Source organism: Melospiza melodia, chromosome 2, assembly GCF_035770615.1.
Source record: "Melospiza melodia melodia isolate bMelMel2 chromosome 2, bMelMel2.pri, whole genome shotgun sequence".
Taxonomy (NCBI): Eukaryota; Metazoa; Chordata; class Aves; order Passeriformes; family Passerellidae; genus Melospiza; species Melospiza melodia.
Window position 1 is genome coordinate 11,774,065 of NC_086195.1, and position 144,179 is coordinate 11,918,243.

The following is a 144,179-nucleotide window of genomic DNA, read 5'->3' on the forward strand; positions in this document are numbered from 1 at the left end:
GCGGTCCGGCGCGCGCGGGCCGCGCCATGTCGGACGCCGTTGGGCGCAGCCGGGGCCCCGCCCCGCCCGGCGGCCCCAGCGCCCCGCACTGAGCCCGGAAGCGCTTCCCGGCCGCGCTCTGCCCCGGGACCCGCTCCCTGCTCCCGCCGCCGCTCCCCGCGCCCGCCCGCCCGCCGGGCCACGCGCCTCTGCCTCTCCCCTTCCTCAGCAGGAGCGGGGGGGCCCCCGCAGCGCGGCCCGGGGCAGAGCCGGGGGGCGGGAATGCAGCCGCCGGAGCCGCAGCCGCAGCCGGAGCCGAGCCCCCAGCGCAGCACGGTGAGGGGGGGCGGTGGTGAGGGAGGGCTGTGCGGGTGAATCGGGGGGCGGGCAGGGCCGCCCCGCTGCCGGGGGTCAGCGAGGGAGGCTCGGTGACACCCCCGCTCCCCCATCCCGGCGGGCTGTGGGTGTCCCCCTGGCCGTGCGGGAGCGGCTGCAGCCGTGCCGGGGGAGCGGACGGGCTGCCCGGGGAGCGGGGCTCTCCTGCCCTGCGTGGGCCCGGGTGTGGTGACGGGAGGCGGCTCGTGTTGATCCTGGCTCCTGTTTTGCTGCCGCACTCCCACGCAGCGAGCAGGGAAAACTTTGGTCTTTGTTTTTGGAGCCCTTTGCGGAGCGAGGCGGGCGGAGTGCCCGGGGATCCCGGACGGGTGTCCCCTGAGCAGGGGCTGTGCTGCCTGCTGGGCCACTGATGCTGCTCTTGCTGCGTAAAAATAAATTCATTAATAAAAAGCAAATGGATTCACAGGTAAACGCTGCCAGTGCCCCTTGGACGTGACTGCAGCGCGATGCTGCTGCTGCTGCTGCTGTGCCTTGGCTCTAGAAATAGAAGGCCCCCAAAGGTAGCGAGGCCTTCCTTGGCTGTGCTCTGTCCAGAGTCTTGGCTTCAGGTCGGGTTTGAGATCTTATCGGCTGCTTGTGTTGGCTGTGAGCAAAATTAACTCGAGTTCTAGTTGGTTTTTTAAATGCAAGTGGATATGGTGGATGGATGCAGCTCTTATGTATACTGTTCTGTGTTAGTGTAGGATAGGACTGTGCAGTCGCTGTGCTTTTCCCCTTGTTCAAACATAACTTGTAACATGATATTGGCCCTTGTTTCCCTGGCTTTGGCAAGGAGAAAACAAGGAGAGAAAAGACAATTGCTTAGGTGGTTTGGGAGTATCTGCACTTCAGGTTTTGGTAGACATTCTCTGTGTCCAAAAAAAATGGAATGGCTTAGATATGCCACACTTGGAAAGTAATGGAAAAAACTTAAAGTAAGACCCTGTGTTCAAGTGAACATGCATGAAAGCTGTTATGGAAGGTCTCAGTGCTAACAGGTTTGAAGACACTATTCTTCAATTCTAAAACAGTCTTGAGAGTGGTCAGGTCAACCTATCCAGCTGATGTGTCAATATGTGTTTGTTATTTTTAGTGCTGGTGTTTACTGTGACAAAATTGTGTAGTACTCCATTGTGGGCTTATGTTCTCCAGCAGCTCCCCCTGATCACTAAGATTTCCAGAGAACTTAGTATAACAGAACTCTTAAAAGTTACAGGTAAAGCTTGCATGGTCCAAGGCCAGTCACTGTTCTGGTAACTTTAATTTTGTTTTCTAGCTCTGCAAGAAAAGCAATTCTTTCTTCTGCCCCTTCTTAAGTATATTTGCAGTTAACATATTTCATGTAAAAAGAAGAAATGTGAAATTCATTTCCTCTTTGTAGAGAGAGAGGAACAGGATTCTTAAAAATAAAGTATTTCACAACATTTGTTAAAGCTTGCACTTTGTCCTGCCTTATGAATGGTGTCTGTTGACAGCAGCAATCTGAGGAGTGCCTTAACAACCTGTATTAATGTGTATATAGACTGTCTTTGTTTGTCCATAAAATTACCAACACAGCAAATTTTGCACACATTAATAAAGAATATTAAAATCAGCATTTAAGCCTGCCTTTAATCTTGAATCTTTTGCTTTAAGCACAGGTAGCCAGCTGAGTATGATGTATTCTTATTATGAAATTGTACTCTTATTATGAAATTATACTTTTATTATGTTTTTTTTTGTCATCTTGTGTCATAACCTTTACATATAATGATGTCAGGTAAATGTAATGAAGGAATTGTGAAATCTGTGTCCACTCTTGTTTCCTGAATCTCATTGAGGCTCCTTTTCCTTTCCATGACTTTTCATCTCGAGGAAGACTGGATGAGTTGAATAGGTACTGTGAAAACACATCTGACTTTCAGGCAGCTTTGGTGATGTCTGTGCTGGTGTCTCTGTTGAGTTGCAGAGTAAAAGGAAATCCTAAAGGGAAAAGACTGCTTTGGAGTCATCCAGGAGAGTGCATGGATGGGATTCTTTGGGTTATCTGCAGACTCTCCTCTATTCCCTCTCAGGAATTATGTAGGGCTTAAATAAAGGTTTTGGTTGTGCTGGTCTAGAGGCTTTCTCCTGATTTCAAACCTGGCATGATTAATTTTGTTTATATTTGTAAACAGCATAAGTATCCTCAAAGTATGACCTGCAGAAGCATTCTTGGTTAGGGCAAGAGTTACATGGGTATGTACTGCAGTTCATAACAAATAGGAAACCTAAGATATTTTATTGAATTCTTTTTCAAAGCACTTTGTCTTCAACTGGGATGATTTTCAAATCCCTGCTTTCACAGCTTCAGCGTTTCAACAAAATCACCAACACAAGCAAAAGCCTTTGATTTACTTTTTTGACACCAAAGGTATTTTAGTGATGATAGAGTCATTGAGTAAATGATCAAATCTAGTAAATTTTGGGTAACATCAAGTCTGAGTGTGTGCTTAGTCATGCAACTCAACTGTGCTATGACACATTCTGCTCTGGGAGATCTGTGATGCTGCTGTTCCTCTGCTGTGAGCTGAGGCAGGGGCAGAGCCTGTGGGCTCACACATGAGCACAAGGAAAGTGTAACTGAAGGTGTTTGCAGTGGGAGTTATTTTTGTTATGTGGTATGGTTAAAAAGCAGGTGAAAAACAGTGTGAAACTGAGAGGTTTCATACAGAGCCTGAAACTTTACCATGAGCACCTTTTGGGCTACTCTGGACTGCCAGATATGTGGTAGAAATATCTGTGACTTGTGGTTTTGCAGTATCTTTTCCTGTCCCTGTCTTTACTCTTAAGAGAAAAATAAAACTGAACTGAAAAATGTTGGTGCTACCTAGTGCAGTGAACTGATATTAGGGATTTACTTTCATACCTCTGGCAAAGTTTCCTCTTATTGTCACTTTTTTTTTCCAGATTGGAACTCTTGGGTTTTCTCTATAGTACAAATTTTCTCTAGGCTTATTTCTGTGTGGTCATAGTAGAGTAAAATACTGTCCAAAAGGCAATATTGACTCTCTTGTTTTTGTGAGAGATTGAGAACTGCTTTGCAGAAGTTGCATGTGTGGTGATGTCGTGGTGCCAGTTCTCACGTGTGAAACTCTCTCAGTGAATGGAAAGATGAGTTTTGAAATTCTTGTTTAGACTCATGTGCAGATGTGGAAGGTGTTGGTTGAAAGCACTGCTAGAATAGGTTCTTGTAGTCTGCCAAACCTTCAAGTGTCAGAGTTGTCCTTTGAAAGGCTTTCAAACTGGCAATGTGCTCATAATACTTAAATAAAGTGCTGTCTCCAGCTCCAGGCAAGTGGTGCTAGTGTGTGGTTCTGTGGTGCTGAATATCCATGCTGGGTGTCTGTTCTGTGTGGGGAGGGTGGTTGGTCAGCAGCTTCTGTGCTCTGTCAGTGTTTGTGGCACTGTGGTTTGGTATCCAGGAGACTCAGGTGCTCAACTTCCAGAAAAACATCACTGGGGTGTTTTCATTGACTTGAGAAGCTGAAATGCGTGTCACAGAATTCAGTATGTAGTATGGTGAGGCAATGCCACTGTTCTTATTGTTTGGCATTTTTCTTGTTCATTTCTTCTTTCTGAAGATCAGTTATGCCATATAGATCACAGTGTCTGTCTCAGCTTAATGGCACTGTGGAAATAACATTTCAATATTCTCTACACCCCATTGATTACTGTGTGGAATGTTTCTCCCTTTTCAGGTATTGTTTTAAAATAGTCAACATAGCACTAGAGAGAAAAGATGAAAAATGCCATTTCTGTTGAGGTTATATACAATTTTGTGTTTTTAAGAAACATTAGTTCTTCAGTTTCTGGTGGGCTTTATTTTATTAAGGGCCTGAATTCAAAGCAGTGGTATTTTAAAAGCATTGAATTACCAGGTTTTGTCCTAACCTGGCTCTTTGGTAAGGAAAATCACTGCTCTTTTCAGAGAGTTGTTTAAAGCAGGGGGCTTTGTAAGCAAATAGCAAAGGGAGAGAAAGGAGGGAGGTCATTGTGCTGTGTGCTGCTGAGCAGCCTCCCTGTCACAGCTCAGGGACAGATGTTTTCCTGCCTGCATGTGGGCTGGCTGGTGGATCATTGAGTGTTTTCTGGAAAACACCCTTCAGCAGGTTCTGTTCAATCAGTCTTGTTCCATACTCAAAATGAAATCCTTTCTTTTAAATGAAATTGCATGTCTGTACATTAATTTGAAAAGTGGATCAATTTATGTGAAATCATGGTTGATCTAGGGGCAAATGGAGAGTTTTTAGAAAAAGAAATCCTGTTACTATCAGTATTTGTCTTGGATGTTGTGGTAGGGAAAAAACTTGAACAATTTAATAAACTGCATTCAGTATTGACTGTTTCTTACCAGATTTGGTAAAAAGAACCACAGCAGTGCTGGTATTTTAATCTTGCAGCTTTATGCTTCAGCATTTTTCTATTCCTTGGTTGTATTCTGAGGTGATTTGCCCCCAGGTCAGCTGTTTGAACAACTCCTCCTGGTTGAAAGTGCCACAGCTGCATTAGAAATTGGCTGGGAAAAGGCTTTGCTTGTTCTAAGTATGTTATTTGTCACACTGGTATAAATCCTCAAGTGTAATTCTGTGTCTTCAGTGGGGAGTTTGCTTGGCTCAAGATTCGGGCATTTTTTCTTAGCACTTGAAAGAGTTACAGATTTGTTTTGTTCTCCTATGTTGGGCATTGGATCAATAATAGTTGATGAATAGGAGATGATTTGGTTTTGTTGCCTTTGTTTTTTAACCTAGATGTTGTGCAAGTTATGAAAGAAATGTAGAGCTGGGCTTTCATGTGGATGTTCTTGAGATCAGCCTGCAGAAATAGTAAGCCAGGTACTAGGCTGTTGCAGAGCATTGCATTAAAGTGTACCTGCTTTTTTTTCTTGGAATTCTTATCTTTATCTTGAAGGAATAGTAATTCTCACTGTAATCCTGCTAATGCTGGACCAGAAATTACGTGTCTAGACAAGACAAAGTGTTAATTTGGTACAATTTCTCTGTTGCTTCATATTTGCTCAAAAACGAATAGGTTAAATTTCTACTAGCAAGCCTTACATCAAATATCATCTTCTGCTGATTTGAATCTGTTAAAAACTTTAAGTTATTTGCTGGATATTCTGCTGAAAAGTCACTTTATGTTCTTTCCTAGTAAAAATAAAGTTTTAGCTGCTGGCTGATCTGGACATTTGCAAATGGGACTTCAGTAACTGCTGAGTAAGTGTTCTGGCTGAATTCAGAACACTTACATGAAATTTTATTTTAAAACTTTTGTCGATGCTTTTGTACATTACCATGGATTTTTTTCAACTCCTTAGTCAGTTTCAAATGGGCAGCACAGGGGAACAGGTATTTTAGTCTTTTATCTATGCTTTGTTTCCTGCTGTTTGGGCAGCATCATGAAAGTGGGGTTGTAAAAATTTGCATGCAGTTCCAACTTCGTGAGCATCAGTGTTTTATACAGGTGTTTCACAACAAATCTCATTGTTGGGCTGAAAGCTTCATGCATTTTGAGTAAGAACTTTCTGAATAAATGCTCAGGAATATGTTTTTGGTTTTGTACTTTCTCCTGCTCTTACACTGAAGCTCTTACTCTTCAGTATGTACTGGTTTCAGTAGCAAGGAGTGACAGTGAGAATTATCCCTGTTTACATCCAGCTTCCTTCTGTGTTGGTTTGAGTTCATTGGCACTTTCTGGAACAAACATTTTTTAATTATTGTTTTCTTGGAATATCCAGTTTAAAGGAAGAGAGGTTAGACAGGGAAGAGTTTGTACCACATCTATTGCAGCTGAATTAAGTTCATAAATGGCAGAATGTAGGTTCTCTTAAATGACATCTGCCTCTTGGCTTTGGAAGCCCAGCCTCTACATGCTGTAAATGCTGCTTTTGCTTTAAAGAAAGTTCCAAGTCAAGTAAATGTTCTACCTGCCAATCCCTTTCAAGTTTTGGGAGTTGAGGTAAATGAGGCTGAAGGTAGCCTTAGGCCTAAGAGAGACCTGAGTAAGATCAGCTCTTTTGGTCTGTCTTTAGAAATCATGATCTACTGTATTAAAAAAAAAAAAAAAAAAAAGGAGAGAGTCAAAAATCACTTAAGTGTTGAAACAAAGTTCCTTGATTTAGGAGTAAGAGGTCTGTAAGAGGGAAGTGGCTTCTGTAGAGGACAACTTGAAGTTTTCCACAGAGAAGAAAGAATCCTCTGAGGAGTTCTGTGCAGCAGGTCTTGATGGTGTTAGTTCCATCAGGTGAGCGACACCTTTCTGTAGCAGTGTGGTCACTGGGGCATCTTCAGTGATCTCTGTTGTTGTTACTGATGGAGGCACTAGAACCAACAACACAGACATTTCTGGTGCTGTGATAAACACTGCTTCTATTTCTGTAGGAACACTCAGTCCCTTGAAAGCTGCTTTGCCTTAACTGAGACATTTTTGCTGTAAAAGTTGTAGCAAAAATTTATGGCACTTCTCCTAAGAGCATATGTTACCCAAGATGTGATCAGGGCATGGAGGCTTGTGCTGCTTGGTTCTTATCTGTACTGTTCAGTTCTTGGGTTTTGGTTTCACAAATCCCAGGGCACTTTGTTCTCATGTCTGTCTGTTATGGACAGGTTGAGACACAGCCGTGGTGGACTGGTGTCTGCAGTCTGAGGGAGGATTCCTGTCCTGGAAACACAGAGGAGATGGAAGAACAGCTCCTTCTTCTCTTACCTTTTAAGAAATCCTTATCTTCTGAAAGAGGGGTTCTGCTCACTCTCCTGCTGGTTGGAGAAAACTTCCTGTTGCCATTCCTGGGCTCAGTGAAGCCATGGTCCCTGTGGGTGTCATTTCATGGACTTGCTGAAGGGGGACTGGTGTTGGGCAGCTGACAGGAAAGGGTCAAAAGAAGTCTGACTTTCTTCTGTGAATTGAGTTCTAGAAAGATCCCCAAAACCAAGCAGTTCTTATATGCTTTCCCCCCAACCAATGAATCCTGTTAAAATCTCTACCATAGATCATTGTTTTTTCCTGCTTCCTGTAAAGAAGTTCCTCTAAATGTCTCGTTCTTTTGAAAATTTTGAAAGGTAAGGCTTTTGTGAGGTTTAAAAGAAGAGGAAGAGAAAGAAACAGATTTAAGTGTTAGAATTTCTGTGATTCAGGTGAGGGGAAAGTAGTTATGACATTGACATTTTGATATGCTTCTTCTTAAGTTTTGATTATGTGCTAGAACACAGATTCCAAAAAGAACAGATGTGTCTTATGTGAGGAGTTGTGTCCTTGTAGCAAATTTCTGCTTTGGGGTTACTCTGAATAACTTCTCTTGAGCATAATCCTTGGATTGCTCTATCCACTTGACAATTCATGGAATATTTGAGTTTAAGCTTTGCCATAGCCTTACTTAGTCAGCCTTGGGGTAAGGGCTATAGGTATTTTGAATTAGTTCCTACGTTTTACTTTCTCAACTTTTTTGCCACTGTTGGTTGTAATGCCATCAGTAGAAATGGTTGACTGCCACAGGTTTATGTAAGCTGCACTCATTTTTTAAGTTAAACTATTTATGGTACAGGCTTGTTAGTCTGTTCAGAAAGTGAACTCTGCATACTTAAGGGGAATGCATTTAGACTTGCTTGGGGCTTTCTTTTGTCTGCTTTTGAGTTTGGTTTTGTTTTGTTGGTTTTTTTTTACTGTAGTTGCTTTTATGGGGGTTGAGGGTGGTGTTTGTTTTGTTTTCCCAGCAAGTGTATGGTGTACTTTGACTTGTAGGGCCAGTTATTTCTGTGTATAGTAGAATTTGTGAATTATGTAAGCATGTTACATAATCATAAATAATCTTAATTTTCATTAAACTATAATAAAAGTCAAGCAAGGAGAAAAACTTGATCCTTGGGGTTATTTGTTCAGAACTACTAATGACCCCATATTCTGTACTATGAGCATCCAAGTTTGGTTTCCTGATAGCCTGTACAGTGTGGCAGAATGCCACAGAATCCAGTAGACAAACACTTTACCAGAAAACTGGATTTTTTTTTTTTTTTTTCAGAAAGTGTTTTGGTGATTATTTGAGCAATGCATTCTTAAAAAGCAGTTTTAACAGCTGTATTGCATTTGTAGTAAGCAGTATTTATTTAATTTGGGTTCCTTTAATGGTTAATGATTTTACTAGCTATGAAAAAAGATTACTTAAACATGAAATGAGTTTGCTAAGGTGCAAACATCAAGGTTGAATTATAATAGGTTTTTATTATACATATATTCATTCAAGTACATCAAATTTGTGTTAGCTTTATTAAATACTCAAAGATTAGTAACTTCTGAATATATTACTGTGATTGTAAGTCTTTCTGCAGAATAACTTTTCAGGAGGGATCTGTGAGGATTGCAAACTTGTCTTTAGATGTGTGCTTTAATTCTTATATGATGCTGGATCAAGCTCATATCAGTTCTATGCATCTCAAAATTCTAACATTTTTCAATCACAATATTTGTATTTTGTATAGTCTGCCCTGGCTTTTGGATTATTTTCTCTGGTCTGTGCTTCGTATTTGCTAATCCCTGAGATTCATAACTAATCTGGTTTGATGGCTTTGTTTTTCCTGTGGTCAAGGCTGAGAACTTTTCCCAGTTCTTCCAAATAAAAAAGAAAATGAAGATTCAGGAAGGCATGTTTTCAGGAAGTTGAGAACAATCAACAGTACTCCAAGGTTTAGGTTTCTGCCTTGCTTGAATATAGATCATCTGGATTTCAAGGAGATGCTGCTTTTTCTATCATTTAACATGGAAAATAAAACTTGTACAAATCTTCCATGTTTTCAGTGCCTAAATGACTGGGTAAAGTGGGACCAAGCAGAACTGCTGGTTGCATAGCTCCTTGCACCTATGAGGTTCCTGTGAGTGGCAGGAAAACTGCTAAATGGAATCAGAGTTCAGCCTCAGACTGTGACTTGGACTGCTTTCTTAGTGAGAAAGTCTAATTTCCAGTAAGTTTTTGTGCTTTACCTGAAGGAAGAGTCTGCTCTGAGGTCTTTGTGGTCAGATCTCATCCTGACACTTTGGTCTGACACTTCTCTCTCTCTCACCCTGGCTGCCTGCCTCTGTCTCAGAGTTTTGTGTCTGTCTGTGACCCAAGGTACTGGGGGGGTTTGAGGGGAGTCAGGGAGCTGATCCAGTTTGGGTATTTAGTGTTTGTAAATCAAGGTTTAGCTTTAGTGATGTCCATGTCACCATTTGAACTCTAAATTTGTGGTGATGTGTTGGGAGGAGCAAGTATTGAAAGGAAAGGAGAAGCAAATTCTTTCTTCAGAATTATTGTGTTTTTACTGGTTTGAAGTGATTATGAAACAGCCAGATGAGACTTCCTTTGTGACGATTTCTCTTGAGGAAGCACCCAGAGTGTGTGCTATTGGAGGGCATTTTATGATGATAAATATTTCCCTAGACAAAGATTCCTCCCCCCACCACCACCCCAGCTTATTTCCTGAAGTTAAAGGGTTTCTCTGCCTCATACTCACTTGTTTAAACTTTTAAATGTTTTTTTCAGAGTTCAGCAGCAGTATCAACACCGCCTCTCTTTTGCTGGGGTTGCTGTTTTCTTGTTGTTTTGAGTTGTGACTCTGTATGCTGGACAGAAAAAATGAAGAATTTGGATGTTCACTATTGCTTTTCCCTTGTAGCTGCATATTTCTGTGCCTCTGCATAGAAGGGAATTAGATTGCAGCCCCCATGTTCCCAGTTAAAGTTTGTAAGAAGCTTGGTATTTGATGGTGGTATGTTTGTAATTTTTGGTGTGTTTTTTTCTCTTCTGTAAATTATTCTGCACTTTTGATGTTTTTGGTGGTGTTTGTTTTTTTTTTTTGGTTTTTTTTTTTGTTTTGTTTTGTTTTGTTTTTTTGTTTTTTTGGTTTTTTTTTTTTGTTTTTTTTTTTCTGGAAGTAACATTCAATGGCACCTTAGTAGTTCTAATATTCCGGAATTCACTGCTAAGTTGTCTTTCTACTGACTTCCAGACCAGTCTAGGAAATGTTTGTTACATAGTCTTCATTACAGATACATTTGTCTTATGCTGTTAATTTAAAAACTGCTTTTAAAATGTAAAATACATTTGGCAGTTCCATTTTATTTAGGTAAAAGCAGTTGTATGAAAAATTTTGTAAATTAGGGACACATACTTTTGATTTCTAGTAATGAGATTTCCTTCAAATATTTGGTTCTTATTTGAAAATAATAATTTGAATTTTAGAAGTTGCTTTTTGCATTTGAGAATTTTTAATAGAATTTTATCATGCTTATATGATTTTTTTTTCATTATATCATTGAAAGTTTATAAAATGAATAATAAGTAGAAAGTCAATACTACAGTGTTTGAACCTGTGGCTTAATCATGCACCTGTTTGGGGTTTTTTATGTGTTTCTATGTATTCTGGACTTGATTCAGTTGAATTGAACATGTAAAACTACAGAAGGAATGTCTTTACTCTTACAGGTACTTGGGGATGTGTTGTTATAAAGGCACTTTCTCATTAGGCTGTTTTGTCTGTGGACTGTGTGCAGTTCATTAACTTTTCAAATACATAGAAAGTTGCTCTTATCAAACTGAATGGTTGGGTGTGGAAATCTCACATATAATCAAAGTAATAGAGATTATTGTGTACTTGAGGAAGTATGTACAGAGCTGAATGTGCATTGTCTTCTGCAAATGTTTAAAATTGTGTGAAATTTGCTTTTAATCCATTTGAAAATCAGACAAAACAGTAAGGTATTTGAATTAAGAATTACTCCATAGGCTAAACTGTGCAGACAGTAATGGAGAATTAGTGGGTGTTGAGTAGCCAAAGTCTGGTGCTGTGTTCCCTGACTGGAGCCCTTCTTGGAAGGTGGCTAAACCAGAGAATCAGTAAGGCTGGATGAGATGGTGTGAAAATGTAAATCTGGTAACTGGAGGTTCTTTTGTTTGTGGTTCTCAGGTAAATATTGTTTTAAACAATTTCATCATTTTTCAGCCAATAAAAGCCTCAAACTTTAAATAGTACTGAGTTTGGTTCACCATAATGGAAAACTGGTGGTATGCAATCGTTGTGAAAATGAGCACCAATTATTATTGTATTATCTGGGATTTTTTAAAGCATGAATTACATTTGTTTTTTTAAAGCTGATGCTGAATCAAAGAACATGCTTCTCTGAGGTACCTAATTACTTAATTTGCATATTTCTCCAGCAGTTAGAAGGAACAGAAAATCTGCATATGATTTATAGTCAGACTTAACAGGTCTGTTGTGGTATTGCTCAGCTCATCTGGCCATTCACATACTGAACATGTAGCATTGCTTTCATCCTGTGGGGGAGGAATGACTCAGAGCAAAATCAAATAAGGCTTGTGCTTAAACAGCACTAAAAATGTCAAAGGTTTTCATCTCCCTGCTTCTCCTCTCTCTCCTTTCAAAGCAGAGCACCCAAAGCTTACACTGGAGTCTGGCTTGTGTAAATGCTTAGAGCTGAGTTTGTTTGCAGTAATGTTGTGAGAATTCTGAAGGAGTCATTGGGCTGTTTGGTGAAGCAGAGGGTGTGACTGCTTGTGCTGGGATTTTGGAATCAAGGCATCAGATTACAATGTTTTTTTTTTATATAAGCTGGTTAGGGTTTTTTTATTCAGAAACGTACAAATTTCTCACTTTGTGCTCCTTTGTCCAGGGCTGGCATTTCGTGTCACTTACTGGCCTCCGGGGAATGCTCTGGTGGCAGTTGTGCTTTCTTGGCCAGGGGGAAACAGCCAATTATTTTAAACTTTAGGTTTTTCTGCTGTCTAACCTCCTGTTGTGTATAAGACTTCATTTGTGGGAAGATATGACCTTGATTTTTTTCTTATTTTTTCCCCTCTGTGTTTTCTGTACATGATTCCCCTCTAAGATTGAAGGGAGTTAAATGAGAAGATTGGCTTGAAGAGGTTGAAATTCTTGGTTACTAATTGAAGAGCTCGGCATGCCCCACATTGTTGTTTTCTACAAACCATGTGGACACTCCCAATTCTTACCAGTAAAGAAGCTGGGGGATTGGTTAATACCACATCTTTTCCTTTGCTGCAGTATCCAAGCAGAGGAAAGCACTGTGACATACCTGGTGAAAGAAAGGTTTTTGTGTTCTTGTAGTGCATCTGAGACACTCAAATTGTTGAGTGGGTGTCAGTTCCAATCTTCTGTTCTGATGGAGGTGAAGAGCCCTGAGCACAGCACAAATACCAGAGCAAGCTCAGTGTAGTGCAGAGAATGTTTCAACAGTTCTTTAGCTCTTGCTTTACTGAGTTATCCTCAAAACTCCATCAATGCTGAGAGAAGAGCAAGGTCTAATTAAAACAAAGAAGAACATGGATTTTGGAGGCTGTACCTACCTTCAGCTGCTGGACAGCATCTTTTTGATTTTGAGGAGTGAAATAATCCAAACCTCTTCAAAAGAATGTGTTGGTAACTATTTTAGGTCGAAGCTGCCTTTGAGCCCTAGTGTTTTTTTTCTTCTTCTAAAGCAGGATTATGAGGATAGCTTCCTAAAAGGGAAATGAAATCAGTGCAGTTTATCCTACCAACCTTAATGGAGTACAGTAAGGCAGATCAGAGTGGAAATGATTTGGCTTTAGAGAGATGCTGATTGCTTAAAGTGTTTAACTTGCATGTGTAACTTATATTTGGAAGGATATTTGTCATGTAGAATAAAAATAAGGTATTGTAAAAATACCTTGAAATGATACCCTTGAAATTTTGAATAGGGACTTTTGGGTGAAATGCTTTGAGGAGTCAAGTACTACTTACTCCTCAGAGTTCCAGAACATGAGCCTCATTCATTTTATATATTTATTTATACAGATTTATACTTTTTTTTGGTATCTCTACCTGATGAAAGTGACATTTACTTGTAACTTCACCATCAGCCAGCTGTGTCAGCTGTGGAAAGACTGCCTAGTAGTCAAGGACCTCTTTCCCTCTACTTTGTATCCTACAAGGCTGATTCTGTAAAGCCACAGGGTTGTTCAACTTGTTCTTGCTATAGGTTGCAGTCACAGGCTCTGTGAAAGAGCATCCAGCTCCATCATCACAAAATTGATCTTTTATGCTCAGCTGTATGTAAAAAGTTACAGGAATTGTGTTAATCTCATCACTTGGATTTGAAATTTTCTGGCCTGGTGTCAGACCAACAAAAATAAACAAATGTTATGACAGATGACCTGAATACTGCCAACCTGCCTTTGCAGGCAGTGTCATTGAGTAACTGAGGTGTCCAGACTGCAAACACAGCTTTGCTTAACCTCCCAAAGTCATGGCTTAGCCTTGGACAGAGCGCTAATGTGTGGGTTTTAGGAGGAATTTGTGCTTCTGTGTAACTGTAGCTGACCTATGAGTGATTATAATTAATTCATCTTCCAATTTCATTTTAGAAAAATAAGGAAATTAGAATAAATGTTGGAGAAAAGCCAGTTTAATATTGTACCCAGAGTGCACAGAAGAGCATGAAAGTTATTTGACAGTGTGAAGACTGCTGCATTATTAAGATAGGATGGAATGGAATGGAATGGAATGGAATGGAATAGAATAGAATAGAATATTCTAGCCATAAGTATTGATTGTTTTTTCAAATATACAGGCTTTGGATACTACACTGGATTGGGAACAGAAGAATTTACCAAGTAGCTATTAGATTTTTAATTTGGCAGAAGCAATAAATACAAGAAAAATAAATAATAAAAATATATTAACAAACATATATACATACACACACATGTATAAATACAGTGCAAAGGTGTCACTGCCCATGGCAGTGGGTTTGGATTTAGGTAATCTTTAAAATCCCTTCTGACCCAACCCATTCTGTGGCTCTACCAGAAATTAATTTTGTTCATGAACAGGTTTAATGTAGGTGGCTGCAGTTTTTCAGCTGTTATCTGTAGTTTCTCAGGTGTTAAGCCCACCTGGTTTGGAGCTCTCTGTGGGAAGAGGATACTCTGAAGCTTTCATGAAGTAAAGATACTGGATACTCTTCAAGGTCTGAAGCTGTACAGGAATTTTGGCAGGAATGCATTTTAGGATGAACAACTGTATTCATATTCTAGTCATTCCATTATCTCTTTTGGCTTATCCCATTTCTGGCCAAGATGATAGAACAAGTAAATCCGAAATAATATTGAGACTCCCTTATAGAGATTTGCTATTTAAGCAATTCCAGAGACAGGACAGCTACAGCTTTATCTGAGTGTTGATTAAACACTACCTTACATACCAATGCTTCTTTTTGCAACAGATGTAACATATGGAAAGCTTATGGAAAGAGGGGAAACAGCTTTCCTTTCACCAGACTTCTCTTTTTTCGTTTTTTGTATCCCATTAGTATTTTTAACAGGTAATTGCTGAAGTTAATGCAGAAAGAAAGCATTTCAAAATGTCTGCATTGTGTAATATCTAAGGCACATCTCCCCAGAAAGTCCATCTGGGGCTGAGATGAGATAAAATAATGTTAATAGAAGATGAATGTGGTCTGATGTTGCAGAACCTGTCTGTTGTAGAAACAGCAATCTAATTTTAAGGCATTCTTCCCTTTCTGCCCCCAAAAGCAAAAAGAAGAAGAAAAAAAAGATGCAAAAAGCATAACCTAGGATGTATGTGACATCTGTATATATACATATATAGCTCATACATTATACATGTCTGTATGTATTTATGTTGTTGGCTGGTTATTTTTTATTTTACAGCCCAAGGATGTTGGGCACAGCAGTTCCTGACCATGGCACATGGTTGAGCACCTCTGCATGTACAGGTGTGATCATGGATACCTCAATGTGTCAATGTGTTATATTGCAGTAAACATAAGTAAATTAATATAATGTGGTGTGTAACCTCTTTATGTGGCTGTCTTGCAACACTCTCATGAGAAGGTGTTCATGCAAAGACTTGTCAGGAGATACCACAGAATCAGCAAGGTCCATGTTAAATTTCCTTATGTTAACAAGTTCTAGAATGATAGAAAAGACAGGCATGCTGTGTAACTTGTTCATCATATTTTATGGCAATTATTAATGTCAAAGAAATTTACACAGTCAGGCCACCAAAGTTTAATTCTAAACTTTAGAAATGGAAGTTGATGTTTTCTGCTGTAGTGAGTATGGTTTGTATTTTTCTGTACTGTTGTTCTGTATTAACTCCTGTCTGTTCATTGGGGGTTTTTTCTCTGTCAGCTTTCTTCCTTTTTGTTCCTGTTTATATGTGCTTGTCTGCTTCCCTGCTCAGTTTCACGTGTGAAGAGTCATGTCCTAATCAGCTTGTGTTTGCTGGGGATCCTGACAGGTGGTTCTGCCATCCCCTCACTCTGCTTCTTTCTAATCTAGGGTTTTTCTTCTAGTTTTGATGACCAGAGTGAGGAGAGGCTCACTCATCAGGCCAGAGAGTGTGGAATGTTGTACTTCCCAGTACCATTTTCTCCTTTCTGCACTGGCCATGCTGGGTGTGGAAATGTAGGGAATCAAGTGTGCAGGCAGTCTGCAATTGGTGTTGCTTTTTGCAGAGTTGTCACTTACATGGGCTGCTAATGAACTTACATAGGTCACTTACCTTGAAATTAGTGGTAATTACTGTCTCTCCTGGTTCTGCAGGAAAAGGAATACTTCTGCTTCATGGATAAATATGTTTTTTGATCAAAGAACAATGTAAATGTTTAAGACAAGGTGTGTTACAGAAATTGTCTGCATCCTGTAAAGCTTTTCCATATATGCAATTATCAACAAAGTAGAAAGCTTTGATTCATTGTATTGAATATTGAGTATTTCCAAGATTTGTCATAGAAGAATTAGAGACTTAACAGAGAAACTTGACTGTCTGTTTATTTTAGTGTTTGCAGCACTACGATGGCAAGCAATCACAAAAGTCTTACAGGTATTTCAGAAGCAGGAAACCTGATATTTAAACAGTTGATTTAGAACTTTTGTCATCTTCTTTCTGCTTTGGTAGTTGCTTAATTCTAATACTTCAAGTTTTAATTCAAATAGAGGAATTTTTCTGTGGTAGCATAAGTGATTAGATTTTATTTTTCAAATTTTATTATAACTCATCCTATTGCTGGATTGCAGCATATGATTGACTAAATGAATTTAACTTTTGTAGTTATTGCACATCTTTAGCTCACTCTGAGAGGATGGCCAAGCTTTTTTCATAAAATTGTTTTCTGAGCCACCCAAGTAAAAAACTCGTTAAAAATTCAAATTTTTAGTACAGCCCTGAATGTGTGACGTGCATTGGTGCCTTTTATAGGAGTATCTGCAGCCTTAGACAATCAGTGTGTTGCTTTTACTCTGCAAATGAAGCCTCTTTCAGATTTATTGATAATTGTTTGTTTGTTTAGAGCAGTCATTTTTAATAGAGAGAAGCCCAAGTCAAAGTGAAAAAGTAGAGTAAGGGGTACATTTAGGCTAATTTTGTGACTAGCCATTGAAACATGTAACAGCTGATTTATGAGTGTAGATAACGCCAAAATTTTACAAGCTCAGTGTGAGTAATCCAGATTTGATGGGGTGTTTCTTTGGGTGTTTTTAAAATTATTTCTCTCTTGAGACTTTTTGCAGCTTCTGGCTTTAGTGAACTCTTACTGATCTGAAGTTCTGCAAAAGTACTTGCAGTGATTCATTTTGTAGAAGCATCTTGTGGAGAGACTTGTGTTTTACTTATGAAGATACCTAAGGAACAAAGCCTGTTCTGAATATTTTACAGGTGAATTCAGTACTTAGCAATGAATTTGTCATGTAGGAGTAGGAGTTGATGCTGAGAATCACCTTGTGTAGGAGCTACAAAGCACCTCAGCCAGGAACAATATTGAATAATTCCTGTTGTGCTGGTCAAGATTCAGACTGGTGCTCTGCAGATAACTGTGTCCATAGCAATATTTGGAGACATTGCTTCTTTGAGAAGTGTTAATCTCAAACTACTGAGAAGGAGGCTCACTTTCTCAAACAGATTGTGTATGAAATTATATTCCAGTACTTTTGCACTTTGTTAGATCAGTTCTCTCCTGTATAAACCTCAGCTTCTAGTAGTTGTTAAACTTGGAAATATGAAGAGCAGACTGTGCTTAAAAATGAAGAAAAAGCTGAAGTTTGTGATCCATGGATCTACAATAGATTTCCTCCAATGCTTGATAGTATATAATCAGTTTCACATTTTCTTGTATCCTTTCTGGCTCATTTTGATTCCCAGAATAGGATGTCACTACCAAAAACTTTTTGCATCACCATAAAACTGCTTTTATCAGGGCCAACACAGAAGTTGATGAGTTAGGAAATCTGACAGTGTACTGTTCCTTGCAGGATTTTTCCCTGCCACAGCCTCATTTCAAAGGTGTTCAGTCAGAAATCATAGATCATATGTCCTCCTAAGAAAGGCAGTTCATTGTTCTCACAGGACTCTACTTCAGGATTATCTGTGAGCTGTACAGGCTCACTTGCATTTGCAACTTGTAGTTGTGCCTTGTGTTCTGCAGAGCCCTTCTGGAAGCTGGTGTTTGTGGCATGGTAGCATCATTCCTGAGCTTTTCCCCTGCCTTGGAAACTTTCTCTTCTGTAACTTTGCTCTGTTGTGAGAGCTGCTTCTACTTGCTCACTGGAGTGAGAGAACCATCAGTTCCTTCAAAGCATTTTCTACTGTGATGCAGCCTCTCAGTGTATGAGAGGTTTAGAGGAAAGATATGGGGAGACTTCTTGCCAAGGTCTGTCATGACAGGATGAGAGGCAGTGGTTTTAAATGGGAATGCAGTAGGTTTAGATTGGACATAAGGGGGAAGTTTGTGAAGAGGGTGGTGAGACTCTGGTGCAGTGTGCCCAGACAGGTGATGCTCCATTGTTAGCAGGGCTCTGGATCGTGCTGGACAGGGCTTTGAGCAGCCTGGTCTGGTGCCCCCTCAGCAGGGCTTTGGAACTGGGGTGACCTTTGAGGGTCTCATCCCAACCAGACTGTGCTGTGACTTACTTAACGGAGGGATTACTGGCCAAGAACTCTTAGCTACTCACCAAAAGGAGTATCATTGTTCCAGTTAATTAGCCTTCTCATTATCATTTAGTTTTTACTGTTTCCTGGTGCAATGTAGTTATTAAAAGTTAATTCTACTTTGTGGAGGTTTGACTTGTATATGGGATTGGGATGAGTTTCACCCCTTTTGCTTCCAATGCAATTATATAAATTATGTCTATATAAATGTTTAGTTGGAAAATTCAAGTTTTGGATCCCTCATTGCAAGGAATTTGAGGTGCTGGAGCATGTCCAGAGAAGGGCAATGGAGATGATGAAGGGTCTGGAACACAATTCTCCTCAGGAGCAGCTGTGGGGCCAGGTTTGGCGTGGAGAGGAGGCGGCCTCAGGGGTGACCTTACTGCTTGCTTCACCTGCCTGGAAGGAGGCTGTAACCAGGTGGGGGGCTGCCTCTTCTCCCAGATAAGCAGAGGTAGAACAAAGGGAACTGGCCTCAAGTTGTGCCAGGGGAGGATCAGGTTGGATATCAGGGAAAATTTCTTCTCTGAAAGAGTGGTTAAACGTGGGAACAGGCTGCCCAGGGAAGGGTGGAGTCACCATCCCTGGAAGTGTTCAGAAAATGGGTAGAGGTGGCACTAGGTGATGTGGTTTAGTGGGCATGCTGGTATTCAGTGAGAATTACACTTGCTGATCTTCAAAGTCTTTTCCAACCTTAATGGTTCTGTGATGTAGATGGAAGAGAGAAAACAGTAACTGCTCTCTGTTTCCACCCCCTACATCTCTGCTGACGCACTGGTTAAATGTTTCCAAAGGCCAGGATACTGCCCAGAGACCAAACCCCAGGTCATTTCTATGTGGATGGCCCATAAGGATGGCAGAGTTAATTAAAGGGGGAAAGGCAAGGCAAATACCAAGGCACACAACACCAAACACATGCTTAAGAGGGAGCAGTGATTGATAATGATTTTTTGAATTTTTGTAACAACCTGTGTCATTAACATGCTTGTGCACAGGTTGCAGATTAAACCCTTTTATGCTTCAGTCATGTTTCTAGGCAGTGTCACTGCTTGGCCAGAAATGGGTTTCCTCTGTCCAGGTTTCTGTTACCTCAGAGTTAGATATTGTTTTTGTGTGATATAGACACACAACAGTGTATCACAACATTACTCATTTATAGAGTCTGTGGGAAGAGTTTCAAACATGGATAAAACTGATCACTGCTGAAGTTTAAGCTACTGGGGGGAAAAAAAAAAAACTCAAAGAAGTGAAGGAATGATTTTGTTGCTCTACACTCCTTTATTGTCCAAGATGATAGTATTCTGATCATGCTGACTTTAATGATTAACATTTCATTTGAGTACTCTGAGCTGTTCTAGGCCATCACGTGACGCATCTGGGCAACTGTTGTATGGATAAGTGGGCAGGATGTGGAATTGTCAGGAGAGCTTGTATAACTTTATCATAAGAGATCAATTGGTCAACAGGATAGCTTGTCAGCTTTAGTTTTAGTTTCATTCTGCTGTATACCTCTTTTTTGTGCTTCACATTGCCTTCCTGCCATCCAGGGGTTTTATGATCTTTTACACAAGTGAATGACTGTCCGTCAGAAGACAGCTTGCCAAACCATGAATCTGTGGTTTTACTGACGCAGCCAGTCATTCAGAACAGTGTCAGCAGCATGCTGAGCTCAGCTTTAAACACTGACTGCTTGTATTTTGCTTTGTTGAACTTTATAAGTCTGTGTGAACTGACAAAATGTCTTTAAGTTCTGTTGTGTCCTTCCTCCTGTGTGAAGCGATACAGTCCCAGAGATCTGGGATGTATAACCTTGTAAATAAAGAAAACTTCTCTTAACAAATAGGCATTCTAATTTCTGAGGTGAAAAAGTTGTGCCTAGCTGTATATAATCCTAAAAATTATTTTAGCTGGACAGTTGCAGGGAAAAATAATCTTTGGGGTTTCTCTTATGTTTATACAGTGAGTGTGTGAATGAAGATGGTTGTGAGGAAAAATTGCTCTTGGCACTGTTAAAACACTTTAGTTTCTTGTATTTCTGAGATTTTAAGGTCTTCTAGCTGACAAGTTTTTGTGAAGGTGTCACATTACCATAAAGTCATTTGCCTGCTTTTGGTGCAAGAGCAATCCAGCATTTTAGCTGGATTGATGTAAGTGTTGTGACATTTGTGGGACAAGTTAATTGTTTTTGCTTATTTGAATGGTTAAACAAATGCAAACTTAGTGTACAAATATGTTGTCTTCCTTTTCAGTATTGAAATTATGTCTTCCTTTTCAGTATTGGAATTTTTAACAATGACAGCCAATGTAATTTTCTACTGCAGGCAGGCACCTTTGAATGTAAGGTGACAGTGGTTCTAGAGGCTGCTCAGGGATTAGAGGTGGGATTACATGATTGCATCCGCAGCCAGGTCAGATGCTGGGCATGTTTACAAGGCTATAATTGATGCCTATTAAATAATAGGTATGTGTGGGATGGGATGTTAAAAACCACATTTTTACATAGTTAATCCTTTGTGTGAAGCAACTCAGTTTGAATTTTTAACTTTAATCTTAAGTGTCATGGTTCTATAGAAGCTGATTTACAAAAATGTTGCTCTTTAACAGCTTTTCTGCTTGCAGTCACTGTAGGAAGCACCACAATAATTATACACCTTAACATCTACTTGAGTACTGAATTACAGGAGTGGAATTGGGATGTGATGATGCCGTAATGGCTGAAATCATATTTATTTGTTAAATAGCAGTAGTAGCTAAAGCCCCAAAGATACTAATACTCAGTCTAATAAAGTGCTTTCTAAATATGTTGTCTGAGCTAATTAGTCTCTTGTCTTCTCATGTGTTACTGTTGGCAAGCAGTGTATGGGCAGTATCCTGGCCTTTGGAAACATTTAACCAGTGTGTCAGCAGAGATGTAGGGGCTGGAATCATATCACTCACTGGTGAAAAAGAGCTGCTGCCTGTAATCAGTTGGTCTGCCACAGTGCTCACTAAGATTTTTTTAGAGGATAGTGTTAGTATTGCTTGGATGCTGAGCAAGTGATGATGGGGAGTTGGAAGTGTGGTTTCAGTTCTGACCTGGTATCTGGTGGTGGCATTGGGGCTTTCTTGCAGTGCCACAGCATGGTCTGTGCTAACTCCAGTATTGACAGCACTTGGTAAAATCCCCATCCTCATTTACTGCTGTTTATACAAGAACAGCTTTTGCTTTTGTTACAAATTGCTTCAGATGAAGGTGTCCTCTTGTCATGACTTTAACAGATCAGATGGCTTACATGTGCTGAAAAGAGGGAGGTGGTGTGCTGTTCTTGGTCCTGTGTCCTTTTCCCCTTTTCACCTTTTCATCTTCCTTTGTGCAATGGCGTGATGTTCAGTGGGTATGCATTGTGCAGAGAAAGCTTGTTAAACTATTAAAAAGTGCTTGGTTTGTGTTTTAAACTGTTTTAACAGGTCGAGTTAGTACACTTGAGTTGACTGAGGGTGAGAAGAAAGGTGGAGCAAGCTGCTGAGTTTTATGTGAGTTGTAACCAAGGAGGCTGTGAGGGTGGTGAAGGGTCTGGAGGAGCAGCTGAGGGCGCTGGGCTTGCTTAGCCTGGACGAGGCTGAGGGGAGACCTCAGTGCAGTCACAGCTTCCTCATGAGGGGAACAGGAGGGGCAGGCACTGATCTCTGCTCTGTGGGGACAGTGACAGCACCTGAGGGAATGGCCTGAAGCCGAGTCAGGGAGGATTAGGTTGGGTATCAGGAAAAGGTTCTTCACCCCCCCAGGGGTCATTGGCCACTGGAACAGGGAAGTGGTCACAGCACCAAGCCTGGCAGAGTTCAAGAAGTGTTTGGACAATGCTGTCAGGCACAGTATGGTTCTTGGGGCTGTCCTGTGCAGGGCAGGGACTTTGATATTCCTTGTGGGTAGCTTCTGACCCCAGTATATTTATGATTCTGTAAGCTGATTTTTTATTTTTGAAAAAAATTGATTTTTTTTCTTCTTACACTTCAATGCCCAAGTATTGTTACAAAACTCTGAACAATTAAATTTAAATTATTGCCTAAGAAACTGTCTTCCAGGTAGCCTCTTTTCTGGAAATTCACTCAGTAATTACATTATCGTTCCCTACATAGTAATTGTGTAAGTGCACATCAGTACATAAGTTATACATTTTCAGACAGTATTGATTGACATAATTAGTATTTACTGACATGATTTAGTTTCAATTGGATCTTATTCCTGGTGATTTAGGTGTCTTTATTTAAATTGATTTACTGCTTCAGAAATGATGGTAGCAGAATAGATTCCCTTCTCTACATATTTGAACAGATCTTGGGGAGGATCAGACTGTATTAGTTCTGCTTTTTTATTTACTCTTTCAGAAAAGAGGCATCAGTTGACTGGTGGAACTGTTGGTTGTTTTCTTAACTCATCATATACACAAATGGCTTAAGGAAAAGATTAAATGTACATATCATTTGGGCATGTAAAAGGTGTGAAAAGGCAAATTACTCTATTTCTTTAGGACTTGAGTCATGGTTTGCTTAATCCCTGATATTCATTGAGTGGCTCCTGAGATCAGCTCTGCTTGTTAACACAGCAGGACCAATTCTGTGACAATATGCTGTGGTTTTGCCATTAGAACTGCTGTGTATTTAACACTGTTAATTTATTCCATCTTCATGAGATGCTTTTCATCCAGAGTTTGGGTACTCTCAACTCCTTCCTGAAAGCTGCAGATGAAACATCTTGTTTTCATTTTGACTTTATGTTAGTTTTTGATGCATCGAACTTTCAGCAATTACAAGGCTGGTCATGTAAGGCACCTCAGTGTGTCCCTTAGCCTGTGAATGCTGTGGAAGAAAGTCTTTGAAGGATTGCTTTCCTAGCGTGTTGTGGCTCAGCAGGAGTTCTTGTCTAAGCATCTCAGCTGTGCAGCCTTTGCTGTAAGCCCTTGGCTCTCTGAATAACTTGGTTCTCTGCCTGCCGTGTGCTGTGGAGCAACATGGGAAGTGGGTATTGTATTGCAGCCAGTTCGTGCCTGCTTAGAGTGGAAAATGTGCAGCCAGTTGTAGTCAGGTCAGGTCAAGTAGAATAAGCTGAACAAAATGCTGGACAATAGGTAGGACAAAAGGCTGGGCTTGTACATAATGACAATTGTAAATTTTGTGGTATTGGCTGGGGGGGAAAAAAACAACTAATTTCCACAGTAGCTTAGCGATGTAATCCAAGGACTTCAGAATGATTGTGTGTTTGTTCATACTCCCCAAGAGTTTTGAGTCTCTTGTAGGCTTTTTAAGGCTATCTGTATAAGTGTAAAGGCTGGAAGCTTTGACTCCTCAAAATAAAAATGGAACTTTGTTACCCATTGTGTTTCTAAGTTTGGTAAAATTCATAGTTGGCCAGTAACTGCCAGTTACTTCGTGTTATACCTCTACTCACCACACATATTTGGGAAATGTTAGAAAACAAAAAGTTAACTTCTGTAATTTTAAGACTGTAGTAGAAAAACACTGATGGTGTTGATGATGGATCTTCTGTCCACATGTTATGTTTACAGTCACCAATGTTATGTTTAAACTTTTAAGAGAGAAATGTTGCAAAGGCTCTTGCCAGTGCAAATGAAATTTTTATAATTATTAACTTCTGTTTCAGATGCCATCAGTTATTATTCCACAGAGGTTTTAACTGCAATTTATTCTGTTAGGGTACTCCTTCATTACTGCATTTCAGTCCTTGCCTCCTGGGATAAGGAGAGTTGTCTAGAAACACATAGAGCTTGATTGCTGTCAGGTTTTCTTTGAGTATTCTTGTGATGCTCTGCCTTTCAGAGTATAATGTTTGTTCATCATTTACAAAAAAAAATCAGGTTTATAAAAGATCCCCTATTGTGAGTGTAGACAAAAATTTTCTGCTGGAAGCTGCATTTCCTTTTAAAAAGAGCATTCCTGCAGTGAACAGAAATGAGTTGTGATGTACATGTAAGTTTATTGCGATATTTCCTAAGTCACAGGAAGATAATTCACATATCTCACTGTTCTTTAGACTTGTCTCATTTATCTTGAAAAAGTGTGTGACGTGGCAGATGTGATAGTGGGTGCTGCAATAATGAGATGGGCCAGAGAGGGACCTTTCTGTGAGCACAGCTGGTGCTCAGTGAGTGCTGGTGGCAGCTGGGAGCTGTCCACATGCAGAGCCACACATCCTGGGCTGGATTTAGCTCCTGCTTTTTTTACCCCTAAAACTTTAACAAAGTTTTTTTTTTGCCCTAAACCTGACACTTTACTTTTCTTTGAAGATACATACTCTGTTGTCTTGCCTATGAAAATAAAGGAACTTTCAGAGGAAACTGTTGGAGTTTTAGTGCCTAGAGGTATGTGTGCATTTGCTGGTCTGTTGTGCTGCTGGAGGCTGCTGGAAGTTGAAATAACAAATGAAAAGCTGAGTACCTGTGCCATGTGCCACCCACAGTTGCACTGAGGTCAAGATAAGCATGATTTAAACTTGGGACTTTGAGTAGATAATATATTATTAAACACCAACTCTGCTGGTATCTGAGTTTCATTTTCTTTTTGAACACAGCAGTGCATTCTCTGCAGTTAAGAATTCCACTGAGCAGTAGTGTTGGAAAGGCTTTTGAAGCTTAGCGGTGATAGATGTGTAACAGGGGCTGTGTCATGCAGCACCTCACACAAAGTTTTTGTGAATCTTTGCTTAGGCATCAGCTGCCTTTTGGTTACTGCTGTGATCATGAGCCACAAGCACAAAAAGCGTTTGTTGACTCAGACTGTATTTGCCTTCCAGTAGTCCTTGGGTATTGAAGTTCAGGTAGAATATTTGTGTTGTTGAATACAAGAATTTTGACACAGAAGGAGGTTTAGGGGATTTTGTTTGCTTTGGTTTTTTTTCACTCATTATGTTAGTATGAATGTAACAGATACTTCACAAAAATCTTAGGTAGATGCTTCTCTAATCCTCCAAAGGGCTCTTAAAATTCTGTTTAATTCTTGTTCAGTTTCCCAAAAATTACTTCTGACTTCTTGGATTTATAGTGGTGTAAAGACAAAAGAGTTTGAACCCTGTTAATAGAGTAGCTACTTTGTTTTCCAGCTTATTATTTCCAGCATGTTGTAAATAAGATGTGTAATTGGTAATAACTGCATTCTTTTCTGCAGACTGTTCAGAATTTCACTGGGAGTAAATATATAACCGTTCTATTTTATGCAGGTCACAATAATTAAAGTCACACATGGTGCTACAGTGGGACTGAGTAAAGACCTGAACTAGCACATTGCAGTGCAGTGCCCTATAGACATACCTGTGGTATGTTAAGTGTTTAATATTACTATTTGAGATTATTCATTTATTATTTATGATTATTCCCACCCCCTTGTGTTTAAGCCGTTGTCTCTCTTGGTAGTTAAAAAGCATTACAGTAGTTTTTCTGCACAAGCAGTTTGGGAACGACAAAGAATTGTGATGGCTTAAAAGATGGTGTTTTCTTTCTTACAGAAAATGCCAGAAGCCTCAGAAGACCACAATCACTGGAAGGCCTGTTGACTTCCATTCCCTGTGATCTGAACATCCTCCATCTGGCATGGCGCAGGGCAGCCAGCAGCTCGACGTGCAGGTACTCCACGACCTCCGGCAGCGCTTCCCTGAGATACCTGAGGGGGTGGTGTCTCAGTGCATGCTCCAGGTATGGTGAACACTCTGTGTGGTTTATTTTGGCACAAATATGAGTTCAGTATGGAAACCCTGTTTAGTAGTATGTGTGGAGCATAGGTTTTCATTCTCCTCGTTTTATTTTAAAAGGTTGGAATACTCCACTACTTATATTTCTGTCTTGTCTTTTAGGTACAAAAATTCTGTCTTTCTTCACTTAGGTTTGTGGAGGTTATTTTGCACTCATGTTTTTTCATTGTCTGTGTGATGTGTGACTGTATGCATATGGATAACAAAGAAAGTGGCTAATAGGATGTTAATTGATGATGACTACATACATAACATACATATTCTGGAGCAGGTTTTAGTAAACAGTCACTCATCCTTCCAGGGTAAGGAGCTGGACTTAGCTAGCAATCTGACAGTTTTCCCCCTTCATGGTATCTTTTCCTCATGGCTCTCCAGATGTTTAGTTGTACTTCTCTCTTTCTAGGTAAGGTGGTTGGTTTGTCTCTCTGCACTCCTTTTCCTTTCCATTTCATCCTTCCACCTTCATCTCAAATCAGAAATTGGAAGTGATAATAAGTTACCACATGGAATGAGTAGTGGTCATCTGGGAATACCTTCAGTTAATGGGAGGAATCAGGAGTGGAATAGAAACATGCAAGATCTGGTTTGGCCTTGTGTGGCCATGGCTGAGGTTGGAAAGCTGTACTTGTATCTTGCCTGTCCCTGGCAGATGAGCAGATTTACTCAGAATAGGGATTGTAATTTTTGCATTTTGTCTTCTAAACCATACAAATAAAAATTAATTGCTTTCAGACAAATGTAAAGCAGGGGAAGTCCTTCAGTTTAAAGCTTTACTTATCCTGACAGACATATCTTCTGTACTGTTAAGTACACAAACCTTTTGATGAACTGTGTTTGTCATAGACATTTTTAAACTGATAAAATTAAAGAACCCATAATGCTGCAGAAGCATATGGTGCTCTGTCTCTATTATATGGCATGATGGATAGCTAGTTAACTTTGCACAGCAAATACTTGTTATGTTTTAAAGTATAGATTTTGTTTCCAAAGCCACTTCATGTTTTAAAGATGTGTGAGCTGATTTCCAATAACCATTTGCAATAAGTGCTCTAGATTTGAATCAGTTTAGAGTTTTAGACCTGTCAAAAATTGAGGGTCCTTTGAAATGACAATACATACATACCCTGATAAAATCAGATCAGAGCCTGTCCTGTATATGTTCTTTTTACCTGCACCCTCACCAAGTGACCTAAGGAAACTGAAGGCTCTGTTCATGAAGTTCTCTTTAGATGGCAAGTGGCTGATGGTAGGGGTTCACTTTTTTGAGATTGCTGCCTTGGCATTGTGGTGCTGGTTGTTATTACAAGGTCTGGTTCCCACATATTCTGGTCTTAAATTTTTAGTGCTGTGTCTAAATATTCCCAGTGATCAATGATGTCTAGAAGGAGAGCTCAGTATGAAGGGAGGTTGTCAGGGACAAGTGTCAGTAGAGTGAGAGCTGTTCCTATTTAAGTGCTGCACTCTTCTGTCATGTTTAGTAGTAACTCTTCAAATGAGAAGATACAGAATATGTGAGTTCATCTGATAGTGAATTCATATGAAATTTTGGGCAAATCATCTTCACTCAGGTATTAAGACTGACTAGGTATAGTCCATGAGAAAGGAAATGTAATATGACTTCTCAACCAGTGGCTATTGAAAATTGTATTACAAGGCAATATATGTTTATATGTAATATATGCATACAAATTTATACAGTGATAGTGATTAAAATAGAAGTGCAGTCATTATTAATGTCCATTCCTTAGAATGGTAATTTTAGCACACTGAGGAAGGCAGGGGTGTATGTGCATATATAAATATGTACACACTTGCTGTGGAAGGAGGTGCTCTCTGTCACAGAAGGTACCAGTCTTGGGTCATGTCTAACAAAGTTAGGGTGCTAAAGGCCAAATTTATTTGAACTTCAAGTCAAATTTGTTTTCTTTAGCTACTATGTAAATTAAAATCTGAACCACAGCTGATGGAGGCTGTTACATGATAAAGTGGGGAGAAAAATAAATCCACCATCTGGAACACTTTCGAGTGATATTACTCATTTGGAAAAGCTATCATTTATGTTGTTCTTTTTACAGACTACATTAAGCTAAAATTAGTGGAGAGGGCAAGAAGGGAAACAGAATTCCCCATTATATTTCTCATTTGATTGATAATTTATTGTCTGTATAGTTTCAACTGCCAGCACCACAGAACAAATGAAACATTTAAAAGGGTTATTTGGTTTCTCACTGATGTATGAATAAACCTTTTTTAGCCTTAAGCTTGAAGTTCTTAAAGGCAGTTTAAATTTGGTTGGAATTGTAATGTTCTTTATGGAATCCCTGGGACTTCTTCAAGCAATACTTTGACTTCATTGTTAAGGTATTAAATACTGTCCTATGAATAAAAACTGCTTTAAAATGTTGGGTTTTTAGTAAACAGTAAACTGAAAGTGAAAGCAGTAAACACTCAGATTAACATTGGAATGTTATCTGCATTTTTGTTTTGCTTCTTTAGAGTTTGCAATTTTGATCTAGTTTATTTTGATTTGTGTTATTACTAGAAGTAGTTAATTGTACAAACTTGTTCCTTGAAGAGCATGCAGAGAGGTGTAACCATTGCTTTCCCAAAATTAGACTTTTTTTTTTTTGATGTGTCATAGTGTAACTAGTGTTACCAGAGCATTTTGCCAGCTGCAATGTGAGCTATGTATTACTCACATACCACGTAGCAAGTATCATCTTTATTTCACAATACCTGTGTATGAAACATTACCCCTAGCTGTGTCCAGGCTGGGCCTGGTTGTGGCCTCAGCTGAGTGTTGAACACGGAGTGCTGGCTCTTTCTGTGCTCTGTGACAGTAATAGGTGCCTGTGACAGTAGTGACAGTAATAGGTGTCTGTTCTTGCTCCTAGAACAACAACAACCTCGATGCCTGTTGTCGAGCCCTCGCACAGGAGAGCAGCAAGTATTTGTATATGGAGTACCACAGCCCTGATGACACCAGAATGAACAGAAATAGCCTTTTGCACATTAATCTGGGTATTCATCCTCATAGCAGCTACCACGCAGGGGATGGAGCTCAGCTGAATGGTGGCCGTACCCTGGTGCACAGCTCCAGCGACGGCCACATTGACCCGCAGCGCACGGCAGGTAAACAGCTCATTTGCTTAGTGCAGGAACCACATTCTGCTCCCGCCGTCGTGGCAGCTTCTCCTAGTTACAATCCATTTTTTGTGAATGACCAGAATAGAAATGCAGCTACTCCTCCTCCACAGCCACCTCCACAGCCATCTTCCATACAACCAGGAATGAACACGTCTGCTATGCAAGGCCCTCCCACGTATATGCACATACCTCGGTACAGTACAAATCCCATTACTGTTACAGTATCACAAAACCTCCCCTCTGGACAGAGTGTACCCAGAGCTCTACAAATTCTTCCACAGATTCCAAGCAATCTTTATGGGACTCCTGGCTCTATTTATATTAGACAAACATCTCAAAGTTCTTCAGGACGACAGACTCCTCAGAATACACAGTGGCATTCGTCGCCACAGGGCCCAGTTCCACATTATACTCCTCGTCCTCTACCTGTATATCCACATCAACAGAACTACCAACCTTCTCAGTATTCTCCAAAACAGCCCCAGATCCCTCAGTCGGCTTTTCGATCTCCGCCCGCATCCCAGTGTCCCTCTCCCTTCGGCTCTCCTCAGCACCAAGTTCAACCTCCTCAGTTGAGTCACCAGAGTTCACATGTTTTCATGCCTCCTAGTCCTTCCACTGTCCCACCCCATCCATATCAGCAAGCATCCCAGACTTTTCAAAAGCAAGGTGGTCACTCTGTATCGTACCTTCCTCCTTTTGCTGGACCTAGTTTATCCAAAGGTTCCATGAATAAAATAGAAATTACAGTTGAGCCACCGCAAAGGCCCGGGACTGCGATGAATAGAAGCCCTTCACCTATAAGTAATCAACCATCTCAACGAAACCAGCACCCGCTGTATGCAGCCACTACTCCTCCTTCAAGCTCTCCATCCAGAGGTATGTCAGGACAACCCAAACCTCCATTTAGTGTTAATCCAGTATATATTACCTACACTCAACCAGCTGGACCTGCAGGTGCACCAACACAGTCTCCTCGGGTAATGGTGTCTCAGCCAAACCCAACCATTTTTAAAATCACAGTAGGTCGAGCACCGACTGAGAATCTTTTAAATTTAGTGGACCAAGAAGAGCGTTCTGCAGCACCAGAACCTATTCAGCCTATTTCTGTAATCCCAGGATCTGGAGGAGAAAAAGGAAGCCATAAGTATCAGAGAAGTTCTAGTTCTGGATCAGACGACTATGCTTACACTCAAGGTAAATGTTTCATGCTGCAAATTGTGGTTGTTGTAAAATGCATTTTCAGTTTGATTTTGCTGCTTAGTGAAAATTTTTGAACCTGTACAGAAAAAATAGAAACTGTGTCAAAATCAGACAGTTTTTTCTGATTTTTTTTTAAAAACTGCCAAATTTCACTCCTATACATAAAGAATTTCTAAGGGTCCCAACATTGCTGTTCTTTCATCTTAGGGGACTTTGTTAAAACATTGCAGTTAACAATGATAATTAGTTTGTTCATGTACTGTGTGTCAGTTTTGTCAATTCTGCGTTGAAGAACTGGGTCATAAATTTACATGTGGATTTTTATAATGTTTTGTATTTGTTCATATTCAAGTATTTTAGAACACCTGGCTTCTGCATTTGGTTTAGATTGAAGAATATTAAGTCAAAGAGAAGAGAGAGAGATAAAATGCAGCTAAAAACCTTTGTGAATACAAATATTTTTTTAAAGGTAATAAAATAATTATTTTGAAGAACTTAAATCAAAAGTTCACTTCTTCCACTTAGAGTTTTCAAAGAGGAAGAAGAGATTGGCAGATAAATTTTAGGATGTATGTTCTGCACAGGGATAAAACATAGTTTTGATATATAAATGAAGAATTTGGTAATTCAGTAAAGAAAAAAAATATGAAGTTAACCCTGAGCTGAAAACTACTTTTCTTGGAGTCATCTTCTGTGTAGATTGGAAACATTTAAAATTGAGCAAGTGAATCAATCTGCAAGCATTTAAACCAGTGATTTGGATAATGACAGAATGATAACCTGCAACAGGTATTTTCTGGATTTGTGTTTGGAAAGGACAGTCTATTCCTCTGTTGTTCCTTCTAGCCTTTGTTTTACTTCAGAGAGCTGAAGTGAGAGCTTATAGTTCTTCTCTGTAGTTCTTGATTTCTTTTTTCACCTACTGCCTTTTGAGCTCTTCTGGTTCATCAACAAAGCTGTTTTGTACCTCGTAGACTCAATTAGAAGTTCTGTAGACCCAATTATTCAGTAAAAATGAATGCCAGTAGGTCTGTAACTGAGGCCTTGTGCTTTGGTAGTGTTGCTATTACAGCTTCAGTAGAGGTTGTCATTTATGTGAGAAAAAAGCAAGTAGCTTCACATAGCTGTGAAAAACATGTTCTGAAATGTAAGACCTGGTTTTGCCTTTGTGCCTTCCACTAGATTTGTGACTCGGAAAAGTAAACCAAATAAAACCAATTAGTGTATGCTTTTTGGGGTGTTTGCATTTGTGGCAATACCAACCAGAGGTTTTTTGTTTTTTGTTTTTTTTATTGCTGCACTCTGAAGTCTTGATAGAAATAAATTAGAGAGGAATAAACATTTTATCTTTACTACCACAAAGGAATCCTAGAAAAGAGTATGTTTAACAGCTTAATTTAGGAAACAAGTTTGTTTAATTTTTGCTGGAATGTGAGCCATTGTAAAGAGTGTAACCAGAAATTCATTCTAGTTTCTATACTTTGCTTCTTTGTAATATGAGTCATATTTGGTGAGTTGTACTAGAGTACAATGTGAAGCTCTGAAATGTAGTCACACCATGTTAAGTTGAAGGAATCACTCAGAGAGAGGGTTTGGTAACAATAGTGGAAAATCATCCAGTCTGATATCTGTACTTCTTAATTCTGCTTGCATGACTTATGCTTGCTACTTGAAAAAGTAGAGAACAGTTCTGTTAAATAATTCTGCTGCCTGTAGTGTAAAAACACCTGGTGTTATTCTTGGCTAGGCTCTTTGGTGTTTATTTGTTGGCCATGAATTGATGAATCCATACAAAATCCAAATTACAGTGCTACATTTTTGTGTGGAATGCTGATATATGCTTCCAACAGGTTGGGGTATTCTTCTTTTGCAGTAAGTTGTCGTGGTGTTACTTATTTTTCTAATTCTTTTTAGCTCATATGTTAATATTCTTGGATAGTATGTGCTTTTCCTTTGCCTTTGTTGGATGGGATGAAGAAAAGGGCACATTCTGGCTGTGACTTTTCATGAAGTATCATTTTGCAGGTTCTACAGCTTCCTTGCTTTGAGCATTGTTACATGAGCAGCATGTTTGTCTGAATACCCACATCAAATGTCTTATTTTTCTCTGTCGTAGCAGACTTCAATCAGGTAAAACCAGCCTGATCAGAAAGGATTAAGCATCACACTGACTTGGCCAGCTTTGCACCATGATGAAATACTGAGAAATACTCTTCTTTATGAAGCTGAATATTATCTTCTAGCTAGTCAAAATTCTTTTCTTTGATTCTCTGGGAGCCCAACAGCAGTTTGTGACTGAGAGTCATAAATGTCAGTACCATGATGAAAAGGAGGGAATGACTCAACAGCAGAGAGAAGTTGGAGAAATTGATCTGTTACAAAATTAAGATCTGAAACACCTGAACTGACTCAACTTTTTATTTTCTGGATTCTATAGTTTATTTTGTTGAAGATCCATAGTTTTTCCTCTGAACCCTTTGGAACTTAGAATATTGAGGATTACAATATTTCCTGAAAAGCTAAAACTACTTAAAAGTTATGCCATAGTTTATAATAGTAATGTAAAAAACAAATTTGGGACTGACATTTGGCTAATGTCTCAGGGCTGATGTGTCAGCTGCTGTTGAGCTGCAGGTATGAACTGTGTGTTACCTCCTGATCTTACCTCTAGTATATTTTTTTTTTTGTCAGTAGAGTATTAGTATAACTAGGTTGCTGTTTCATCCTTAGAAGCTGTCTCCTTGTACAGGTGCCTTTGTATTTTTGAGACGAGAAAGACCAAATGCAAAAAAAGAAGCTTTGACCAAAATGGTAATAACAACTTCAAGTTACCGTATAAAATGTGGTTTTATTCTGGAAGAACTTTGTTCTAAATTGTAGTTCATTTGGCATGAAGGCATCTTCACACTGATATTTGGCTGCATGTCTGTGATCACCTTTTTTTTTTCCAGAGGGGTCACTCATGAGTCTTGCTGATAAGTTAAGAATTCAGTGTTGAGGTTTTTATGTGCTGGTAACTATTTCTTTGTGTAAAACATTAGCCTTGCTGTTACATCAACGGGCAAGGATGGAGAGGTTAGCAAAGGAGCTGAAGCTTGAGAAGGAAGAGCTTGAACGCCTGAAGACTGAAGTCAATGGCATGGAGCATGATCTGATGCAGAGGCGGCTTCGGAGGGTCAGCTGTACAACTGCAATTCCCACAGTAAGCAAGTTGTTAGTATTTTAATTCAACATACACATTCATTCTTTGTGTTTTGATGAAACTAAGGTACTGTTCAAATATACTTCTGAATATAAAATCTTCAGTCTTTGGGGACACTTTAAGTACTTGACTTGTCATAAGCTAATTCTTGTAGTTGATGAAATGGATATGTGTGCAGTTTTCTTGGTGTTCCCAGCAAAGCTTCAGAAGGTTGTATGCATGTACTTCTGTAGATCACAGAACTACATATACTTAGTTCCTTACCAAGAATAAAAGTATCTCCAACTACATCTGTTCAATAAGCCTTAGCCATATAGAGCTTGGTGTCCATGCAGGAAGTTCTATCTTTTGTTTTTAAAAAGCTATTTTATTGTTTGAGTAGTTGCTTCTCATAGACAGTATTTCTCTTTTGGTATGTGCAGGATGTGCCAAATAACTGTTCAGTGTCAGTGTTGCCTGAAATAGTTGGAACTCTCCTTTTTACCTTGTTGATTCTTCTTATCTGTGTGACTTCCACCTGCAAGTGACTCTAGCCCAAACATGTGTGTGGCTCTGATAAGGGAATTCATCTGGCTGAAAAATAGCTTCCACTGTGTGTAGTTGTTAAGCAAATCAGCTCAGACTTACTGGCTGTATTGACACAAACAATAACCACAGGTGTAGGCTGGAAGGCACAGAAGGGCTGTTGGCTGCTTTGCTGTGGCTGTTTTGTGTCTCACCTGTTTCAGGGCAGCATTTGGCACAGATGAACCTGGGAGAAGTTCAGAGGCACTGAGTGTGCCAGGATGAGGTTAGGAAAGCCAGAGACCAACTGGAGGTGAATCTGGCACAGGATTTCAAAGACCAAAAGAAAGGCTTCTGTTACTGCCTAGGTGACAGCAGGAAGACCAGTGAAAATGTGGGCTCAGCAAGTTGGGGGTATGGTTATGTAGGACATGGAAAAGGCTTGAGATACTGAATGAACTTCTTGGTTCAGTCTTTACAGTCCATCAGGAATCCCAGGTCCCAGAGACCCTGGGAAAAGTGTGAAGCAAAGAAAGTACACCCTTAATGGAAGAGAATCAGGTCAGGGAATGCTTAGGCAAAGCAGTCATACACGAGGTCATAATCCTGGATGAGATACCTGTGAGTGCTGAGGGAGCTGGCAGCTGTCATTGCAAGGCCACTCCAGGTAATCTTTGGTTCATTAATGGTGTTTGGGAAAGTTCCCAAAGGCTGGAGGAGAGCAAATATCACTGATGTCTGCCAGAAGGGGAGGACCCAGGGAACTAAGGTTGGTCAGCCTCACTTTGATCCTTAGGAAAGTTATTGAGACCCTTGGGAATGCTGCTGACCCTTTCCAGGCACGTGAAGGACAAGAAAGTGGTCAGCAGCAGTCACATAGATTCACCAAGGGGAAGCCAAGCTTGGCCAATCTGGTAAACTTCTAGGATACAAAGTCCTAGATGATCTCCAGAGGTTCCTTGCAACCTTGAATATTCTGTGATTATGTGACTGTGATGCTGGAATGTATCCTAGGATAAAATGTGTTAGTGATTGATGCTGCTAGTATTAAAAAAGCTTTCCATTCTAGGAACTTAGGGTTTCTCAATGATATGCAAATATATGCACTTAAATAACTGATTATGCTGTTAAAAATAATTGCAGTCCTTCATCATTGAATGATTTAAATATACTGAGCTAAAAGGTTGGGCTTCTTGGAGCTCCTTGGGTTGATGGAAATGAATAAACTTTTAACCTCATTCAGTCATAAGCAAGTAATAGTTAATGTGGGCTGCAGTTTGTATTCTGGTTTTGATTATCTTGATGCAGACTCAGGTAGCAAGTCATCCACTTACACAGAATTTAGTAACGTGTGTGGTTTTATAAACTTGAGCTCAGCTATGTCACCTTACTGATGAATTTTAATATTAAGTAACTTGTCTGTTTTCCTCCTCACATACCAATAGAAGAATGTTTTTTGAGGGCAAGTGAGTTAGGAATAGTAGGCCAGACACTTGGACTTCTTTCAGTGCCTTATCTATACTCAGTTTTCAGTAAAGCTGTTAACAAAGACATAGCAATGTTATTTCTATTTCAAATAAGATGCTGACTTTCCCACAATTACTATTTTGGGATGTTTCTTTCTAGCCTGAGGAAATGACCAGATTGAGGAGCCTCAACAGACAACTCCAGATAAATGTTGACTGTACACTGAAAGAAGTTGATCTCCTTCAATCTAGAGGTATTGAATTGATACTTTTAAAGAAACATCATTTGGATATGGTCACAAACATGAGTCTGCTGGAGATTAGGAAGGCTCTGCAGGGCCTCTGGACAGGTTGGACCAATGGGGTGAGGTCAATTTTATGAGGTTCAAAAAGCATCACAACAACCCCAGGCAGAGCTGCAGGCTTGGGACAGAGTGTCTGGAAAGGTGTCTGGAGGAAAAGGAGCTGGAGATGTTGGTCAGCAGCAGCTGGACATGATCCAGGTGTGCCCAGGGCACCAGGGAGGCCAATGGCACCTGGCCTGTGTCAGCAATAGTGTGGCAGCAGGACCAGGGCAGGGATTGTCCCCCTGTGCTCGGCACTGGTGAGGCCACACCTCAAATCCTGTGTCCAGTTTGGGGCCTCTCACTGCAGGAAAGGCACTGAGGGGCTGGAGTGAGTGCAGAGCAGGGCAGCAGAGCTGGGGAACGGTCTGGAGAGTCATGGGAGAAATGGCTGAGGCAGCTGTGAGTGCTTAGCCTGGAGAAAAGGAGGCTCAGGGGGACCTCATTGCTCTTTACAATAATGTGAAAGGAGTCTCTTCTCCCAGGTAACAAGTGACAGATGAGAGGAAACAGCCTCAAGTTGCACCAGAGCAGGTTTAGATTGAATATTAGGGAAAATGTCTCCAGGGCAAGAGTTGCCAAGCATTGGAACACGCTGCCTGGGGAAGTGGTGGAGTTGCCATCCCTGGAGGTATTTAAAAAACCTACAGATGCAGCTCCTGGAGACATGGGTTAGTGATGGACTTGGCAGTGCTGGGGTAGCAGTTGGACTCAATGGTCTTTGAGGTCTTCTCCAACCTAAATGATCCTATGGTTCTAATATGCCATGTGCTTAAATGTGAATATTTGGAGTTTTTAGAGTTCAATTTATATTAGCAGTGGCACCTCTAAAAGAAGGTGGGTGTTTTTTCAGTAGCAGCCTAATAAACTTGGCTTGCTAATACTTCTGTTGGCCAAGTTAAATTCCATTAGCAACAAAGTGGTGACATAAAATGACTTTGCCAAGAGCATATTAAAAAAAATTACTCCTTTATGAAGATCCTTCACTTAAAATTTTAACTTCTTGCTGACAAAGGCTGTGGCCAAATAATACAGAACTGAACAATGAGTTGCAACCAAGAGGCTGACAAACAGAAATTAACTAGGGTTTTTAGAAGTCTTTTTTTAACAGAAACTTGTCTTAAATAGAATCAAGATTAGGAATAGATTAGGATATGCACAGTCATTTTTTATCAAGGAAGTATCCTGTAGGAAGATGTACATTTCACATGTTTTCATGGCAATGCAAAATGTTGAGCTGGAGTTGATTTTTCAGTATGGGATTGCCCTGCTAAAAATTACTGTGATTGACAGAAAACTAAAATTATATGGCAAAACTTGTGAAAAAGCTAAGATATAATGTCATAATAAGATGATGTATAAAATAAGAAGCCTTTGGATGTTTATGTCACTGGCATAGGCATTTAAATAACCTTCACCTTACACTTTCTTTTTCTTTTCCGACAGGAAACTTTGATCCGAAGGCCACGTGTAACTTCTATGATAACATAGAGCCTGGTCCTGTTGTGCCACCAAAGCCATATAAAAAAGGTAGGTCCACAAACAGGCATTATCACCAAATCTGCATTGAGTGAGTTTTTTTTTCTTTTTAAACAATCCCTGTGGTGGCAGGAAGCAGCTCTAGTTATTTAACTTTTCTGTCTATAACTCAAACCAGAACATTTTTCTATAAGTGCAGTAATCCTGGCTACAACTTGTTTTCCTCAGGCAGACTGTTGTGAATGAATGTTCTGTTAATACCACCTTGATTATAAACAGTTATTCCCTACTAGAAAAAAGAGCTGAAATAGCTAGTGTGGAATCCTGTGCTCTGATACAGAAAAAACAACAATCTTTTCCCTGAAAATGTTATGTGTGATAAGATTTATAACATTGTCTCTGCTCTTGCTGTACCTAGCATGCACTGCACTTGTTAGTGGAAAGGAAGCAGCTGAATCAGTAATCCTGTGGTCTCCCTGACACTCCAGAGTTTGTAAATGAATTCTGGTTGCTGATAACACTCCACAAAGGTTCCTGTAGGTGAATTTTGAATTCATATTAGGAAATTTTCCCCCTCTTTTGAAGCATTTTACTCCTCAATCTAATAAAATGATTACTGAGTAGAAATTTAAAAGAAAGAGAAGGCCTAGAACTGCTTTTCTGGCTCAAGGAAAAGATAATACTGGGAGGAGTTCCCTGCATTAGGTGGTAGTGTCCAGGAAAGCAGTAGCACCAGGTGAGCCATGGTGTGCCTGGCTGGAGTCACCTTCAATTGCAGTGATCATGCTGTTGATTAAGGAGTTGTTAAATTTGTGGTGCTTGAAGAAATTCTCTTGATTACACTACAATATTTAATGTATTATTTCAAAGCAAAACAATGTGCAAAACTCAATGTGAAATGAATTATTTTATTTGGCAGTTAGGATAGCGCCTTGTAAGGATTTGTACAACGAGCTTCCTGGTTTTGTCTGCCAGCTTATCAGAGTTCAGTTGTAGGGCTGCTGTACTGTAGTCAGAGCTTGGATTGTTACATGGAGGCATCAATTTTTTTTGTTGTTAAATAATAAATATTGTTTAATATTGAGCTGTTGGAAGCGTGGGCAGCCAGACGGGTGTGGGCAGACAAGGGTGTGCTCTGTGCTGCCATCTGGCCGGGCAGTGGAACGCAGTGAGTGCCCACACTGCCTGCCTCACCAGGAATTTGTTGAGGTCAAGCACTGCTGATGTGGCTGTGACTGTGCAGCTTCTGGCCAGGAGGCTGCATCTAAGCAAAGAGATTACTTTTATTTCCTTTGTTAGTCTCTGAAGACTTCAGTACTGTCTGCACTAAGGTTGTAATCAGGGTCTGCTGCATTTCTTAGCAGGTGGGGCAGCAACTGCAAATTACTTTGTGTGCAGTTACAAATTGCAGACCTTTGTTAGACATGAGTTCACTGATGTTTAGCAGCTGGGTATCCCAGCCATACCTTCTAGGTATGTGTCAATGTTAATAAATATTAACATTTTCTAACGGTGTTTCCACATCCTGGGAGTATTCCTTACTTATAGTATATAACCTGAGGTGTTGAGGTGGTGTCAGGAGACATGGAAAACTGAGTGTTTCTGTGGGTTAAGGCCTATTGTGTGATTTGCATATGTACTGATTTTATGAGTGAAAACAGACTTAAATGCTGATTCATGTACATATATCCCTGCTTCAAAGGCATGAGGAAGAATTGTCTTGTTTTGAAATAGGGCTGTCATTTTATTTTTAGATTGTATTCTTTTTCAGCCTGAGTTAATGCTAGAAATAATATGTGTTTTGTCAGACTGCTTGAAGCAACTAAGTTAGAAGTAGTTTTCCCTTTCAGGTGAAGCAGAGTTATTGTAATTAAATATTTGGAAATAGGCTGCTGTGTGTAAACCTTAACAGGATGGTGCTGCAGTGCCAGTAACAAACTTGTATGCTTTGAGCTGTTAAACCTTTAGCAGCATCAGTGACCTAACAGGGATGAGTTCTCTTGTTGGTTATAAGGTGTTACAGTTAAGTGGCTCTTCACAGAAGTGAAATACTTCAAATATTCACATTTCACAAACTGAATTAGAAGTGCTTTAGGAAGAGGTTTCCATGTTCATTTTAAGATTGACTGTTTAATTAGATGACCTTTCAGTAGTGTTATCTTGTCTATTGATCTTTCTCTGCTGAAATAAAATGTTTTCTTTTTGCTTTTCTCTAGATCATCAAAACAGCTCCAAACAGACTCCACGGACTCAGCCAAGAGATGAAGACTTTGAAGGGGCCCCATGGAATTGTGGTAGCTGCACCTTTCTAAATCACCCAGCACTAAATCGCTGTGAACAGTGTGAAATGCCACGATACACCTGAAATTCAGGAGAGGGCTGCACTGGGTTGAACACAGGCTCTCAAGCCAACAGCTGTAAGAGAAGGAAACATGGGGAACCTTTCAGTCCACCTGCCCGGCCTTTGCCAGCCAACAATCTTCATACTGCAAGGGGTGGGGGTAACGTGCTAGGATGTTTCTGCTTCTGCTGCACTAGAAAATAAGTAAATTAAGGGTTAAATTCCTTCCCATTGTAGTGAGCAAAGCAGAAAATGAAACCTGAAAATGTAAAAGGATTAATTTTGAGAAGAATGTATGCAGGAAAGCAAATAACTACTGGTGTTTATTCCTGTGGTTATAGTTACTGCTTAGTGGCTCTAAAAACAACCAACCCAAAACTACTGGTTTTTTAAAGAAAATTATAGGACTCTTAGTAATGGTGTGAAGTGTTACACTTACCCAGAAAAACTGGAGAGCCAGAGCTGACTTAACCTGGCCACAGCTGGCTGGAAAACAAAGGCTCCCTGTGCTTCTAGATTGTAAGCCACTGAAAAAGAAGACAGGTAAATGCAATGATAAATTTTGCGATGTATAAAAACAATAAGGAGAAGGGTATTTGTAATTGCTGCTTTTTTTCAGGGTAACTTATGTCTACAAAAAATTGCTGTTTGAAATAGTGACCTGAGGTGACTCAGTGAGGAATGGTGTGAGTGTTTCAGAGAGTGTAATCAGAGGTAATTTTTTACAATCCCGTTTGCTTGTACAGTGCCCACCTGGCTGTGTCAACACTGGTAATAAACTGAGAATGAATTCTACCACGTTGCAAATGAAAATCCTGCTGCATGCTTTCATTGGGCCGTCGTGTTTCCAAGCTCAAAGGATGCTTTTCTGCACAACCCTCTGAGCCTGTGCTGTGCAGCAGTACAGTGAGATATGCCATGCACAGGCTAGTCCAAATTCCATTTGGAAGACTTGGGCTCAGCCATGGTTGTGTTTGAGAAGAGTTTGTACCCAGTTCCTTAGGCCTTTTCAGCTTCCAATTTGTGAAGAATTCATGGTGTTTACAGCACAGAAGGTACTTTGTGCCCCAGATCAAAGTTAGCTGAAAAATGATTAATCAGTTCTTCAGTAAAGGTTTATTTGCACATTATTAATAAACCAGCCTGTACAAAATAGCAGATGCCAGATCCTGAAGAACTACACACTGCATTCTTTCTATTTTGGTCAGGAAATATTTGTCATAGGTTAAAGAACATAAGACTTGCAATTGAAAATCCTACTGGTACTTATCTGCCTATGATACACTGTATTCTAAAGGTGATGTTCAATCTGTCTGGATGCCTCAGGCTGCTGGAATAAAGCACTGGATACTTTGAGATCGACCTTGGGTTTGGGCAGCTGAATGACTCTGTGACACAACTGTGTGCCTGAGTAGGGTGTTCTGTGTACTGCTCAGAGGCTGGTACAGTGCATTTGAGTTTTTATGGTATAACTTCATCACAATTCAGAGATGCAGCCAAGCACTTCAGCTGAATTATGGTAATTGACTCGGTAAAGCAAAATTTGCTATTAAATTTACCATGAAAGTTTGAAACTGCTTCATTTTAAGCTGTTCTTAGCTCATGGCAGCCACATCATTTTGTCAATTACCACAGTTCACTCGATGTGTGATAACATGCTAAGCTGTGGTAGAACAATCATATGTCTGAATCCTTATTTAAAATAAAGCAGCATTTGCAAGGGGTGGGTGGAGAAAAACTCATCTTGATTGCATTGCTCAATCTGGTGTCTTCTTTCCCCACAGTTTATAAAGACAACAGTAAGAGCCAAACTGTTGATCTTAGATGAGGAAGCAATATTTTATCTGGCATTTTTCAATATGTTCTTGCACTAAATCTTCAGAATAAATTAAAACAAGCTAAGAGGTCTCCAGCAATCAGTGTGCACCACTAATGAGCAAAACTAAGTCAAAGGCATCAGAGATAGTTTTCCTTCCTTCCCTGTGATTTACACTGCTGTGAGGGGGGCTCATCACATGTCGAAGGGGGTAAGAAAGTTACTGCCAGTTACTGTCAGCTGAAATTAAAAGGCAGGTATTAATTTTGTGCATGTCAGTGTACAGTTTCACAAAACTGAGAACTAGAAAACAGATGAGCAGAAGCATTGCTGTTATCAGCTGCATAACAAATGACTCCAAACAATACCAGTAACTTCATGGCTTTTCTATCCTGATGCCTTTGCCATTGTATTATTTCAATTTTCTGTTCCTTTGTACTTCTGGTGAAGTTCTAGAAGCATTTGTTTTTGCTGGAATTACAAAAAAGATAGCAACTGAAGTGACAGTCAGCAAATGAGAGTAGGGGTGTCATGCAAAAACACAGTTGTACCATTTTCTGACAGAATAGATGCTACTTTCAAAGGAGGAGGTGCAAATAATGCATTCAGTCCAAAAATGCCCTGAACTGCAATAACCTTACATGGAGACTTGCAAATCTTAGTCCCAGCTTCACCAGAGGAAGAGAAGGAGGGCTGCCACCACAGCAAGGTACTCATTGGAAGAGCGAGTGAGTGCCATTAAATTGAAAAATGAATCCTTTGTACCAATGACTTCACTTGGTTTTTTCAATTACTCTCATTTGTTGCTTGTACAAACAAAGAAAGAAAACCACCACACCCTTCTGTTGTATTCTTTTACTTGTAAATCCCATACTCAAACTTTAATAGTAAAGACTTGACATGGTGCTTGAATATTTCTAGTTTGTTAGAATGTAATTGTATTTTAAATATTGGAAGATCCATTTTCCTTCTGAAAGCAGGTGATGCCATTCAAACCCCAACTGAATTGTAGATTATACCAAAAAGATTGGTTTATGGAATATTTATTGAATGCACATAAAACCCTAATGTCAGCTGGCAACAAAATGCACTGTATTGTATAAAACTTGTGTGTGTGTGAGTGAGAGAGAGAATGTTGGGATGCTGTTGATTTAATGCACTACTTGTATTTTCTTTTTTCCTTAATGACTGAGCTTTCCCTCAACAATGCTACTAGATTGGTAGAGTTTGTAACTGACCTGGACATTCAGTTATTCAAAATGATCTCATTGTTCATTGAAATTTTATAAAGCTTATTTTATATTTACTGTGCTATTAAGATGAATTCCCTTTAATTATAGGATACTGCTGTAGCTCTTGAAAAGTTTATTTAGAGTGGGGCTTGTGAAAATTATTCAGAACATAGTAAACCAAAAGAAATCCTGAACTTTGGATCTACTTTTAATTATTAGTCTTGTTTGGGTGAAGAGGAAGGGGGTGGGAAAGGAAAAGGAAAAGGAAAGGAATACTTTGTAAAATGTAGTCTTAGATCAGATTGAATTGTGTATCTGTGTGTCTGTTGTATGTGTGTGTTTCCCTTGAAAAATGGGAGGTGTGGTGAAAAGGTGTAATAATTCTTAAAAGAGCTGGTCTCAGTACTTTCTGATTATGATATGCTACTGAATCACGTTTGTTTTTATTTTTAAACCCAGCTTTTCTCTCAATTACTTTTGTCTCTCCCAGCTATACATCTCTCACTTCAATTTCTAAATACTTTTCAATTTCTAAATACTTCTACATTTAATATTGATTGTAAAATCCCTTGAAACTGAAATAGAAATACTTGAGTTGAAATGGGGACAAAATAAAAACAATAAAGAATGTTTTAAAAAAGAATGTGAGAATATTAAATATGTTAAAAACAAGCTTGTCATCAGGATGATAGTTCTTTTAAAATGCAGTGGTGTACCCTAGAATGTGAACATGACTATCCTGATGAGAAGTGCATGGTTGGACATTAAGAATTCAACAGCCAATTTGGTACCACAGAATTGATGTGCTCTGTACTGCAGCGACTCCAAATCCCACAAGGAAGGAAGACATGCACAGATATCACATCTCACAGTCAGTACTGTCTCTGTGTGCAGCTGCATTTGTTTTTGTTTCAAAAAGTCAATCTTACATGAACCCAGACGTGACTGAGTTTTGCCACATTTCTTCAGTTGGGGCTTTCATTGCTGTATATGTCCATAAATGCAAATATTTTTCTTGGAATAATCAGAAATCAATGGAGTTAATGCAATATTATAATCCTGGATTTCCAGTATCTTTGAAACCAATTTTAAAAAACTGTGTTCTTGAAACTTATTTATTTATGGTGGCACCAGTGTATCTAATCCATACTTCCTGCTGTGTGAAACCCTGTTAAATTTTTTCATTAAAAAAAAAGAAGACACGATCTTGTTTAATCCTGTATATATGGTGTCTACATTCTAGATTTGTGTATGCTGTGAATGAACTTATTACTAAGAGATGAAATTGTATAAAAGCATTCAGAGGCTATGCATGCATGGTACCTCCAGAAAGTGCATACTCCAAGTTGCAGATTCCTGCAAAAATAAATTAATAAAACTAAGCAAACATCACATCCTGCATTTGTTCTCGTATGTAGTAGGAAACATTTTTAAAGTACAGCCTTTTTTGCCCTTCATAGCCTGATTGTTTCTGGGCTCCCACTTGGACCTGTAGCTGTAGCAAGTTTGTTTCAGGTCTTTTGGGGTTTTGTTTTGGTGATCATAAGGTATTTGCTGAATATTGAACTGGGGTCTAAATCTTGTTCTCATGAATGTGCATGAGCAGGAATCCCATTTAGATGATGGATATTGTGTGTAGCTTCTGCTGTGGAAGCAGGACATAGCATGTTCAGAGTGTGAGGTGGCCTCAGCACTTCTCCCTTGGACAGAAGGTTGTTCCCAGAGCAGCTCTGCTGCTGCAGCCCCTCGGGGCTGGGGCCTGGATGGTGCCTGCAGTCCCTGCAGCACACGAGTCCTTCTGCTGCCTTAACTTTTGGAAAGGCACTGCTCTGGGAGAGGGGGGAGAGGTGGAAGTGCACAAATGTGAGTGCCGGCACTTCCTAGGGCTGTGTTCTCCATGGTAGCAGCAGCTCTGGAGCTGTGCCCTGCTGGGTTCTGCTCACACACACTGAAGGTCCTTCAGCACCTTCCTGCTCACAAACCTGCTGAACTTCAGTCAGGAAACACAGGTAAGAACTTCATTCTGCATTCCTTTTGCTAAGTTGACTTTATCACAGTCTCAGGAGACATTTGTATTTTAATTAAGCATTTGATTTTTTTCACTTTAGAAGTCATTGCAGTTGGAACAGATTAAAAAAAAAAAAACACACCAAAAAACATACAAAACTTGAGATACCTGTAGAGTATATTGTGCTAACGGAGACCATGCAGACCCAAAAGACACCAGTCTAACAAGGTCACCATTTTTTGTTGTTTCCCTGAAGTCCTGAGGAGGCAGATCTGCCTGAATTGCATAAAGCTGGTTGATTAATTCCTCAGGATAACTTGGCTTTGGCAGCAGTGAACTGTGTCTTAAACCTGTGGCTGTTTGAGAGATAGTTTGTCCTGTGGTCTGGTAAATATTCCTGGAATGTAGTGCTGCTGCTTCTAGTGAGGACAGTCCATGCTGTGATGGGCAGGTGCTGTGCATTCTCTATTGCACCATCTCTGCTTGTAAATGCACTTTTTGAAGGAGCTGGTTGATGCCTGGCTTTGAATGGCTGGACTCAAAGTGTTATGTGCTCAGTGGGCTGCCTGAATTTTTATGGAAACCTTGTGAAGTTGCTGAAGAAGGGGCTTAGTTAATTTTTAGCTGGAGGGTCTGTGATTATCACGTGTTCTAGTTTGACAGTAAAGCCAGGCCAGACCTGGAAAAGCCTTTTTCAGGGGCACCACTCTGCTTCAGAAAATATTATTTCTCTAGAAAACAATAATGTATTGAGTTAAACAAAAACAACAACAACAAAAAAACACCTCTGCAGGTAATTTTCCAGATAGGCAAGACTTACAACCTTGCAGGTATTTGCTGCTTTTGCAAGCTTCATTTTGAAAATACAGATTCATTGTCCCTTCTTCCTTCTTGAAGTTAACAAAATCTCTCTTGCCTGGTTTACTTAAAAATGAAGTCAATATGGTTCATTACTGCTTTAGAAACTAAGCCACAGAGCCTGGGAGTTAAAGATGTGCAATGCAGGTGCTGCTTTGCTTTTGACTAAAGACTTCTCTTTTTTTTTTGAAAAGTTTTAGGAAAAGAAGTTTAGGGAAAACATGGAATACTTCAGGAAAAAAGCTGCTAGGTGGGGAAAGTTTTCATGGTTTTGAATGTGATACTCTGATTACAGACTGGTAAGCCCAACAGTGTGTTCTGCATTTGGTGCCGAGTTCTGGCATTGGTTGCAGTGAAGGACTAGCCACAGCTCAAAAATTCATCCCAAACTCTCATTGGCTCTCTGCTGGATTGCTCTAAAGTATCCCAAACCAGTCTTGCACATTTCAGGCTTGGGGGGTTATGTTTTATTTCACCTGAAATTACCACTCTCTACTTTTGAGCCATTCAGTTAAATCCAATGATTTTGCAAGACAGGAGTTGGTTTTGGCAGTACCTGTGTGCTGGGGAGTGCCTGGTGTGACTGCCCACAGTCAGATCCACGTGGAGGAGCCCCCTGAGCCCCTGGGATGGGGACAGTGACACAAAGACACTTTGCAGCTGGGTGATGGGAGTAAGCGGGGTCTGAGAAAACTTTGTAGAGAAGAACTTGTGCCTTATGAGAGCTGGTGAATCCTCCCCTCTGATTAAGTTTCTGTGTGTGCCTTGCTTTGCTTTGTGGTGAGATCTTTGGTGCTGGAGAGCCTTGGGTGACTTTCATCACCACAGATCCTGAAGCTTCATGGCTTGGTTCCCTGTTCCAGGTAACTGATTTTACATTTCCCCTGACCTCCATTTGTCTCAAAACTGATTGTTCATAAACTTGACATCCTTTTCTCTTTTTTGATGCCAGACATCCTTGCTGGCTGTGTTTGTGTGCTCCCACCTGTGCAGGATCCACTGTGAGGATCATCCATGGCAGCACAGCAATAGCAGGGAGTTACACTAAATATGGGATTGTGTTTGCAGGGTGCCCCATGGCAGGAAGGAATGATGCATCTGACTCCATGTTCTCAGAAGGCTAATTTATTATTTTATGATGCTATATTATATTAAAGAATGCTATACTAAACTATACTAAAGAATACAGACAGGATACTCACAGAAGGCTAAAACGATAATAATAAAAACTCCTGACTCTTTCCAGAGCCCCGACACAGCTTGACCCTGATTGGCCGAAGAGTCAAAACAATTCACAGCAGAATCCAATGAAACAACCACCTGTGGGTAAACAATTTCCAAAAACATTCCAAAGGAGCAAAACACAGGATAAGCAAATCAGATAATTATTGTTTTCCTTTCTTCTGAGGCTTCTCAGCTTCCCAGGAGAAAAATCCTGAGCAAAGGGATTTTTCCAGAAAATATGAATGCCACAATATGGCTACAGTATTTCAGTATTCTGGGTGAGACTCAAATCATCTGTGCTCCAAGGAGGGAAGTGCAGATGTTTTCATGAGCTATAAAAACCACCAAGTGTGTGGAATTCCCACGTGGCGGTGCTTGGCTTTAAAAATGAAAGCGAGTTTATTGCAGCAATGAATGCAGAGTGTGTAAATGTTTCCCAGTAGTTTTCAAAGCTGTTCCTTAAAACTAGAAGTGAAAAATAACCACTTTGCTCTTTTTCCAGCTCACAAATTCTACTGGCATCACATTAGTTCTAAAAAAGAAACTGTTTTGAAAGAAATTCTCTGCCCTGACAAATGAGGGACTCTTCCATATCCAGAGGAATAACTTACTGTCTCCCAGATACTAATTTTGTATTGTCTGGGTTTTTCTAGCTTCTGCAGAACTTCAGATCATTGTAAGCTCATGTTCTTTTTCAGCTATCTCATTTTTCCACCCACCTTTGCCAGCTGCAGGCAAAGGCCTCTCCAGGCTCCTGTGGGTCACTGCCCTGTGACAGATGGACAGACAGACAGACACACACACACGTGTGACCTAGATGTGATACACCTGTCATGCCACTTTCTTATGGGAAGAGGTCAACACTTGTGCTATGCCATTAGGATTCAGAAATCCCAGCACCCTCAAACATGGGCTCCTCCCCTGGTCCTGATCACTTCTCAGAGCATTTCCTTCTCTGCCTCTGATTTTGGGGCAGCCAATCTGAACTACTCCTTTTGAAACTGCAGATTTAAGAACTTAGTGACAGAATTTGTGAAGAACTACAGCCAGTTGCTATTTTTATTGATAATATTCAGTATTCAGGCTTGAGAAGAGTAAGGTGATAGTGAGGCACATCAAGAGAAAGATGTGTTGGTACCTTGGTGTTATTCACATTAAATACAGTGCTCAGGACATTGGGATTCATTTCTGCTGTAGGTTATCTTTCCAGGTGGGAGACAATCAGTTCCCTGGACCTGCTGGCCACTCCTCTTTGGTACAGCCCAGGACACCATTTGTTTTCTGGGCTACAAGTGCCCATGGCTGGCTCAGGGCCAGCCTCTGGTCCAGCAGCTCTCCCAAGTCCTTTCCTGCAGCTCTTCCCCCAGCCTGTGCTGCTGCCTGGGATTGCCCAGCCCTTGGTCCTGTTAAACTGCATGACATTCCCATGGTCCCACTTCTCAAGCTTGTCCAGGTCCCTCTGGATGCTCTCCTGTCCTTCAGGTTTGTCACCTGCATCACTCAGCTTGGTGTCATTTGCAAACATGCTGGGAGGGGCACTTGATCACCAAGTTTGCCATTATTGTCACTGTGACCTTGTTGCCCTCTTCTCAAAAGCCATGAAAAAGGGTCAGATAAAATATAAATGGTACTTTCAATATAATTTTGTAATAAGTAAATGGCAATTAAACAGCCTAATTATCTCTCTGATTTCCTCTTTCCTACTCAAGGGGGTGCACAGCACAATGCAGCTCATTCATTTAGGGATGATTCTCAGGAGTGCACCAACCTAAACACTCTACCAAGTAGTATATTCAGCTTGCCACCATTTCAAATGTCAGGAATGAGAAGTCTGCAGCAGATAAAGCCCCTTCATGTGCTGTAGGGAGAGATATAATCTAGATCAAGGCCCTAAATGTCACACCTGCACTGAAAACTCTATTACTTCTTTTCTTTTTCCTTATTTTTTATTTTCTTAAGGTAAGGCTGCCAGATGTGCAGCACTAATTCTGAAAGGTGCACTAGTAGATTAAATCTATATGATTTGGTTTTGCTCATCAGCTTTGACAGGAGAAAATGCTGTCTAATCTAAAACTCCTTCAAGACAAAGTTTTTAGTCTTCAGGTCACATTTATTCCCACACTGCAGCAGTTTGGGATTTCTGACAGGTTAATCCCAAAGCCCTTTTCTAAGGTTTCAGACATTCCCTACAAGAACAACAGTATTACTTGAGCACTGAAACAGTGCCCTGTTCCTCCCAGGAGGAGAAATAGGAGGAGTAGGAGGCAAAATCTCCATCTCTATGGCCATGGGAGAAGTTAAACCTGCTCTGCATCCATCAGTTTTATCATCCCTGACAGATTTTGAAAGCAAAACCAATATGAATTAGTCTCAATTTACATTGGTGTCATGCATGGGCCCCTCCAAGATAATTTGTTCTTTTGTTTCTCACTTTCCAATATACAGAGTTTTGCAATTGCTGTGGTTCGTTCCACTGCTGTTGAATTACTGAATTTTACAAAGAAAAGTTGCTTGCAAAGGGAATATCCATGATATGAACCACAAGATGGGTACTCTTATATGTTTTGGGGTTTTTCTACATCTGATAAAAAGATATTGATAGTTTTACCTGATCTTTACCTGCCCTGCTAGCAGGATGTTTGGGAGGGTAGATGTGTGTGTACACAAATATAAAATAATCCAGTTTACTGGAGCTGGTCCCAGAGGGGCTGATCACTGTCCTACACTGAATTGACCACCTCAGAGCTGAGCAGGTTAAAGCACGTTGTTCTGGGCATTGTCCAAAGCCTGTGGAGCACTGATAGCCCCAGGGCATCCATCACTTCTCCAGGAAGTTTGGTCCAGGTTTTGACCACCTTTTCAGTTAAAAAAAAGCTTCCTAATACCCAGTGTAAATCTCTCCTAGTGCAGTTTTGAACCACTTCCACTGACATGTCAGTGTCCACAGTGAGCTGCAGGACCTAAAAACTGTCAGTAAAAGATTTCTTACATTGCAAGAGTCCAGAGATTTACCTGGACAAAGTAATTTAAAGGAATTGAAGCCCTAGAGATGAAGTCATACAATCTGCTCTGCAGCATCCCTCGGTTTCTGAAGGTGTCTAAAACCAATCAGCACTTCTACTTGTGCCCAAACACTTGATCCTACATCCAAATAAACCTGAATGGCCTGGAAAAAAGGTAAAGGGTGGTGTGAGTGCTGAGAGAAACCTGATCTTTACAATGTTTGTGTAAGAGCCTAAAAGCCAGGGAAAGGAGGATACAGCAACTGCACTTCTTAACTTCTTGTTAAGTTCTAACTGCAGAGAAACAACTTTTGCCTTCTGGGAATTGATTTCTGGTGCTTATAATGTGTATATTGTTTGTGTTCTCAGCATCTAATGCAGTGGGCATTAATCCGTGAGCCATGCCAGGCCACTGCCAAGGCAGTCACCAATTTTTGCTTGTAACACCAAGGCTGCCACTCAGCTAAAGCTTTCCTTTCCAAATCCTGGCAAAACCACACAATACAAAGGTAAATTTCTGCAATATGACAAAGTGCGCCTTGAGCATGTCATGGAATAAATTCAGATTCAGAGACAGGCATTGTATCTGTAGGCATGGGGCTCTCAGGGTGATGCCTTGTCTTTCATGGGGCTCAGTGGTCAGTTTTACTGACTTTCATGAAGATCCACATGCACAGCCCTGTGCAGAGCAAACCTGCTGATATCATCAGCCCTTTGCTAGAGACAGTGCAATTACCAAGCACAAACCTCCTGAGCACCCTTCTCTGGAGGTCAGCCCTGCTGCTGTGTCACTTGGTAAAGCTGAGATAAGCCATAAGCCAGAGGAATGCCTGGAAAGCTTTTCTTTCCCTCTCTCCCAAGCAGACTCATCAAACAGTTCCATTAATCCTGAGCTGGGATAATGAAGTACTCTCCTGACAAAACAAGGGAAGGAAGCTATTTTTGAGCAGTTCAGCAGCTGACCTTCAAGAGGACAGCACTGGAGCCAGCACATTGCCACAATATCCTCTGCCCCCTGAAGGGGTGAGCCACGGGAACAAACACTGCCCTGGCCCAGTGTCACCCACCAGGAGCTGAGCCCAAACCTGTCACACGCCAGTGTGACCCCAGCCATGGCACTGGGCACCCTGCCAGAAAACACCAGCACTGCTGTCCTGATCAGCCCTAGGCACCAAAATTAATTCTGTACAGTCTTCATCTCAGTGCAAGACACTGGGCAGCTGCTGGAGGGAATCATTGGGAACAAGTCATGGTTCATGGTTAAAAACCCCTACATCAGCTTCTAGGTGCTGTCAGAAAAATCTGCTTTAATAAATGCCAATATAATGTGAATTAACTACTTTATAAAATTACAGAATCATAGAATATCCTGAGTTGGAAGGGACATACAAGGGTCATGCAAGTCCAGTTCCTTATGATTTACATATATGAACTGATTGAAGAAAAGGTCCAGTATACATAATACAAACCTTGAAAATAAAGGAAGTCAGCCTTTCCTATGTCCAAACTAGAAACAAACAAATTACCATCATTAATGTACTGAGGCAGAAGAAACCATGACCCCCTCCGTGGACAGATAAAATATGCCTAGCTGGTCATTGCCATTATTCATTAAATTAAAATAGGTAAATGGAAAGTCTTAATAAATACAGAAGAGCAAGGTAAAAGATGTTTGCCTTCAGTCCATTCAGATTGAATTATATCCCACAATGGATATGCATCGACTCAGCCAAAACCAGCTGTGAAATTGCTGGGACTGAGCCTGTGTAGAGAGCTCCAAATGAACTATTACTTCATTAGTGCATGAGTTTATGCTCACAAGGAATCATGTCTTCAGTGTCAAGCCTGCAGTGGCATTTTTCACACTGAAACAGAGCCTCCAGCACAAAACTGATTTCATTAAAATTCTTGGGGTAAGGTACAAGAAGAAGGTTTCAAAACCAAGCTAGAAAGGGAAATTAAAAATCTGCCTCCCTCCAAAACTTCTGCAAGAATCCAGTTTGGCACAGGTATGCCCTCTGTATTACTGCCCCAAATTAGAGCCTTGGGGTAAATAAAACAGCAATCTCACATGTTTTAATAGTATTCTATTAAAAATAGATATTAGAAAAAATTAAAATAAAATTCTTTGTTTGTCTCATACTATCTGAAGTTATCTGAAATTAGGATATTCATGTAATTCTGCCTGACAAAATATAGAACACAAGCAAAACATTTACTGAGAGCTGCCTAGGGCTGATTTGGATGTGTGACAACTCCTGAGATGCTTTACAAGAATATTTATGGGAATGCAAGGAGCAGGGTGGCCAGCAGTCAGGGTTCCATGTGCATTCCTGGAATATCTGAACTGCAGCACTCACAGAGATTACAACACAGAGTAAAAGGGTATTAGCCTAGAACAGGCAGGTCGATTTATTTATAGAAGCCAATTTTATTTAGCAGGAAAATATGGAACAAATCAGCTCTAATATTAATGCAAGTTCTGATTTTCAGCACTAAAGCACCTTTTCAATAATGGAAATTCAGGGAAGAGTATTAATGGAAAAAGTCTCTTTGGCTCATGTGCTCAGTTCTCTTTTCAATAAGAAAAAGAGTTTTTGTCCATGTCTTCTATGCATTTCAGTGCTTCCTTTTCATTCTATTTGTTACTTGTTTTGACAGCTTGCACTGTGAGCATTAAGAAAGGCAGCAAAATTCGGTGCCAAAACACAGAGGTTAGTTTATCTTGTAAACACAATGACAAGACATTTAGAGCAAGGCTGAATGTCATCAATGTAAACAGCAAATACCTACAAGTCCATTTATTCTCCCTTTCATCCTGACAGGAATAATTACTGTTTAAAGCTCTCTACCTGAAGACCTATAATCTTCAGAAAAAAAAAAATCAACAGAAATAATCACACCTTTCAAAATGGAGAAGAAATGGAACTGTACAACCTATATTTCCCCCACTTTGTCTGGCAAAACCTGTCAATAATACAAGAGGAAGCAGTTGTCTGATTAAAAGAGCAAAAGAAGCAATTTTTCCACAAAGAGAAAAAAATCTTCAGAGCAGATTCTATGTAAATTGCAGACATTAGACACTGGAAGAATATAAAATATGCTGGGGTTGAGTTTCAGGTTCACTGTAACTCTCTTGTACTGCAGCTCACAGAATTATTAAAGCAGACTCTCATCAAAAAGCCCTTGTCAAATAATCCCTCTCTGCAGGGAAAGTTTGAAATTATTTTTTTCAAAGAAAACCTGAATACCAACTCTATTAACTGGGGCACCAAAACCTGAAATAAAAACAACTGAATAAATTAGAGACACCATGCTATTTTTAACATCCCCATCATCTTTTACCTGCAAAAAAGAAGAACCAAGTTGGCAGGGGTTTTGGGGCATTGGGGTTTTATTTATTTTCCTTTTTTCTGATCTTCACAACTCCTCAGAGTAACACAGAATGAATTTACCCAGTTCAGTCCTGCTTTACTCACAGGATCCAGGTGCAGCCAAGCAGAGCTGGGGTCTGACCCATTGTGGTGCTGCTCAGCCCTTCACAGCACGTTCTCCTTAACCTCATCCACAGAGTCAGCTTTCCCAGGAAATTTATTATCAACTGTCATGGTGTTCATTTATCACTCCCTAAACAATTCCTGGTTTTTACCCCAACACAATCATTTGGTCTCTGCTGAGAGAAAAGGTTTATCTGGAGCAGTTCGTCATGATCTTGGTAGGCTAAAAGAGGAAAAACTGAAATGAAGTTGCAAAGCATAACGAGATAGAAGGCTTAACTTGGGGATTTCCTTGTTCTTTATGGCCTACTGTATGTTCAATATTCAAAGAAAATGTTTTCTTCCTCATGAAGCAATAGAAGGAAAAAAAAAAGGGCTAAGAAAAAGTACTCATAAAGCAGAGAGGGCACAGAAATGAGATACTGAAAAAGGGAGAGAGTTGTTTGGTTTTATCCAAGCACTTAAGTTTAAACTGTAATTAAACAGAAGGCTGGCTGGCAGGCTAATAAAGAGAAGTTGTAAAATAAACATTGCACAAGGGGCATTTTGGCTGCTGCTGCTGCAACAGGGCTGCACATTGTCCTTGGGCAGGAGGATCCATGTGGGAAAACCAGGAGGGAACAGTCCAAGCCCTGAAAACCTCACACAAATGCAGAGCTTGGCAGGTGTCCTCAGGGGAGGGGGGAAATTTTTAGCCATGGGGACAGTATTTGTTTTCTTTCACAGAGCCTCTGGTTAGTGCAGAGTTTATTTATACAAAGTCCAACATGTAAATGCCATGGGTTGTACATAAAATTGTAATAAAGAGGGTCACAAACCTGCTGTGGTGCAATGCTGGGTAATGATTAACTGAAAAGCCAAAGTAAATTAATAAATTATTTGTTAGGCTGGAAAAATAATCCTCTTTACAAACAGAAAGGATGATGCATGAACCCTCACAGACACAGAAGCATCAGGCTTGTTGTCTGACAGCCAGGGCTGCTCTCCCTTGCATACTACGAGGAACTAATGGTTTTCCAAAAATAAATGTTCACTGTGATCTTGAGTGACAAACATGTAGCTTTTGAGGGTGATAAAAGTCCTCAGCTTCTCAGGGCTCTTCTCTTTGATTCAGTAATGACCTCCTTGTGCCTTTCAAAGGATAAATATAGCATTAAAATCAATACCGAGATACAGAAATTTTTGGTACCCTTCCCACTATTGATTAAACTCTTTTCAGAATTTAAGGGAATGAAACATTTATTACTTTTCCAAACTTCTTTTTCTTTTTTTCCCCTGAAAAATTCTTACTCCAGTTTTGCCGTCCTGTCCTTACATTTACTGGTTTCACTTTGCTTCAGGCCCCTCTGTATTTCAAAGAGCAGTGATGCGAGATGCACACTCAGATTTTCCCTGCCTCTATTTGATCTATTTTTCCCAGGTCTCCTGGAAGGACTGGAAAGGTGCTGCACTGATCTGCAAATTCACTGTTCTCATTCATCAAGGAGCTCAGAGCTCCTGCCCCTCCTGGGGAGAAGGACTGAGCATGCAAATCGTTCAAAGCTGATTTTCGTTCTGGAAACACACACCCACTTCTTTCTCACTGAAGCTGATGATAATGTTAAAATACAGTTAAAATCCTTCTCTGAATGAAGACCTTTTCCTGGATCAGAGCTATTACATCCAGCACTTTGTCCTGGGTATTATTTTTTTTTTCCATTTGCCTGTCCTTAAAGAAAAAAATGCACTGTCAGGGAAAACTGAAATCCTTTAGTGTCCTTCAGCTAAAAGATGGGGAAAGCACATGATGAAATACAACAAAAGTAATGACTAGGAGTCTTTTGATAAATATCTTGCAGATATTTATCTTAAATAATGGTTAAATTATAAATAAAATAAACTATTAATTTATAGGCTTTTTATGAGGTTCTTAAGCTATCAAATGGCATCAATAGTTTTTTTAGCTGCGATATCAAATTTCAGATGGAGATGCAGTAGCAGATAGCAACAAACAGATCCCTTTGATTTAAACTCCAGCTTCATTCCATAGAAAAGATGCATCGATGTTTCAGTGCTGGAGGAAAGAAGTTTATAAATTGTCAGGAAATCTTTGATGCATCAATGTTTCAGTGCTGGAGAAAAGAAGTTTATAAATTGTCAGGAAATCTTTGATGCATCTTGTAGAGTTTAAAATCATGGAATCTTCGAGTGGTTTAGGTTGGAAGGGGCCTTAAAGGTCACCCATTTCCAGCTCCCTGTCCTGGGCAGAGATGCCAATCTCCATCCTGGGCTGGGCAGGGCCCCACCAGCCTGGCCTTGGGCACTCCCAGGGATGGGGCACCCTCAGCTCCTCTGGGCAGCTGTGCCAGGGCCTCACCACCCTCACAGTGGAGAATTTCTTCCTAACCCCTACTCTAAACCTGCCTTTTTTCACTTTAAAACCATTGCACTTTGTCCTGTTGCTCTGTCCCCATATAAAGAGTTCCTCCCCCTCCTTTTGATAAGCTCACTTTAGATACTGGAATGCCACTCTGAAATCTCCCTGATCCTTGTCTTCTCCAGGCTGAAAAGCTAATAACTTTCTTCCTCTTAAAATCAAAGTAAAACTCTTCCTGAGTTGCATTTATGTGACAGTGTTCACAGGGGTCTTAGGATGAGGGAAGAGACGAGGATCTGACTCCATGTTTCAGAAGGATTGATTTATTATTTTATGATATATATTACATTAAAACTATACTAAAAGAATAGAAGAAAGGATTTCATCAGAAGGCCAGTTAAGAATAGAAAAGGAAAGAATGATAACAAAAGTTTTGTGGCTTGGGCTCTGTGTCCAAGCCAGCTGACTGTGATTGGCCATTAATTAGAAACAGCCAACATGGGCCAATCACAGATGCACCTGTTGCATTCCACAGCAGCAGATAACCATTGTTTACATTTTGTTCCTGAAGGTTCTCAGCTTCCCAGAAAGAAAAATCTTAAGAAAAAGATTTTTCATAAAAGATGTCTGTGACATGTTTACTAAGAACACAACAAGAAAAGATTTTCCCTGAGCAAGTTAATACAAGAGCAGAACTATTGTCCAGCAAAGGCAGAATTTGCAGCATTGTTTGAGGCTCGTGCTTGGGCAGGAGCAGGGTGAATCCTGTGTGCATCATAGTCCAGGTCAGGCAGAAAGGGTGACTGGGGTGAGGGACTGACAGCTTCTTCTTCACTTCAGGCACCAGGCCATCATCATCGTCCTGCCAGCAGCCCTCACCAGAAGCAAAGGTGCAATGGGGTCACACAGCCTCACCAGGGACACCCCCAGCCTGCTGAAACCTGCAGGATGTTTGGTGATGCCAGGCAGTGGGAAATGCCACCAGGGTCAGCCCTGCAAGCAGCTCCCCAGCCCCACCAGCCAGGAGTGACCCCAGGTTTCACATAACCCACACAGCAATTCTTGTGCCCGTGGCCACTGAACAGGATTTTCTGGAAGCAGAGTTACTGAAACCTCCAGTGGATTAATCTCATCACTTCTACTTCCACTCTCTGCACTTCATGTATTGTTTCTTGTTCTGGGTTACAGCTGGGGTGTAACCAAACTACAGCTCTTAACCCCACTGCATTTTCCCTGATGATTCCCAATGGCATTTCCAGGAGCTGCCCAGGGCTGCAAGCATGGTGTCAGGTAAGGGAATGGGCCAAACCCTGTGGCAGGGCAGTGTTCCTCTGCCTGCACAAATTTATCCAGCTGTGACAGCTCCCCCCAGCCTGAGGGGTTCATCTCTGCCAATGGCCCCAGTGGGTGGCTGCAACCACTGAGGGCATCAAAATATCCTGTGACCCATAGGATTACATCATTCCACTGTGAAATTCCCTGTCCTGGGGAAGATACTGAACCTTCCTGACTGAGTTTGGCCATCTATAATCTGGGCACTTTGGGGACTTGGAACAGCCACCACCGGGCAGATCCAGAGCAGGACCAGACCTTCCTCAAGAGCATCTCTGCTTTTGGAAAGGTTTTTGTGTGGGGTCCATTTCTCCCGCTGGTTTACTTTCAAACCAGCACATTTAGTTATGGGAAGGAGGAAAAAAAGTCAAACTGCTCTTGCTGGTGAGGAAAATAAGGAGAAAATATCCTGTCTTGATCCCAATTCACAGTGTTGATAACTGCTGGGGCAAACATTTCATTGGATCTGCTCATGGCCCAGCCAGAACCCAGGCATGGGCCCACATCCCCAAAACTTATTCCCACTTATCCCTCATTCCCCAAAACTTATCCCCACTTTCTCTAATGAAGCTTCAGCATTTGAAAAATGAGCAAAGAAGTTATCCAGGTGTAAATTCGGTTGCTCATGAGCAAAGAAGGCCTGAGCAAACCCCAAAGACATTTAGGGACCCAATCAACAGCCCGCAATAAAATATTTATCCCAAAGGAGTTTCACAAACATCACTTGGGTGATTTTTAAATTACTCTTCAGGGCTTGGAATAGAAATGTTCTCAGCAGAAGTTTTTTCTAACCAGCAATTAAATTCTGGGGTTTTACCTGCATTTGGGGTATTTTAGACAAGCTTTGCTCATTAGCCCCACCAGGAGCAGCAGGAAGAGAATGAGGGTTTTTTTGAAATAAAAGTGATCATGTAAGGAAAATCACACTGGCTCAAAAGTTAATCTGGAGCTGATGGCTCATCACAGTCAGCGGGTAATAGATCTGTGACAGAATATAAATAATACAAGTCCCACCATGCAGTCTGCAAAGCACAATAATTGCCAGGAGTTTGTGTATTCATCCGCCTACTCACATTTTGATTTTAGAATAATTTGAGAACTTCTTGCATTCTAACAAGGAGCTGCTGTATTCACTTTCCTGTGCCCCCACCAGAGAAATAAAAACATCAAACTAAAATTTTCCAATGATTCATCATGTTACAGATAAAATCCTGAAAAGCAGAAGATACCATTTAATTTTAAAAGGGAGTCAAAAATGAAAATCACCTGTTTGACGTATTACAACTGTATGAAACACTATAACTAAGATTTTCTTTCAACACATCACAAAGAGAGGCAATGGAAAAATAATAAACTTCAATCCTAACATACTCACACTACATCACAGAGAAAAAGAAAAGTTCTGTAAAGAGAAGATAATCCCTTGATACCCAACAGAACTTCTGTCTGAGAGTTGTCTTCCAAAGTCCAATTAGAGGACATAAACATGCTGCCAAGTCCAACAATACAAACACTACATGATCTGAAAAACAGAATTATATTTATCTTCTCCTTGAAGCTTGAAAAGAGGTGAAAAGTAGAAACTATAAAATACATACATATACACATAACTGTACCTGCAACTGATACCTTTAATCCAGAACTCTAAGCACTGAGAAACTAGTATTAAAATAATTAAAGTTAACAAGGGTAATCCCCTTAAGTGGAAAAGTGATCCCCAGGGAAGGAGAAAGTAGAACAGCAAAGGCTCAGTGGGTGAGAAACCAGTTGTAGTCCCCTGGAGGAAGCGAATGAACCTTTTTTATCCTGCCTGTGTTCCTTGGGATGTGCACCTGCCTCATTTGGTAAATGCTCCATCCCTGGGGCAGTGGTGAGACCTCCTGGCTTTCCTCCCCAATCCAAGGCTGGCAGTAACAGAGGAGCTGGTGCCAGTGAGGAACATCCACCCCCATCCCTCTGGGATGAGCCATTTATTAATTGAGAGCTTTACCTTCCACCACAGCCATTTATTAATTGAGAGCTTTACCTTCCACCACAGCTGCACCCCTGAAACCTGTTGGGGCACAGCTGGAAATGATTGAGCGCCTCAGGCTGTGACTCATTTATTGACCGTCCAGGAGTGCCCCCAGGGCTTTTCCTAATGCACAAAACAAAGGGCAGCAGGGGCTCCTATTGCCAAAGGAATCAGGAGAAAAGCACATACCAGGTGGAGGAATATGGAAGGGAACAGGGAAGTTCATCTTTAATATAAGACTGAACAGTAATATCCAGGTAACTTTGGATCATGGCCATGGGAGGGCACAAATAGACACAGGCTGGCAATTCTTCTGTTTTGTGTCCTTTTCCAGACTTATCCTTAATGATGGCATTTTGTCTCTGACTGGAGCTAACCCTGCACAATCTGGTGTTCAGCTATTGGACTGCCCCAAAGAAATTCCTCTTTGCTTGACAACAACTCCTGCTGCAGAAGGCAGAACCTTTCCCTTTCTCATTTCTCAGAAAACATCAAAATTTCTTTATCTGCAACGACAAGCACAAAAAATTAGTAGAGAGAAAGACTAGGCCACATTAAAAAAAAATCTATTTGTCCTTCCTCCTGCTAATGGATCACAGAAAGGAAGATTAACAGATTTTGGATAAAAGGAGGAGAATGTCCCCTTGGATGTGCAGCTCACAGCTCCAGCTGTGGCTTTGGGGCAGGGCAGGGGAGAGCCTGGGCTCTGCAGAGCAGAATTCACAGGGGATGCAGCCACCATTGTGGGGGCAGAGTCACTGATGGAACAAGAGGGAACATCATAAATGTCCTTCCTTTTGACATCAAAGTTACAGCTCCACTTGTGGAGGAGTCAGGAGTGAGGGGGTTTGAGCATAGGTGATGTAGAAATCTTCTCTCACATTTTTTGTGAAATGCTTCAGACAACAAAAGAAACAGAACCCAGAGGAAAAGCAAATCTGTTGAACATTATGCACCAGTGCCTTGCTTGACAAGATATAGAAGGAAACCTCCAAAAATCCAGCTTCATTTTGCCAGAAAGCTGTAATTGGGAGTCAGTTAAGCGAGAGCAGGGAAAATAAAGCTATGGCTTTGAAAAGGAGGCAGAAGGGAGGTGGAAGTGAAATGGAAGTGCTGAAAGCACCACCCCCACTTTCAAGCCATTAATGATACCCAGCTGTTTTTCACCACTGAGAACATTACTTTCCTCCCTCTGAAAGTTAAGCTAATGCCTTCTATTAAACAGGAAAGAATTTGAAGTGACTAATATCCACTCCTGTGCAGAGAGGCTTTGGCATGGTGTTTTCATCCTTCTTCCTACTCTATCAGCAAAGCAGCAGAGAAAGCCATATTGAGTAGCTTTACACAATTAATGCAATTTGTGCGCTGGCATTTTCATTAAAATCCTTTTGCCAAGATTTAATTATAAAAGTTGGTGGTTTCCTTTTACGCACTGAAATAAATTTTAATTAAAACCTTTGTCGTGCTTTCAGTCCACTTCCTTCACACAATTTATTTGATAAATTTGATCAACCTGAGCAATTGCAGTACTCTGGATTTTTAAACGGGCTTTATTTTTGTCAAAGACCCTGGCAGGTTTCTGAATGACACCTGGGCAAAGCTGACATGGTATGAATGGCTGAGTGGAATCTGCCTGTGGCTGCTGGACTGAGGACTTGGTCTGATCAGACTACACCCATCTGCTTAGATCCTTCTGTTTGAGAGTGACAGCCCTGAGCAAAAGAACCCTGGTGAATTATTCAGTCCGACTGCAAACCCAGGGCCTTGCTGTCTCTGAAGGCCCAAAATCATTTCTCAAAGATCCTGAAGTCCTCCCAAAGCGCCAGCTTGTGGTGCACATGGGGCACAAATTTAGGGCCAGCTGCTGATCCCACTGCTGTCAGTGTCACTTTGAGTCATTCAAAAAGGGTGTGCCCCGTACAAAAACAGGGAGAGGAGAGAAAAGGGAAGGGAAGGGAAGGGAAGGGAAGGGAAGGGAAGGGAAGGGAAGGGAAGGGAAGGGAAGGGAAGGGAAGGGAAGGGAAGGGAAGGGAAGGGAAGGGAAGGGAAGGGAAGGGAAGGGAAGGGAAGGGAAGGGAAGGGAAGGGAAGAGGAGAGAAAAGGGAAGGGAAGGGAAGGGAAGGGAAGGGAAGGGAAGGGAAGAGAAGAGAAGAGAAGAGAAGAGAAGAGAAGAGAAGAGAAGAGAAGAGAAGAGAAGAGAAGAGAAGAGGAGAGGAGAGGAGAGGAGAGGAGAGGAGAGGAGAGGAGAGGAGAGGAGAGGAGAGGAGAGGAGAGGAGAGAAGAGAAGAGAAGAGAAGAGAAGAGAAGAGAAGAGAAGAGAAGAGAAGAGAAGAGAAGAGAAGAGAAGAGAAGAGAAGAGAAGAGAAGAGAAGAGAAGAGAAGAGAAGAGAAGAAGGAAGATGAGTGGATGGGATCCAGGATGATGCCAAGCTGCTGCCTGACAGATCCAGCCACAGGTACTGACACAGAGCCAGAGGTGTTTGCCCACTCACTGATGATGGTGTTAAACACTCCTCCATATCCATCCAAAAGGATTTACACAGGGACAAGCTGTAATCTCACCACACATCCTCTGCCCAAAAAGATGGCCCAGATTTAATTGGCAGCAAGAATCTGCTTGGGTAAGTGATGCACGAGGGTAAGAGAGCAAGACTTAATGTGCTGTCTGCACATGGCTGGCTTTGTGAATAAACAAAGGACTTCTGTTCACCAAACTGCCAAGTGAGCACCCTTAATTATAAGTGAATGGAGCTTTCTTGAGAAATTAACACAATCAACAAGTGTCTTTTCTTAAATTATAAACAGATGGTACTTTTCAGCAAAGGCAAAATGTGATTAAGAAAGCTCCTCTGTTCAGAGAATACAATTTGTGCTTTAAACTTTTAATCAATCAAAAGCTTCAGATTCAAAGCAGAACTTACCATAACCATGTCAACATATTTTGTTTTGTTTTGTTTATATTGCAGTTTGTAAATTGCACAACTATTTACTGTTTCAAGTCAGTTGTGTCATTAACTAAATGTTAACCCAGGTGGCACCAGCAAATGACGAAAATGTCAAAGAAGCTACACGAATATTGGCCTGTTGAAAATGAACATAGTAACATAATAAATATCTATGCTAATGACTTCTGTGTAAGAAATATGCATTGCTAAATGATAAGCCCTACACATGGGGCCAGGAACGCAGTTATCTGAGTGATCAAACAGTATTTTCATATTTCAGTCAGGACCACATTTCCTTACATCTGCTCTGGTAAGAAAATGACAGTGGCGACAAATCTATTTTTTGTTCTTTGGTGTTGTTAGCACCATGTGGGATGCTACTCAAGCTGAATGTTAGGACAAAGGGAAATGAGGAATTGATTGATCTTACCTGTGCACACACCCCAAAATGAAGGGATTCTGTCACTGGGGCTTTTGTAAACTCTCACCATTAATTATTTTCTCGCACGATTTGTAAGTTTGTCTTCACTGAACAAACATTGGTTTTGAATAGACTTTGCTTGTTCTTATTTGTTTGAATTAGAACCATTATGTGACTTGCCCTGAAAAGTCAGGTGTTGAAATTGCTCTGAGAAGAGCCTGGTTTAGTTCAGGCCCAAGATGCCAAGGGCAGCTCTGCAAGAGCCTTTCTAAGTGCAGAGAAGCAGCAGCAGAGCAATTTTGTGGTGCTGATATAGAGGTTTATCAGTGCCCACCCCAAAGCCAGTGAGAGCACAGCTGGGCCATCCTGTGTGGGGTGTGCAGGCACCAGGACAGCAACCCAGCAGAGCATCCTCCTGGCCATGGGCAGCACAGCTCTGCTGTGTGGGCCTGGCTTCAGCAGGAGCCTGGCAAAAGAGGGAGCGTTTGAATTTATACAAATGCAGTGCAGCAAACACTTATTTTTTCAGTCCCCAATGCTGTTTTCCAGAAGCAGTACTCTGTTCTTGGCATGACGTAAGCCAGACCGCCAGACCTGTCAAAAAATCCTTAAGAAACTGCCCTGAACCCCAGTGAACACTCAGTGTGTGGACTTTGGCAGAATTCTTGTTTAGCTCATCCCTCTTTCTATTGGGCTGGAGCTACAGGGATGTCCAGCAAGGGAAGGGATACATGATAAAGGTGTGTGACTGGGTTCACAGGGATCTGAGGATGAGGGAAGAGGCAAGGATCTGACTCCATGTTTCAGAAGGGCTTGATTTATTATTTTATTATATATATTATATTAAAGCTATACTAAAAGAATAGAGGAAAGGATTTCATGAGAAGGCTAGCTAAGAATAGAAAAAGAAGGAATGATAACAAAGGCTTGTGTCTTGGACAGACAGTCTGAGCCAGCTGACTGTGAATGGCCATTAATCAAAAACAACCAACATGGGCCAATCAAAGATCCACCTGTTGTATTCCACAGCAGCAGATAATCATTGTTTATATTTTGTTCCTGAGGCCTCTCAGCTTCTCAGGAGGAAAAATCCTAAGGAAAGGATTTTTCGTAAAAGATGTCTGTGACAAAGGTAGAAATAGGAGTATATGGTCTAAAAATGTACTTTGGAAGTAGGATGTTACCTGGCATCTGTGTGTGATTCCATGTGCCCTAAGATTGCCACACATTATATCAGTATAGCAGCAGGGTGGGCGGACAGATGGAGAAACCCCAGCTCCTTGTTCCTGCTCTGAAACAGGAATGTTTTTAGTGACACCAAGTCCAGACAGTGATGGAGCAGACAAGCAAACCCAAAATAACCAACCACAACTGCCAGCAGCCCTCTGAACATGTCAGTGTTGGTTACAGTGCCAGAACAGAGGGAGAGGTCCCTTGCAGGTGTGTCTGCAAAGGTCGTGGCTCAGCGTCATTTCAGTCCCGTGTCTTATGCTCTACACAACCTCTGACTTCAAAATAAAACAGAAGCGAGAGATCCATGCATCTCACATCCATTTCCTTCATTATGGAACACCAGCCATTTCAAAGTCTAGGCAGTGTCCAAAATGAAATATCCATCGAGAGAAAGAAATTACTAATTATACTTCAATGGATATGGACAGCTAGGTCTGTGTGTAACCTTGGTGCTGGAACTTCCTGACCTTTAGGTGGAAATCCATAACATGAACAATCTTAAGGGAATATCTGTAAACAAGAATTACCACACCACTTATTTTTTAAATTTTATTATGAAAGACCTCACTGTCTTTCCTCATAAGTGTTTAGTGCCACATGTTTAGTGCAAACATGTCTGGCAGTGCTGATCTGCAGTGTGTAAGTGAGCTGCCTGCATGCTGATGTTATCTCTGTTTCTATTGTAAGGTACTGCAGCTGTGACTCATGTTTCTGCATAAATATTTAAATCATGATTTCAACATTTTCATTTTGACAATAATGTGCCAAATGCTACTGTGATAGTTTCAACAGATTTTGAAAAGCAAGTGGGAATAACTGATTGGCTTTCTTTAATGAAGCTTTAATGAACTCTTCCAACAATTTCAGATATATCAAGGATATTCTGTAAACCAGTGTCATCCTACTGCAATGACCTTTAACCATCCTGTTGCTTGTTATATTGATCTACTATTGTGTTACACTGTGTTCTGAACTGCTAAAATCCAGGTGGGTTTTTTCTACCTTTCCCAAGTGCTTACCTCACACACTGAATAATAAAACCCTACCTGCATATTCCGATGTACAGCATAGCTCATCTGCACATCAGCTGTGACTCAGTATTTCACATCCTCATGAATAAGCAAATGACCTATTTCAAGATTAGCAAATAAAATCTTTCAGCACAATTATGTTTCATTTAATTTAATCATTAATTATATTAACACGAATTGTGCTTAGCATTGCTGAATGTTGCTTAACATTTCCAAGTTTGACAAACCCTGCCTTGTGTGCAGTTCTTTGATGATGTGATATCAGAAGTCAAACAAAAAAGTCTGGTAAGAGTCAAAGTAATGATGGCATGGTCCAAAATGTGTCACTGGGTATGGCAGCTCCTGACTTGAGCTGAAATCCAAAGAAAGACAAGGTGTAATTTGTTTTCTTTAAGGTTTATGCATTAGAGTCACAGGATAGAGGCACCATGCTGCACTTGAAGTGGTCTGTTGGTGATATATACCTATTTCCTCGCGGGGGGACTTAAAAATACATGTCTTGAAGTTTAGCTGAGAACAAAATTATAGTTACCATCTTGTATTTTCACAGTGACATGATTCTTGATTCTCCTCTTTTCTTCTTTTTCCTTAAAAACCTCCCAAAAATGGAAAATACCTGATGCCTCCAGTATCTCTACTGTGAGATCTCTAAAAGCATTTCATTTTGCTAAAGCACTTTCTTCTGCTGAAGAGTCAGTTCTTCAGAATTGTACAACAGAAGGATCAATTGCCCTTGAGAAATCAAGGTTGACAAGCTGCAGTGGTACATTCATTTCCCGAAAATGCTGTCCACAGAAGACTTGGAGTTAGAGTCTAGTTATAAACTGATAGAGTTTGAAGCAGTTTACACAGTTTTTCAAGTAACCTTCCTTCATCTTGAAGCAGCACCCGACTTTAGTGTTTGTGGAATAAAGTATTTTAATACTGAAACGTCATGCAGGGAAGGATATTAATATTTGTGTTATGTACCCTCTCAACTGACTCCTGGTGTTCCAGAGTGAGAAGTAATAACAAAGGGATTTCTGTGCTCATAAAAGCTAATGAGTTCATGAATCTGTATCAAACAATAAGCTCTGTGGCAACATTTTTAGCAGTGGCTCCACCTGCAAGACAACCTATGCAAGAAGGAGGGGTAGCACTGAAAGCTTAGCAAAAATAAGTAGCTGAAGCGACATAGCCCCCACTCCTGAAGGTGTTTATGAGTATCAAAGGAACTGTGGGGGCTGCTGAGCACATTAACTCATCCTCTTGCCAAAACAAACAGAATACAACTGCAACTGGCTGTAGTGGTGGGAGGGAAAATGCTTGTTCTAGATAGTGACAACTGATGGCCAGAGCCATTCTGTCTGTTTTCTAGTTGCACAAGACCTAGGGAGTGTGTCAGGAGATCAGGAAGCTGGAGCTGCTGGAGCCAGTTCAGTTCTCAGCATGCTCCTGAAGAACTGAAAAGGAACAGTGTGGGAGATCTCTCCAGCTGAAGTGGATGTACTTTGAAGGATAGTCAGAGAAGGAACTCCTGGAGCAGCAGCCCATAGATCTGAAGGAAAAAACACTACAGAAAAAAAATTATTACTCCCATACTGATGTCTTCCTGTTACAAAAAATTAAAGAACCCATCCTTTTAGGTTTTGCTAACACCAATTTAACTGTGATGTCTTTGGAAACACATTATCCCATGCTTGCCTTCTAGGCTCCTTTGAACCACCTAGTGGTGTAATTCCCTATGAAAAATAGGGTGTTAGATTAAAGCAAGCAGAAATCTGAAGAAGAATAATTTTAATTAAACTCCCACTGCAACTGCTGAAGAGAATGTCTCTCAGGAGTAAACCAAGCAAGATAAGCAGCCCACAGAGTCGGGCTGACTCTTCCAAAGCAAATACATACACAGGGTAACACAGTGACACTGCCAGCTGAAGAATGTTGAAATACAACAGTGGGTGACAGCTGGTTCATGCAAACTGAACTGGTTTTGTCCAAATAAACCAGCATGGACTTTCCCCTAGCCTTTGTTCTGAACTGGCTCAAGGCTCCAGCCTGTGCTGGGGTTCAGCTGTGGCTGATCTAACCAGCCCCACAGAGGGACCAAGGCAGGAGGGCACCTCTGTCTGGGCCAACCCTCTGCTCGGAGCAGGGTCAGAGAGATCAGGGCTGTGTCCCATCAGGTTTTGCATATCTTGGATGAGATCCTACCTTTCTGAGCAACCTGCTCCCTTGTGTGATCATCCTCAGAGTAAAACATTGTTTTCTTTTGTTTGAATGAGATTTCCTGTGCTCACTTGTGTCCTTTATCTCTTGTTCTATCACTGGGCATCACTGAGAAGGGTCTGGCTTTCAGTCCCTGTGCCAGGAATTTATATCTGAGCTCTCTCCAAGTTGAATATGCCCAGGCATCTCAACTTCTCACCCATGACAAATGCTCTAACACCTCATCCATCTCTGTGGCCTGGCACAGGTCTCCCTCTGTTATGTCTGTGTCTCTCTCATCCTGGCAGTCCCAGAGCAGGATGCAGCATTCCAGGTACCACAGAATCATGGAATGCTTTGGGCTGGAAGGGATCCTAAAGATGACATAGTTCTGGCTGCTCTGCCATGGCCAGGGACATTTTCCACTAGACCAGGTTGCTCAAAGCCCCATCCAACATGGCACTGAACATTTCTGGGGTGGGGCACCCACGGGTTCTGTGGGCAGCAGCTGTGTCTGAGCAGGGCTGAGTGAAGGATCCCTCCCCTGCCTGCTGCTGGTGCTCTGCCTGACCCAGCCCGAGGTGCTCTTTGCCTTCTTTGTCTGCTTGCTGGAAACAAGGGTTCAACTTGGTGTCCACCAGGAGCCCCCAGGACCTGTCCTGCAGAGCTGCTTCCCAGGGTTTGCCCCTCCTGGGGTAGGACCTGGCACTTCCCCTTCCAGAGCTCCCTAAGGTCCCTGCCAGCCCACTTCTCCACCCTGCAGAGATCCCCCAGGACAAATAATTCCAGCAGTGCTCCTGTGCCACTTCCCAGCTTTAAAGGGCTGCCATTCGTTTGCCCATCTTTATCTCCATGATTGATGAGTACTGCTTCCATAAATTCCAGTAATTTATATAAAATATATATATAGCAATTAAAAAACCATACATGTACATGCAGCAATCATAGTGGGCCCAGCTACAGCTGATAAAGGCACAGCATTCCAAGAGCTGATAGAGATCTAGGGCTCTTTAGATGGAAAGATTAGAGCTTGGATGCTGACATGGATATTAAGAAGCTTGCTTATACTGCACAGAGTCCCAGTAACAGACATTGTATTAGCTTTTGTTGAAAAAAAATATTTATAAGCTTCTGAAACTAATTAAATTGATAAAATTGCAATCTCGCAGTAGTCCAGCTTGATGAGTCATGAAATATGAGTACACTCCTGTGCAAGGCAGCTAAGGGCAAGGCTGCAATTCTGCTGTGTGAAAGGAAGACACTGGAGTCTCATGGGCAGAGGGAGAAGCCTGATATTGAGTGATAAGTGTTTGTGTGCTCATGTGAAACTTAAATTTTTGTTTCCAGGCTGTGTGTTGGTGTGTGTTTTGTTTCTGACACACACAACTGATTTCCATAGAGGAGACTAAAGATTTGTAAGACTAAGGATTTGTAAAGGCAACGGATGAAGGCCATAGCCTTGGATAATCATGGAGCACTGGATGTGTAGAAGGCAGCTGGAAGCCACTAAGAGACAGAGTAAGAAGAGTAAGAATCCAGCAGGTGCACTCTTTAAATGCACTTAAAGAACACTTTAAAACCCCATCAGATATCCCCCATGCTCCTTTTGTAAAATAACAGAAGCATCTTCTGCTCCCAGCTACCACCCAGCAAGGTTTGCTATTTCATGAACATTTCTCCCCACAGCTCACAAAGGCTTTTGAATCTGTAGCAATTGCCAGACCATGGCATAAGACCAAAACCTGTTTGGTGCATTGGCCCCACCCCACCTCTGCATCAAACCTGTACTACAAGCATGTTCCTTTCTGTTGTTTTACTTGTGTTTTCCTGCTTTTTCCTGAACAAGGAGGGACTTGAGGAAATGTGATTTCTAATCCAGTCCTTGAGTCCTTGCATCACTGGAGCAGAATGCACAATTGCATGTATTTCACCTGCATATTTGAGCAACTTAAAGCATGCCTCAGAGTGGCTGCTTTACATAAAGTCAGTGTATACTCGTGCCTCTTGTTTTATATTATTTTTATAATTATTGTCACTAATATAAATATTTTAATATTAGTGACAATGTGTCTGAAAGATGATGCGCAAGAATAAACTGACACCTTCCATCAATTAATTTAAGGTACTTTAATACCAAGTTAATGCATTTCTCAATTAAGAATTTATAAACTGGTAATTCATAAAAAAAAAAAAATAAATCACAGCTTCAGAAAAAGCTAACTTTAACAGTTTGTCCCCTCCCTGCCAACAAGCAGTTTACAATAAATTTCAACTATGTTGGTAGAAAGTTAACAGTGGTGAAACTCTTAAAAAACATTTGCAACAGCAATTGAAAATAAAATAACGATTTTTACTCAGTGAAAAATTAATAGGAATTGTGTTTCCCAGTAAAAGGTAAGTCAGAAAAGCAGCAAAAATTCCCTCTCCTACTTGTTAGGTACAAGCTTTGCCCTGCCACATTTGTCATAGGCAAAGGCCACACTTCAGCATTATTCGTTCCCAGGTCCAGCACTTCAGTGGTTTTGGCAAGACTCAGAGGTCATATTCCGAAGTCCAGAGGTTGAGGTGTGTGTTGCCCCTGCTCCCTGTGCTCCACAGCTGCTCCATTCCTCTTCCTCAGGGTACAGTGGGATCAGAAACAGCTCAGAGTAAAGGTAAGGAATTTGAGATTTTTTTCCTATGGGATCACATTCTTTTTTTACTCTTCACCTCTCCAATACAAACTGGAAACACCAGAAATTTTGGCTGTCACGCTTCACATGTGAGTATTTACAGGAGAGACAGGATTTGAAGGATGCTGTTATATTTTCACTTGTATACAAAATCCCTTCTCTCTGCTGAAGTTATACATGCAACCACAGGACAAAAAAGTGTTCCATCTCTATCTTCTAAGTTAAAAGTCACATTTTCAAAAGTCATTGCACTTGACAATAAAAAGGCAATTAATATGCATTTGATATTAACTATATTGTACAGACCTGAACTTCTGTGCAATTCATTGCTTCAGACATATAACATCCTTTTAAAAACTAAGCCTCTAATCAAAGAAAAACTTCGTTAAAGACAAAAATCTTTAAGAACAAATGCACACAAAAAACCTCTCCCTTTAACTCCTAGTGCATTTAAACACATCTTTGAAATTCTCTGTGTTGTTCCCACATTTAACCTTGCTGCCATTCCATACTGGTCTAACATCACTACACAAGAACACCTTGTCCTTGACCTAACCAATAAGGCTGGCATTTAGGATGCTGTTGGTACAAACAGGAAAGCTGAAGATAAGATTATTACCTCACTCCTTTCATGTGGAAAACAAAGGATTTCAAAGTGGATGGGATTCAGCTGTCACCATTGTCTGTAAATTCCAGTAGCCCATTTCAGGTGCCAGTACTTAGTCTACTGAGTCAGAGTTTTGGATTGTCCCAGCATATTTTGCAACAACTTGCAGTTAAAACTATGGACAAGGAAACTGAAAGGGAGATTTTGGTCCCTGAGATATACTAAATGAAATCAAGAACTAAAGCACTGATATTTAGTTTGGAGTGGACCCTCTTTAATGAAAACTAAGTTAGCTTCAACTTTCTAAAGTTTAACAAATAGTCACTTAAGCAGGATGACAGGATATATGCAGTATTGGTCAAGGAAAGTGCACTGTCCAGAGTAGTTTGAAAAGTTATCAGTTGCTGAGTTATCAAGCAGCTGTCCTGTCAATAGCATGCTGTACCAAACTTGTCTTTCCAAGCTAGCCCAAAACCACAGGATGAAACATGGCCTTAACCAAAACACTATTTTCTCTTATCTCTTTAAAGGTACAGCTACAGCATTTAGTGTCATAAATACTTACGATGGGCCAAGTGACTTCATGTGCCAGAACCAAACCCAACTTTTTAACCTTGCAACTGTGTGTTTCAGCAATACTCTGTGGACCATAGCAGCAAACTTCTCATGGCCAAAACAGAGGCAATGTGTGCTACGGTGATCCATCTTGAGCTAGTGTTCAAAAGGTTTGTACCATGGAAGATGTTTCACACCAGTGGCAACTACAATAAAACATCTTTGGCAACCATTGGCATATGAAAAGTAATTCACAGCAGCTGGAAGAATTGTAGGATGTTTATAAAGTTCCATAGTGCATCATTAACTTTCTGAAGTATGTTGCATGAAGTACCAAACTCCTGAAAAGGACAGCTAAACATCTGCCATCATTACCTCAGAGACTGCAGGGTTTTGTCATACCACTTTCTCAGACAAAGCTAGGGCTTGTGAGATTTTAGAGGATGATGTGAGATCATCCACACAAAGGCTTCCAGTGCAGTTGGAGCTGATTTGGGTAAGGGAACAGAGTAATGAAGGGCTGAAGACTGAATTTTCAGTGCAACACAGGGAAGTTATGCAGAGACTGGTGACAGATGGATTCGTGAATATATTTAACCACAAAAGCAGCATAATCACGTTGGCGGTGGAATCTCTTCAGACAACAAAACAAACCGAAACAAAAAATCAGCTGCCTCCGGTGAGTCCACGAAGTAGCCTCATTTACCTTAAATAAAAAATGTGTGTATTAGGAATACAGAACTTATTTTAAAACATTAGTAACACTCTATAACACAATTGAGCTATAAGAGGAATTCAGTAAAACCAACTTTTGTTTTCAACTACTGCAATTATAAATTAGATTTGTCTTGTGACACCAGATAAGCCAGCTCTTAAGTGTGTGGGATGTGTACAGTAGGGGGAGCAGAGACCACACTACTAAGATGGGTAAATTTTTAACAAGTAGAAGGAATGAAAGAAGGTAATTTAAGCTTATTTTCTTCTAAATATGAGTTCAACTTTCAGAAATTTGGAAAATATTATTGCAACTATCTTGCAGAATTGCACAGTGATCCCTATATATAAATTAGTATGCAATTTGGCAGCAACAATCACAACAAAAGAAACTAAAAAGGAAAACCAGAATCTTACCAAAAAAAAAAAAAAAAAAAAACAAACCAATAAACCACAGGGTATTTAAGCAGGGACAATATAGTTTTGCTGATCAGCACTGATGTCTCATTTTGTGAGAATAAAGTCAACTTTATACCTCAGATGCCTCTTAAGACCCCATATATAGCCAATCCCAACTATACCTCACTTGAGAGATGCCAATTTAAGCAATAAATGCCAGAAAAGCATTTATTTAAATTTGAATCTAATAAAATATAGGATCATTTTCACTCAACTCCTACCCAACCCCTGCAAAAACAAAACGAAAAAAAAACCAAAAAAAACCCCCAAAAATCACAAAACCAAAAATCTACAGCTATGGAATACATTGAAATCTCTCTGATGACCACTTCCAAAACTCCAATTGTTATATGCACCTTGCTTCAATAGTGAAAAATACCATCCATTTCTCTCCAGCAGAAAAGAATTAAGATTATAAAATAAGGTACAAGATTATGATTTAGATGATATTATGATATTATACCATTAATAGAGTATTGTTCAGTCATCAGGTGCCACATGAAAAGGCAGCTTAGCAGTTCTGTAAATGGGGTTTTGCTATGCTAGTGTTCTCTATTCTGGCACAGCAGATTTTTCCTTCACATTTCAGTAGCTGTAAAATCATGGCCCTGCCCTAGAGAGACATGTTCAACATCAGCACTGCTGCCATGTGAGACTTACTGCTGTTTCAGCACATGAAGGATGAATTCAATCCTCCCTAAATTCAATCCTCAAACCTACTACTCTGACGACTGCATTGGAGTTACAGTGTTTCACTAAAATATAAAATGTAACAAACTAATTAAATGGAATTTCTGCACTGAATTAGAAGGAATGCCTGGTCAAAAAGCCTTTTAAAAGCAAAAGGATATTTACCAGAGCAGTGTCTAAGTTGCTTATTTGATCATTTATCATTGATTTTCCATATTATTTTAAGTACCATCTATGTGGTGAAGTACCTGACCTGGAATTTATATTCATTTATATTCATATTACTTTGTTCAGCTTGTTAAAAATTTACCCACTTATTCACAGCTGGCTTTATTTTATTCTTCATAATATAGATATTTCTCACTCACAGATACATTCCAGAGTTAGTAAATAACTGAAAATCCATTTGTTCATTTTGATTTTTGCCTAGCACTTGCTTAGCTTGATTTTAGTTCTCCTACAAGCTGCAACCATCTCTTCCATGCAAGGAAAATTGAATAGTTAATTCAGGCTGAATGAGTAGAAACAAAATACAAACACATCACCACAGGAACATGCTAGAGTCCTCAACTGTCTGTTTAATTAACACCTCCTTGCTTATCCCTCCAAAACCAAAATAAAAAAAGAAAACCAAACAATCCCCAAGTTTACTGAGCAGCAGCAATGCCTATACTGTAAAACAGTATCTCTGCAATGAAATTCTGAGATAAGGAATAAATGACATCATCAAACAAACTTCCTTTTCTTCCTGTAAGAATATCTTTATGAAATGTCTTACTTCTGGCATAAGTAACTGTCATCTACATTAAGAGATTTCTTTTAGAATAACTTGCACATTAACAGGTTGAAGATGCATCTTCATTGCATATGCACACAGTCCCTTCCTGGTTTTGCAGTTAAGCCTTTAAGGGTCTCTTCTTTTTAGACTAAACTAATTAACTTATCCATCAAGAGCAAAATACAAGAAGAACATTTTATAGATTCAGTAGATGAAGATTTCTATCAATACAATAGTTTCAAGGGGTCCAGAAAAATCAAATGGGTGCATGAAGCCTTTCAGGGACAGAAGAAATAGTTTTCACTTAATTTAAACAAGGTCCTCAAAATAATTAAGAACAGTGCAAGAAGAAACGCAGGATAAAGGATGGAACCTTATTCTATCTGCCATGAACACTGTAAAGCAGGCAATGCATAACTCTGCTAGGCTGCTCCAACCTGTATCCCTTTTATAAACTGTGCAATCTGTACAGACAGACAGAGTCCAAGGTTTCATGTGCCTCCAACAAGTACAAATTAAATGGCACATGAGGATGGATTTGAGATGGCATTCCCTTGGCTCCCTTAGGCACACTATGTCTGATTCACACCCTCAAACGTTTGTGTGCATGAACAACAAAAAGCATCAGTCATTTTTGCTAGAAACAGACAGATGGAATACAAAAAACCCCAAAACTTAAAATAGTGTAGACAGTTTTTAAAGTGATCTAATTCAAATAATAACTAACCTGAGAGGTACTTTGCTCCGATTAACATTAGCATGCTACTCATAACAAAAACACTGAAAGGCAGACTAGAGAAGATACTACTGTCACCTGATGGCATCCAGGGATGGTGTTTCCAGTCAAGGAAATCAAAAGAGAAATATATATATATAAATTGCAGCATATGTGTTAAATATATATGAAAAGCAAAAAGTAACAAATGTAGTGACACTGGCAGAAGAACTAAAAAAATATTTTGCATAAACCCCATAATAATTAAAAATAGGTTCTCTCTGTAAGAGTTCAAGTCCAAATTTCACTATCAGCACAATCCAGGTTCAGCCCATCTCTAGTATTCTCCAATCCCAACCTAGCCCTAAAGTATCAAAGAACTAAGGAAAATAACATTTGCCCCCCAGGTGTTAGACCAGAAAAATCACTAAATTAAGTTTTGATAAACATATCTCTTCACATAAACCGAAGAAAAACCATCTAGATTTATTTAGTGCAAGGCAGAATTTTTTATCCTAGTAAGATAAGCATCAGGTTAGATGTAAGGGTACTAAATCATAAAGGTCAATACTGAAGGAAATCATATTGTTCATGTTAATTCACCTGTTTCCCTTCCCAATAGCCTTGGCAGAATTGTTTGTAAACCACAGTGTTAAGTAAAATATTTAAACCAACATATAGGATGGCAAAAGGAAAATTTTAGCTTTCAAGAAGAAAGTGGCCACATGCAGCTTGAGGGCTCCAACTGTGGATTATGGATTGTGAAGGGAGTTTAAATTTTGAGGATTCTTTACTTAATACTTCTCATTTTAATAGTTTTTCCAATAAAAGGGAAATTAAATATAATTGATAAAGCCCATAAATTATGTGTTATATTATTACTCAGGACTAAAAACTTATCCCAAAATAGTACTAAAATAAACATTCAAATTATAGATCACAGAAGACTGCAGGTTTAATTAATTCAAACATGACAGATGAGAAAGCCCTGTACTACAGAAGAAAATTCTTGTTCAGTCCCTCAGAAGTGTTTTCATACTTTCTGTATGTAAACAATGGGTCTGTGTAATTCTTTACTTTATGATAACTCCTTGCTCTTACCCTCTATGGGTCAAATAGATTTTAATATGGATATGAATCCCTCCTTCCTACACAGCAAATAATGAAGGCAGATACAGCAAGCAGAACCACAGGATGGAACTTTTCTCCTTTGCAGCATGAGGTTATGGTATAAGAAGGTTTACAAAGTCCCTGTGCTCTAAGCATTGTGCTGTATCTCGTCTTGCAGGTGAGATTTTTTTCCTTTGCAAACCAGTGCCATCCTGCAAAACCTGCAGCTATTCGGGAGGAAGACCCAGATTTTCCTGCTTTGTTTCCACAGTGGATTTAAGTAATGACCTTTAAATCACTATAATAGTCCAGAGATGGCATGAACAGAAAAGGTCAACAAAAGCAAGATGAGCTCCCTAGGTTAAGTGGCTAATTAATAACACTTGACCTGCATTAATTTTTGGTTTACCATCTGTACTGTCAGATGACTCCCATCCCATAGACTTCATCACAGCTTTCTTCCACCTGGCATAGCGATATTCACTTTCTGAAATTAAGAAATCAGAAAACAGAAAAGCCTCTCAATGCATAGGAATACAACCACAAATATTTAAGAACCAGATCTGGCAATATGAGTTTTGCACAGTATCATTTGTTTGCACAGAGAAAGTAATATAAAATCCTTTTCTGAATACAAAAACACTCCACCCCAAACCCCACAGTTATGCATAGTAAGAAGAAATAAATAATTTTATTTAAAGAAATTTTCTTTATTATTATTTATTTATTATAAGTTATTTATTTAAAGAAATTTTCTTCATGTTCACCAATAAGAAGATTTACAAGCAGGACAAAATTAAACAATTGATATTTATGTAGAAACACTTCAAATGCTGTCTTGAAGTAAGGGATTTTAGAATTAATTATAATCAAAATGGTAAGACAAAAATATGTACCAAAAATAAAGAAATAATTGAAAAGATGAAAAAAATTTATCTTGCACAGGGATTAATTATGTCAAGTGCACACTTTCCACTTCTGCAAGCACTTAAGAACTGATGAGAAAGATAGCTAGATAAAAAGCAATAATTAATATAGGCTTTTTAAAGCCAAAATTAGAGTACCCAAAACCAGTCCTATCAACATCTGTAAAAATAATAAGTTTGCAACTCAGATAACACAAAAAGGTTTTACCCTCTGGGTTTATCTGTGGTTCAAATCGTTCCCATGTCACTGCTGTCAAATCTTCAGGATTCAGACTCCAAACTTCAACACCTTCTGCAGCTCCTGCTGCCATAGCAGCTCCTAAAGCTGTTGTTTCAGCCATTGATGGCTTTACTGGAGCAAAACACAGGGAAGACCATAATGGTTTGTAATGGAAGTCCCCTTGATGACATCAGAACTAAAGACTGACATATCTATCAAGATACAACAACAAAGCAAGCTACCCAATTTGCTCTCAACAGCCATTACAAACTAATGTTTTCAGCATTAAAAAGAAAGCAGAAGCTGTAAATTCATCTTACCTACTGGAATACAGAGAATGTCTGATTGAAGTTGCATGAGGATTTTGTTACTGGTCATTCCTCCATCTACTTGTAACTGATTTAGTGGAATCCCACAGTCCTTGTTCATAGCATCTAGAATCTTAAATAAGAGTAATATATGTTACAATTTAATTGCACAGAAATGCTCTGATACCCTCTGAGGGTAAAACACTGATACTACAGCATTTGCTGAAGAGGGTTAAGTAGATCAATCCTCTCTCCTATATATTAAAAGGCAAAACAGATATAATGACAACACAGTTTTGTTTAACACACAGCACGTGCATTCTCTTCATTACAGAAATCCTAGTGTAGGACACCTCTCTCCTCAGGTGTTCTGGATGTATGTTATGTGCTGCTAGTGTGGCCTGAGAGGAATTTTAAGAAAAGTTGATGAGAACGTTTATCAGAGCTAACAAAGGAAGCAGCAATAATAAATGGAGTCCTTCAGTTGATCATCCTTTGTCTAGATATTTTCTCTAATTTTATGGATTAAAGAAGTGAAGAATTAAAACATTTGAACTAGCAATCTGGAAGACTCTTCAATAAGAACTGAGGAATGTTGAAATGTTTTGAAAGAGCAGCCTCTTCAAATGTTTTCAATTAGTTGTTGAAAACTGAGAATTTTATATCAAACAAGACAGACCAAAAATAAACTGTTAGTGCAATTTTTAATAAAATTATGTTTCCTTCGTTTGGGCACAGTCTCTAGCTAAAAAATGTTGAAGTGTTTGCACAGGATAATTATCTAAGCTGGAGTATTTAATTCACTGATACCTTTCAATATGGTTTTTAGAAGCTTTCCTAAAAACTTAAGACTTGCCTCAAACCATAGTTACTGGTAACACCATGGCACTGCCTCATAATCACCAATAAATACAGAACAGTGGTTTCTGTGGGGTTTTGTAAAAGCAGTCGGTTAAATGTCTCATTTACATTTTTTTATAAGGCTAGTGCACAAGTTAGGCATTAACAAGTACAGTATGATTTTCTCTCTGTAATTTTTCAGTGTCTTTAAATAAAAAAGAGGTGTGTTTTTCTCAGCTTTAAATGACAAAGCAACGCAGATCACAAAAAAAGATTAAAACTACAGTGCACTCTGACCTGTTCCGTAGCTCACAAAGTACCCAGTAATACAATATTTACCAGGAATAGTCAACATGCTACTTAGAAAAGAACAAAAAAATTGTAGGCTTGCAAGATATTGAAAACTACATGGAGATGAACTATCCAGGAGATCTTCCCAGTTTCCAGAAAGTAAGCCAGCAAGGTCCCTTACCAGCAAAATCTTTAAAGGAACATAAGGAACTGCCCAGGATAAATAAAGGTTAAAAATTACAAGGTAGAAAGAGTAAGGACAGTTTTCATGGTGGCAGCATTTGCCTATGGGCCCACACTATTCAATACACTAGAAATAAATTGGAAAACAGGATTCTTGCACGAAGTTTGCTGGCAGTACTAAACTAGTATTTACTTCTTTCACATACATCACTTCACATTTGTCTAAGGTGATATTATCTGCCTTTTTTACCATTCAGAACTTCAGCACCATTGGAGGCTCTGGGTTTGTTTACCACTGTGCAAGAGCATGTTGGATCAGCATGCACTCAGCAGAGATTAAAATAATAAAAAGAATGCTAGAAGCCAGGAAGGGATGAAGGAACAAAACAAATCATGGTCATGCTGCTGCTATCCCTATTGTACAGAGGTGGGATGAAGAGCAAGGATACAAATATGCAGATTTTGCCTCATGACAGTATTGTACAGCTCTTAGAACTGAAAATTTGCTTATTTTTCCAAAATTCCTTCTGGAAGAAAAAAATGTAACAAGTGTCATCTATCTGCATAAGGAAGAAGCTTTTTGGATAACAAGGTACTCAGAAGGAGTGAACGTCACAAACAGGCAAGAACTTCAGTGAAGGTGACCTCCAATGAAGGGTTTTCCTGAAGACTTCCATTTTCACTGGAATTAAAAGAAATTTGTTTTTGACAAGGCAGAACTAATGATGTATCTTTAGAAAAACATAAATATATTTTACCTGTGTTGCTAGGATTTAATCTGTTCATTTGAGAGTGTCCAGTGCCTGATTAGGCACTCCTGTCATTGTGATAAAATCAGAGTGACTGAAGTATGGGGACGTGTTAGGTCTGTTCAAACAGTGAACTTCACCCTCACTCAGTCTGACAGCTTTTTCCCCCTCCATCCTACTTCCAGCCACATGCCCTGCCTTGCATTTTGACATTTGCTGAATGTCTCTGTGAGGTAGCTGAGGTCATTAATCCAGCAGAAAAATAGCCTAGCAAAAAAAGGGATAAATTTCTGCTGGAAAGTTCACTGAGTTGTCACATGAGAGGGAATGGATGGGAGGATGGACAAGGAAAGAGGAGCAGACAACAAATCAGTTCAGTTGCCTGTAACTTTACCCTGACTTATAGTACAAGAATTAGAAAATAAGAATGCTACTTCCAATTTCCTTCACAACCATCTGAGGACTCAGAGGCTGTCAGCACAGCTTCAAAAGCAGAAGCCTGAGTGAAATCTCTGTCAGTCTTTTCCAATAAGCAATTTATTCTATATCACTACAGAAACAGCACACTGCTTCCCTCATCTTACATGGTTAGAGCAGGATGCTATTTTAAAAATCATTATGTTTAAATACCACCAGTTTAATTCAGGTAATCAAATTAAGGCTTGACTGTTATTCTGCAAGGTCTAGGGATTTCATTTCCTCCTGTATTTGCACAGAACCCAGGGACTGCAAACACTGGTGATATAAGGATTCAATGCTCATACTGATATCAACATTTAATCTGGCTGGAGGATTAATTTCCTCTGTGAGAATTTTGGTTGGCTGTTACTGAACACCAGCAGAGGCAGTGAAGGATGGAACAGGCAGGAAGTGAAGCCAGCTTTCCCTTGGTATGTTTGCTGCTCTCTTGCCTTAACTCCTTTTTGTTCTTGTGTACCAAAAGTGACATAAGGCATCTCTGTCACAGCCGACCATAAAGTGTAGTTTCCTACACCAATGAAGCTTTGTAGCTATGTCACTGGCCCTGCCATTCTAAACATTCTGTGTTTTGCCCCTCAAAATATTCAAAAATATGTTCACCTTATTTTACATGCTGGTAAAAAGCAATATTACCACTCCAAAAAGATGTGGCACACAATTTTAGCTAAGTCCACAGGAGCAATTTTTCAACATTAGCAACAAGTAAAGACAACAATAGCATCCAAGTACAATATAAAGCATATGACTAATCTTCATTAAATTTTTTAAATCTCCTCTTTTCCTGAAGAGCTACAGTTCCTGTTATCACACTAATTTACAATGAGTTTAGAACCCAATTTGTCTTTACCTCTCGTGTTTGAAAGCAGACTGCTTCTAGTGCAGCGAAGGCAATGTGGTTTTTATTTGTAAACTGAGTAAGGCCACAGATGATACTGTTGAAGAGAGAAAAAACCCAATTAGGACACTCTTCTTTATCAGACATAAACCTATACTTCACACCTAGGTCCTCTTCAAATCTCATTCAGTTCTATTGTATGAAGACTACTTTTTTAATATTAAAAAGCTTGGATTTTAAAATCTAAACTAATTTTCCTGACAAAGTGTTTTCAATAGTCCAATCAATACAGTTGTCATAAATCATCCATACACACACACAAACAGCCCCACAAATTCTAGTCTCTCTTTAAGAAAAAAAAAGGCTTGATTGAGGTTGATTTTTCTTTAAAAAATAATAGAATTTATCAATAAAATCTTAAAGAATTCTCTAATGTTTTCAGTTCTTAAGGAAAAGCCTATATGGGTCATTGCTGTTCTCTGAATGTTTGAAATTGTTTTCAGATCCAGTCTGATTATTCGTTGCTTCTGAACTTTCAAAGAGACTTTTGGGTATGGGAATTATGCTACACCTAACCATGATTAACTAAGCTGAATTCTGCCAATATACTCTGAAGAGCAGAGCAAATAATCATCTTTTACTCTATTTCAACAGCTGAGGAACAGCACAGTACTACACAGAAATACTGCTGGATACATGCAAGTTCACAGATATTAAAGGACATTTTTTATTGTTACCATTCCAAAGATCAGTTTTTAACCATTAAAAGTTAAGTATTCTGATATGAAAAACTGTAAAAACATCTAATTCAGAGATTTTTCTTTTTCCTTAAAGAAAAAGATACATACAAGAAGCATCTGAATTCTAAAGATGGAACTACCTAAAACCTTGGGAATAAGCTAGCCTTTAAGACTTCTTTTCCCAGTCTAGGAAAGTTACTTTTTAATTATATTTGTTATGCTTCCATGACTGCTATGGCATGTTGTGATTCCAGCAACAGTAGGCAAGCTCACAACAGCAGAAAAGACAAGTGAAAACCTATTGTTTGAAATATCACAGGTGGCTGAGGCTGAACTACCAGGAAAGGGGCTGTAGAAAAAGGAGTAGAAAGGAATTTTCAATAGACTGGAAAGAACACAGTATACAAGGGGAAGGAGGCCAAGTGGGAAGGAATTACATGGCCTGAAACTGAACTCAAAATACTAATCAGCACAAAGTTCTTTCTTTACTACTTTTGTTGCCTGACAGTTCACAGGAATGCAGACCTCTTCTTTTACTGTAGTGAGATAAAAACCCTTTCAAAACCTGAAATTTTTTTCCCTGCCCCACACTGGTTTTGGTTTTTTTTTTTTTTGTTGTTTTTTTTTTTGAGGAGGGGGACAAGGAGAGGAGAGGAGGATCAATAGCTGGGCTAGCTAATCCTTCCTTTCCTCCCAGTAGCAATTGCTGTTTTGATCAGGTTAAATACAGAACAGAAACACATTAGCTCACAAAAATACCACAGAGAATGATGTATCCCGACACATCAAGGCAACAAAAAGGAAAATTTCACATACCTGGAAGGAATATTTGTAAAATTATTAAATCCCCCTGCAAGTGCAGTGTTCAGTCAGATCCTTACCCCCTTGCACTGGGTTCCCAGTATGGTGCATACAGTCCTGAAAATGCTGGCACAAAGTAGCAGCCATAGGAAGTTCCCACCTCTGCAGCCAGTTGTTCTAAAGCACACACAAAACATTAACTTAGCTTTTCACAACTATACCAACACTTAAATACATCACTGAAAGTGTAATCATTTAATCAAGAAAAATATTCAGGATATCTTGGGTAGCTACAAATTTAATCCAGCCACGTATACAACTAGAAAACTAATGCTGGCACTCTGTGCCTTGCTAGCCAGTTTTCCTTTTGCAACAATATAAACAGAAGATGGAGCATAAGGAGTTGTGGGAAATGCAAAATGAAAAATTAAAACTGAAACCCACAACTGTGTATTCAATATTCTGACCTAGATTTTGTGAGGTTTTCAAATGTTATCTATCATGTGGATAAAGAATGCAACCTTCAAAGCAGTCCAAAAGGTCACACTTTAGGCAAGCAAGTGAAAGTGGATCAAGACCAAAGGGAGTTAAGAACTAAATTCCCATTAATTTCAAATGGATTTAGAGCTCCAAATTGTCAGCTTATGTATTTAATCACAAAGCCAGCTAGAAGGAAATCTGAAATTTCTTGATATGAGAAAAATAACTGTGGATATATGAACTCCTCAATACCAAAATATTTGTAGTTAAAAAAATAAATTAAGACATTTATAATGACAAAAGAGATATTGCTAATGAGCAGCTCTTTCCTATAACAAGAAAGGAGCATTTTCCTTCTGCTTTTGCAAATTTCTTTTGTTTGCATTGATCAGAGAAACACAGCAGTATAGGAAAGGAGTAGTAAAACATCTCCAAGAAGTCCTTCTAAATTGATTCTTTCATACAGACTCCACTTAAAAAAATGGAGTGAAGGCAGAAGACAAGTCCAGTGAAACAGGAAGAGATGATGGAATCCCTACTGACTTTAACAACACTGATAAAGTTAAAGGTCCTGAAACTTAAACCTCCCAAAGGTCTTGACAAACTTGTGAAGAGGTACTGTAGTCTCAACAAATGGCTAATTATGTGATTTAGTTTATGGCTAATTTAGTTTATATTCTTCTGTATGATCTTCACAGCTTTCTTTCAGAAAAACAGACTGATGCTCTAAGTTTTTGCTGACTTTTTGAAGTTTTATATTAAATTTTAATTCTAAATTTTCCTACCTTTGACTAAGATATCAATTTATTTAAAATATGTAGTTAATTTATTTCAATCCTAAATCTCATTTAATCAGTCACTTTCAAATTTTTGCCTTTGCATGCCTCTGACATTTTTTATTTTCCAAATTTTGATATGTTCCTAGTTTTTATCTTACAATCTAGTTTGTTTCAGTTCATCTGAATTAGAAAATATCAACTACACAAAAGCTAAAGGATTACTGCATTCTCAGCTGAAACAGATTACCCTCCTCCACATCTCTTTAAGAGGCAACTTTGCAAACTGAGATCCCTAACTCAATGGATATGAAACCTACTACATGAATATTACATACACTTGCAGAGCCTCAGGTTCTCATGTTTATGACAAGAATATGTAAGTTTAGGATCAAATATATGCTGGTTTCTGTAATATAGACTTAAATACTCTTGGCTCTGGAAACTTCAACACTGCATAAAACCATGAGATGCTCTGTAAGTATAGTATCTTCCTGAATATCTGATTACCAGGGAAACTACTAAAAAGTACAGATTGCAACAGAAAAAAGATAACAAAGCCTTTCCAAGACTGTGTTGATAGGCTCTGTGAAATACATGTATCAACAACAATGAGCTCATGGATGCAAAGTAAATTTTTGTTGTGTTTAAACACAGCAAAATATATGCACCTTCCAGCTTTTTACTTAAATATTTTGAGCTTTCATTCACCGATAGAGACATCATGACATTGGAAAACTTAAAAAAACTGTACAGCTCCATACTCACCAACTTCCAGGGAAGAGTTAGCAATACCCAGATTGTCCCTCAGCCAGCGAACGACAGCCCCAGCTATTGCAACAGATCCCTGAAGGAAACAAAGCCACTCCTTTAGGAGACAGCACCTGGCAGCTCTGTGCTGCTTTTAAAAAGCCTGGGGAGGAGAGGTGGCTGTGGCCTCCACCTGCAGGCTCGCAGTCACAGCTCACAACCAAAGCACAGTTTCTTGGCATCTGGAAACTGCCATGTAAAAAGGGCAGCCTGTTACACAGACCCACGTAGAAAAGGTGCTTTTTGTATGCTTTTTTCCATGAGGGGAAGTTACAGTGACATTTCCTAAGGAGTCTTCTTGTCTTTCTAATTAATGTCTTCTGAATATATAGTTATGAGGTTCAGTAGCCTCAGACTTCTTTTCCTGACACATCAGTATTTTTATATTTTGATTTAAAAAAACAAGACTAATTATGTCTAGTCTAAATACAAACATCCAGAAAGACAGAAAATTTAGGCACTTGTGCATTTGCCAGCAAAATTGTTCTGTTGCCTCAGCAAATGGCCCTGAATGGCTTCACCACATCACAGATGGATGGCATGGCTCCCATCTAACCCCAAAGCCAAGTCCAGTAGACTAATTTCAAGTAAAACAGTAGCAGCTTTATATTTTCATTCCAAGCCACTGCTAGAAGGGGCAGGGGTGTTTTCTAAGCAGCTGGCTATTACAAGATACCAGTTTTATTAAAGCAAAAGGCTGAATCCACATTTTCTGTCTCTCTGCAGTGTCTCAACCAGCAGACTGTAGATGATTCTAGAATGGATATAGGACAAAGCACACTTAATGGCTTCTGTTGAAGCCATGTTTTCAGATAATATCATTAAAGACTTGGAGGTGAAGAAGAAGCAAAGTGCAGGTGTTTCAGCATGCAGGAATTCAAATCACTCTCAAGACAGTTTCAGTTCTTGCTTTAAGAACAAGGGTTAAAAATAAAACAAGCCTCTCACACACCCACACAAAACAAAAATCTCAGAGTTTGCCAGGTCATGGCAAATGCAAGATTCACTTTCCTCAGGGAAGAAAAAGGAAATAAACTCAGCCTCCCACATCCTAATAAAGCCACAAACTATTGTCAGAGTGAAGAAAATCCTGTGATGTCTTTCACATGGAAAACACAGTCTGTCTACAAAAGCTCAGTATCAGCATTCAGTGCATGTGATTTCAGAATAATTATTATATTTCAATACTTAGCACATTAAGCAGCACAGATGGAAGAATAATAATTTTGTTGGTGCCAAATAGGTGCTCAGTTGATCTGTGTTTCAGAAGTAGAGCTTTAGAACAATGAACTCCAAAGTTTAGGCTAAATACAATTTTCTATATAATTTGGATACCCTTAGGCTTGTTTGGAGAATCGAGAAACTAAATTCTGTAAGTAGGCATCTAAATGAAAGAGGTAAAAAAGCTAAATAATTAGAGGATTTTTTCCCAGAAATTTGATTCACATTTTTAGAAGTTAGAAGTAAAATCCATTAGAACAAAATAAAAAAATTAGCTATGACTTTATTACGAGGTAATAACTGAAACATTAGTACTTTCTCCTTCTTTTTTTAAACCTTACTTAGTATTACAAAATGTATGGCTTTTTATTTATAGTACTTATTAAAGATTTGAGAGACTGAGTAACAGAAAAAATGTTGTAGCCATCTAGCTCTGAAAGTATAAATGATGCAATGAAGAAATATTTTTTATTAGATTTCATGATAAAGATTTGAGACAGGAATAACCAAAACCACACAGAAGCCTTCAGGCACACAAGCATAACACAGAGCTAGTTTCATTTCTGCACAGCTGAAGACACCATAAAAGTACCAGATAACAGAAGTAAATAAGAACATACATCATTACAAAAAGGAAGAAAGTACTGAACGTACCTCCAGTGCATAAAAAGCAGGTTTGTCTTTGCCCATTTTGTAAGCTAGTGTGGTTAAAAGACCATGCTCAGAAAACACACACTAAATGGGGAAAGGGAAAAGAAAAGGTAAAGCATGAACAGAGGCAGAAAATACTTAAATAAAAACATTCAAATTATAATAAACAAGGGACCAAACTTTCAAATGAAATATGCAAAGTTTAAACAAAGTAAATTATCAGTGACTCTAAATAAACACCTAAGATAGAGTACTCAGATTGCTGGTGCTAATTCTTGTTTCTACAAGCTGCTGCAGATCTTTCCATCTTCCTTATAGAAAAGAATTGGGGGTCTTTAGGAGGAGATGTAAATGAGAAGGAAGCCACAGAAGTTTTGTGCTATTTATTCAACTCCAACTATAAAGAAATGATGACAGAAAATGAAGAGAAGAAATAAAACAGCCAAGACAAGGAAAAAGGCATATGGTAAAATAATATAACACTTAATCCTGTCTGGGTGACAAGAAACATACAAGGGAAGAGCATGAAACTTGTTAAGAAAAGTTCTGTTTGGAAACTTAAGGAGATAGGAAATGGAATCTTACAGAAACACCTTAAAAAGAATTACTACTTTTATTCTTTCAGATTTCAGTACGTGCTTTTCCCTTTGGCTGGCAATATAATTGCTGTTAATAAGTCCAAGAATGGCTAACATAGAGTTGTGTTTCAGAAGTTAAATAGATTGTGAAAAACAAAAAAGCAAACAACTCAAAAATGCAACTGACCTTCTGACCTGTGTTGCACAGCAAGAAACAACCTGTTCCGTACCTAGCATGAAAACAAAGCAAAGTTAAAACCACAATGTTTAAAGAATAACCTGTTACTGCAATCCATGAGTCCCCTGTGAAGAGTCAGGTCACCACTTTTTGACCCTTGAAGGTTTTGCCACCATTAACTGATGATACAACTATCCTCAAACAGTTGATCTGAATGCAGCCTGAAAAATCTAGTCACATGTCTTTCTCTCTCTTCTCTCTCTCTCTCTTTTGTCTAACACTTTATCAAGGAGAGATATGGCTGAAAACTAATTGTAAATTCCTCTTTGGTGGCAGTGCTTACCTACTTCAATTTAAGCTGATTATGAGATCAACTTTATAAAATAAATATTTCACAATATTAAATGGGAAATTTTAAGAAACTTTGTTCCTTTCACAAAGATGGTTTTCTTTAGACATATCCCATTCAAAAACTTCTAAAAATGGGATGTTTCTCATTTGAAGACCAAATCATCTATGTGCGTGCATACACACTTCTACAGGAAAACAGTTTAATACAAGGAGTACAAAAATATTATAAACCACTCCAACTTACTCTAAGAAGTCATTTTTGAGAAAAATATTCCTTACCTTTTTAAATCCCTCAAAACTAATACCTTAAACCAGTCCTGAGATAGCCTTCAGTTATATTTGGAAACAGAAATAGTAAAGCAATAACAGAAATGAATTAAAACAAGATAGACTAATATGTAACCATACCTGTGAATCTCCCATACTTGAGTGTGTATGTCCCTACATGCTTAGTTAAGCACCTGGCTGTACATGGAACAGTAAATCATTTCAGCAGACAGCTTCTCCTCCCATGATTTTTTTATTATATCAGTTGCCTGATTTAACTGATCAGCTATTTTAAACAAAGGACACTAAGAGGCTGAGAAACAGGAAAAAGCAAACATAAAATTCTCCACTCTGAGTGAGACATAAAAGCAAAACTAAGCACTGCAATTGAAATGGACCTTTCCCATCTAGCAAAGTGTCATTCAAGTCTATGCAATCTAACTCACCATACTGTATTTGCTTAACCTTAGGTCACCATTTAAATGACACTGCAAATGTTTTAATCTGTGTTTTGAAGAATGTTAAAATGAAACCCCACTGTCACATAGAGATTTTCCTCACAGTGGCTGTGTTACAAAATATACCTCACAAGCCATGTAACTTTAATATCTTTACTATGTAAGAGTCAGGACATGGTTTACTTTGTGGGTCAACACACTCAAAAGGTAGATCTGTAATTAAACGTTAATTACAAAAGAGTTTGGCAGCTGCTTGAAAGAGAACATAATGCTAAATTCAAAACAGAGCAGGGTGTTTATCTTATTACTTTCCTAATAACTTACGTGTTTTTTGCTTGTCCATCTTGAAAGCACATTTGCCCAACAAGAGCAGCATGCTGGTCACCCAAGCACTGAAAGTGAAAAATTTTTTTCCTTTAGCAAATGTCCTCACATGAATTTCATATTTGTCTATAACTCTAATCTATTAGTATCACGTGGATAATTGAAAGCAAGGAAAAACCTACAGAGGAAAGCTATGCTTTTTATTACTCTTCCCTGTAAGAGCTGCAAATGAGATGTGTTGTGCTACTTATGGTGAGCAATTTATAGAAATAAAAACTAAAATTTACTATCTTTACACGTTATTGGAAAAAACTGAGAATTTGCTCAGCATTTCTGGATTATGTATATACTTTTTTTATATATATGAAGCAGAGCTTGCTTCCATTTTGTAATGTTAGTCATTTACTTAGAGATACCAAGTTTCCAGCTAAAGCTCTCACTTGTATTTCCACAGCCAGACCTTAATAATAATGGATCAAGCCAAACAGTGATTCATCTACAAAAGTTTACTTCCTGTTTAACCTGAAGAAAAAAACTAAAAACTTAATTCACAGCAGGATTCACTCATCCTTAAAGCTTTTTCCTGTGAAGCTACATTCATGCAGTTCTAGGCTGTCATGCCAAAAGCTACGTTGAAGTAGGACTTACCCCAGAAATTGGTACACCTGTCAAAGTTCCAGATTCCTGTTTTGCAAAAAGTGAAAGAAAAACTCAGTGTTAGCTTTCCATGACTAGAATTGAAGGCAATGAAAAATAAGCTAAACTTCTAATGCTCAAAGGAAAACAAAGAAGGGTCATGAAAGCAACACGGCTTAGCTCAGGCGTACACTTTGTTTCAGCTTAATGCAGCTCATGTCTAAACCACTAAGAAATGAAGAGCAGGAAGTTTTACAAATATAGTTCATGTGACCTCAAAAGTTCTTAGTTTAAGTTTTCTTGAAATAACACTATACAGAAAATCCAGTTCAGTGTAATCTGTGCAGTAAATGCCAAGTGTAAAATGCAAAAGTGCGAAATGGTAAAGTGATCACGAAAAAACATGGCTGTGGTGACATCCTAAGCAAAGGCAGATGCCTGATGTTAAGATTTAGCATTTTAAGTCTCAAGTAGGATTTCTTACAAACACTACCAGAGTTTTTCATTTACATTCCTGTTACAGAATCATAAAATCATTTAAATTGGAAAAGACCTCTTAGATTATCAGGTCCAACTGTTAACCCATCACTGCCAAGTCCATCACTAATCCAGGTCCATAAGTGCCACATCTATACGTCTTTTAAGTACCTCCAGGGATGGTGACTCCACCACTTCTCTTGGCAGCCTGTTCCAATATTTGACAAGCTGTGAAGGCTCTTGTTTTATCACTTGTTACCTAGGAGAAGAGATTGACCCCCACCTGGCTACAGTCTCCAGTCAGGCAGTTATGGAGTGGTAAGGTCCCCTTCTGAGCCTCCTTTTCTTCAGGCCAAACACCCCCAGCTCCCTCAGCTGCTCCTCATCAGTCCTGTGCTCCAGACCCTTCCCCAGCTCTGCTGCCCTGCTCTGCACTCACTCCAGCCCCTCAGTGCCTTTCCTGCAGTGAGAGGCCTCAAACTGGACACAGGATTTGAGGTGTGGCCTCACCAGTGCCCAGCACAGAGGGACAATCCCTGCCCTGGTCCTGCTGCCACACTATTGCTGACCCAGGCCAGGTGCCTTTGGCCTTCTTGGGCTCCTGGGCACACCTGGATCATGTCCAGCTGCTGCTGACCAACATCCCCAGCTCCTTTTCCTCCAGACACCTTTCCAGGCACTCTTCCCCCAGCCTGTAGCTCTGCCTGGGGTTGTTGTGACCCAAGGCAGGACCTGGCACTTGTTGAACCTCACAGAACTGGTCTCAGCCCATCACTCCAGCCTGTCCAGATCCCTCCACAGACCCTTCCTGCCCTCCCAGCAGATCAACATTCTGCCCTACTCAGTGTCACGTGCTAACTTAGTGAGGGTATCCTGAAAAATTTAATTATTTAACTATTTCCTGACAATTTCTACTTGTTTCCTTAAATTGGTTTTTTGTGCAGTTGTGAAAATGAATTTTCAGTAAAGCCATGCAAGTGTATTTCCAATCTGAATTAATTCACATTTTAATTAACTGTATTTAAGGTAACTGTGTTTATAAATGCACTAAAAAGCTCTACATGAATCTGATGTTTAGCTACCGTAGGATTAATATTTTTAGAGAGAATGGACACTTTTTCTCATTTATAAAATGCTATAGCTAACATTTATTAGCTAGGAGCTGTATTTTTTATCTCACTATAAAATAAATATTCAACAGTGTGGAAATTAGGACAAACACATACACTGAGATCACGTTTTAGAAATAATTTTGGCATGAACTTATTTCTTTTATCTAATTTTTTTTATCTCAGATTTGGAAACACACAGCAAATTTATTGGCCTAGGAGTGCACTTTTTCTAATCCTTAAACCAATGAAAATGCACAGCATCTGAGCAGAATGAGTAAGGTGGTCAGCCTAATGGAAGCCTCTACTCACCCGGCTAGGACAGATTTTCTACAGCCAGCAAAAGGAAGAAAAAGAAGAAAAAAAAATGGAAAGGGGAAGAGAAACAGAAGTTCACATTTAAAGTGAAGAGCAATTCTGTTCTGGTGGTCAGGCAGTATCTTTTTCCATTTACCTTGCTCATTCATCTTAATACAACTCACTCTTATCCAACCTTCACATAAATAAACATCAACAATGAATTCTAGTGGCATTTCCATTAACACATTAGCAAAAATATTTCAGGGAAGTTAGAATTCTATTTTAAAAAAATCCATCTTGTAACTTGTGTTCACTCAAAATACATGTATTCTTATTTAGAATAGCTCAAATTACTAGAAAAAAGAATGCAAAATCCCAACATCCAGTTTATAAAATCTTGAAGTTTATTAATTAGATGCCACTGTGTCAGAAGAACTGGTGCTGCATTAAAGTAATCAAATACTCAACTTCCTATAACATTATATAATAGTAGGTAATAGCTTACTAACCATAAACCAAAAAATACTGGTCAAGAAAAAACCATTAATCCTAATCTATAGAATCTGTCAAATCCAAATGGATGCAGCTATACTCTTTACAAGATGAATTTCACACAAATATTGGAAAACATACCATCACACCATAAATCTCAGAGGAGCTTCGTATGTTTGGAAGTATTTCCATAGGAATTTCAAAGAACCTGAATACAACAAAAAATAATGTATATTATGTGGTCAGTGCTAAATCAGAAAGCATAAAGGAACTTTTGTTTCTAGTTTTTAATCTACATGTTTTTCCACTTGCTACAGTGGACCCTGAATTTTGGAGGAAAACAGCATATTTCCATCTTTGAGGACCTATCCAACTCTTTTATACAGAAATTCATGCCTCTTTCAACAGTATCTTAATAACACACTTATTAGTAAATTGAAGTCTCAAATAGAGATGCTATCATTCCAGCTGCTGTACAAATTTGATTAAGTAATAAAAACACTATTAAATCACAGTATTCTGAGTTGGAAGGGACCCACAAGGATCTGAAGTGATTGGCCCATACAGGGATGGAACCCACAACCTGGGCATTATTAGCATCATGCTTTAATCAACTGAGCTAAACTGTGTCCACGAACCAGGCCTCCACCTACAGAAAGATTCTGCTACTTTTATTTAATCCAGACCATTATAAACTGGACATCTGGAGAACAATGAATCTTAGTTATTAATGTCAACAGCAAATAGAACAGTACCTGCTGATCTTAGTTTAGATAAGAGATTCTTACCTTTAAACTAGTTAGAAACTATTTAAATTATAGTATTACTGAAAAACTGAGCTTACTTGCAGAGCTCAGGATCCCATTCCAAGGAATGAATGTTGAACAACATTGTTCTACTGGCATTGGTGACATCTGTACAGTGAATGCCTCCATTTATTCCACCTGTCAAACTCTAAACAAAAAAATCACAGCATTTGTCAAGGAGAAATACAGGCTTACTCCAACGAATTACAAAAACATTTCAAAATCAAAAAGTTTTCACCTTGGGATTAGGAACTCTGGTATTTCATCTTGCAAGGAACCTCATTGGAATTTCTTTAGTAGTTTTTATTGACTGATTTTTATCACTGTGTCATCAGTGGGCATCAAGTATCACATGCATGGAGATTTACATGATATGGGAATTCACTGTAAGAAGAGTGATAACACACTCACAAATACACACCCATATAAGCCATGAATCAATAGTCCCAAACACAGCTCTTCCATCCTCAACTGCTTTCTTAATCTCCTCCACATTATCCAAAAGCCACCGAAGTTTCACTGCACTAAAGTAAGTGCTAAGTGGAAGACCGGTCTTAGACTGTAAAATTAAAAAAAAAAAAATTTAAACATCATGCAAGTATCTTTTCCATAAATACTGTAGTTATATGTAAAAATGGTGATAGTAAGGGAAAAAGAAAATACACAAAACTCAGAAAAATTCCACGAACTTCTGCAATTATTTAAATAAGTACTAAGCATACAACACACAAGTCTGAAAACATCAAAATCAAATGACTGGTGCAAAAACAGATAAAGATCAAAGCTGATCCAAATGCAGTTCAAAGATCATCTACGTGGAAAAAGTTGTTTGCAGAAGGCCTGTCTTATCTAGGACATCTCCATATGACTAGACAATAAGTAACAACAACAAAAATGGGCAGGACAACACAGGAAAGATGAAAATTGCATTCTACTAGAACTTGAAAATCAAGCAAGTTTATGCCCTTTTTGACATCTGTTTCCTGCCTGTAGGAAACATATAATATAAAAAGTACATAATATTTATTCTATTAGTAAAGGACAACATTAATCAAACAATTGTGACGCTTCTTTACAAGCATTTAGTTTTCAATTTGTTATACATATGCTCACAAAAAAAGAATGATCTTGCTCTTTATGAATGATCTTCCTTGTTCTCAGATTGGATGCAATTAATTTCAATATTAAGGCACGAGAATGGATAATACATTTCATACCAGTAAATTATTTCCCTTTTTTTTCCTACTTGACTTTAATTTTTGTGTGTAATGTTTATTTTATATTGGCTAGATAGCATAGGATTATGTCTTACTTCCATAGTGAGATATTAAATAAGTGTTAAACATTTATTTGAAGGAAATGAAAAATTTTCTAGTCTCAGATTGGTGTCTTGTGCTCATTTTTTATTATTTGACAAGCTAAGATGGGACTAAAAACTACAAGTAACTTGGTTTAGGAGAATTTTAAACATAGAGATCCAAAACATTATAGATTGCAGCAGGTACCATTAAAATGTTCTGGAATGTCTCCTACCTTTAAAAAATTTTTGTTTTGTCCAGGAATTCTTTTAAGAAGACGTTCAACTGTTGACTGGGTTCTCAGGTCAAGCCACACTAAAACCATGAATAAAATTAATTGATCATGTGATTTAATACACAAAAAGTGACATGTTCAGCCTGCTTCTATGAAACCACAGCTCTTGCCAATGAATTCCTGTCTATTTTTATCTTTTCATGTCGTTGAAAGAATATTGTATTGCCATTGTATTTTAAAGGCACTGTTGTAAAAATTAAAATGTTTGGATAAATCAATTTGATTTAAAAGAACAAATTATTTGAGAAAGAAGAAGGATTTTCCAGAAGTAGGGTATTTACTTTATCAGAATATAAGCAAGTGACTAATGCAGCAGATGACTGTGATTAAACTAAGAGATTAAAACAAATAGCAGGTTGATTATTTACTATTTCTATGTAAACTTTCTACTAAAAGACTGTGTTGTAGTTATCAAGGTGTAGCTGGGTTTAAGATAAAGTTGTTAACTACAATTTATTTGACTATAGACAAGTCCTGGTTTTACAGTCATACTATGTCAAACTATATCTGGCACTTGACCTAAAAAAACAACTCTAGACAATTATCATTTTTCAGCTGACAATATCTGAAAAGCTAAGCAAGTTAAAAACAAAACTCTGAGTATTAATAAGTATTCATTAAGTCATCAATAATTAAACCTACTTAACAGGATTTTCCTTTAAAGTGTAATCACCAGCATCCTGAAAATTTCAAAGAAAGTGATTGGGTGCAAGTCAGAGCATTTTGTGCCAGGAACCCCTCAGGAACATAGTGGGGTTTTTTGAAAACCAATAAAGTGATTTATTAAGTAACACTTTTTATGGAATGAGTTTTTTTAAACTGCACTGGTATGTATGCTAACACACATCTTACAACACAGATATCAAAAAATCCAAGAAATTACTAGGCTAGGCCACAACCAGATTTGCACAGGAAACTACAAAAGCATTTTTTCCACAACATGATCATTTTATGATATTACATATTCAGAAAGCATAGTTACCAATAGCATTATAAAGAGGTTCTCCAGTTGTCTTGTCCCAAACCACTGTTGTTTCTCTCTGATTGGTGACTCCAATGGCTTCAGGACAAAACAGAAAGTATCCTTTTCAGAAGGTTTGTTTTCCCCTTTTGGGGGGGTGAGGGAGGGAACGGAGAGGTGGAGAGGAGGGAGGAACAGGTAAGCAGAAGAGCAAAGTAAATGGGAAATAAAAAGCTTCCAATTTTTTCAAGGCATAATCCAGCAATATTACTTCTACGAGTTCATCTTTGCTGATTAACCTATATGCTCTAAACCTCTTTCTTTTTCAGCCACAAACTGAGACACCAACAACACTGACAGGGGAAAACAGCTTTCCTAAATTAAAGTTCTAAACTTAATGTCAGAATTTCTTCATCACTCGTCTCAGTGATTTTACAAGATTAGGTTAAGTCTATTTGTAGATTCTGCATTGCTAATACACACACTTATTTTCTCATTATTCCTCCCCAAAAAACTACCTTCAAATACAATTTAACATTTTGTTTGAGGCTGGCACATGCTGCCACCTTTCTATTTATTCATTTAAAAACTATGGTATCTGAATTGCTCAACCATAGCATGTTAAAGCCCTCTACCCATAAGTACCTCTTATGTTAGTGATGTCTATGTTCAGTTCTTTCATTTTCTCACAGGTCCTTTCCACACATTCATGGACAGAGTCTAATATTTCCTTTGGATCTTGTTCCACCCATCTTTAACAAACAGTAAACACCAGTTAATAAAAATGTACATAAAAAGAAAAAATAATACTAGTCTGAAAAACAAGCTGACGATTTTAATACAAATATAGCTACAAAACATGTTTTACATATCTACAAAGAGTTTTGTTTTGTTCTATACAGAGGGCATTGGCAGCAACTGGTAGGTCATTTAGGAACAGACAAACAAACAAACAAAACCTCAGAAAACAAAGGAAGGTATTTCTACACCAAGGTGAAGACTGTTATTCAAATGTAAAAATTACCAATTTTATTACCTTAAATGAGATGTTAAAGTCTCATTTAAACTTTAGTTTTAAACTTCAATGTTTAGACGTTAAAGTTTAGATGTGAAATATGTAAATGAGTGACCAGAGCCAAACACCAAGTACTTTTAGTTCTGTAACTCAGGCACGTTCTGCACACCCAGTGGGAGCTGTTTCATGCCATTTTTTCTGCCCAGGCTTTTATAGCAGCTGCTGTGCTTCTAAGAATTATTAATCAGCTTCAGTTTTGATGACTCATAGATAAAAATTCATAAGCTCTACCAAACTCTACACAAATGAAAATAAAAAAATATCATACCCTTCTTTAGGGAATTCTTGCTTTAGTTCCACTTGATGGTGACTCAAGAGCTCTGCTGTTCCTGCATTAAACACCTGCAAATAAATTACACAGTTGAATTTTCTACGAACACAGAAGTTTATACAACAATAATTAACATTTATTATTTTGAACAAATGCAGTGCTGTGACAACAGATAGTAATTTGCTATCATCAACCCCAATATCTATATAACAAGGATTCAGAGATACACACTTTTAAAATTAAGGTAGGCAAAGATTATTTTGGCAAACTTTGCTGTCACTCTGTCAATTTTAACAGCTTTTTTTTCCTTAATGGGTTGGAAAAGAACCAGATTTTTTTCTTGTGGTGGTTATAGAAGTTAAACTCCTCATGCATACTAGAATATTACTCAGTAAAATACCCACTGTTGTTGAGTATAGCATTTCTTTACCTCTTGCTGTGCCACTCTACTGCCAGAGTTATCTGCGTGTTTTCTTGGGTTAGCACATTTTAGGAAGAGTGAAAATCTATGACAAAATCTATGGGACATCTATGTGAATAGATATATGTGAATCTATGAGAAAATCTATGACAAAATCTATCAAACTAAAGAACAAGAAAGTACCTAAGCAAAACCCATTTTGTTTCAAAACAAACTACAAGTACAGAGCTCATGAACAATCTGACAAGAAAAGAATGCCACTGCAGCAACACAACCCGTCAGAAAAGAGAACATGCAGAAAAGTAACTTAAATTTGGATACTCTACAATAAGAACCAGCAGAGTAGAGAATCACGAGGACTCTGAATGGGGGTGCTCAAGGAATCCCAAGTTCGAGGTTGTGCCTTGCAGTAGAAGCTCATGGAGAAAGCACAGCAAGCCTCATTAAGCAGCAGTGACTGTTCCCAAAAGGAATCTCTGCCGAGGCCAAGCTGAGGGAAACATTCACCGGTGATGAACAGAGGGTGAGCCAGAGGCCTGGCTGGGGGCAATCCTGGGGGAAGGGCTCTTTGTCCACAGCACCACGCAGAATCTTTTGTGTGAAGAACCTTCTGGGGCCTAGAAAGGAGAATCTAGCAGCAGGTTCAGGTGAACTGCAGAACGTGTCAGTAGGACACCATCCTCCTTTTCATGGCAAGCAGACTGAGCCAGATTTGGAAACCACTGGCATGCTGAAGAAACAAAATTCAGTTATATCTGTCCACCCTCTAGGGTACAACTGAATGCATTCTATACTTGTTAATGCTCTCTTCTCATACTACAAATTTTAGGGGTTTCTCTTAAAGTTTTTAATCCATAAACTCTTGGTATCATCTACACAGTACACTTTACCCTGAAACTATTAGAACAACTCTGACAAAAAGGAGATGAAATTCTGATTCTCCAGTTTCTTCAGAACCTTAAAGAGCATCTTTAGAGTGAAACTTTGATGTTTAGAAACATTTGACTTATATATTAGAACTGCAGAATAATTCAGGCTAAAAGGGACCTTGAGAGATCTCTAGTACAACCTCCTGCTCAAAGCAGGATCAGCAATGAGATTAGATCATGTTGCTCAAGAACTTTTCTAAGCAAGTCTTGAAAACCTCCAAGGATGAAAACAGCACAAACTCTGGAAAACATTGAAAGCTTCATTGCCCAGAAAAGAAGTCTTTAAAAGGTACATGATCGTTCTTTTCTGCTATCAGCTCAAAAGATTACATAGAAAGAGCACCACTGAATTATTGGTACTTTATTTACTTATCTGTGTTTCATCTATCAGCTCAGGCTTGACAGGAGTCTATCCTATTAAAGAGAAAGCTCTGTCAGTACTACACATTAGGAAGCAACTTGCATAATGGGATATGGATCTCAAAATGCTACACAAGACACTTAATGGAGAGGTTGTTTTGCATGTAGGCAGTAAGATTTCTTTACTTGAAATTGCCTTCCTGCTAAAAGCATATTCAAATTTACTAGGTTTTTAGAATAAAGACAGAGAGATAGAAGACTTTATTTAACCTGTATGTTAATAAGTTATGTATCTGACATACTAGTAATGTTAAATATCATGTGGTAGTCATTCACCACTAATCATTCAGTATTTCTTGAAACAGAACATAATGCAAAGGATTCCTACTGGTAGCAGGAAGCACAGATTCCATTAGATAAAGTCATCAAGTGAATGTGGAGTGTGTGGCTTGCAGACACAGCAATAAGCTGTGACAGGAACACATTTTCAATGGAAGCAGTAACACTATGAATGCACACATTTTTTCATATCCATAGAGAAGAACTAGGCAAACACTTTGCTAATCCATCACAAACAAGCTGCAAGCTTCTGACATTCTCAACAAAAGCAACAGACACTCCCCATTATTCAGGGCAAGGGACTAAAAAGTTTCACTGGGAGCAATCCCTGTTTGAGGCACCCTGGTCTAATGGAAGCTGTTCTGCCCATGGTGGGGGGTGGAACCAGGTAATCTTTAAGGTCCCTTCTGACCCAAATCATTCCATGATTCTATGACTTCTACACTGATAGACAGAATTCTGATATGTGGAAAAATGAATGAGTCACTAAATTTAAACCTACAAAATTATATATAACATAGGCAATAAATAGAACATATGGGACCTCAAAGCCTTTCTTTCCCACTCCCTCCAAAAAAACACTACTGTTGTCAAAAAAATTCCCTATGTCATCCCTGTCTGACAGTGGAGAGATAGAAACTAAGTGAGAATAAGTACAAATAAATCAGATAAGGTCACTACATCCCTGTTGAAAAAGGTTTGACGTGTATTTCTGTAATTTGTTGGGACTAGAGGTTTTCAAACCTTTCATATTCATTTACAACTGATTCAAGTTTATGCTCCTGACCTCTCAGTTGTGTGTGGGGAAAGCCAAAGTCATTTTTGTCCTAATTTCATCAGCATAAATGAAGAATTGTCTAGGCTATTTGGACTTGTACAGCTGTCTTGAACAGAGATGAAAGTGAAAGGCACCAGATGTGTACCAAATTCTCTAGTGAGAGATTAAAAAAAAAGGAATAAATAACATCCTCCCTCTACTCCCAATGCAGAATCAGAGCTGGAGCCTTGAGTCTCAGGAGTGCAGAGAAGAAAGGCCTATACAGGTGTCCTGGATGTGAACAAGCAGAGAGGCACAGGGGCTGGTCACTTAATTGAAGATTTTTATAGGGTCTTTAATAAAATAGTAATACATCACATCATATAAAGGGGTATAGTTACACATTATTACATATTATTGTGTATTACATTTATGTTTTGTTGTCTTAGTGGAAAAGAATTAATATCAATGAGTTGTAACAATTTTCAAGGAATGAACAGAAATAGGAGGCTCATGGAAGTGATGAAAGAAGCTGCACAGCTGAAAAGACAATAATGAAAACAGATTTTAGAAGTGGCTTTTCACATCTCTCAAGCTTTGTCATGTAACTCTGCCTGCAGAAAAGCTATTTCTGTTATGCTGTGCTGTTTCTTCATGAGTTTCTGGCAAGCAGGAACAGTCATGGCTTTGCAGGCAAACAAGTTCAGAGCTGGAATTCTGAAATTGCATCGAAATCAACACAGCTGGGGCAAGAAAAAGAGACAAACAATCACTTCCCTCTCCGGTATTTCACTAGGAGTAGCACAGTCAGAATTTATGAAAAAGTCCAAGTTTAACAAGCCTCCTAGAAATTACCTTCCTTGGAAGGCTCGTGATGAACGGATTTCTCTCGCCATCTAGGAGGTGCTTACAATTAAGGGATTTAAAAGTAAAACTACACTGTACTTTAAGTGATAAGACCTAGGGGGGAAACTGTATTTACAGTATTTTTAACCCTTCTTGCTAGTTATACAATCAAGTTTTTCCCAAAAGGTCATGTTACTTCAGAAGAGGGGTAAAATGAATGCCCCTCTGAAGAGAAAGCTCAATGGGTATGAATGTCTTCCTTACCTAAAATCAGGTTTTGTTTATTGAAAGAATGCTTGCAGTGGAATATAGCTTTATTTGATTGTTTCTTCTGGAGACAAAGTATAGGAAAAAATAAATATTTTGCAAAGGTAGAAAAAAAACTGTCCTGTGTCTGACTGACCAACTTAGAACTTGAAGTACTGTGTAGGGACTTCACTTCTTTCAATTCTTGCTGTTCCTGGATAAAATGACAGAAACACTATCCAGCAAACACCTTTCAAGAGATCAAACAAGGGTTCAGCTGGCCATTAGCTCCTGATCCCAAGACTTTTCACAAAAGAAGTTATAGTGTATTTTTATGATTCTTGAATAATACAAGATGGAACACAAGAGATTAAAGTATTTGATGAAAATATTCCATGAAACATCTTGGCCAGAATTCAGTCATCTGGGTACACTTATTTAGCCTATCCAATTTAAGTTCCTGCTTGATATTTTCAAGAAAATGAGCCTTAAGCAATTGTCTTATGAGCACTGTGCTCTCCCTGGTAACTCTGAATCTGTTACTCATGTTCAACCCAACTTAACAGAAAAGTTACAATCTCAAAAATAATTGTAGTTCATTTTGCAAAATTAGCTAATAAAGGTAAAGATCCAAAATAGGGTCGTGGAGGATAAAGCTACAGCACAAAAGTACCACTGTATGTGTGCTGTGTGAGAGGCAAGGCTAAAGGAGGAGTGACAGTAACAGAAATGCACCTGATTTTGGTGTTCCTTCAGCCTCTGTGCTCATACAGCCTCCTCATTCACAAGCAGGAGAGACAAAATTTGTGTCTGCACACAGGATAATAATTCACTCTGAATCTCAGGAGGTCACCTAGCCTGACTCACTGCTCAGGTAAGCCTGAATTTACAACCAGGCTGTTCAGGGCCTTTTTCAGTCAGGCACCGAGCATCTGCAAAGATGGAAATTCCACACACCTTTCTCAGTACCTGATCTGGAGCCCTCATAGTGAAACATTGCTTCTTTACATCTATTGGAGATCCCACTTGCAGCAGCTTGTATTCACTGCCCACTGTCTTTTCCTGTGCATGTCTGAGAAAAGGCTCACAAACTGTGGGTACATAGCTGAGGACACCCCTTGAGCCTCTCTTGTGAGGAAAGAACCCCTGATCTCCCAACCCTCCTTCCATGGCCCTGTGCTGCAGCACAGGGACTCCTCTGGCTGGATGAAATGCAGTTCTTCCAGCTCTCATCCTCTGCAGGGTCCATCAGCCCCAGTGTTCCAGATGCTGCTTCCTAAGTGCTGCACAGATGGCAACAATTGCTGTCTGAACTTTTCTTAATGTGCACCACCACCAAGATGCATTGCTCACATATGTCCAACTTGATGTCCAGCAGGAGTGTGAATTTTTTCACTAAGCAGCTTCTTAGCATTCCGTCTCAAGTGCTAAACTTTGTTTAACTGTATGAATACTCTGGCAGGCCCCTTGTCCAACTGGAATTTCAGTCAGCTGGCCACCCCCCTCAGAGAGAACATCCCAACCCATCCCCATGGCTGTGCAGGAAAATCCTGCGGGTATCAGCCCTCACTACTGACTGCTATGGACACCATTGGTAAATCTGCCACCTGTAATTGTAAATTTACACTCTGGACTGCTGACATTGCTCTTTGGCCCCATTGGACCAGACAGCTTTTCACCCAGGAGAACTCTTTAACCTGCTCAAAATCATATCTTTTCCACTTAAAAGGTTAGATAACAGTTGCACTGAACTACTGAATACACAAGTGCAAAAAGTAAGCAGCAGGTTGATTTTGACTTGTGACTTGGTGAAGACAAAAACTGTTGGAAACACTACAGTTAAAAGAAAACGTAGAGACATCACAGCAAAATGTAACAAAACCAATTAAAAGCAAAAGATCAACAGAGCCAAGGAAATAATTTAGGCACAGACAACATACATTACATTCTGGCTTAAAATATTTCAAGGCAAAATCTCTATTCCAACTGCAGCAATCCCTTTCCAGCACAGAATTCTCCATTTACAGGTGTTGTTATCTGAATGACTGAGATGAGCTGTAACAGATCTCTGCACATTTTGCCCACTTCTCTCCCTCTCCCCTGTGTTCTGATTTAACTCAGTGACCATGCATCTTATTTGCTCAAGCCCATGTAACTTTATTATCATAATGTAAGTTTATTATCATAATGGCATGAACACACTGCCAAGTTTAAGACAGTGCTGTATGTTGACATGAATGGAGAGACACTGAGATGGATACAAGAATTTAAAAGTGGCTGACACAATATATTTCTTGAAAAAATTAGGAAGCAATTGAATCCTCTTGTAGGCAGGCAAAATCTCCCCAACTGCATAAAAACCATTGATGAATGTGTGAAGCGTAAGAAATTCCTCCTAAGAGGAACTTGTAAAAACACTTGTAAAAAGAGCTTAAGTTTTACTTCTACTAGTGTTATCCTTTGAGGATAAGAAAAAAGTTAACTTTTTATATACATAAAAGCAGACAGAATTGATCTTATTGCATTACAGAGACCTTCTTCAAGTTTGTTCCCAAAAAGGGCTCCTGACTGGCATCCAAGACAGCCCACTGGTGTCATTTGTCAGTCTGGAGGTTCTCTCCGCCCCCAGAGCTGCGTTTTCTCATTTGACAATCGCATGAAGGTCGTGATATTGAGTAATAATGGTAACACAGGTCAGGAAGATATTCTAGTCTCCTGCTTCATGAAGGAACATTTCACACAGGGGAAGCATTAAAAAAAAAAAAAAAAAAAAAAAAAAAAAAAAAAAAAAAGCAGCAAGAGCAGACTAAAACATTCATCTTCCCAATTCATACTTTGCACATTTGACAACATTTTATACCTTGTAAATATCTCTGTTCCATAGAGGAAATTGTCATAGGGCTTTAATTAATTCAAACTACCATGACTTAACTGACTAGGGGACAGTACATTTGTAGAGATTTGCAAACCAGAAGCATCTATAGTAAGTTTCATATATAACAACATTAGCTACAGCCTATTGCATAATACAGAAATAACCAGAGCCTTCAACTAAAGGGTCAAATATATGATTACTATATTAATTCTCCTATCCTTAAACTTATCTTTCTCTAGTGTTTAAACAAATCGGTGTTTCACAAGGTGCACAGGTTCAGCCACCTGAATAGCTACAGTGCCCAAGATGCACTGACACGAGGGCTGGAGCTGCAGCAGTCCCTCCAGCAGGCCCCGGGCAGGTTTTAGCGGGGAACACAGCGGAGTCATCGCAGCGTCTGAACACCAGCTAATCACCGATCTCGCACGGATCTATTTCCCCAGTGCCTCAGGACCTCGTCCATTTGATTCCATTCGGGGCGAGGTACCCGACAGATTGCAAGCCTGACAGATCGCAAGTGCAGCCTGCCCTGGAGCAGCGGCAGAGCCGCCGGGGTCGGGCTCGCCCCGGGACCGCTCCCCTCGGGACGGGCGCTGCCCCCCGCGCCGCGGCGGGAACGCGACTGAGGGACAGCGGCGGATCCGGCAGCCCCGGGCCGAGCGGCGCCGCTTCTCCGGGAGACAGGAGGCTGCAGCCGGGCAGCGCAGCGCAGCCCAGCCCCGCGGGCCCGTTCCCCTGCCCTTCCCCAAGGGCACGGCAGAGGCCCCCGCCGGGATGGAGGGGAGCGAAGGCGCGGAAGCCTTGGCTCCCCTCAGGCCGCGGGGGCGCCGCCCGCCCCCGGTGCCGCCGCGATGGCCGCGCTGTGCTCACCAGGAAGCGGGTGGAGCTGGTGCCCTGATCGATGGCTCCCACCAGCGGCCCCAGCGACGCGGCCATGGAGCCCCCTCAGCGCCCGCTGCGCTCCCGTAACGGCCGCGCCGGCACCGCACGGGCAGCTCGCGGCCGGCGGCGCGTGGCTGCCGGGGTGAAGCCGGCGGGGGGGGCGGGGCGGGGGGCGCTGCCTCGCGCATTGTCAGCCCGCAGCCAATCAGAGCCCGGGGCGCGGCGGGGGCGGAGCGGCGGGGGCGGGGCCCGGCTCGCGGAGGGGCGCGAGAGGGGCGTGTCACGTGACGAGCGGCGCGCGGCGCGCCCCCTTCCTCGCCCCGCCCCAGAGCCCCTGAGACGGCGGCGCGCGGGCGGCGGGTGGGGAGGAGGGAGAGCCCCGGGGGCGCTGAGGGCAGCGCTGCTGGCTCTGAGGTCAGCCCGGGTCGCTGCGGGAGAGCAGCAGGAACCCTTTTCGAGTCCCTTTTTCGGATCACTTGTGACTTGAGGCGGCGTTCTACGGAGCGAAACGCGCTTCGCTCCTTTTCGGGGAGAGGGGGAAAGAAACCCCCCGCTCTCTGAGGCGGGACCCCGCTGGGGAGGTGCCAAACCTGGGTATTCCCAGAGCGAATGCTGCCGAGGAACTGTGCAAGGCTGAGTGATCGTGGATGACCGAGATGTGTGCTATGTATTTATGATACATCCCCAAAGCGGCTTCTTTTATCTTTTGAATATTTACCCTGCGTCATGCAGAGATACTCATTGGCTTAAAAGAAATGGAATCTCAGTCTTCCTTCCTTACTCCTTGTGGTACTCCTGGAACTTGTGGTTCCAGAAAAACCGCTGGTGTTGTAAGAGCTGGGCCGGAATTGCAAAAGCCACCAATGCTGACTGAAGGGCCTGAAAAGTTACTAGTGACACACGGTGCCAGTAAACCAGCCCCCACAGACACCATTAAAAAGATTTGCCTTTGCCATTAATTCACGTTACTAGTAGTTGTCCAAACTTGGGGTGTTTTGCTGCAATTGCTCCGTGATGAGCACAATCTGATTGCTGCCACTTAAGAAAGCTTTGCAAGATACCTTACCCAGCTCTTTCATTTTTTTTGTTTGTTAGTGCTTCAGCTGGCATGGAGGAGCCTTGGATGGGGTGTGAACAACACTTACTGCTCATGTGTAATAGCAAGGGATTTCATTGAAGCCCTTAACTACAGCATCTGAAATGAGACAAATACAGCCTTGTGGTAAGATCCACATCCCACATCCGCATTTTCATAACTGACAGTGAAGTAGCTTGTGGGCCACTTGCCAAATATTATCAAAGATTTTCCATTATTCTTAAATCTTATTACCAAGACTGGTATTTTTTTTTTCTTGGAACCTAGCTATAGTTTAGTGATCATCTTGCTCAAGAGCTTGCTGCAGCCCTTAGAAAAAGATCCACAGAGTTTATCCTAGAAGGTCATAATGATCCCTCTCTTTGTCAGAGATTTCCCCTCTGTTTCCTCACTTGTTACAGGGAGCTTCTACTCTAAAGCCAAGAACTGCAGTTCATCAGGAAAACTTGTCCAAGGCTACATCTTCTCCATGTAGATTAGGAATTAATCCCATGGGATTTTAGTTAAATCTGAATTAATTAGTATAATTCCTAGGAAAAGTGTGAGGTTTGTGTTATTTCTCTTTTAAAAGCTGCAGTATTGTGTTCTGAGCGTATTTTAGCTCAAGATAGGGTGTGACAATTTCAGCAAAGGTTGAGGTCTCTAGAGATCCAGGAAGGGAGGAAGCAATATCATGACAGACGTTTATGCTAAACATGAAATGTCACTGTACTGTTAAGGATTACTGAGTTACAGAAATTGTCTAGAAGGTGACATTTCCTCAGGTGTTCTTCAGCAATTCCTGTGAATGTTTATAGACCAGGAACAGGAGAGGTGACAGCAATAACCTGTGATATTTTCTTAACCCTCAACACACAGGCAAGACAGGCAGAAGGGGGAAATAATTTAGTCCAAAACCAGAAAATATTGACTCAGGGAGAATAGTTTATTCTTCCTAGCTCATTCAACAGTGTGCTCTCGCTTCCTTCACATTCCTGTTTGAATAGAACATTTTTTTCTTGCAGTATTTGTGATGCAATACTGTTTGTAGAGCAGGGATAGAGGGTGCGATCCCAGGGAAGCCTGCAGGGGAAGGAAGGGAGGAGCTCTGGCCGTACCTTTACAGTAAGATGGTGTGAGGCCATGCTGGGCTGAGACACTTCTAAAGGAATCAGCTTCCTTTAAAGGAGGGACTGTGGATATCCGTGTGGACTAATTTCTTCTGCTTCTGGTTCAGATCTCACTGAGGCAAGTCTACACAGTGCAAATCAAGTTGTTTGCTGTTCTATTCTCCTGCTGAAGAACTTGCAAAATGGGAAAAAACCCCAAAATAAAGCTCAAGTGCTAGTTGAGAGCCTTGTATATATTATTCTTGACAGAAGAAGAGATTTTGGAATTTAGATAGACTTGCTGTAACAATTTCTAGCCTGGTAGAAATAATGGAGGCTCTCATTGATTTTAGACGACTTAATTATAAGAAAGTTGAATTCAGTTCCTCAAAATGTAACATTTATAAAGTTGCTGGTTATTGTCAACTGCCCACACAATGCAGATTCCTGTAAATGCTGCTCTTGTTCCACGTGGAGCTTTTTGACCTCTTGTTCTGTAAACTGTACTCAAATGGAAGGTTTTTCCATCTTTGAATACAGCCCCACTGCTTTTTTAAAAAAATATTTTTAAGGTAGTGGACACATTGGAAGACTTTAATTAAGCACATAAATATTTGTGGTGCATTTTTCAGAGCCAACATAATTTAGTTCCTACAGAACTAGTTTCAATAGCACATAAACCCAGTTGTTTGCTTTTGGTTCAGTTTTTTTTAGTTTCAGTTTGATTTTTTTGTCTTTAATCTCAGCAGAGTTAAGTTGGCAATTCCGTTCTGCTCTTCTTGGCTGATTCTTCTTTAGTGACCTCAAGCTAAGGACAAAATGTGACCGTGTCAGGCTATTCCAAGCATGTGATACAGTGTGAATTAAAGAGTGGGTGCCAGAGGTCCCTGTCTTTCCCTTCTGCTCCTCAGTGCCAGAGAGGGCTCAGCCGTCAAACCCTGCACTTGCTTAAAGATGAGGGATCCTTGGGCTCCCCCAGCAGGGACAGAGGGCACGGATTTGGAGCTGGGCTGGAACAGGTGGAGTTGTGACGTGTCCAGGGCACCGGGGTAACGAGTCACGCTGCCCCTTGCACCCTTTTGCCTACTGGGAAGATGAGTGGTATGTGTGAGGGTGCCTGGCCTGCACAAGTGGATAAACTCTGCTGCTCTGGAGCAGGGAGCCAGCACAAACAGATTGTGACCTTGGCTGCCAGTGCCCTCACATTTCTGTAGGTCATCTGCAGCACCCTTTGTGTGCTGGAAACCTTTCTATAGATCCCGAGGAGGGCGGGATTGCGGTGACCCATTCTGTGTTCTGTCTCCTACGTTTGTTTTGGCACACACCAAACAGTACATGACAATACCCTGTCACCATTTGGCAGGAACCATTTTATTGTGAAGCCATGACTGCAGTGATGCAATGAATGTTTCACAGGGTATGTTTTACTTCTGACCTGGTATTAGACAATAGTTTTCCCTGAATGACATTTTATATTTAGAATCACTCTCACAGTGCTCAAACCCCGAGTAATCATTGTTGCAGTTGCTGCCTTTCTGGTGGACAATAAAATAAATAAATAATAAAAATGAATTCACATTTTGAAGACAGCTAATACTAAATCCTTTCAAAAGCAGTTATTAAGCCAGTAAGTCTTTCCAAGAGTCAGAGAATCACACAATGACTTAGGTTGGAAGATGATCTTATCAAAGATCATCTGGTGATAATTCACTGCCCATTACCAGGGACACCTTTCACTAGAGCAGGTTGCTCAAAGCCCTATTATTCAAATCAAAATGGGGAAATCAGAAAAAACACCCTACAAGAATTTTATATAGATAAAAGTAAATATTCTTGGGAATTATTGAGTGAATATTTCAGAGAATATAAATATTCATTAGTGGTATAGTTACTACTCCATGCTTCAAAATCCTTAACTGAGATACTTGGTCTTTTAGCTTCCATAAAAAATCATGGCAACTTACTGCAAAATTTTCTCCTGAAACTATACACTGCATTGAAGACACACATTAAAAATGAGTTAGCTTTCTACTGTTTTCATAACAACTGTACTTTGCTAGTTTTTTTTTTTTTTTTTTTAATCAAAAGAGCTAATCTAATTAGTGCTCCATAAGATGATGATAAGGCCAATTCTCATAGGCTCATTCTGTACTTTAGCCTTAAGTTAGCAGAGGCAAGGCAACTGCTGGTCATAAAGGGCATCTTTTCACATCCTTTTTTTTTTTTTTTTGCACTGCACAGTGGATATTTCCAAAAATAGGCTTTTGTGAAATTGCTGCATATGATAATAGGATTGTATATTGCTCCAAATACTGATATTTGATCAGATCTACATCCTAGTTGGAAGTTGAAAATTTAGTGATGTACACTCCAGACTCTGGTTTTCGTATGTGGTGAAGATATGATTAAAACCAAGAAGCAGCAGTGGAACTCCATGAAGACTCTGAGACTGTTGCTACAATGGGTTTAAATTCTGTTAATCTTGCACAAACCTGAGCTCAATTCTACACAAACCTGGGCTCTTGCATCATGCAGAAGAACTAAAGCAAAGGAATAGAATATAAAGTTTCAAGTAGGAGATGCCATATGTCTATAGGGAGTACAGAGGGACAGTTTTTATTAGAGCATGCTATCAAATATATGTTCTGCTAAGGAAAATACATGCTTAGTAAAGAAAATATATCCAGTCCTTTTGGTTTGCTGTTTCAGTTTGGTGATGGCATACTGAATTACTGTGCAACACCCTCAGATAAGAATTGAGAATTCAGCACCAATTATTATAAAGTGATCTAGTCATTTACTCTAGCTAATTAGATGCCCTCAGGAACTGTACATTTATCTATGAACATCAAAGGGCTTTTATGTATCATCTCTATGAAACCTCTTGTGAAAATGTAATGCCTATGGCATTTTTTAACAGATATGGAGGTGGGCCCAGCTAAATTACAGGCCAATGGTCACTTAGGAAGTGCTTAGCAGAGCAGAGGTAAAGCACAGCTTTCTCTGAGGTCCAAAGGCATTGCTTTCCTTGGCCACTGCCTTTCTCAGGAATCATTAAGTGCATTCCTGTTGCCCACAGAGAGGACAGGACAGAATAAACTGTTAATAAGTGGCAGAGGCAGGATTCCACAGGGTAAGTAGATCTAGCCTCACACAGATCCTAAAGGATGATGTTTTTACCACTACCATCCTGATCCTGGCCATGCAATTTCTGCTTGTTGTGCAAGGGGTCTGGTTTTTACTGGATCCTTTCTTGAGTCCTCTGAGCTCATTAATATGGCAGAAAACATACCCAGACAAAATAAAAGTGGATTGTTCTCTGCCAAGAAGCTGAATTGACTCACTTGCTGTAATGAGTGCCAGAGCTGGTGGAAAAGCAGAGCTTACCACAGCAAGGAGCATGGGAAAGGTTAAGAATAAGTAGGAGATGATGTGGAGGAGACTGGGGACAGCATGAAATATTCAGCAGCTGCAACCTCTTAGATTGCCTCAGCTGCTGACAGACCTTCAGCCTCCATATCATCAAACCAAATGTTAGCCATCTATGAGGAAATTGTGGAGATGTTAATGGCTGCATTATTAGCATGAAGACTAGACTGTACTGTCTGCTTTTGAGAACAGCTTTAATACATTGTTGTTTTCAATTTTACATCACAAAACAAGTGTATCTCTCATAAAACTGATGGGAGAGCTCAGCTACACTGAGGTCTTCTGGATATTTTTTATGTTCCACTTATACCAGAAGGCAAAATGGTGTTAGTTACGTGCAGGTGGAGTTCTGGGGGACTCACAGGTAATGTACAGACAGCTGCTGAGAGAGATGTGCTTGCTTGGCCCTGGGAAGAGAAAATGTAGGGGACATCTCACTGCTGCCTATAACTTTACCTAGTGGAGAGTATAGAGGAGATGGATCTCCTGGAATATCAGTGAGCATCTTGTTTTATGTAAATCACCCAGGTTTTGTATGCTTTTGCTATTAATGCTGTTTTATTGTTCATTTTCTTATCTCATTGCTGTTCCCAGTAAATCTTAACCTGTAATCTCTGCCTTTTGTCTCTCTTGCTGGAGTGGGGGAGGGGTTGTCTTTACAGTGGGAATACTAAATTGAGGAATAGTATTCCTAACCCATGACAGCTGGAAAATACACCTCATCAAGAACACTGAAATGAACACCAGCCTTGCTGAGCTTCATAAAAGATGCCTTGCTGTGTTTTATTGACAATTAAATTGCATTTGAAATGAATCTGAGAGATATTACATATATTTCTTTCTGTGGTTGCCAAAGCAGAACCTCAAAGCTGTCCTCATGGAGTAACAACCCTGCTCTAGAAAGAAGAAACCAGATGTAATCCACTAAAATAAACTCCCAGCAAAACACAGAGAGTAAGATAACTAAGCTATCAATGAAACTGCCCAAGAGAAAAAGGTTCTTTAGTAGTGGAGGATAACTGAGTTTGTGAGGTAAACTCAAAAGTATCCTGGGGAAGGTATGAGAAAGCTGTGACATATCTAGTAGATATCGTTAAGGCAGAAAGCCCTGTCACCCAAAGAGAAAGTGGATATGTGGACTGATCTTCATAGACTGAATTTGATTTATTGTTTGCTTTCTGAGCATCTGCTGAGACCACATATTTTAAGCAGTAATTAGGAAATCTGATCTAAGAATGCACTTTCCTGGTGCACTGGTGGAGGAGCCCGACACACAAAAAGAAGATGCTTTTCTGAAACAGTGACCAGTTCAGCTCTTCTTGCTCCAGTCCTGGAAGGTGAGGATGAACTGCTGACCTTACTGTCCTGATCCAGCACAGACACCAGGCCTGTGTCATTCCTGGAAACCCAGGGTAATGCTGGGCTTAACACCTGCCTCTGTCAGACCCAGCTGGTTTACAGCCAGACCTGCTGGGCAGGATGCTGGAGCAGAGGTGAAGATAAGGGATGACCGTAAGGTAACCCTTCAGTGGGAGCATTGCAGGCAGGCTGAGTGCTCAGGTTTGCATTCTGGATTCTAAAGCACAGACACTTGTGCAGCAGGAGGTATTTCTTACAGGTTTATATATGCAGATGGCTCCACCTCTGCTATCACTTATGGCTATTTCAGTAGGTTATTGTGGAGGTCAAATTTATATTGAATTTATACATTGTCTGAATGGTTTCCCATCAGCAGGTTCCTGTTTGTCTTTAATGTACCTCAAAATGTAGTTTCCTGCCCGGGTTTCCTGAGGTGAGCTCCTGATAACTGTGTCTCAGGGCCTTTGCCATATCAATGTACCTATCAGTGGTTTGTTAACAGAATGTGTGTCAATCTTCATATTACAACTCCTTATCAACTTCTAATTGCAGTAATGCTCCTGGTCCATTATCAGGAGAGCTTACTCATAGCATTTGGTTCTTTCCAGTTTACAGTGCTCTTCTGCGGGAACAGAAGCTTCTTAGGGGCAGAGAGCTGGGGTGGAAACTGTTCCAGCTGCCTTATTTCTGAGTCATCCCTGTGAGTACATTGACTTCTAGAAGCTGCATTGATTCTTCTATACAGTTTAATAAGACTCTAATGAATACGAAAGAATGATTTGTCCATATATACTCCTTATTGATGATATTAGGACAAAATATAATAGGAGCATAAATAAAATCATAAGGCTACATATTCAGGTGAAGAATGTCAGTGGAACACTGGTAAAATTCATCTATTTGTTGCAGAAATAGAAAAATTAACTTTGTAACAACATAAGTTTCCTGTTATTCCAGGATAAATTTATATCTGGCAGGTCATTCTGTATGAAATTATATTTTTGGTATGATAATACAAAGAAATTAAATTACTAACTTTAGCCTCTTTTATACATTTGTTTCTACAGAGACTCAGCCTGAGGCAACACACTGCTCAGCGTTTCATATGCTATGTATGTAGTTCATTCTTTCTGTTCTATGGAGAAATAATTATCTAGCCAACGAGCAAGACACTGCGCAGTGAGTGCACCACAACTAAATGCTTCAAAAATACTTTAGGAAAATTCTTGCTCCCCCTGCAGTCAAAGGAAGCTTTTGCAGTGAATTTAAGGTGGCAAGGAAATGTGCCTCTCTCCTATGGACGCCCTAAAATGGGCTTGATGTGTGTGTTTGCTTTGCTTTAGCACTGCTTACTTAAGAAATAAAAAAGACTAAAATTTTAACATAAAAATGAGTTTCTTTCTGTTATCTTCGCTTACTGTTTTGTTTGCTGTACTTTTGTAAGCAACGTGAAAACAGTGAATAGAAAAGACTGACATCCCTGATGTATTTTCTACAGACTTCTCAGATGATGGAGCACCCAAGTCTGCTGAAACAAAAGAGAACTGAGGGTATTATAAATCTTGGAGGCATATGAAACATAGGGAAATACACTTCTATTTATTCACAATAAATGCATGATGTGAACTTTGACAATAAATAGTATGTACACTAAATAATTGTAGTTAATACACATAGATATAGATATATACATAGGTATAGATATAATATATATGATTGAGTAATGTCTTCTTATATATATATGTAATAAAAACAGAGATAAAGTTTTGTATAATATAATAATTCCAGATATTACATTAAAATAACATCACAATATACATCAAATAGCATAAAGTAGTAAGTGGCTTTCTAATAGTTCAATGCCATTGTTTTAGTAAAATAATTTAGGTTGGGAGCGAACTTACAAATTCCCCCCATCACCCTATTCTAAGGTAGAAAACACCATTTGTTTTTTTCCTAGACATTCAGTTATGCTGTGCCTTAAGTTGCAGATGACACAACATCCAAATGAAAGGGGTTTTTTTTGATATATTCTCCAGAAAGACTGATTCCTATTTTCTTTTTGCCTCTTCCTCTTTAAAATTTTGTAATAATTAGAAGCCTGATATAAAACACAGAGCTCTTCTGTGACTGAAATGCTGTTTTCCTTATACACATCAGCAGAAGGTTTAACTTTTTCGTAATTTTGACAACTGAGACAGTGTATGTAAAACAAGTGGTCCCAGCTAACAAAGCACATTTCTCCTGGGAGCTCTGTGGGCAGGAGAGGGAGGATTTAAGAATAGCACACTATCTTTTTGCTGTGAGAAAAGCCCTCATCAGGTAAACTTTAAACAATCAGCCTCCCAAGGAAATCTGAGACATAATCACTCACTAAGGAAGAGGCTGTTGTGAAAGAAAGGTGAGAAGGTGCTTTCCTTGAATGTGGTGTGGCCTTTTACACATAAAGCAACAGATGGGTGGATGCTGTGCTTTTCCCACTGTTGCTCTGCCCCTCATTTGTTGGTTCAAGTTCCCAGGCTGTCTTGATTATAGGGAATTTTACCAGTTGTGAAAAGTTCATTCTGCACTTTCATGAGCAATGCTCAGTTCATTCACCTCAGAAGACAAAGAATGAGGAACTGGGCTGTATTTTGCAATAGAAACAGTTCAAAGGTGGAGTGTCCATTTCTTACCAAATCTTATAAATTCTTATCTCTTAATTCAAATGTTAACAGGTTCAAATGCTCCTTCTGACCTTTGTGCCTTTAAACATGCACAGTGTCACCTGAGGCAGGTCAGTCCAATAATATTCTGTGCTTTTGGGCCTGAGGGCTGGAGAATTAAGGAATAAAAAAAAAGAAAAAAAAGTAAAAGGATTATTCTTTCCAGTCTTCAGGTAAAACAAGTTCAAAATTCTCAAGTGCTTTAATAAGAATATATTTTTTTAGAGGACAGGACAAAGCTCCTTTCCTCCTGCTCTACAAAGATACCCACTGTTCCTCATGTCAGGTTGACGTTTATTGCATTGAGAAACATTCCACCATGTAAGAGGTATGTCCTGATCATAAGTAATTGAATTAAACACTTAAAACAGCAAAAGGAGTGACTTTGTTTCTCCTCCCCTGCCCTCCATAGCTGCCAGGGCTGTGAGTCAGGGTGCTGGTAGTTCGTCCTTTTCCCTGGGCTGCTCTAAGAACCCACAGAGTTAATGGGAAGTGCCCATCCATGGCTGTGCAGGACTGCTCAGACCTGCTCAGTTCATGCCAGAGGTCACACTGCTTGGCAGCAAAGCCAACAACTGAATGGCCAAAATTGTCTCCTCTCTGTCCTCTCCCTAACCACAACTAACCAGCAGCAAGGCAGTGACCAAGCAGCCTCTGCTCTTTAGGAGAGCTTGTGCTTCACCAGCTGGGTCTGCAGAGAAGCTGTGGGATGTAACTGGGGAGATGTGCAAATATGGTATCCAGAGTCCAGGCTTCTCTTTAGAATGACTTAAGTGGTTTAAACACTTCAGTTAAAAAAAGGCCCAACCCGTCAGGGTGTCACTGACATATTTTATGAAAATCCTTTCGCTAGGATTTTTCAGCTGAGAAGCCTCAGAAAAGAAATGTAAACAATGACTATCTGATGGCTGTGGAATGTGGTCTGGAGATGGTTTACCAACAGGTGCATCTTTGATTGGTCTCATGTGAATTGTTTTTACTTGATGACCAATCCCGGTCCAGCTGTGTCAGGACTCTGGTCAGTCATGGGTTTTTTATTATCATTCCTTTGCTAGCCTTCTGATGTCTCCTTTCTCTTTCTTTAGTATAGTTTCACTATATAATTTTATTTTAATATAATATATATCATAAAATAATATATCAGCCTTCTGAAACATGGAGTCAAGATTCTCATCTCTTCCCTCATCCTGAGGACTCTCAAACACCATCACATCAGGGTAGTCGTCAGAGATCAGGACCACTGACCTTAGCACCTGTATTTTAGAGTTCCTCAGGGCTACCAGAGATCATTGTCAGTAATGTGCCCGTTTTTCTCTCCAGTCTGTGGGTGCTAAACAGCCAGCTTTGACAGCAAGCAGCCTTTATCCTGCATTTTGCCAGAGCATAATAATATGGGGTTCAAAGTACTGTTCTAGTAAAAGGCTAGATACAAATTTCCATGGAAATTGATTGCATCATGTATCACACATGGGTGAGTCAAGGATATTGTGAAATATTTCCCATTTACTGGTCATAGTAAATCCATAGCAAAATGTGAATTATGCTCTGTAAGTGCTCCTTATCATGGTATCTGGTATGTATAATTATTTTATTGACCTCTTGTATTATTTTACTTTGCCCTGTCTGACTTAGCACAAATGGCTCTTGAGTTTGATGATGATACAGATATCTGATAGATCACTATAATTTTTAGGTTACAATTTCTGTGTTGTAAATAATGATGTTTGTGCAGCTTGATATAAAGTGAGGTTAAAAAAAAAAGAAGAAATTGCACAAATACTAAACGTCTCTAATTTCTGATGATTTATCTCATTCTTCCCTTCACCAGTAGCTTTACCAAGTCATTAAAGATGCCAACTAACTAAGATGAAAATAAATATAAACAATTTAATGGAAGGGAAAAAAAAAAGAAAATAACCAATTTTACTTGACATTACAGCCTTACATTTTTTCAACATTTCTGTAATGCCCAGAAAGATACAGACATTTCTTAATACTGATTTAGGAGTAATCCATGTTGTTCTGATCTATGTTTCCTGCCTCTTACTGGTTTTCAGACATTTCTCTTTTGGGATTCTTGATGCCAGCATTCATACCTTTCACTATGGAAATGTAATTATATGGCCTATGGCCACAGTCTTTGATGTTTCGCTTAGTGGTTACTGAAATCACTTGAATTTTTTCACCTTTTGTATAATCAAATCCAAGAAATTGTCTTGTTTCTCTGGAAGTGTTATGTAAACCCATGCTTGCTATTAAGTGATTTAACCAGTTGAGAAAATTCGTCATGTAATATTTATAGATGTCGTTCAGAAACAGAGGATTTTGGCAGTGTTGCCAACACAGCCCCAATTCTCAACTATCAGATGCTGCTTTGAGGAAAAAAACTTTCTTTACCTTTAGTTTCCATTTTCTTCCTTTGTGGTTATTCTGCTACCTCTTTGTCTAGTTTAATATCCAGGTTTTGTCTATTGTATCATTGTGCTTACTGTCACACATATTTGTGTATTTCATTGTATTGTATTCACACATCAATGCTCTTTTATGCTGCAGTAGCAGCAAACATTTGCAGAGAAATCTTTGTTGACTGTTGTACCAAATGCTGTATTTTCTGCCTCCTTCCTATTTAGGATCACAGACCAGCTGAGGCAGGAAGGCACCTGTGAAGATCATCTGGTCCAAATTTCTGCTCAAAGACGAGTCTGTGAGAGCAGGTTGCTCAGGATGGGTGTTCATTTGGTTTTGAGTATCTTCAAGGCTGGAGTAGAGTGGAAGGATCAGCTCTCTCAAACTGTAGACAATGTTCTGCCTAATGCAGCACAAGATAATATTGATCTTCTTTCTACAATGACACATTGCTGGTTCGTAATTTAAATTCTTAAATGCTCTTATTTCTAAATCTTTGTATTGTTTCCTTCCCAGTCTTCCTGAATATGTATATATATCTTCCCTAAATCCCCTAAATATACACTTTTCCATCTTAAAGTAAATATGTTTGTTTTCTTCAGAAACCATGCTGGATCAATTTTTCTGAAATTGTTTTCCTCTTATTCATGTAACTAAATAACCTTTCCCTACCAGTCTTCCTTGCAAAATCTCAGTTGCAGCCTCCATCTGAAAAAGCTTCCCTGGTTCTCCATGTCTGTCTAATTGCTCAATTTCATGTTTTTCTGCCCTTTTCCTGTAACTATCTCTTTCAAAAAAATCAACTCAATGACCCTTTGCTTTCAATCTGCTTTTCAGAAAGTTTCCTATTAAAACATTCCTCCCTCTCACTTCCTTTGGCAGGTCTTATGCCCCTGAATAATGCTCAACAGCAGCAAACTGTGCTGAACAAAATTTCTTAGCAAATAGAACTAGTAATTTGTCCACTAGTGATCCAGACCCTCACATTTTCTGCTTTTCCTGTTTTTCTTCACTCATGGCATGATTGCCCAGAATTACCTAACTCAAAAAAACCAAAAAACTCCATGGGCAGTGATGGCTTCTGCTTTGCATGGACCAAAGTGCAGGAGGGTTTTCTATCATTATTTTGTTAAAAGTACTCAGCCGATCAATTGCTTATTCTGTTGCTACTCTCTGACAAAATTTTCAAATGAATGTTACTGACACAGAATTTAGAACAGCTGTAAAAGTTGACTGCTGGGAAGATGGAAGACTAAGAAAGTGAGGAATGTAGAAATCAGAGTCAAATTAAGAGCCAGTAATTGAGCAAAAAAACCCCCATGAAAATCACCCAATTATCATGGGATGGCTCTACCTAGAAATTACAGGCATGTGCCAATGCAACTAAAGAAAACAGACTGCTGTAATACTTCTTGGATTTCTGCAATTTTTGTGGTATTTTGATGCACTAACAAAAAAAAAATCCCTTCTTAGTGGCCTGACTGCCTTCAATTTTATTGTTACTCAGATGTGTAGTAAAAAAAAAAAAAAAAACTAAAAGAGAAAGCCCTTATCTGTTGCTGAGTCCTGTTTTACAGATAACAGCTCTTTGCCTGATTGTAAAGCCTGACCACTAGTGGATAGTTGTCACTGAACCAAGAGGTACATTAGCAGCTGGATGCATGATTTATTTTTAACAAAGACCCAATGCAAGCATTGTATCATGTGTCAGCATTCTGTACAGGTAGGCAGTCTTTCAGATAATCTTTATTGTTCTTGGAAATGACATTTGACATTTTTATAATATAATTAACCAGTTCCTCCTTAGGAATATCCTGTTTTATCCCAGAGGGTGTGTGCAGCCTCAGTGGGAATCTGGCAGAAAGCCAGGAAGAACACTGCAAGTACTGTAGTGCACTTGTCCTGCAGAGATGAATGGTCTTCCTTGTCCTCAAGGTGCAGCCAGGTGAAAGAACAAGCTCCTCCTCTCATCAGCTGGGATTTGCTAAGGCTTAGAGTTTATTAGATCTAGAGACCTGCTGAGAAGGGAATCATGAGCTCATCCAGAGGCAAGAAAGCAGAAAAAGATTCTTGTGAAAAGAAAGTCAAGTTCTGTCAAAATTGGTAAAAACACTTCAGCTCTGCTGCCCTCTCCCTAGGATGATGTGGGCTGCTAGAATCTCTGCTTTAGACACTGCATCTGTAAAAGCACTCCTTCAATAAAAGGTGGAGCAAAAATATTTCCTTCCATTGGACTACTGATAAAACTAACCTACAAGTTAGTTTTATCAGTAGTCCAATGGTTTCCAAAGGTTTAACACCTTTCTATCTGATGAGTAGGATGCAATTAGCTTCTATTTAATTAAGTGATCATGTGTGAGTGATCATTTCAGACTTGTGAAGCCAAGGATGCAGTGTAACATCCCTGCAGGTTTCCTATGGTAGGAAGTGATCTGCCATAGTCAGGAACTCAAGTCCTTTTTTATTCTGCAGGAGATGCTTGTGTTCAGAGATTTGGGGTAGCTGTTTTGTTTGTGTGATACCTGAAATGCTAATTTTCATCATTTCTATTTGCTATGCACACTCAGGTTTATAAAATGTTTATGTTACATTGCTGAAATGATTTATGTTAATTTCAACCATTTAAAGAAGTTTTCAGTGTATGAAAAGCATTAAATAAATCTAAAACTGAGATAAACCACCAAACCTTCAGTGTATAAGGACATAATTTGAAAATTTAAATACTTGCAGAGAAATGATACATCTTGAGCAAAAATCACATCCCCCCCCCAAAAAAAAAAAAAAGTTATTGCTAAACTTCCTGTCTAAAAGTCGACTTTTGAGGAATGATGAGGCCTACCATAAATTCTGTGAAAGGATCAGAACTAATGTGTGCATCCTGGGAAGCTTAAAAAGTGACCCCAGAGGACTGTCTAACAAGACCTGGAGGTGCAAACATGAGAGTTATAGGTGCTGATAAAGCTTTTTGCTGAGCTGGGGAATAATATGCTTCATTGCTTGAGAGTAGTTGTGGTTTGCACTCTGCACAGTGTGCTGAGAATTGGGCTCCTCTCTGCTGCTGACTGAAGTGCATCAGACCCTGGGGTATTTCAGCCAGCAGCACAGAGCAAGCCATGCACAGTATCTGTGGTGTGCATCAGGATTTCAGTAAATATATTTCTATGTTTCTGCTCACTGCGGACAACCTTTTATGCATGTTGTTATTTGAGGGTGCTAAAAAGTAGGTGGCATTTAGATGTTGATGTTCTTGGTTGGTTTAAAACCATCCATTTCTAAGTTATCATGGTACTAGTTAGGAGACAAAAAAAAATTATAAGAGAATAAAAAAAAGAGAAGTTTTTGGCTTCTGGCCAGATACAGACAATGGAAAGAGAGCAGCTTGCCCAGCTTGCTGCCTTCTGATGCTTTACAGGATGATTCACGCTCTGCAGGGCTTAAAGGCTTATGTGCCCATGTGTGGTTATGCATGGAAACCTCAGGATAGTTTCTGCCATCAGTGGGATCACTTGTACAATAATGTACTTTGTTCAGGATACATCATTTGTGACCATTTGTGACCATTACAACAAAAGGATATGGGCAGAACAGTTTGATTACTAAAGGTAAATAAGGGGCTATGAAGGAAGAGAGGTTGAGACTGAAGAGAAAGATTTCTGAACTGTGGCAAGATCAATCTCCTAGTTCGGGTAAATTAGTGAGAGAAGAAAAGAACATGAACTGAAACGAGTTCACTAATTGGCTACTTGTTACTACAAAACACCAGTGCTGGGAACATAATGTAGATCAGCTTGAACATGCTATATCAAATACTGTTATCTCCTCCCAAAGCAACCTCCCCTTGGCCTTGGAGATTTTATCAGAGGGTGCAATGTTCTTGCTTATAATTTTCTCATATCAAAGGCCTTGCTTTTGTTTCCTTGATTTGAACATAGATTGAACCTGTAGCAATGCCTGCATATAACTAAATATGTATGTCATCCACAGAAGAGAAAAGGAATAGGAATAAATTGCATATTTAATGGACTAGAAGGAGCATGAAAAGCGGCAAATGTTCCCTGTTATTACCCTATTTGTACTTGAATTACAAATGCCTCTGTAGTTAATGAAAAGCTTTAGTGGTCAATTTTGTGTGATGAAAAAATTGCTTCATTTTGAAGTATCATACTCTGGGTGCAGAGCTTGATGGATATAACTACATGGAAGGTGTTGTGCTCCTTGAGTTCCTGAGTTAAGGCTCTGGGCCCCAAGGACAGCCAAACTTCTCATTGCTGTGTGGGCAATCACTGGCCGTGGACAGCTGGAAACAGTAAATATGGCTGGGCACCAAAACTCCTTCACCTTTTCTAGAATGGGAGGGCTCTCTGTGTATCCAGAGAAATACAGGTCTTCTTTTCCTCCATGGAAATGCATGGCCAAGAGAACGATGTCACAAGCACTTTTTTTTTCCACACAGCAAGTAAAGGGCTGGAGTAACTAATCCAGGAGACTCCCTTTGGCCTGAGATATGTCAAAACCAGACTTGCCTGGCACTCATTTGTAAGATAGGAATCCTCACATTTTATCTAGAAAATTCTACTGATCTATTTTCTACTACCAGCATTAAACGAAGATGAAAAATAACTGTGCATGATGAAGGTTCTTCCCTGTTTAAAGAATGCTGATTTACTCAAATAATTGATTATGCTGGTGCAATGAATGCATTGAAAACTGGGTTTTCAATTCAAATCAAGTTAAACTTCCTGGAAAGCTTGAAATGTGTCTGATTTTGCTGCTGTAAGGAATGTAAATCATTCATTATTGTTTTTATGATGGAGTACTGGGTAACACGCTTATCTCCTTCCCATAAAATCTTTCCTTCCAAAGATCAAAAGGTTTGAAAATATCTACTTTGTCCTATTGCACAAATAGGACCTACTTATAAACTAGGTCATAATGTTAAGGTGGTTTCTTTAACCTTTTAAATTTCAAAATTTGTGGGTAAAGTTACAGACATGCCAATTAAGAATAGAGCTAAAATAGTTTGATAACCAGAGAGAGCTTACTGTGTACATACCTGCCTGAATATATGTACAGGCAAATTGATTTATTTTATGCACTTATTCCTACTATTGAATTTAAAAAAAAAAAAAAGCTGTGGAATACTGTCTTAGCAAAAGATCCCAATTTATCACTTCTAGAATATAAACATTTCACCTGCAAATGACAGGCAGCTGTCTTTGCACTCTCTGACCCAACAGGCCCAGCCTAAACAGAGGCCAACCAAAGCAGAGTGAGGGCAAACAACTGGCACATTTGTCTCGAAGATAAACTCCTGAACTGTATTAAAAAACTAAGGATCAGAACTGCTTAGGATCAAAATTAAAGCAATTTCCTCAAGGAAATTCCTTATGAGTAGAATAATGTGGTAGAGAAGGAGACATGGTAATTTACTTGAAATGTTTTTCTTTTTTTTTTTTTTTTTTTTTTTTGGAGGGGGGAGGGCATAGGGTTACAGAGTCTTGATATTTTGGGTTTGCTGTAGTGAATTACACTGACAAAAATAATTTGGCATGGCCTCACAATCTGAGCTACATTTACAGATGAAGAGACTGACTGAAAGATTCCCTGAGGTGCTGAAGCTTCCTTCTCTCTCACATCTGTTTCACTGGGTATGGGAGGCACAGCCCTTGTGGGGATCTCTGCAAAAGGGGTCAGGTGCTGGTGTGTTGTACCCAGCCCATTCAGATCTGGATCTGCCCCTCAGAGTGCTGCACTCAGAGCAGTTTATAAGCCGCATGGCAAAAATTCATACAGGACAGTGCTTGTTAGCTGAGGTCAACTCTTCCACGGTCAGGAGTGAATGTGGAAAAGGTCATTAGAATAAGTGGGTGTCCTGAGAGCCTAGACTGTCAGGATGTTAATGTGCAATTTCAGTGACACAACAAATTACAGTTTTATATCTCACTTCCGTAGGTACTATGCAGAAATGCAGACAATGAGTTCTTCTAGAGAACTGAAAACATTCCACATGCATGACAAGAAAAGTCATTTTATGCAAATCTAGGTGTCTGAAGATAAGTTTTAAATCCATACTTACATAAATCTATGATAGTAGGTTGATTTTACAGGGCTTCTGGATAGCTGTGCTATTCTGGCAGTAGAAGCACTTTAAAATATCTGTCCATTTGTATCTTCCTGGGTTTGTATGGATTTAGATTATTAAAAAAATATTTTGAAAACTCTCTGAGGGCCATTACAGAAATGCTTTTTTATACTATCAAAGCTTTTTCCCAACAGTCTAATTAGAAATATAGAGCTTCAGTGAATATAAAGCTCCCTAGATCTACAGAAGAGGTAAAACCTCACAGAGATTTATTTATTGCTTTCCTTGATGCATTTCATCCAGGTAAGAAAACATTGAAAAGAAGTGTTGAGCCACTATAAGTGTGACAAGGCCTGAGATTGGTCCACAGTACAAATGAGAGATCAGAGAAAAAATTACAATAATGTTTAATATTAATGCTAATGTTAAGCATAAAAGGGTTGGTCTGTTACGACAGTAGCTTTGTTTCCACAGTGTCTTGGTTTGAAAAGACAAGCGTCTGCTAAGGAAGGCAGCAGCCTCCCCTGAACTGGAAACTGTAAACACCCTCCCTCCAAATTCTTGTAAATTTGAAATTAAGAGGGGCTTTAAGGCAAACATATGGGAGCAGGAATAACAGTTCTTTATTAGGGAAGAAAAAAAATTAGAGAAAATATTAATAAACAATTCAGTAATACAAAACAACACAGAGAGAGTCAGAATATGACCTGACACCCTGTGGGTCAGGGTGTTGGTAGCAGTCCAATTGGAATGGTGGCTGCAGCCCTCCAGGAGTGTCAGGTGTGGTTCTGTTGGAGCAGTGATCCTGTAGAAGAGTGTAGTCTTCTGTTGAAGATTGCAATGCAATGCAAGTTGTTTTCAATTACCATCTGTATGGCAGATTACCTTTGTCAAGTGGGCAGTTTGCTTTATCTCTCTGAGTGACCACATTCACACCTCCCTTGGAGGGGACTTTGCTGATAACAGACTGTTGAATGTCACTGCATGACTGATAAGAATTATAACATCCCATTGTGAGATGCTCTGCCCAGGGGGAGGAGCCAAGCATTCCTACCCAGATATAATCCAGAGGTTTTGAGACACCAGCACGGCTTTCTCCTCGGGATTCCCTGGAGGAACAGCAGCTGTCTCTTCTTCCACTGGATCTTCAGAAGAAGAACACATCCTTCTCTACAGATCCCCCTCTCTCCAACAGAACGACACCTGATACTTCAGGAGGACTGCAGCCACATTTCCAATTGGACTGCCGCCAACACCCCACAGGGTGTCAGGTTGGGTTCTGACTCTGTCAGTGTTGTTCTAGTGTACTGCATTGTTTATTTTATCCTTTTTTTTTTTTCCCTATTAAAGAACTGCTATTTTCTGCTCCCATATTTTTGCCTGAGAGCCCCTTAATTTAAAATTTATAGCAATTCAGAGGGGTGGGGAAAGTTTACATACTCCATTTCAGGGGAGGCTCCTGCCTTCTTTAGCAGACTCCTGTCTTTCCAAACCAAGACATCTTCCTGTGAAGATCCAGTGGAAAAGGCAGCTCTTCCTTGGGGAATCTGGTGGAAAGGCTGTTCCCAAAATCTCAGATTATATCCAGTTAGGAATGCTTGGTTCCTCTCTCTGGGCAGAGGTTCTCCCAATGGGATGATGTAATTTTATCAGTCATGCAGTGAGATCAATGGCCCATTAAGAGAAGATATCTCCCCAGAGGGAGGATTGATTTGTGGAAGAGATAAAGAAAACTGCCCAATTAACAGAAGAAAACTGCCACAGCTCTAAGAGATGGTAAATAGAATACATATTGCCATGCAATCTAGGACACACAGGGAGAACATTTACAGCAAAGATATCTGATGAGACTTGCATTAAACTGCCAGTGTTGTCCAGTTTTTGTGCTGGTCCAGTTTTAGATGCTGTTGGCCCCAGCATGGCATATGACTGGGTACAATATCACTTGTTAAACTGCTGTATGAATTAGCTACAAATATGTAGGTAGGGACAGAATGACACTTGTACTTTTTTCATGCCTATGTCTAAGAAGACTTTGGAAGAAGTCTTTGATATTAGCCCCAGTCACATGTTGCATCATAGTGAATATTTAGGAAAATGACATTAACAGAAGTATTGTTTCTGGTTGGCAGAGTTGGAGGCTTCTGAGAAAAACACATGGTACTGAATGAGGAAGTAAAAATTCAGTGAGAATTAAAATATATTTCTAATATATTTCTCTTATTATTGCAATGTGTGGATGCACAATGATGCCTTTTAAAGCAAATTCTGTCTATCCTATTGGGATCAATTCAAACAGTCCAGTTATTTTTTTCAAACAGTATTTGTCTTCTGCCCATAAGGAATATTCCAACACCAATCTCAAAGGCATATTCACTGTTCCCACACGTCACACTTGCTGGAGGAATTCCTGCTTGCCCCAGGTATTTTCATCCACTGCCCCTCGCGAGACAAACTTCTTGGGTATCGTACCGAGTGCTAAAACAGACAAGGCCTAACTTTCAGATCTAACTTTTGTCCTGACAAGTGTTGTCAAGTTTGCCAAAGCAAAACCTGAGAAAGCAGCTGTGCTGTGCTGCTTGGTGGAAAATCATATGTACAAGGGTCTGCAGACAACAAAGTAGGCCTGCTGTGCAAGAGTGAGGTGCGTTTCTGCTTTGGCACCTCACTCTTCCAACCTATTTGGCCTGACAATCTTGATCTATCAAGATGTCTCGCCATGTCAGCTAGAAGGAGACTGATGGCTGAAATGGGGTGCACTGTGGGCTGCCAACAGATGAACAGTTTCTCTAAGATTGTTCTGAGCGTTTGACTCACCAGGGCTTTTTCTTCTTACAACAGTCCATCTGCCTGGACTGAGAGTTTTGCAACCAGCTATTTTAACAGTACACAGTTTCACAATGAAGTTTTATTTGGACATAAAAGAGGAAGCAAGTTCAGCATGTTGCAGTTCAGTCAGTTATAAAAGCCCCTTATCTCCTAAGGGACTTTCTTTCTACACTTCTTTGGTACAGAGGATTAGAAGTAAAACAGATGTTATCTTCGAAGTGTAATTAAAAAGGAAATAAAAACAGAACGTTGCATTTTGGGGTAGGACAGACTCAGAGGAAGCTTCAAACTAGTTAGAAGACATCAATTATTCTGTATCTGGCCAGCTGCTGTATCTTTGGAGGTAAGAACTAAAATATACTCTACATTCTATAAATGTATGAAACAATTTCCCTTGCTTATCAAAGTGGCTTGGTTCTGTTTGTGTGGCACCACAGCTGATGGCTGGTAGAATGAGAATGCACATTTTTCTGTTTTGAATGCAAATGTGTTTGTAGAGTCTCAGCTTCTGCCCACAGACACTTACTGCTGCCTTAAAAGTGAGGAGAACATTTCTAAGGTGCCATCTTCACAGCCATGACCAACTGAGGTTGCAATGAGACTTCAAAATGGAAACAAAAATTTTCCTCTGATACTTCTATAGATTTTCATAAAATCAGACTAAACGGGTTTTTCAGAATATTTTTAAAGTGAGCCTTACTAGCTGTGTTGCTTTTATCATAATTAAGATATTGTTATTGAATTTTCTGTGCATGTTACTGTACTGTCTAAGTAATGTCCTCCAACTGGAGTACTCTGTTTGTAGATTATAAATAAAAATAGGCACCAAAATAGATGAATATGGGCATCATATTAAAAAAAAAAAAGTTCATAAGAAGAAAGATGAGACTTGTCTGAGAACACGATGATGTTAAAAATATAAACAAAGAAAAGCATTTTTTCCAATTCTCAGTGAATTTCCTGTTTTCTGCAAATTCACAGCTCGACAAGGGTATACATGCACAACATGCCTCCTCCACTCCTTCACTCCCTCTGGGAAACATTCTCCTCCTTTTCTGTCTTTCTTGCTTTACCATTTATTTTTTTAATTTCTAGAAAGTGTATTCTCTTCTGTAAGAGTTCATGTCGATTTATTGCCTCTTTACTTCAAACGCTTAGATTCAAAATGTTGCAGTACACGTAGTTCAGTCATAACAGCTAACAACCCATTAAAATTAACACAGATATCCAGAGACATGAAATTATTTCCACACCAGGAAGAAAATGATAAAAGCACAGGGTAGAAATATTATGTAGTCAAGTCTTCCTTACGAATGTGGAGCCTGATTCTTTCCTGCTTCCGATTTCATGCTGTTGTTTACAGCTGTGGGTATGAGATGTAAAATGCTATCCAACCAGATTGATGGGGTTCTAAACCAACTTTGTACAGGCATAGATGATGAAGAAAAGAATGGAAAAATTATGAACCAGGCTTGGTCTGTATGATGTTTCAAGAAACTTGAACTGAGTGGAAAACAAACTTGGGTGCAAAACTTTGAGAGCTCAAGAAGCTATATTTACCAACATACAGTTTTTTATATTTTTATGAAAGTATGTCCCTCCTAACTCAACTTAAAGATAACCAGTGCTCAAAAATGCACTAAGAACATATTTGTTTCTAAATTAAAGAAGCTGAATGCTCCTGAAACTCATTGCCATCCATTTAGCATGATCAAAAATTGGTAGGCGTTTGTATTACAAGAGCATTCAGCAGTATAGTGGACTTCTTGGGGAAGACGTCTCCCTTCTTGCTTCATTTAGCTTGTCCTTCCAGCAGATTCCCTCATACTCTTGATATACAGGATTATTATTCTTCCAAACCTACTTGTTCCCCTCAAACCAGCCCACACTCCCCCCTGGGTGAGGTACTCCAGCTTTTCTGCATCTTCAACTGTTGATGTGTAAATAAAGAAGATGCACAGGGCTTATGTTTTCTCCTGTGGGAAGAACAAAAGATCAGAGTCAAGAGAGACGAGGGGAGGGGACAAGAGTGATTTGGCTCGCAGCGACTCCTTAAAGAGCTTCTTGGTGCATCTCCTGGGCCCCAGATCTTCCAGAGCAGCAGCAGCAGGGAGAGGAAATGACAAATGTAGTGGGCAGCATTCTGATATTTGTGCAAAACCACCCTCTGGATATTCATCTTCTCCTCTGCTGTAGGCAAAGTGAGCCACTCCTACGTCAAAGAGCAGCCCCTGCTATTGTAGAATTATAGTCAGAGAGAAGCATAAGTTGAAAAGGACCTTGAAATATCATGTGGTCCAACATTTCACGGGGAAGGAAGCCTAGATGAGATCATATAGTGTCACTCTTGTGCCGAGAATGACACAGGAACAGGTGGGAAGCAGTATTGTAGAAAGAGCAAAGAAAGCTTTATTCAAGAGAACCGCACAGATTTTATAGAGTGATACGACAGATTCTATTTGACTGGCTAACTAACAAAAACATCTTCCTCACACACTGTCCTTGAGAAGAACAGACAGATGAAGTAGAAAAACACCACCTGCAGATTGTTTATACTTAACAAGTTATCACATCCTTACAACTCCCTAAAAATTCTCACCAGCTGCTATGAGAAACGCTTGCCGTTTCTCTTTCTCTGTCCCATGGCACCCACAATGTAGAACTTTGTCCAATCCCACCTTGAAAACATCCAGTGAAGGGGACTCCCCCATGTCTCTGGTGAGGTTGTTCCAGTCATTGATTGTTCTCACTGTAAAAATTTCCTTCTCTTCCCTCTTATCCCTGGGAGCACTGGGGACATGGCTTAGCAGTGAACGTGGTGGCGCTGGGTTAATAGTTGCACTTCATGATCTTACAGACCTTTTCCACCCTATGTGATTCTGTGATTCTATTCCAATGCAACTTGTGCTCATTGCCACTCTTCTTTTCCATGTGGCTGTTTGTGAAGAGAGAGCCTCTGTATTCTTTGCAGCTGTAGACACTGGAATACTATGATGAGTTGTCCCCTTCCCCATGTCTTCTTTTCTCCAGGCAGAAGAGTCCTACCTCCTTCAAACTTTCCTCACAAGGCAGCTTTTCCAGCCCTTTGATCATCTTCTTGGCCCTCCATTCGACTGTCTCCAGTCTGTCTACATCTTGTTTGAATTTTTTGGGACCAGATCTGGATGCTCCAGGGCAGCCTGACAAATGCTGAGTGGGAAGATCCTGTCTCTATCTCAGCCAGCTGTGCCCCCGTGGGTGCAGCCCAGGATCTGATTTTCCTCACTGCTGCAGCCCTGCTCTGCTGGCTCAGGGTCCCCTTGTTGTGCTCCAGGTCTCTCTCAGCAAGGCTCCCCAGGCACCCAGATCCTGTGCTGGGCTCTTTGGTTGTGTCATCCAGGGCAGGAGCTGCCACTTGCCTTTGTTATCCAGATGCTGTTATTGCTGGCCCACCTTCCAGTCTGTGCAGGTCCTTCTGTAAAATGTGTCCATCTCACCACACAATTTGATGTCATTAGCATTACCTCTACCCAAGCCAAATGAGGTCCAGATAACAAAGACCTGTAGGTTTCAGGCATTAAGGAGAGGCTCTGCTTACCCATGTGCAAAGCTCATTATACTGCCTTCTTCACTGTCCTGGTTTCCCCACGTTGGCTGCACTGAGGCTTCCTGGGAGCTGTTCCACACCAGCCCCAGGGGAAGGTGAGATATGGGTCCTGCAATACTTGTAAGCTTGCTGTACAGACTATCCTGCTTGCCAGGACTCTTGCATGTGTGTCTGGCAATCTGAGCAGGATCCCACACCTCACTGAGGGGATTTGACTGTATCTCCACAAACTGGAAAAATGTCTCATAAAATAGGGAAAAAATCAGACAGATCTATGGGATTTGAGTTCCCTCAAGACAGGGAGACTGTTATTGGGGACCCTATCTAGTAAATCAGCTAGAACTCAATGGATACCCTGTGATGAGAGCCGAGCTCCAGTCCCCAGCAGCACAACTTTAATGCCATTCAGAGCCCGGGTCACGGATCTGAAAGCCAGACATATGCAGCACAAGCTTGTCTCTTCTATGAGTTTCCATCCCTTCCTTTTGCAATGCAGAAGAATGTCCCTTTCCCCACTGAGCTGTGATCCCAGTGGGCATGATGTTCTTTCCATTCTCTCTAGCAACTTTTCATCTTGCTTAGGTTTTTGAACAGAACACAATTTATCATATCTCTGTGCACACTTCTCAGGCTTTCTGTAAGTGTTTGCTTATCCTGAGCTAAGAACTCCCATTCTGTTTTCCTGCTCTCAGACTGTAATTTGAGTTCTTGATGCAAACATTGGCACTGTCTACAAGCACTACAACCTAACAAATTTGCAGCCACGCACTGGTAATACCCCAGGATTCTCCACGTGACCTTAAACCTTCATCCTGCCTTCAGGCTTTTCTTCTGCTGAGGAACTGAACAAAAACCTCGAGCAAGACAGGAGTTTTTAAGATCATCTGACAGTAATAAAGACTATGTCAGATAGAAAAGACAGTGTAAATCAGGCAATCTTCTCCCTCTATCTCCACTGGGCTTAGACAGAGTGTAGTCAGTAGAAAAACTAGGAAAATTCTTTTTGTTCATCATACACGCAAAATGTGTCAGATCAGAATTGTAAAAGGGACTGATTTTCCTTGTGCAACAAAAAGTTATGCAATTATTTTCAGGCAGATGTAAGTGAAATCTGGATTTAAGGAGCATGAAACCCAAATATTGAAAGACTTCAGATATAATCTCTGTGCCCTTGGAATCCAGGTGTGCATGGAGAAGGGATTAAGAGAAGAGGCACGGGAAAGCAGAATTAATGAAAACTGCAATCCTTATCAGATTTAAAATGCAGAAATTAAAGGTGGCACAGTTGCATGACAGTTGGAGTGATGGGATAATAACTTGTCAGGTATATATATTACATTAAGTACTAGGACAAGAAACACCAGAGATACATACACCTCCCTTTTGCATTCATGCTCTCAGCACTCCTATCAAAACTTCTGTCAGATTTCCTTGCAGAGCTGGGAAGAGCCAGATCAGTGTGGCAGCCTTTGCCAGCTTCAGAGGCCAATCTTGTAACTCATTCAGCAGAACACACAACTCTGAGCACAATGAGACCCTAATATTTTTTGAATTTGCCAATTCTTTTGTTTCCATTCCTGTGTCAGTGTGCTCCAACACTCTTAAAATATGCATTGCAGATTGCAGTGCAAAGAAATGAAACTGATGGTTTCATTTCCCTCCTGTAGCACCTTATGGCAGAAACAACTCACATCTGGGGAGCAGGAAAGACCAAAGTGTCACATGCTGCCTGAGCACAACACCCTTGACTATGGTGGTTGAGCAGTGGACAAGCTGTATGTTACATTTCCACTCATTTCTCCAAATCCACCTTAAAAATAACACACAAATGAATGTATAAGCTCCAGATTCAAGCTAGCCACGGTTAGTGGTGACTTTGCAATAAGGGCATCTGGGCCATGGGTGGAGGAGGGAAGGGAGGGAAGGGAATCCTTTGCAAAAGGGGAACAGAAGCACAAGACAGAGTTGATAACCTGAGCAGCTCTAACATTTGGCTAAGATTTCTATGGGGGGCACCTTAATTACAGCTAAAAGCCAAAGCAAAACAACAGCAGCATACTACAAGAACTGCCAAGCCCCAAACATGATTCCCCCCCCCCCGCCTTCTGTGTAAATAGGTCACTTTTAATTAAATGTTACTGCCTGTGGGAATTCTCACACAACTGGCAGCAACAAAGAATCCAGGGTCACCAAAGCAAGTGTTTGGACACATCTAATTCCCATTAATATTTCTGCCTGAAGGAAGGTTATTTTCTCTTCACCTCTCTCTTCTACCTTCTTCATGGTGTGGAAGTGATTCCCTTCCCTCAAGGAAAGTCTTGTCTCCCACTGTGTCCTCTCTAACATTTATGCATAGTCTATCTCCATGCTTATTCAGGATTTAGCCAACAATTATTAGTGCAGCATTTTGCATTAGCAACAGTGACACATCAAAACTTTACTAAGAAATGAGACTACCTTCACTCTTGGAAAAGACTATTTGTAGTATATAAAGAAAAAATATTTTAATAATTTTAATTTTAATTTATTTTTAATTTAAATCTACTTTCTCTTTGCTGGACCAAACAATTTCTTTAGAACATCTTTCCCATTTATTGCATCCTTGACATCTGTTAAAAAAAAAGACAGAGGTGGATTTAAAACAATTTTTTTGGTAGTGCAGCTGCCAAAGCTTGGGCAGAACATTTACTGATGTGCAGCATGTGTGTCCTTGCTGGCAAATCCTGTCTTTAATTGCTAACATTTCTATGCAGCTTTTGAGTCTGAGCTGCCTGCTCAGAGAGTGGAGAGAGTTAGTGACTGCTGGAACCCAACTGTGCCTTTGCATGCAATGAAAACTGATTCATTGCTGTGGTATGGCTAATCCCACAGTGAAAGAGCGAGCTGGAGTACTTCTGAAATGTGCACTTTTCTGTGCATTGCACTGAAATCTGTCTCCTCAAAAGTACCCTGCAGATATCTCTGTCTAGGATCTAGTTTAAGATCCTTTTATAGCAACTGGAGAGTGATAAGCAAATCTAGGACACAATTCATTTCATTTTGATTTAGGTGTCTAAACCAGGCCAGATGAATCATGCCTCCAAAACGTTTTGCTTTTTCCACTGACATTTTCATGTATAAAAGGTAGAGACAATTAATTCCATCCTGATTGCAATGCAGAAGTGCAAAGTGCAAATTTAATGGTCTGAGATATTTGATGAAAAAGGAACCACACCTACAGTTGTTGATTAGTCTGGAACAGAAGGGGTGATACTCTCAATATGAATCTCAAATTACCAAAGTTCAGAGGCAGCTGGCAAACCACACATAAAAAAAGTTGCTTCAAATCATATGAGATAAAGGGGGAAATCCCTGACTTAAAAGCATATAAGAAAAAGGGGGAAACCCCTGGTTTCTTAATGAACTCCAGGGCAAAATTAGATTTTAGTGTAAGCTATTACAGCAGCTATTCCACAACAAAAGACTTCTTGTCCCTCTCTCTTGCCACTGAATGCATTGGATGTGCAATAAATTGTGTTATACAAGATATGCTTTGGTGAGATCCAGCACAACAGGGACACTGGCTGCTCACTTCACTCACTGACTCAAGCGCCCAGTAAGGCCGAGACAGGACAGGGGACAGACACGCCTGTTCATGTCCACATTGGAGCCATCTCTTTGCAGCTAGTAACAGACTGCTGAGAGCAATCACAGCTCAGAGAGTTTAAAATGAACTTTTTGTGATTAACTTCTTCTTATCATTTTTGTGTCTGCTGGTGGCCCCTTTCCCTTGGAGAAGGATGCTGTCAGAAGGTTACCTTCACAGAATCACCTATCTTTGGGAAGACCTGAACCCTGCGCTCTACGAGAGTTTGCCTGATGAAGGGGTGTATGAAATGAGCTCCATTAGTTATTCTTCCACAGGTGAAGCACAAGGAAAAAGCCTCCTTCAGAGATGCAGATCTGCTGGAAAGCACATTTCCTCAGTCTGCTCTAGAGGCAGCAAGCACAGCAGAAGGCAGAAGGACAATCTCCCACAACCTGTGCAGCACCCAACACCCACAGGGCAGCCACCTCCAGCTACGCACGCCTGTGAGGAGCTGACCAAAAAAGTCACCTACCTGGTTCCACCTTCCTGCAAGAGCATTTGCAAGAACTACAACGATTTGCATATAGCTGGGGACTACGTGGTGCCAATTAGCTCGGTCACCACAGATTTTGCTTGTGACAGTGGCATAGGCCCCTTCTTGGAGTCCTCAGAGATCCCCCCGGCCATGGAGTCCGTGAAGGCTCCCCCCACGAGTGACACCACGCGCAGGCCGGGCCAGGGCCACTCCTCGTGCTGGCGCCTGGCCAGCCTGGGGCCCCACCTGCAGCCCCTCTCCGACTCTGCCCTCAACGACTACCTGGAGCAGAAGCTGCTGGAACTGTACAAGCAGTACATCATGGACAGCACAGCCAACAGGGCATCCCCCACCCAGATCCTGGCCTCGGAGCTCATCATGACCAACGTGGACCAAATCAGCATGCAGATATCACGGGAGAGGAACATGGAGACTGTCAAGGCCAAGGACATCGTCATTAGCCGCTTCCTACAAATAGCCAGTGGGAAGGTTTCCTCAGAAATGAGCACACCTACTCTGCATATTTCCCAATACAGTCACATTAATGCTTAGTGTATGAATGTTAGAAAGTTGTTTTGTTCTTCAAAGTTGGTTTTTGGTTTAAGATACTTTCCGCTTAATAAAAATTCCTTTACCATCCACCACTTAAATAAAACCTTTCAGTACATATTAAATAAGTAAAACTACCTGTACTCCTGTGCTGTGCAGCTCCTACTGTGGACCAGTAAGATATTTTTTTCTTTTAAAAAAGTTTCACAGAAAAAATGACTAAGAGCATATGAAACTCTTCCATGTGCTCAGGTGTTCACTTTCTGCTCCACATATTTGAAGAATCATTTAAAATTTCCTCTCTCTGGCAGCTGCCATCCTACCTCTGTGTCTGTGCTTATGCAGGCTTACACTCATGTGAGGACAAGCAAGCACAGTGATGGCACAGACACAGAAATAAAGAATTTAGGATGTCATCCAGTTCACCTCCCTGCCCTTAAGGGCTTTACTTGAGGACATCCTTCACAGAAGGTTTTATAATTTGTTCTAAAAGATATTAAGGGATAGACAGTTTACAGCTCTTCCTATGCTGAGCCTAGTTATTTATTTGGTGTCTTCCTGTTCAAGAGCTACCATCCCTTTTTGTGAAGCACAAGCTCTGTTTCCAAACAGTGTGTGTAAACCCGTGTGCTTTGCACTGTTTTGAACCCTCACAATGAGCACTGGGGACCTGTGATTGCAGACAGATGCCGCCTTGGCCAGGTGCTTACACACCTGACACTGTGGAGGGGTCATGTGGGGACAGCAGCAGTAATAAAGGGAGAAGAGGAAAGAAAATTGACCTTTGTTATGGCAATTGCATGTTGAAGGCAAATGGCTACTCCAAAGGCAGTTGGATTAATGTGAACAGTGCCCTGGAATGCAGAAGAAAAGCTGAAATGGAGCATTTGACGCTGTGACTGAACACTTCCTTTGTTAGGATTCTTGTATCATAGGTCAAGGTCATTTGAATTTGATGTATTTCTAATAGAAGGTCCTATTTTGTAAAATTTCAGTAAGTCTTAACAAAGAAGAAAAAAACAATAACCAGAGCTGCCTTATGGCAAGGGTTGGTACCTACTCTGAGTGTTCATAATATATATTGACAATGCCAATCCATCACTGGTTGAAATTCTGAGTATCAGTATAATATAAATACTAATATATACTAAATATTAACGAAATTATTTCATGTTATTGTTTCCACAGTGTTGTTTTGGCTTTTATGTGCTTTTCCCCCCATATTTATTTATTGATGTATTTTATTTAAAGCAGGTTTTTATGTCTATTTCAAAAACAAATGTAAGGTGATAAACATGTCAATTTATTCTGTTGCTGTTGTTTTTCCAGAGATTACTAGGATAGCCCAGCATATTTTCCTGCATGTGCAGATATTAAAACAAATTTGCCGTGAGAACCTGTGATGTTTAAATCCAGAGGGTGTACCTCTGTTGCCATAACAGCCTCCCAAATACTATTATTCAGCAATTCAAGACAGATAATTTCTGTCATGCAATATTTCTAGACTGGGATCAAATGCTATTTACAAGTAATAAAAAAAGTCTATTTTAGGAGAAAATGACAATCATGGTAGTGCATAGACACATATATTCTGCATGCAAGATCCATTACCAACAACCTGGAAAAATGACTTCCAGAGGAAAGCAAAAGCACGGAAATGTAACAGCGTTTATATCCTACAGATACAGATTCAGCCTTTTCAAAACACGAGGCTTTTGTTCATGCCTATTGACATTCACATCACTGAGTTTCAGTTGCAAAGATGTAGTGGAAAGCAACTTGCAGAGTTGAATGCATAAATCAATACCCTTGCTGAAAGATCTGACTCTCCATCAGAGGCCACAATCGATTCTTGCACTCAGCTCTCCCCACTCCACAGAGCTCGTCCTGCACAAACAGAGCAGCATTTTATCATCTCTTACTCAGAAATCCCAGTCTTCATTTCCCCCCAGACACGTGGGCAGCACCTGGTCACCACGTCCTCTTTCTCAGAACCCAAGCAGCGAAGAGGGAGGGCAGCTGGAGAGCAGGGGCCAAGGGCTCTGCCCAAACCCTCCCACCTCCCACAGCTGCTGTGCCAGGGGCTGCAGGCAGAGCCACGGGCAGCGCTCAGAGAACAGCAGTGCAGAAGAACAACCACTCTTAAATGTACACAAACAGGCTCGTGCATACAAAGGGCATGTTTGATATTTATCAATCAACTACAAACCATTCCAGTCTCAGGCAGCTTTCTTCCAAGCAGTCATACTGGCTTTCAAAAAGTTTACTTACTGCAGTCATACTGGCTTTCAAAAAAAATCTGCTTTTGTATTGTTGGACTGACATTACTAACTTTATTTTATCTTACAAAAAGGTCATAATCATTGCAGAAGCTGATTTATTCTGGAAAGACAGCATCAGCCACTTCTTCCCCACATACAGTTATTTTCTTTTCTCTGCCTAAATATAAATGCCCATTTCACTTTGAGCCCTGTAGTGTGCCTGTTTCTCAAATGAATTGCATACCAGCCACGTGCCATTGTCTGAATCAGTTCTTGGATTTCAGGCAGTTTTTACATAAACAACCATTTCTTCCTTTCCACTATACTCAGATGAAAGTGCATTTATATCTCTGTCCTTCTTCCATTTAAACCTAATCTTCCTCTGCACAGGTGCCTCTCTAGGTGTGCCTGTTTCCTGCTGAAAGCACTTGGATAGCAATTAGGCTGCTATTAGCATGACTCAGGTTGTTATCTAAAGGGATTATCGTTTTCTCTCTCATCTCTCTCTCCCTCACCTCCTCTTCTGCCTCAGGGTCAAGCACTTAAAGAGAGAGATCCCAATTTTTTAGTACCTCTTAAATAATTAATTTTTAGTCAGAGGTGCATAATTTCTTGACATGATCTTGTCAAAATGCTGATAGGAACCCTGATGTCTGGGGAGTGTGTGTTGGAGAGGAGAGTTAGAATTCTGCCCTCACAATATATCCTAACAGTATGGCTATTTTAATATGACTAACATAATTTAAGAAAGCAAAGAAAATTGGGATGAGCATTTCAGTAACTGTTTGTTTGAAATTTTGACCAGCTGTCAAGAAGCTGTTCTCAGAAGGAGAGTTTATAGCCACCTTCAGCACACTCCAGCAGCTTCCTTAGGCATTTTTTAAAGAACATATTACTCATTGCTGACAATATATTATAGCAGCTTGGAATATTATTGTTTATAGATGTTGTGACTGTGCCTCCAATAGTCTGAACCCATCACTGTGGCAGATGAACATTACTCGTGGACTGCAGATGAACATTACTCGTGGACTCCAGGAAGGCTGGACTGTGTACTGTGACAAGAAAAGCCCTTGGCAGAGGGAGAAAAGAGAGGGAAAAGGACTTTGTCAAATCTGCTGGAACCTGTAGGTCCTGCCTTTGATTTTAACTCCTTTGCTGGCCTTATTTCTTGTCTGTACCAAGAAACACTGGAGGGAAGAAAAATGGATATAAAGTGAAGACTGGGCTTTGTGCTGAATGTGAAAGTGAGCATTTCATGCTCTGGTTGTTAGGTTCAGATGAAGGCAAAAAGCCAAGCATCTAAAACTGAAATAAGTGAAATTCTGCAGTGCTGACTCCAGCCAGGCATATTGCTGGTATTTCACCTTGGGGAAGCTGGGACCTCCCAGCACCCCAAGGTTCATCTCATTCCCCTTCTCCTGTCCTTTCAAAAATTGAAGCAGTAGGGATTTATTTAGGACTATCCCTTCCCTGAGCTTCTTCCTACCACAGGTTTCTCTTTGAGATAGGACCTGCTGGGATGTAACCAGCTGCCAGTACAAATGACTTGGTAAAAGGGACTGCAGGTTTTGTTACCTTGATTATCAGACTTGCTGTAACTTACCTTGCTGCTATGGACAGTATGGGCTGGGAGACATCCCTTGTTCTCCCAGATTCAGGAGGGATAATTATCGATTTATGGAGATCAATCACCATGTTGCAGTGACATCTCACTACATTCTTTAAACCAATACTGACATAGTGTTGATTTAAAGAAGGACTGCTTTAAGGACTGCTACCCTTTTGATAACTGGTGGAGTTCCTAACTTGCCACACTTCTCATTAAATGCAACCTGTGTGTCCAGGACAGCTGGTGTGTGTCTGCTTGGCACCTCTCTGCTCACAGCAACCCCCTCTCTGACAGACTCACACAGTGGCTATGGTCAGTGCTCACAAGGGAACATGAATTTCTCAATCTGCATTAATTACATAGAGTGTTGTAGGGGGATAGAATATAAGTAAATAAAGGTAGAATAGAAAGTAATCTTATGCCCTAAAGAGTTGCAGCTGGGTTAATTATTAAAGATTAGGAGCAGGGCTGACTTTAACAGGCTGCAGATGTAGCCAATAAGAAGAGTGTTATAGAAGAGTGGATTGGTTGGTTGAAAGGAAACTGGAGTTAGTTGGCTACTGTGAGGACAAGGAAGAGTCTGTGCTTAGAGGAGATGCCTGTGAGAAACCTCAAGGAGGTATGAAACTCTAGCAATATAGAACCTTTGCAATATAATGATAATGTAACTCTTGCAATGTAATGACAATAGATCGTGAGCACGATGGCAGCCAAAATCAATGTATTGGCATCCAAATTGACAGGGCTGGTCTCCAGCTGGTGGAGCCATGCCAGCTAGCACGGACTGAGACCTGCTCACCAATCTGTGTTGTGCTGGGTAAAATCATCACTGTCTCTGAAGGGCATTTGCAGTTTAGAAATATGTAGCAGAATATGACTAACATGTAAAGGAACAGAAGTTTAGGTCAAACCAGAATTATTCTGTGCACTACAGCATTATTTCTGCTTCTGCTGCACCGGGAAGAGCTGGTTTGCTGCCTCTCAGGCATTTCTGCTGACAGGATTAGGATGGCTTTTCGGAACATTAGGCAGGTTTTCTAAGGGCTGAAGGGAACAGTGCTCCCGAGGCTCATTCTCAGACCTTCTTACATCTCTTTCAGGGCAAGCGTTGAATGAACTACCTTGCTTGAAGTGGAAATCCCCTCTAGGAGTATTAACAGTGCCTCATTTTGTTAACATCTGGTTATTACTGAACTCTGTGCTTCTGTCCTTCACAATGTGATGCTCCAGTTTTAGCTTTCCACACAGGCGGTCACTCCTGCATTTCTGCCATGTCAAAACCTCCAGGACTGCCCCAGCATTTCCCTCCATCCTCCCGCCATGCAGCCCTGCATTTGGTGGTTTTGCAAGCTGTGCTCTCTAACCTCCCCTTGCCCCTACAATCCCCCCTCACAGAAGATGATCCTGGCTCCCCTAACAGCCAGAACAACCAGTCTGATGGCAGAGTGAGATCCTGAACATCTGGAAGGAACCACTGGCAAAGGGAGATGGGGAGACAAAAGCTGGTGATGGCCTGAGGTCCTGTGGGAGAAGTGAGGGACTCCTGTGAAGGCAGAGGAAGCCCTTGCAGAGCTGAGTTTGTGAAACATACTGGGAGATGTTGGGCAGCTGAGGAAAGAGGTTTCACAACCTCCCCAGGGATGGCAGGCCTGAGGGATGGCAGCATTTCCAGCCACTCCCTGATGGAAGGAGTGTCTCTGTACTGTAAATACAGCAATCTCCCCAGCTCCACCCATGGCATTTTTCAAGCATAAAGAGTTGTAGGATCCCACCTGGGGTTTTGTTCCTTCCCTTTGCAGCCACACCTGGGCAGGACACTCCAGGGGGCTCTGGCCACAGCAGTGCCCACCAGCTCTGCTGGACAGAGTGTTCCAGCCTCCACCCCTGGCCTGGGGGCTGCAGCAGCTGCTGATGCTGCTCCTGGAGCATCAGCAACTCCACAACCTTCCTCCAGACCCCACACTGGCTGTCTCAGCTCTGTTTCCCTCCTTTACTGAACTTTGCTTGCTAAACGCAAAGTGGGATAGGAGACCTTTCTTTGGAACAAGCAATGAGAATGGGAAAGACAGGAATTACAGTCAGGCCATGTAGTGGCTTTTTTTACAAATTAATTTTTCTGTAACCAGAGCTAGACTATGAGAATATTATCATAGTTTGTATGATGACTGACTTTGTTATTTTCATTGATGCAGTTGTCTAATGTTCATCTTTATGCACAAGCTCCCTTGACTGAAAATGGATCCTGTTTGGAGGGTGGAGATGGAACAGGATAGAAACCAACCAGTAATAATCTGATCAGTGCCATTTTAACACAGGTGACATATTCCTATGCATTTCTACATAGAAACCATATCAAAAGAAAAAAAGAAAGATCTTAATGAAGGTAGGCTCACCAATTTTAAGAAAGAGAGGTTAGAGGTTTTCAGTGACATTTTAAATCAATTAATCTCAGGGTTTAGGTGACCTATTTAGCAAAAGCCAGCCAAAGTGTCACTTCAGAAGACCAGTGCTTGACTAAAGTATACATTCAAAGCCATAAAAGTGTGCAACTCAAATTGCTATTAAGGCATTCAATTTTATATAAATATTCACAGTTCATTATAGGCAGATGTGACATTTGGATTGGTTACAGTGGTAGAAGGAAATATTAGTAGAAAAAAACCCTAGTTAATTATTTTTAATTCACAGAACTAATTTTTGCTTCAAATTATGTTCTTCGAACCCATAGTATCAAATTTACAGTTTTATCTCCAATGAGGCTACCAGCTGTTTTTATACAATTTGTTTATCATCTTATCTTAGCGACTCTGATCTGCGAGCTCTTAATTTGTTTTCCTTTCCTTTGGTCTTGCTATTTTGTTCTTCTGTTACTTTGTCCTTTGGATGCATCCCTTTGGTGCAGGTGACTTGCAATGTGCTCTCCTTTGGCATAAGGATGTCACAGGGATGTTACACAACTGAATCAATGGTGATGCACAGAGCAGATCTAAGGTAGCTTTTTTCCCCTTCATCCTACTTTTAGTTCAGGCCTTGACCAGCTAAACTTAGATAAGAAGCTAGAGGTTTAGTCATTGGAAATACTATTAAAATGAATATATTACAACAACATAAGCTTTTTAAAACAAGTAAAGTTTATTTCTTTTAGCCTATGACCTATTGCAAAAAAAAAAAAAAAAAAAAAAAAATCCAGACTGAACACAGAGTCCAGAGCACTCCTGTAGAAAACAGAAGGTCTATTAATAAGTGTACTTTTGAAGATTAGAGCAAAGCACAATGGTGTCTGATAGAATCCCATTCATTAAATCAATTTGAAATTATTAAAATACTAGATTCATCCCTTTTTAAAAGAATACATTGCCTTTCAGGCAGTAACATGATTATTTAATAATTATTTCATCATATTTCTAAGGTACTTGTGTAATGATCAATTAATCTGATGTCAGCTGCCATTGCATGCACTATAAAGGTTATTGAACCATTGATGTATAGAAATATGCAATTGAAGATCAAAGGCACTAGTAAGAAGATAAACCAGTTTGAGATTGCATTTTGCTTGCATGCCAGTTGTCATGTACTGTGAAATGAAGTTCATCAGTGGCCTGTTTCCTTATTCTGCTCACACAAACAACAGCATATGGGAAAATTCCATTAATTGTATTTTTATCTAATGAAGTCACATAGTCTCTGATCCTTGACTGTTAGATGTGATTAACATATTTTAAAAAAACAGTAAAGTAAAAGAGGAGGGGAAAAGTATCATCTTTAAAATACAAATTTAAAAATAATATTTAAAAGCCAAGTTTTGTTATAGGCAAGTTGCCTCATCTTGGCTCCAATTAAATAGTACTTTTCTTTGCAAGTCATGACCTCAGTGGAATCATTAAACACAATGTTAGTCAGTTTAAGTAAGGTACCAGATGCAAAACTTTAATATAAAAAAGGAAAATTTATCCAAAATATATGAGCAGTAACTTCAGTGATGTGACCAGGAGAGAAGCTTTCTGTTAGATGTACCGAGTTAGATTGATGTTTTTAAAATGAGACATTCCAATCTCATAAGCTTGGAGGTAGTGTGTTTCCATGCATTATTTGTTATTCCTATTATTATTTATTTATTTGTCTTGCTTTTGATAGATAGAATAGGGTAAGGCTGTGAGGAGATGTAACACTTCATTTTTATTCATGTTTGATGATATGAAGGCAGGATAGCAGTGGAGGTTTTAAGGGAGAAGATTGATGTGCTCAAAACAAGGAACTAGTACAACTGTTTTTGTAAAAGGGTGGGGAAGGCAGGACTGAATTAGTCAAGGATGTTGTAGTGCTTGAGAATGCAGAAGCTGAGAACTTGGAGGAGTGCCATCTGTGTTGGTTGATGGACACAGCAACAGATTTGTATTTGGCATGCGGAATAAACTAAAGGTAAAAGGACAACTGAAGATGTAGCCATTGTGAAACCAAATAGAATTAAAGGGCTTTTTAAATTGTTGTTTAGGCAGAGTAGAAAAAAACATCTTTGCACTGTGAAGGTAAAGATAAAAAAGAATTCAGGAGAAATGCAAAAGAAAATATACTGGGGACATGAAGACATGGAGACAATCAGAGGACACTGAATTTAAAAGGAAGGGCAAAATTTTACCATAAGAATGAGGGCATGAAAAGGTAAAGGGTAATGTAATCAAAAGGTTAAAATGTAATTTTAATTTGACATGCTCAACAGTTATTTTACCAAGAAAAATCATGAAGAGGGAAATAGGAAAAAGTGTGATGTCAGGTCAAAGAGGTGAAAGGATCCAGAGCTGTGGTCAACGGAGTTGCAAAAGTCATTTGTCTAGGAACACTTAGAAGTCATGGCTTCAGGGAAAACCAACAATTATGCTCATAGAAGAAAGGAAAGGGAATAGAAAGAAGATATTTTCGGATGAAAAAAATGTCATTGAACTGGAAGGACGGGTGGCCATATAAAAGTATGCAGTACTGTTGGCTAGGGACAAGTGGAAAAGAAGCAGAGGAAATGACAAGATTGTAAGTCACAAACAGATCAGAAGAGGCCAATGTTTGGTGAAAACAGCCCTGGAGAGCTGAGTGGGGCTGCCCTATGTGTGGTGAAATGTACAGCACAGGGCTTGTGTCAACATCTGCCACAGGAATTGGAGGCAGAGACCAGAGAGAGAAAATGGGAATGTAGAATGAAATTGGGGAAAAAAACTCATGGGTTCAGATCACAGGAATTAGGAGGTACGAGGAGAGAAAACCTTAAAAAATTGCATTTAGATGAGAAAAAAGAGAGCAAAGAAAGAGACAACAGAAGTGATGAATAAAAAAGAAACCTGAGACTCCCAGGAAGTGATTTGATCCAGGATGCACAATGACAAATTTGTAAGGAAAGGCAGTTACTTGAGCGTTGGAATAAATCAGCCAAGACTCCATTTTCTTCATGCAGAAAGCCAATTCTTCATTCACAAAGCTCATATTTGTAGGAAATATCAGAAGGCACTGTGTTAAACCTAACTGGTTGGCAATACAGTGAAACTCAGTTCATTGTTCAGAAAGGGCTATTGTAAATATCTATCAAATTTTCTATCTCTAGATATGTTTACGGTTTTCCTTTGTGGGGTCTCATGAGACAAATATTATTTACACAGGTGCATTTGTTTTTCACTCTCAGAATTGTTGTGTTAAACAATTTCTAATTCTCAAAATTCTCAAAGTTCCACAAGGGAACTTGCAAATTTATTGTAAGCTGCACTTAGAAGAAATGACATGCCAGCTTTGGCAATTTTAGCAGAGATAGGCCTGATTTCATAAGGTCTTTCTTTCCTAATTATTCTACCTGTCTACAACATCTCACCCTTTTCATTAACTTAAAAAAGGCTCATATGTTCTGATGTTAAAACAGCTTGCTCTTGTGAGGGTTTTATCTCCTTAAGGTTAGCACTGGTTATCTATTAGATATGGGATAAGATATGTAAAAGATTACAATCAACAAAACTTATAAAATTCTATCATGTCATTGACATAGGGTTTCACAGCATGAGGAAGCAAAAGAATAATGTCCAATGTCTCTTAGGGAAATGGAAACAAATGACCATTGTTTTAAAGTCCACATAGCTGAGACTCAGGATAAAGTTCATTAGCTGGAAATGGTGGTCTTTGACATCACTAGATGTCCCCCTGGATCCTGGAACAGGGAATAAGGAACCTTCCATGAAGAAGGTTAGTAGGAACACTATACCATGATGATGACATAAGGCTTTTGTTGGCAAATTGCCCCTGTAGTTTGCAGACACAGCTATGTCTTGGCAGTCCTACTTCTGTTCCTGCTCTGGCCACAAAAGCTGCATGGTGATCAGGTTTTTTTCTCTTTCCACTCGGTCTCATTTTCTTGGAGGTGATCAGTGTCAGATTGAACGAACAGGTGACTGCTTTGAACCTGCTGATGATAAAGCACAAGCACACCCTCTCTTCAAGGCAATGAATCCATTAGGCTTTGCTGTGCCACACTCACTTGGGATTTAGATTTGATGATCTTTTTTCCACATTTCTAATGCAAATATTGCATTATTCAAAATGATTTGTTGTCTAAATTTCTAATGTACGTATTACGTTACTTGGATGTTCTTAAGGCACTAAATTCCCTATCTTTTCATTTTCTTAAAATGAGATACACGTCTTTGGTTATGACAATGAAGAAACATAAAGGCAAAACAATACATGTAATGAGCAAGAAACTGACAGCAATCAGGGATAAGTCAGGTACAACAATTAAGAATATTTCAAATAATACATGTGAAATTAGGTAATTAGGAATCTCTGAAATATTGTAACATCATCCCAGAGTCTGCAAACAGCTGACAAACCTCGATTTAATGAGGGCTTGGATAATTATTTCCAGATAATAATTCACAAGCTCACTCTGAAATTAGGTTCAGCTGTCATATATAAAGGGTCAGATTGCCAAGTCAAAGTGATCTGAATCCAGTTTTGATGCAGATAACATCTGGGTTTATTGGCAGATTCTCCATCCAGGTAGAGCCAAGGCCTGGCCACTGCCCAAGCTCCAACTGGGAGGGAGTTCCCTAAACACATTTTGAAACAAGGCTCCTAAGAATAGCAGTTATGAGTAAAGGCCTTGGGGTTAAAGACTAATCAAACCATCTAGTACCTGGATCCCTCCAAAGTTTCCTTCAGGATAGAGATGCTTCAAACACAGCAAACTGCTGGAATGCTTCTGAAATAATAACTAGGGAAAACCACCAGATTAGCAGTTCAGAGGAGGCTTTCAACAAAGCTCAGATATCTTTTCTTGGAAGTCTGAAAAAAAATTATGAGACAGCATTGGGTCAAGCCATAGAGCCAGTGAGGGACTAGCCAGAGATCTAACCTGGTCCAAGAGATACCTAAGCAGCTAGAGAAAAAAAGAAGGATCCTGAAATGACATGTGTCTCTTAGATAACTACACAAAGAGATGTTAAAGCATGTAAGAAGCCAGCTATAAATACAGTAATAACATCTTATGAATAATGCCTATAATAAAATTAGTAAATTCACATAATGTAATTGATATATCAGCAGTGACCATCTTAGGAATTTGAGATTACACATTTCTAAACAGTCATGTACCTATGACAGTAAATTGAAACAAAGGAAGACATTAAAACAGCTTACAATCAGTAACAGGCATAATGTAGAATCACAACAGACTCTTCCATTTATGGAAGATAAAACAGCAGAGATTGTAATGAGCAATTGAATCTTTGACAAAATCAAGGGTGAACACACTGTCTTTATGCACAAACAGGTGTTTGTCAGTGTTTCATCACAGCTGTTTTAGTCAGTCATCCTTTAAAAGAAAACAACTATATATCTTACAATGTAAAAAAGTAATATTTAGCTGTCTTAGATTGTGATGCAAGATGTAACCAGATGTATTCTATCACCATCTGTTAAAACCAGGTGGGGCAGTGTTCTTTATCTCTTCCATGACCCTCCCATGATCTCTGCCTCCAGG

The 144,179-nt window shown here is 39.9% G+C and overlaps 3 protein-coding genes and 1 long non-coding RNA gene across 9 annotated transcripts; 3 read left to right on the top strand and 1 right to left on the bottom strand.

Moving 5' to 3' along the window:
* Positions 1 to 220: 220 nt before the first annotated feature.
* Positions 221 to 44,211, top strand: TAB3 (TGF-beta activated kinase 1 (MAP3K7) binding protein 3). Of its 4 annotated transcripts, none has more exons than XM_063182275.1 (8): positions 221 to 315; positions 25,843 to 26,029; positions 28,980 to 30,111; positions 30,256 to 30,429; positions 33,477 to 33,637; positions 35,768 to 35,861; positions 37,398 to 37,481; positions 39,647 to 44,211. In XM_063182275.1, exons 2-8 carry the CDS (start codon positions 25,928 to 25,930, stop codon positions 39,793 to 39,795), a joined length of 1,896 nt encoding a protein of 631 aa, XP_063038345.1. In that variant the 5' UTR covers positions 221 to 315; positions 25,843 to 25,927; the 3' UTR covers positions 39,796 to 44,211. The 4 variants fall into 4 exon arrangements, with proteins under 4 accessions (XP_063038345.1, XP_063038353.1, XP_063038334.1 ...); XM_063182283.1 differs by having other exon boundaries at positions 30,352 to 30,429; XM_063182268.1 differs by adding an exon at positions 25,558 to 25,653 and having other exon boundaries at positions 298 to 315; positions 28,980 to 30,429.
* A 24,825-nt stretch (positions 44,212 to 69,036) lies between these two features.
* On the bottom strand, positions 69,037 to 103,177 carry GK (glycerol kinase). Of its 3 annotated transcripts, XM_063182292.1 has the most exons (21): positions 103,055 to 103,177; positions 95,409 to 95,482; positions 94,711 to 94,817; positions 94,087 to 94,164; positions 93,045 to 93,124; positions 91,933 to 92,070; positions 91,550 to 91,659; positions 90,847 to 90,913; positions 90,226 to 90,243; positions 88,340 to 88,375; positions 87,692 to 87,759; positions 86,301 to 86,343; positions 85,539 to 85,619; positions 83,622 to 83,700; positions 81,678 to 81,774; positions 80,069 to 80,153; positions 76,691 to 76,811; positions 76,359 to 76,502; positions 75,634 to 75,711; positions 74,127 to 74,213; positions 69,037 to 71,464 (listed from the first exon to the last, which is right to left on the bottom strand). In XM_063182292.1, the coding sequence occupies exons 1-21, from the start codon at positions 103,118 to 103,120 to the stop codon at positions 71,457 to 71,459; spliced, it is 1,665 nt and encodes a 554-aa protein (XP_063038362.1). In that variant the 5' UTR covers positions 103,121 to 103,177; the 3' UTR covers positions 69,037 to 71,456. The 3 variants fall into 3 exon arrangements, with proteins under 3 accessions (XP_063038362.1, XP_063038368.1, XP_063038376.1); XM_063182298.1 differs by lacking the exon at positions 90,226 to 90,243; XM_063182306.1 differs by lacking the exon at positions 74,127 to 74,213.
* A 989-nt stretch (positions 103,178 to 104,166) lies between these two features.
* LOC134415068 (uncharacterized) lies at positions 104,167 to 111,377 on the top strand. The gene is made up of 3 exons (XR_010026917.1): positions 104,167 to 104,288; positions 110,647 to 110,738; positions 111,106 to 111,377. It is a non-coding gene; the product is annotated as an uncharacterized LOC134415068 (long non-coding RNA).
* Positions 111,378 to 124,250: 12,873 nt separating this feature from the next.
* Positions 124,251 to 132,453, top strand: TASL (TLR adaptor interacting with endolysosomal SLC15A4). Its single transcript, XM_063150381.1, has 2 exons — positions 124,251 to 124,403; positions 131,425 to 132,453. Exon 2 carries the CDS (start codon positions 131,426 to 131,428, stop codon positions 132,299 to 132,301), a length of 876 nt encoding a protein of 291 aa, XP_063006451.1. The 5' UTR covers positions 124,251 to 124,403; position 131,425; the 3' UTR covers positions 132,302 to 132,453.
* Positions 132,454 to 144,179: the final 11,726 nt, after the last annotated feature.

Coding starts and splice junctions, on each gene's coding strand:
- TAB3 (XM_063182264.1), top strand. CDS start 25,928: ATGGCGCAGGGCAGCCAGCAGCTCGACGTGCAGGTACTCCACGACCTC. Junction 35,862..37,397: donor TGATCTCCTTCAATCTAGAG/GTATTGAATTGA, acceptor CTTTTCCGACAG/GAAACTTTGATCCGAAGGCC. Junction 37,482..39,646: donor ACCAAAGCCATATAAAAAAG/GTAGGTCCACAA, acceptor GCTTTTCTCTAG/ATCATCAAAACAGCTCCAAA.
- TASL (XM_063150381.1), top strand. CDS start 131,426: ATGCTGTCAGAAGGTTACCTTCACAGAATCACCTATCTTTGGGAAGAC.
- GK (XM_063182292.1), bottom strand. CDS start 103,120: ATGGCCGCGTCGCTGGGGCCGCTGGTGGGAGCCATCGATCAGGGCACC. Junction 93,125..94,086: donor ACCTCTTTATAATGCTATTG/GTAACTATGCTT, acceptor TCATGGTTTTAG/TGTGGCTTGACCTGAGAACC. Junction 74,214..75,633: donor GTCATCTGACAGTACAGATG/GTAAACCAAAAA, acceptor GGATGCCATCAG/GTGACAGTAGTATCTTCTCT.